Source organism: Emys orbicularis, chromosome 18, assembly GCF_028017835.1.
Source record: "Emys orbicularis isolate rEmyOrb1 chromosome 18, rEmyOrb1.hap1, whole genome shotgun sequence".
NCBI classification, from domain to species: Eukaryota; Metazoa; Chordata; order Testudines; family Emydidae; genus Emys; species Emys orbicularis.
Genome location: NC_088700.1, coordinates 9,984,967 through 10,103,474, shown reverse-complemented (window position 1 = coordinate 10,103,474; position 118,508 = coordinate 9,984,967). Strand labels below are relative to the sequence as shown.

Genomic DNA, 118,508 nt, shown 5'->3' with positions numbered 1-118,508 from the left:
GCATATTGGAAAGATGTCTATTAATTAACTTGCATTTTTCTAAATATATATTTATATAATACATACATTAATGATGAAGTATGTGTACACGCATATACAAAAATCTGCATTTATATACATATCTATAGTTGGATATACATGCAACAAAAATAAATAAGTATATACATTACATGCATACATTTAGCAAAAATACAAGATCATTAACAAGCATCTTTTGCAGATATTAGATGGAGGTATCTAATCCTTTTTTCCATGTAGACTGCAGAGGTAAAAATACACTTTGAAATAAAAAAAATCTTGTGTATGTGCATTAAATGGTTTTGTGCATGAGACTGAAGTGTGTGAGTGTGTGCATGAGAGAGAGTGGTGAGATGTCTGTGAGAGCTGTGATGTGTAAATGAGTGTGTGTACAAATACAGCTTCCTTAACAGCCATTTCTTTTTTTGTAAAGTCTGTTTGGTACATTATTTCCCTGTGTCATGCACTTTGTCAGTATCACAAAAGACTATTCCAGCAGAAAGCCCCACTGTGTTAAGGGCACTGCTTCTACGTAGCATAGTTGAGCAACATGAATTCTCTTCAAGTTTTCAAAGTCCTGGAAAGTTTTGATAAGCAAATACTGTCCAGGCTCTGCTTCTCCATTGGTTGTTTCTTCACCGCCAGATTTTGACACAAATAATCTGATTGAAAAATCAGGGAGGGGAACAGGGGCAAAAAACAGAAAGAAAAAAGGAGAAGTATCTATTTCAGAAGACAGCTACCAAGTGAAAAAGTGGAAGAAAGAGCCACAGAAAGAGAAAGAGAAGACCTCTTGCTGGGGGGTTTGTCTGGGGAGATTTCAAGGCTGAGCTTTATTCCTGCAAACCACAGTCCCCAAAACAGGTGATTTTTTTTACACATTTACTAACTTTGTTGAATTAATTCCTATGATGTGTCTTCATAAGCTTTTCTTTTTTCTTTTCTTGCGTTTGCAGATATATTCCACCACACGAGTCAGTTACATGTGCTGGGGATTGTTTTAGGATAATAAGGTGCTTAGATAAAATGATCAAACCTTTTAAAAACTGTACATTTATTTAACTTAAACACGTGCACACGGGCATGTGCATGCACACACACTAAAGTAAGTAGTAACAGAGAATGATAACAGCAAAAAAAGGTACAGATAAGATATTACTATGCCCTTCAACACCTAGGTCACAACAAGTACCTATAAGCAGAACTCATTTCCAGATGTGCCCCTTTGTATCTCGGCAATGAGGACATATTACATTTTTTCTTTTAATTGATATTTTCATGGGGCCAGATCTTCACCTTAAGTACATTTGCAAAGCTCCATTCACTTCAATGAAGCAATGCCAGTTTACACCAGTTGAGGATTTGGCCCATATTATTTAGTATTTTTGGCTCCAGTTTACCAATTGATTTAACTTGTTTTTCCCCCTCTTAAATATGCTGATTAACGTGGCATAATTTTTAGCATATGGAATAAGTTTGAACTCCCGCCTGACATACAGCCAGATCGGTTCAATGCACTTGGCAGGTGAATGGATAAATGACAAGCCCACACGATGGGTGAGCCTGTAAATTAAAGGAATATAGGATTTGTTTTACAGTACCTTGTCAAAGCTATTTATCCTTTGACACCCGATCCAGTGCCCATTGAAGTCAATGAATCCGGCTCCTAATGAACAATCCTGAAATCACTTTTTAAATCACTTTATTTTTTAAAAATGTATTTAATCCAGATGGGCAAGTATTTCCATCCACATCATGGGCAAAATTATAATAAAAAATTGCCAGCCCTGGCACAACATCCATTTGCCCAACCTTACCATAATAATGAAGAACTAATTATATGTTTACCTCTCCACTAAAAACAAGTACAAATTACTCATCCCTGGTGAGTAGAATTTTATAAGGCTGGACTAGTGAGTTTAAATTTTGGTTTAAAAGACTGAAAGTCTTTTTGAATGCTACTTAAGATCCAGTGTCAGGAGCCTGTAAAACCTCTTATTTTGTTAGCACTTAAAAAAATTAAAATACATGCGGATGGTAGTGAGGTTTCTTCATAATGTAGAATCTTCTGTAAGACAGAGAGTTCTTTATTTTTAGAAGGTTTGTGCTTTGGTTTGGTTTTGGTTGTTTGTTTTTTGTTTTTGTTTTGTTTTGCACCAGAATATTGGAAAAAAAACTATAATAGCAAATAAAGTTTGTAGGAAGAAGAAAATATTTTCCCCTGGCTGAGCCCTTGTACAGTGATCAACCCATCTGAAAATGTATTTTATTTGTAACTCTAAAAGTCTGTTGCGAATTTCCTTCAAACCTAGTGAAAAAAGCTTCCTTCATCTTGAGAGTTAACTTTCCAAATTCGGAGAAAGAGAGATTTGAATTTCAGGAGTTACAAGGGGATGAAAATCTGTCTTATAATGGAACATATGTTACAAATTTAAGACATGATTCTGGACGGTGTTCCGGATTAGGTCCGTAGGGTGCAATCCTGCAAACACCTGCTATCAAATATTTGCTTATTGTTGTGAGTATTCCCATTGAAGTCAATGGAACTACTCACAGATGTAAGTGCTTCACTCGGTAGTAAGTGTTTGCAGGATCAGGGTCTAAGCTATAAAAACTATATTCGTCTCTCCATAACAGCAATCTTCTGACAAGCACAGGAGCCCTTTACAGCACCAACAAAGGGCCTGATCCTGCATTTTTTGTGCACTGCAAACTCCCATTCATTTCAGTGCGAGTCAGGGATGCACAAGGAATGCAGGATCAGGCCCTATGTCTCAGCTGAAACAGAAGCCAGAAACCCCTGAAAATAAGACATTCTAATAGAAGTTCTTGTACATTGAGTGTAACAATGTGACTGTAGTACATCTTACACATTTTTGATGAGATGTTCCCTATAAATTCTATTGACCACCTATCAACAGTGTCCTAAAGGCTCTAGGAACCTTTGGGATGGAAGGTGCGCTGCAAATATAAGATATTATCGTGAACATTGGCCTAGATTTTCAAAAGGGGCTAGTAACTTTGGATGCCTCAGTTTTGCGGGTACCAAAGATGCATTAACGGGGCCTGATTTTCAGACATTGCTGACCATCCACCCTTTGTAAATCAGGACCTTTAAGGGGTCTCCAGTTAGGCACCCAAAAATCAAAAAGTCCAAAATCACTAAATCACTAGCCACTTTTGAAAAATCTAAGAATATTTTTTCCATGCTGAAAGCCAAAACTGTAACTTGGCCACTCTCCCTGGGGCTTCCTCTGGCTGCTTGGAAAATACAGTAGCCAGTTGCACGTTCTGTAACTGAGCAGTAAACAAGTAACTCTGATGAGTCTGACTTTGAATTTTACATTCTCTTTTGAACCAAGAAGAAGCCAAAACAGACACATTTTGGGTAATCATCCTTGGCTAATCAGTGAAACCTTTCTTATATGATCACTATCCAAGGAAGGGATTGTCACCAAAGAGATCAGCAAAAACCGTCTCCCTAAAAGATGGATTTTAAACTAAAGGTTGAACAAAACTGTGCTGGAAGACTCAGTGGTTGCTTAAGACATAGGGCTGCCAATTTTGGTTGTACATATTCCTGGGGGTTTCATCACATCACAATCTTTAATTAAAAATTAATCTTCGATTCCTGGCGACTCCAGGACAATCCTGGAGGGCTGGCAATTCTATAAAATAAGACAAGGTGTTGTCTGTTAAAGGTGGGGTCCGTAGTGCTGGTTTCCCTTGATATCATGGTTAGATATTAGTAGCAGTTGACCACTTGCTACTGATAATCTGTTTCAGAGGGAGATAATATTTTTCTCTCACAATCTGTGCTTCCAGCTTTCCTCACATTTGGTCGTGTGAATCACAAATATAATCTGATGCAGTTAATTAACTACACTCTGGGTTCCCAGTTCCTGTTTTCTCTGTAATGTGGGGTGGAGGGGGGGGAGGGGGACTTCCTTTTGCAACGATCAGTAGTGCATCAAAGCTCGTTGAACTAGGCACAGGCCATTATCTGCCATAGACTCATAGACTCATAGACTCATAGACTTTAAGGTCAGAAGGGACCAATATGGTCATCTAGTCTGACCTCCCGCATGATGCAGGCCACAAAAGCTGTCCCACCCATAACAGAAACTTCCAGCTTGCGACCCCTGCCCTATGCTGCGGAGGAAGGCGAAAAACCTCCAGGGCCTCTGCCAATCTACCCTGGAGGAAAATTCCTTCCCGACCCCAAATATGGCGATCAGCAGAACCCCGAGCATACAGGCAAGATTCTACAGCCGGACCCTCCGGAAAAAAGTTATCTGAAGTAACTTTAGAGACACTGAGCCAAATTTGGCTGTCTCATAGACTCATAGACTTTAAGGTCAGAAGGGACCATTATGATCATCTAGTCTGACCTCCCGCATGATGCAGGCCACAAAAGCTGACCCACCCACTCCTGGAATAATTCTCTCCCTTGACTCAGCTGTTGAAGTCCCCAAATAATGATTTAAAGACTTCAAGTTGCAGAGAATCCTCCAGCAAGCGACCCCTGCCCCATGCTACGGAGGAAGGCGAAAAACCTCCAGGGCCTCTGCCAATCTACCCTGGAGGAAAATTCCTTCCTGACCCCAAATATGGCGATCAGCTGAACCCCAAGCATGCGGGCAAGATTCTCCAGCCAGACCCTCCGGAAAAAAGTTATCTGAAGTAACTTTTAATATCCCATCATTGACCATTGTTACTAATTACCAGCGATGGCACATTATTGACCTATTGACTAAAATCACGTTATCCCACGTTACTGGTGTAAATCTGGAGTAATTCCATTGATTTCTCTGGAGCTATTCCAGATTTACTCTAGTGAACTGAGAGCAGAATTTGGCCCAGTGTATCTAAATGAAACACTGTGGGCCCAATCCGGCAAACACCCCACCTGGGAAACTCCTATTGACTTCAGTGGAAGTTCTACACACACTGACTTGCAGGATTGGGCCCTGTAACGTTGTGGCGCTTAAAAGAAGCCTCAGTAGGGAGTTACGGGAAAGTAAATAGAACTAGGTAATATGGAGTCATTGCTTGCAAACACACTGTCCATTTTCAGCCCTATATTGGTCCCCCGTCTAACTTTCTAACATAAAAAATATTCTCTTTGTGACACAAACTTTCACATGTTAATCTCAAGTCACTTGCAATTTTCTTGGTAAAATGTGAAGAAAACCAGGTGAGCCTATTTCAGAGTAAAACCTGACTAGGGAGTTCAAGTTTGACCCAAAGATGGATTATTAAGTGATAGGAGCCCTGGGCCAGATTTACAAAGGTATTTAGGTGCCTAAAGATGAGGATGGGGTGACTAATGTGATTTACAAAAGCACCTAAACTAGTTAGGTGCCTAACTCTCATTGACTTAAATGGGACGTAGGCACCTAACCTATGTAGGCACTTTTGTAAATCACACTAGACACTCTATTTGCATCTTCTGGCACCTAAATGCTTTTGGAAATCTGTTCCCCTGTCCCTTGGGACACTTAAAACAACACTGAACAAAGCACTAGCCTATACAATTGTATTTCGAATACTCACGGTCAGTTTCTGCACTGGGCCCTGGAGAATGGACTAGCTGAACTCAGAGACCTTTCCCATCTCTAGTTGCTGTGTTTCCATGATCCATTCACAACTTTCCCTGGCTGCCCTATGCTGCCTCACTGAGACATTTCAGGTCATTCTTGCTCTACAGGTGCTGGGCTTTTTTCTTTTTTTAGTAAATATGTACATTACACTTCAACTGTTCTCCTGTGGGGGTGGGGTGAGAGGGAAAGGGGGAGAGGAACACTTCCCTGTCAACATAGACCCAGGATTTACTACAAGCTTTCCAGGGTAAAATATACCAGGCTTTGCTTTTACTGCCACTGTACTGAACAAGTATAGGGGAAAATGCAAATGTGCATGCAAATAAGAGATCAGCTGATCTCCTTGTAGTGTCTAAAGTTGAACACTTTCCCGTGTTCTCTAGCACAAGGCCGGTTATTAGCCCTTGGGAAGTGGGGAGGGAGTAGGCCTGGGTACTAAAGATAACAGATGCATTGCAAGGGAATGTCATATGATTAAATTTCAGCATTTTATGTTTGTTTCTAACTCGTGCATTTCAACAGCCTCATAGTGTTTGTTTCAGAGACAGCGTGTAACCCTTTCCCACTCAGCACTTCTGCTATGCCATTGCTTTGACTGTCATTTGTCAGCTAAAAAGCCAAATCATCATGCAGCGCTGGTAAAGAAATTTCATGTACATTAAAGAGCTTCACCCCACATCAGATCAAGGCTCCCTCTCTGCCATTATTCAGCATGTCTTTCACGTTGTTTTGTTGTTATTATCATCATTAGCGTTTGTATTGTGGCAGCACCTAGGAGTCCCGTCATGGAATAGGACCCCATTGTGCTAGGCACTGTAGAGACACAGAACAGAAAGACAGCCCTTGGCCCAAAGAAATGTTTTCCTGCGAGCTCTCCCACTTCGTTGTACATTCAAAAGAATAGAATCAGAGATGCAGCATTGTTTAATAGCTAGAGCTGGGGAGTAGGAGTTCTGCGTTCAGTTCCTGACTCTGCCACTGACTCACTGTGTGGCCTTGGGCAAATCATTTAACCTCAATGTTCTTCCTCTGTAAAATAAAGATAACAATACTTCTTTGCCTTGGGGAGGGGGGGTTGAGGAAGGGGCTTATAAACCTTAAATCTTTATTAAAGCACTTTGAGATTTGCTGTCATCTCTGCAGCCAGTGACAAACAGTGTCTGAAAATGACATGGTGCTCCTCTTGCCCTGTCCATGGGTTTCAGTCTCCTGCCCTGGAGTTGTGGAATCCATCCCAGCTCCTAATTCCCTGCAGCCACTCCTCTTTGACTGGCTAGGGATAGGGGGAACAGAATCTTTCAACCGAATGCTCTGTCTCAGTATACGTTGCTCATCCATAAACATGACATATGGGTTTTATTTCTAGTCATCAAAGCACCAGGAGCTGGGGGGAGTGATAGAAAACATTTCTGTCCCTCACCATTATTTATCCCATCCTTCAGTGTTTCTGCCCAGGAAGTGCCTGGAAAATGCCACGTTCTTTTTTGGTGAAGAGTAAGAAGGCCCATACCTACCACCAGCACCACTCTGTGGAAGAGGATCTGCCTGTTTCCACATGGGATCCCATACCATCACTCTGCCTTGGTGAGTCAGATCCGTCCTCTGGGCTCGCTGAAGTACACCAAGGCAAACAGCAGTCGGAAAGCCAGGCTGGCAGTATAACACAGAGCTGTGATAACCAGCTGGGAACCTCTTTAAGTAGCTTGCCTATTGAAGTGAATGGGAGTTTAGCGTGAGTAAATAGTGAGTTTAAACTGATTAAACAGTGAGTGAAGGGCCCCAATACACAGACATTGGCTTCCCCTCTGCACGCTTTCTCTCTTGCACTCCCTAGACCAAATCTGCTGCTGGCATAAATAGGTACAACCCTGTTGAAGTCAATGGAATTGCACCTTTTTTTTCCAGAAACTGCATTTGGCCTCTGTCTGTATCTCCCCTTTGGCTTGATGGTTTAGTGATTCCAGGGGCAGTGCAGAGACACTAGACTATATTGGAGGGCTTTGCTCACACATATGAATTTAAAAGTTTGAATAAATGTGTTTCTATTGATTTCCAGATCTCTGCCTTGCTTGCATGGTAATCACTGCAAAAAACCCTCCCTTCTTCTGCTTTCTTTCATTTTAAATATAAATATTTATTCCCATTTTCCCCCAGAGGGCAGTTTTAGTACATGCAATGAAACCGGTGTGGATCTCGCTGCACTTATGTTCAGCAAAGGCAGCTGACTCCAGCAAACATCCACTAGCGATCAGAAATGCTTGGAGATGGTGGCTGAATTTTCCTTGGCTCCTAACCATGCTGCCTATATACCTATTTGCCACACATACACTCTTTGTCTATGCCCCATGCATACACTGTCGCTGTGGGCATGTCTATGCTGCACCTGCGGGTGTGAATGGCAGCTCTCCGAGCTCTGGTCAAGTGAAAAATTCTCTAAGTTATACCTGCACTAGCTAGCTCACTAAAAATAGAAGCAAGGACACTATGGCATGGGCTTCCGTGGGGACTAGGTACACATTGAGGTACACACTAGCTTGCACTGGTGGTGCTGAAGCCTGCCCCACAGCATCCTCACTTCTAAGCTAGGGTGCAGTGAGCACAGATAGGGCTACCTGAGCTGCAAATCACACCCCCAGCTGAGGTGTACCCTATGTCTATACCCCACTGTCTGTGCGTTACCAACTGCCGGTGAGTTGCAAGGAATTTCACAGCAGGATGGAGGGGTGACAGGATACCAGTGTAGTCATGACTGTGAAAGGAATTGCCTCCTGACTATTTCACAGTGGGGAACTTGAGGGGCAAGCTGATGTGTGTTGCCTGCACTTAAACCAGCCTTCTTTTGTGGATGGATTTCCCGCTCCTACCAACCCATCCCCACCCCCATGCATTCTCCTACAGCTGTCACTGGAGCAGGACAGATGGGGCAGTTATCTGTACCCCTCAGGCACCATTCAAATTTACTTTATTCAAATTCAGGCTCAATTTACAGTTTGTTTTGGCCCTGTCTGTGAAACTAGAGTCTAGCCCTGCCATACCCTCATGGGAAGAAGTAAAGAGACAGCATGGTAAATCCCCATCCTTTGGAGAGTCGTATTGTCCAGTTCAGTACCAAGGAAGGGTTCGGCCCTTTCTCTGATATCTATTACCCTCAAGAAACCCCAGCCCTTTCTGAAATCTACGACACTCTCCCTTTTCAGATAGTCCAACTCCTCCCATTTCCAAGGTCAACACACTGCTGAGCAAGAAGAGAGGTGAAACCAGTACTGGGCCTCAGACCAATTCATACACTTGGAACAGGCCCATTACATCTCCTATTGCTAACCAGCAAAAGGTGGTGGATCTGTTTTAGAAATGGCCTGGCCAGGTGTAGAGAAATGTGAGGGTCATTAAACACTGGGGTAGAGAGGAGATTTCTGGGCTCTGTTTCCAGCTCTGCCACAATGTGACAAGCCCTTTAACCTCAGTTTATCTGCCTAGAAAATGGGAATAATAATCCTGAACTCTCTGCAGGAAGGGCGGCGAGGCTGAATTTGTTAATGATTGTTAAGCATGTGGATGAAAGATGTTATTTATGTGCAACTTACTGTAACAAACCCCTGGGCACTTAGGATTTCATGGCTGTCAGCCTGCTGCATACCAAGTGCCCCACTCCTTCCTCCCTGCTTCCCTCTTCCCAGTCCATGGTTTACCACTTGGACCGTCAAGGCAATGATAGAATTCAGATTCTTCTTCTCCAGCATGCACAGGCCCTGACTCTGGAGCTAAGAATAATCTCCATTAGCCATTAGCACTACAGGGCTTATGATACACAGTTAAGCAGTTCTGATTCCATCCACCAGAGGACAATGGTGCACATGCACGTACACAGACACACTCATTCATACACACTCGCTAACTCATTACAATATTGATATTTTGCCAGCTAGACTAAATTAACCCTGATGCCATTCTGATCACAGCCCCATGTGACAAGTCGTCAGAAGAAGTCAGGACCTTCAGCGCAGAGTTCAAAAGCGAGTACCCAGAATGCCTTGTTCCAAAACAAGAAAAGGACCATGCTGGACTGAAGGAAGAAGGTGCGCCTGCCCTGTATCTGAACAGGACATTGTCAGGGCCTCCAGCTCAAGGTTAGCTATACAAGGCCAGGCTCTCCAAAGAGCTCGGGGCCTGATTGTCACATGCTCGGCACCTACAATTGGGGCCAGATTTTCAAAAGACTTCAGTGCCCAGCTGGTTCCCATTGTGACACCTCTGATCACACTGTTTATGGCAGAGCTGAGCCCTTTTGAAAACCTGGCCCTAAATGGTTCATGAATCGAAGACTTGTATGATGGTTGTTGCTTTGGTAACGAGGCCCTCAGAATAAATAGGGATCAAGAGATATTCTTCCACATTATAGGAGGTATTGGCCAACTAAAGGCCTAGTGATTCTGAGAGGGTTTCATCCACTAGCTCGCCTTCACAGCCAACATCTGAATGTAGGAATGTCATGGCCCATCAGCACCGGCACCACTAGCCCCATGTTAAAGGGAAGTCTCATATCAGCCAAGGTCACATGAGTGCTGGAAGCATCTCTTCTCTACCTCACAGGTCCTGGTGGCCTTTAAATCTGATGAGCTTGGCATATGGTTACTACAGTATGGGCACCTTAGAGATGTTGGTGATTGAGAGATAGACCGAGGTTGTTACTGTCATGGTTGCATATGGCCCCACATGTGCACACACGTCCATACCACCACACTCTTACAGCACCACCTGATGACAGTCTCCACTAGTACCCGAACTACTTTGTTCTCGGTCTGTGGTAGTTGCCCAGTCTGCTTGTACGTAGCAGGCCATTGACAGGCACTGCACCAAACTAGGAAGTACAAGCAGAGCTGTTGGGAAGTACTAACTGCCCTGCCTGGAGTATCAGCAACATGAAGCTAATCCAGCCACAGTACGCTGGGACAGATTTGTGTCTAGGGTGGCTCCTAGACCACATACAGCAGAAGTAAGACAGCCCTGCCCACCTACCAGAGTTATGAGAAGGCTTTACTGTATTTCCCACGGGCAGCATTTCCCTCTGCGCTTCTGGGACAGACGTGTGTCATTCCCGACAGCACGGCCATAAATTTCAGACTGAGACTAGAAACGTGTCAAACCCTCCTAACTGTGAGCTTGTTCTGTAGTTTCCCCCACAAGAGAGAAGAGACGGTAACAAATGCAAAGGGGACTTATGACATCCTGCAGTGCTCTCTGAGGCGCTTGCTCCCAGAGTGCACTGGTGTCATTGCACAGGTTCTCCCAAAGCCCTGGCCTGGCCTGGGCATCCATGAAAGGGACTGAGTCCTGATCTGTATGCTGTGGCTTAGGCCCATCTGTAGATGAGATCAGCGTTTGAAATGCAGCGCACTGGTTATTCATCTTTCCCTGTAGCTTTCCTGAGTCAGGTATTCTCATTACAGATATTAAGCAGTAATAAAATGACTGTGCTGAGCAGGTCTGGGAGCATTTGCATGAGTACCCAGGCAAAGCAGACAGCCTGCCAATCTGTTCTCCTTCTCCTTTGCCACCTCAGAGACATCCGTCCCAGCTCTGCAAGTTAAGGGCTGCAGCAATTCCACAAGCACCCCCACCTTCTACAAGCCCAGTTTCTCTTGGGACGCCTTCCATTCTCCATACAGCTACAGGCAGATGTCTTCCAGCATGCAGTCAGCCCTCCTGGAGCGCTCAGTTAGTCTGTATGGCAGCCACCTCCTGCCGAGCTCTGAGCCGCCTATTGATTACAGCATGCGTTACTCACCGGACATGGAGACGTACCACTGTGTGAAGTGCAACAAGGTGCATCACCCACTGAAGCCATAGGGCTGGGGAGGAGCCTGGGGTGATTTTCATCACATACATACACCAGTATCCCACAGGCTTGATTTAAGGTACAAGGGACCCAGCTGGAGGATGGATACTAGGGATCCGATGTGGCCAAGGGCACCGGAGCCTATGCAGGCAATATATGTACTTGGTGCTCAGTGCTCCCCCACCCATGCCACACCAAAAGTATAGCGCCTGCACTGGTACCTACACTACCAACCACTATCAAGATGATAGCAGAAGGTCTCTGTAAACAAGAACCTGGCTCTGCTGAGCAGAGATTGGCATAAGCCACAGAGTTGGATATGGATCTGAATCTGAACATCATCAGAGTTTGGATCTAGAGTTTTGGTTCAGCCCACTGGGAGAGTAAGGCTAGCTGCCATGTTCAGAGCCAGCGTGAAAGTTTGGGAAGAGCGGGCGTGTAGGGGTTTGGTTTGAGCCCCTCTCTGCTGGTAAATAAGAGCACCTCATTTTGACTAGCCCAGACGTAGAACTAGCAGAGACAGCTGGCCATTCACTCTCCTGGCTGGGGAAATAGTTCTGTGATTGGGCTCAGCTAATATGGGCAGCTGGAGGGAAACATCTGACAAAGAGAGGGAACTGGAAAATAGAGTTGGAGACATGGCTGGCTCCCGGGATCCTCATTGGCAGCTTTCCTCTTCTAGGTATTCTCCACCCCACATGGGCTGGAGGTCCATGTCCGAAGATCTCACAGTGGGACGCGGCCCTTTGCTTGTGATGTGTGCGGCAAAACCTTTGGACATGCTGTGAGCCTGGAGCAGCACACGAACGTCCACTCCCAGGTTGGTAGCCAACAGGGAGCCGATGGCATTGCAGAGTCACCTCTGGCACTGAATTCCCACAGGGGTTGGCTCCTCTGATACCTCGAAGCAGAGTCTGGGCAAATCCCGGCTCGTGCTGAGTCCTCCTTGTTAGGTTAGGTGGCACACCTCACGTGACATGATATGATTTGCTGGATTTTAATTGGCAGGCCCTCTTGAAAAATAGCAGGGAGTTTGGGAGGGAAGAGACATAACTAGAGATGGGTCTGAGCCACAACATTCAGATCTGGAGCCAGATCCAAATGTCCTAAGAGTTAAGGGGTTGTCTGGATAACCAGGGGTTTGGCTCAGTCCACTGTAGCAAGACGGGCGCCCTGTGACATTCAGGTCTGAGCCTCCCCAGAGTTTGAGAGTATTTGGATACAGGGATTTGGCTGACATCCATCTGTTATAACAAAGGGGGAATCCCCAACAGGGAAACGCAACAGCCTTCCTGCAGACACACCAACAGAGCAACACCAGTGACAAGAACATTTATACAGCCACAACGGCCTGGAGGACTGAGGACAATGGACCTCATTCTTGGCTCTCTGTTCTCACAAATCTCAATGCTCTCCTTGGTAAATCCCTCCACATGTCAGAGGTTCATTTGCAATAGTTTCCTCCTGTGATTCACCTCCTCCTGCACGACACAATCTAGTGGCTCAGACTCCTGTAAGCTGTTTGGGGCAGAGACTTTTTTATCCTGTGTTTGGACAGCACCTAGCACAATGGGGTCCTCCTGGTCCATGACTAGTTGCTCCTGTGTGCTACTGCAATACAAATGAATAATAATAATAATAGTATTCCTAGGAGAGGATTACTTGATTTGTCTTGTTTAACTTGCTAGCCTGCCTAGTTTTCTACTAGCTGTGGACTCCATCACTTCACCTGTGAATGACAAATCTGATCCCCAAAATTTCATTTCCCCCAACAGGAGAGAAGCTTTGAGTGTAAGATGTGTGGAAAGACTTTTAAACGCTCGTCCACATTGTCCACCCACCTCCTGATCCATTCAGACACGCGGCCCTACCCCTGCCAGTACTGCGGCAAGCGCTTCCACCAGAAATCGGACATGAAGAAACACACCTACATTCATACCGGTGAGAAACCTTTCTGACACGAAACACACACACACCCCTGAGCCCACAGCAGTCACGCATACAGATGCACTCACACACACACCAGTCACACATATGCATGCATACATGCACCTGAGCTGACAACACTAACATGCACACATGTACATGTGCACCTGAGCCCACAACATTCATGCCCACACATGTGCACACATGCACACAGACAAGTGAGCCCAGTGTTCATGCACACACTTGTGCAAATGCACTGAGATGACGTACAGGAAGATGCTGATGGTGAGCCCAATTGTGGGCTCAGCATATGTGTTTTTAATGTTGCATGTATGCCAGAGGGTCTGATAGATGCAGTCACACCTGTGCAGGGGGGGCAGCACAGGTCTCAGCACCAATGAAGTCCCACTGGCCCCCTGGAGGGGTTGAATGTTCCCCTTTGTGACCCAGTCCATAATGCCAAGAGGGGGGGATGAACCCAATTTCCCTAGTGTAGAGGGCTTGAGTTTGTGTTCTGCTTGGGAGAGTTGGGGAAGGGGTGCAGGGATCAGAGACAGGGAACGAGAAAAAAGATGCAATGACAAAAAGAGGGTGAAAAAGAGCAGAGGGGGCACTGACTGAGCAGCCACGGCAGAGAGGCCAGGGACTGAATGGGCTTTGCAGGCCGAGCTCCCCTCTCAGCCCTACAGGTGTTCCCTCCAGGGCCGCGTGGTGGCACATCAGCAGGGCAGTGTGTGGCTAACAGACCCGCACTGCCCAAGCCCGTCGGCCCAGCACAAACAGCTGCCTCAGTTTGGATCCGTGATGGTTTGTTTCTGTCCCACAGGGGAGAAGCCCCACAAGTGCCAAGTGTGCGGCAAAGCCTTCAGCCAGAGCTCCAATCTCATCACCCACAGCCGCAAGCACACCGGCTTCAAGCCCTTCAGCTGTGAACTCTGCGCCAAGGGCTTCCAGCGCAAGGTGGACCTGCGGCGGCACAGGGAGACTCAGCACAGCTTGAAGTGAGAGCACACCTCCAGCTCTGTCTTGGAGCCCCGACTCCCAGCCACATGGAATCCCACCAGTATTCTGGCCTCGTCTCTCCCTCTGCTTGGCTTGGGGCACCCACTTTGTTAAATGCTTATCTTTGCCCGGATTCCCTGCGGGACTGGCACAGCAACGTCATCTTCCCTGCATCCAACGAAGTGGGCATTCACCCACGAAAGCTTATGCTCCAATACATCTGTTAGTCTTAAAGGTGCCACAGGACTCTCTCTTGCTTTTACAGATCCAGACTAACACGGCTACCCCTCTGATACTATCTTCCCTGGTGTTACCCCACATCCCCCTGTGTGTGACCAAGAATGGCACTGCCGGGATCACTCACTGTCTGGTTTTATCACAGGCATTGGGCCAGGCTCTGATCTCAGTTACTCCAGTGTAAATCCCCTGGAGTCGTCATTACTCTGGATTTACAATGAGTGCAGGATCTGGCTCATCTCATCCACTGGCGACACAGAGGGACTCCTGGGTTGATGACACCAACTGACTAGCAATCTGTGCCAGGCTCCCTAACCACGCTCTACTTCGATGGTTAGGAAGATAAGGCCTGGGCATGCAAATAATTTGCATTCAATGAGCTCTGCTCAGCTAAGACAGGGTTCCCACAGAGGGCATAAATTTGGGGCACATACACCTAGACTCACATTCTTTCAACAGGAGTCTTTTTGTTATCAGGTGAAAAATATGTAGCACTGCACGTTTATCTTACAATAGAGTTGGAGGGGAGGGCAGTAAAAAATCAGACCCTACATGCCCATATTAGTACCACCTGGCTACCTACATGGACTTCTGAGCTACTCGGTATTCAGGACCACGGGGAATTTTGTTTCCCTGTCACTCTTATAAAAGAAGAAGCTGATCTATCCATCTTGCACCCATCACATTAGTATGTGAGAACCCTACAAGTATTAGCAAGGCAAAGTAGCAGTACACCTCTACTCCGATATAACGTGACCTGATATAACATGAATTCGGATATAACGCGGTAAAGCAGCACTCCGGGAGGGCGGGGTTGCGCGCTCCAGCGGATCAAAGCAAGTTCGATATAACGTGGTTTCACCTATAACACAGTAAGATTTTTTGGCTCCCGAGGACAGCATTATATCGGGGTAGAGGTGTATTTCCTTCTCTCTCTGGTCTAGTGGTTAAAGCACAGGGCTGAGAACAAGAGCCATGGGTTCTCTCCTTGGTGCTGCTACATCTTGACTATGTGACCTTAGGGCAGGGCACTTCCCCTCCCTCTGACTCAGTTTCCCCATCTGTAAAATGGAGATGATACTTCACCTCACTGGGGTGTCATAAAGATTAATGTACCAGGTTTGTCAAGTGCTTTGAGATCCTCAGTTGGAAGACACTAGAGAAGGGCAAAGTGCTATGTTAGGGAGAGAAGTGCCTTTAAATGAGAGGGGCAATGAAGCCCCAACCAAGTCAGCCTCGGACACTGTGTCAAACAGTGACATCACTGTGTTTAGCCTGTGGCTGGGATGCAGCATCGGTTCCTTTGTCCCTCTCTTTACCCCAGCACTGATGAATGAAACAAAAGCCCTGCAGTGACTCTCCTACAGATAGGAAAGACATGATGCAAGTGGAGAATTCATTTACTGCCAGGAGGAAAAGGGCCAAATCCTGCTCTCAGTTACCCCAGTGTAAATCCAAATGGCTCTGGCCCAGGATGTGAAGCATAAATGCCTCCGTGTTTGTGCTGGCTCTAGGCTACTTTTCACTAATATGCAATCTAGCGACTCAAAACACTCTCCCCTCCTTTGCGTGTACATTTACATATGTATTTATACTTATTGTAATGTATATTTTTACTGTAATAAACCAGACTGTAACAACCTGTACAGGCCTGTTAGATTTCCCAGATAAACGCTATGTTTCTTCTCAGCACCCGGGGGAGGTAGACTATCACAACACTCTGTGGACTAAAGACACCCATTTCAAGAAAGGCTTTGGCCATGCCCAGCTCTGGATTTGCAATAGCCTGTCTGATTTACTAGTCTCTCTCTTTAAATATCACAGGGGCCTAGTCCACACCATGGACTGAAGTGTCACTTAGGGGGGAAATGCCAGCATAACCTAGTGGCTAAGGCACACTCAGCTGCTACAGAGCGTCCTCTACTCAGAGCCCACACGCAGACCAGCAAAGAACGCTTGGGTCAGGTTTTGGTCCTGTTCACAGCGTGATACATACAGAGAGCCACATATTGGCAGAGTACAGTTACCATCAGCAGGTAATACACTGAGAGAGACTCGTCAACTCTTTTAATAGATCACAGCCAAAGTTAGGATCTAGGTCAATGGCAGGGCTTCAAAGGTTGGGTATAAACAAGTGGGGGGAAATGGGGCTGAGGAATCACTCTCAGGATTACGAATGGGACGCACACAAACTCACACATACACAGGGACACACAGCGCGTGCACTCCCCTGCCCCCACCTCTCTGCAGGGTAAAAAGTCATTTTAATATTAATAGAAGTGCTGCCAAGAATCCAAATATTGATTGTGATTTGTTTGTTTATTTTGCACCCCTAAAATCAATAAAAAAAGATGTAAGGAGTTCCCAGGTATCTGAACCTCTCGACTGCTTCCCACTCCCAACCTCCCGTCCTTATGCTCTGTGGCAGCAGGTGTTTAGGACTGAGTTACGGGCAGAGCTGGTCACTGCAATGCTGACGTGGCCTGAATAGAAGCTACACCAAGAGCACCTGTAAAACCACTCATAAAAACAAATCAGACAGCTGGTTCTTCTAAGCGCTAGCAAACAACAGCTGCTGTGTCTGGGACATTTCCATTGTTATCACTGATTTCCATGGGATGGCAGAGTCCCTGCTTGGGGGAGGGGGCTGGTATCTCCTCTCCTGAATCCCTGCCTCTGCAGACAACTTCTTTCCTTCGAACCAAAGAGCCACTCACCCGCTTCAGTCATTTCTTTTGCCTTGTACCCTAGGGTACATGGTGACGGCAGCAGCCCTGGTATCACTGAGCTGACTGGATAACTGAAGAGTTGTTAGACTAGAGTAAGCAATAGCAGCCCTACATTTATGCTAATTATGTGGTCACATGAGCCCTGTATATCTTAGAGTCTCATATGATGCAAGGCTGACTTAGGCACAGGCTGGACAGGCAGCCTCTAGAGAAACACCTTTTAGGGGTACTATGACACTCAGGCGTTCCACTACTGAAAGCAGCAATGTGGCCAGAAGATTCCACTTCTGTTCCTTTACTCACTGCAGAAAGATGCACTGAGAGCTCAGCTGCAGATCAAATGCAACAGGAGAAGGGTCGGCCTGACCCAGAAGCCTCCCCATGCCCAGAAGTCTCGGAGCACATCTCTAGGAGCATGGGTGGTGGAATGAGGCCAGCTGGCAGAAACGGAAGGGAAGAAATGGAAGGTGACCTGGGAAAGGGGGAAGAGATAGAACTTGTTGGGTTGGGGGCTGAGATACCACAGCTATTCTTCACCTAGGGTAACAGTATACCTGGGGTAGGGCCAGGCACTGCTCCCTGTTGCCAAACGGTGGACAGCTCTAGTGACACTGGCCATTTCCTCCGCATCCTGCATTCCCTGATTCCTGCTCAGCCTCCATTCCATGCAATGAGTGCAGGGGACCTTTTCCAAACTGGTTCCCATCCCCGCTTTGCGTGTTGTGCTTCTGGCTTCTACACTTCCCTAAAGCCTTTGTTCTTGGGTGGTGGCCAAGGAGGTTTCATAGGTACGTGGAGTTTGAGGGGAGAGCTTAATCACAGGCCGGGAGGAAACTGGGCAGAGCCCTGCAGGTCTTTCCTCACAAGATCCCAGAGAATCTAGGCTCATCCCTGTGAGAAGGGGTCTGAGAGGCCCCAGACTGGGGTCAACATGTAAGTTGCTCTTATCTCATAACATGGCTCCTCTTGAGGAAGGGATCCAGTTACCCAACCAGGTCTCCAAACTGCATGGGGTTATGAGATCAGGGGGACGGGGGTGGGGAATCCTGAGTCACAGCCACAACGAAATAACCAGCGTTCTAAGCACAGACGTGCGTTTCAGGCCAACCCACCGGGCTTCACAGCACACCCAAGACCTGAGTGTGGGGCATAGCCCTACGCACCCTGTCATGTTACACTGCTTGTTCAGAAGTCACAGTTCTGTTGTCCTCGTCTTTCCTATCACAAAAAGGCTCCTCTGTCCAGTGGGAGCCCTGTTACACTTCCCACACACCTGAGCTGACTATGTCAGTGCACTCTACAGAGCTTTTTGCATTTCATTTCCCTGGGGTTTTTTTGAAAGGAAAGGGAAAGGAAGAAGAAAAGCAAAAGGCCCATAGCTGCAGCACTATGGAGCTAAGTGATTCTCCTTTGCACAATTCCACACTTTAATCTGCATGCCTGAAACTTTTGAAATTCACCTGAAGGAGGGAGGGAGGGAGGGAGGGAGGGAGGGAGAGAGGAAGGAAGCAGTTGTGCCTACACACACACCACACTGCACAGGGCTGGTGGAAGAGCCTTCAGGTCAGAATTCTGGAGGGAGACAGGTCAGCAGAGAACAGATCCTGGGCACAAGACAGGGAGGAGGCCTGTAGGCGGAATACAGCCTCTTTCGAGAAGTCAGTTAGCCTATGGGCTAGGCTTTGTTGTAAAGGGCTTCCCTTTGGCTCATGCTTAATCCAAACCTGGGGGTGCTGAGCTGATTTAGCGGGTAGTTGGTGGTGCTGAGTACCCTACAGGATCAGGCCACTTGTGTCATCAGATTCGGACACACCTGCCCCCTTGTTCCCCAAACATGCAAATCCTTCCCAATTTTGACCGCTCTGAACATAGCCCCCTTCCCACCATCTATCCCAGCATCAAAACATTCTGGGCAGTCAATCAAGAAACCAGATAACAAAACAAAAAATCTCAACTAATCTTTGTGGCTGAAGAAAGAGCTGATTGTTTTTGCTCCTCGCTGAGCCCTCCCTTCCCCCCTCCCACGTCTCTCCCCCAACACCTTAATTCCTTTATTGGAGGAAAAAATCTTGGTATTTGGACTGTTTTGTTTAGCAAATGAGGGCCATGCAAAGCAATCCCCCCAGGCAGCTGCCAGAAGGAGAGAGGGGTGTGTGTATGCTCCCAGCAGCCTTCAGGCATAGAGGGCTCCACCCCAGCAACATGCTATTGATCATGGATCTATCTGGACATAGCCTGGACCTGGAATGATCAAAACTGGGAAGAGCTGGGGGGAGAGGAAGGGGAGAGGAATGCTCTCCCAGGGGAGTGCTAGCAAAAAAAAAAAAAGGCTTTAGTAAGTGGGGTTGGAGGGTGTTGATGAGAACCAAAATCTGTGCCAGTTTCAGGAAAGCAGCTCTGTTCAGGACAGCAGATTAGTGTTGCTATGAATAGAAACAGACTTGCTTAAGTCCTCTCCTGAATCAGAGCCTCTTGAAAGACTATGGGGAGGCCTAGGCCAGGTCTACATTACAGACCTATATCGGTGTAACTACATCCCTCAGGGGTGTAAAAATCCACATACCCTGAGCAAGGTAGTTATACTGACCTAACCCCCCCGTGTAGACAGTGCTATGTGGAGGGGAGAGCTTCTCCTGTCGACATAGCTACTGCCTCTCGCAGAGGTGGATTAACTACGCTGACGAGAGAAGCTTTCCTGTCAGCGTAGGAGCATCTTCACTTAAGTGCTACAGCAGCGCAGCTGCACTCATGCAGCTGTACCGATGCAGTATTTTACGTGTAAAAAAGCTGCCCCATGTCTTTAACCTGATTTATGCTAACTCAGGTGAAAACTACAAGATGCCTTATCTCTACTAGGATTTTACTCGTATTGGTTATCTATCACATGTTCTAGCACCATCTGTTCTCCTAGTGCAGGTGAGGCCTCTGAGTAGCAGACAGACACTCACTAAGGCTAGGTCTACACTACAGCGGGGGTCCGACCTAAGATACGCAACTTCAGCTACGTGAATACCGTAGCTGAAGTTGCGTATTTTAGGTCGGCTTACCTGGCGGTGAGGACGCGGGAAAGTCGACCGCTGCCGCGCTGCCGCTGACTCCGCTGCCGCCTCTTGCCGAGGTGGATTTCCGGAGTCGACGGCAGAGCGATCAGGGATCGATTTTACCGCGTCTTCACTGAACGCGGTAAGTCGATCCCCGATAGACCGATTGCTACCCGCCGGATCGGCGGGTAGTGAAGACATAGCCTAAGCAAAATGGCTGCTTCTGGGGCAGGGCAGAAGCAAGCCACACACTCTTCAGAAACAGCCTAAGCATGTCCAGCAAGCGCAGCTTTCAGAGGAGTTTGTTTGCCAAGTGCTGTCGTCTCCCTTCTGAGCTGTGGATAGGAGAAAGTGTTTTCATTGAAAGGGAAAACAAATAAGCCCAATTGGCAATTTCCCAGCCCCTATCCCTACCTCTCTGCAAGTGCTGCATCCCTTGGGAGCGTCTCTCAGCTCACGGGGATCAGCATGTCACCGCTCTACCCTCTAAGCAGAGGACACAAATGGAAGCCTCAGGACATTAGTCAGTCTCACAATACAGCTGCAGAAACATGTTCTCCATTAGTTTAATAAAGATTCCTTCCTATTATTAAGGCCTTGACTACAGAGGGGAAGTTGACCAGCATATCTGTGAATAAACTATTCCAGAAAAGCTATTCAGGTATAATTTAGCTATTCCATAATAGCTCCATATATGGACACTCTATTCCAAAATAAGAGAATCTTTCATTCAGAAATAATTACTCCACTCACAGAGTAATTACTTTTATTCTGGAACAGAGTCCACAAGGGAGAATTATTGTGGAATAGTTAAATTATACCAGAATAGCTATGATGGTCAATTTACTGTGTAGACAAGGCCTGAGACAACAGCAGAGTTACTGAACAAGGGCACTCTAACATATCATGAGTCAGTGTATTCAGAAAGATTGGTCTTGTGCCGAGGCTGGGGCTCAAGAGTTCTGGCACTGATTTCCTATGTGTCCTTGGGCAAATCACTTGGTTCACATTTTCATAATTGCTCAGCACCCACATTTTAAAACCTGTCCCTTAATCCTTGAGCCTCAGTTCTCCATCTGTAAAATGGAGAGAATACCTCCTTTCTCCTACCTTTTGTCTGCTCTATCTACTTAGATTGTAAGATCTTCAGGGCAGACACTGACTCTCATTATTTATATCAGTGGTCCCCAACCTTTTTCGTCCGGCGGGAGCCAGACGACGAGCCACCGCGGACCGTGGCCGGCGGACGAGCATCCGCCGAAATGCCGCCGAGAAGTGGCAACGTCAATAGGTGTCGCTGCCGACAAGCAGCGTCATCCAGTTTTCGGCAGCATTTTGGCGGTGATGCCTCTGGATGACGCTGCTTGTCGGCGGCATTTCGGCGGATGCGCGTCCACCGGCCAGTATGCGGGCGCACACAGATGCCCCAGCGGGCGCCATGGCGCCCCAGGCACCGCGTTGGGGACCACTGATTTATATAAACAGCGCCCCACACAATGAGGCTCTGATCTCAGTTGTGCCCTCTAGGCATTATTGGAATACAAATAGTTAATTAGAAAAATAACTCTGCAAAGCAATCTAATTCCAGAACAATCAGAGGATGAAAGAGAATATCATCCTAAACAGACACACAAATCCCAGCACTATAATAATCCCCCAACACACCCAAGAGACAGGAAGAATAAAGAGAAAGGACAAACCAGACCAGGGGTCGGCAACCTTTCAGAAGTGGTGTGCCGAGTCTTCATTTATTCACTCTGATTTAAGGTTTCGTGTGCCAGTCATACATATTAATGTTTTTAGAAGGTCTCTTTCTATAACTCTATAATATATAACTAAACTATTGTTGTATGTAAAGTAAATTAGGTTTTTAAAATGTTTAAGAAGCTTCATTTAAAATTAAATTAAAATGCAGAGCCCCCCGGACCGGTGGTCGGGACCCGGGCAGTGTGAGTGCCACTGAAAATCAGCTCATGTGCCGCCTGCGGCACGCGTGCCATAGGTTGCCTACCCCTGAACCAGACCATCAATGGTATGTGCAACTGTGAATAACATCCCAAGGACAGATACCAAGCTGGACATTAAGCCTAAGAATCATCCTGTCACAGTCTGGTTTCACTGACGGTTTCATTTTCAAGGAGCAGTTTAAAGGCAAATATCTGCTATTCTGGGCCTGAGGCTGGTTTTGAACTGGTGACCCAAAAGCATTCATCTTGCCAATCAGGAAGGGCAGGAGAGCAAGAGAAGCAAGCATAGGGAGAGCAGGAGTGGGGAAATCTGAGGCTGGGGAGGAGCTTAGCATGCATCGAGCTCAGCTTTTGTCTGATAAGTTTATCAAGCACTGCCGGCTGCTAACTGTCAGCCAGCAAAGCGGGCCTGTTAGGGAGGAGGAACAGCTCCTGCTGTGAGATAGGACAGCCCATGCCTTATCAGAGCGTCTGAACGAAAGAGAGAGCTGGAGAAAGAGCGTGCTTTCCAACCACTTCATCTGAACAACAGACAGATTGGCAGGAAAAGACTGTCAAGCCCAAACAGGCCTCAACAGACAGACCTATTCCATGCAAATAACTATGTTAAATGCAACAGGAAAGTTGCAAATTTGAGCATGAAATCTCCAGGAAATGCAAAGGTTAAGGTTCTAACAGGCGCCTTGCCAGCAGTGTACATTCAGATTTCCAGCAAATAGCCCAGCCAGTTATTGAGCAGTCTACCTATGCAATGTGGCTGAGAAAACATTTGTTTTGGGACATTAGCTTTCCTGCCATTTTGTGGGTCAAATCTGAGACTTCAATGCAGCATTAATGTGGGGTTTTGCGTATAATTTCCTTGGGAGGTAGGGGGGACTTATAAAAGAAGAAAATAAGGGAGGGGAATCAGAGAGAAACAAAAAGCCCCCAGCTGAGCAATTGGGCCAGATACCCATTTACACCCCTTTACGCCACTGTAGCAGTATAAAGGCACCTGAGTTTAGGAGTAGATGGCATTTATAGCCAGCAAAGCCAAAGGCCCAATAAGCAATTACATTTCCACTCATTTCACACTCCCAGCACAGTGTAAAGAGGGCTAAGTGAATGCAAAATCTGGCCCATTGTGGGTTTTGTATTGAACAGAAGTAATAATATGTGCCACACACAGATAAGCACCATTGTGGCCCCTTTGATGGAAGCCTCAGCAGAGAGGCCATGGACTGAAAGAACCATTATAACCCCTCCTCACCCCCTTCGGGGTGCTGTACATCACTGGGGCAAGCACCTAGAAGAAGCACTCCCATTTTGGGGGACTAGATTACAGGGGATGGATCACTCTGTTTTGTTCTGTTCACTCCCTCTGACGCATCTACTGTTGGAAGAGAGGATACTGGGCTGCATTGACCATTGGTCTGACCCAGTATGGCCATTCTTATGTTCTTATACATTTCTGCAAGGATTGTGATTGTGACAGAGCCTTGCATACCTGCAGGCTCTCACCCTGCATCAGAACCAGCCATGCTCTGGCTCTTAAGCTGCATTCAAACGGATGATCTAGGGCTTGTCCAGACTCCACTAGAAAGTTTTACTGGCAATATTTCTGCAGGCGTAGTGCTGCCAGCATAATGCTACTTATAAAACTTTTTTGGCAAAGTGCAGTCACACTTGGTTGCTTCTGTCCATGCCCCGTGTCCACGCAGCATGAGATTGTATCAGCAAAAGAAGTGTTGCACCAGGAATGTATCACGATCAGTGAAACTGGAGTCTGAGGGCCTATGTTTCCTGGAGGGACTGACTGGAATGGAATGGGTTAGGTTAGACTGGAAGCACCTCAGTCACATGGACAGAGCAGTGCACAGGGTTTAATAAAGTTCCATTTGTTCAACTTAACCTGCATTCAGCTTCACTCTTTGCTAATGAAACAGCAGGTAGGCATCCCAGTGTCCTCTGTGCCACCATCTGCCATGCCACTTTGGGGGAAGGATACCCTCACTCCTCTCGGGGAACTAAGAGACTTTGGGATCAAATTCCCACAGCCCTCTTTGTTCCATCCCATAATCTACTGCTCTCCAGCCCATTACCAGCCCCCTGCACTGTCCAATCCCTTCACGCCTCTAGAAGGCTGAGGCTGGCTCTAAAGCGCCTCAGATCCATTCCCAACTTCTGTCAATGCCCTTCTGAGTTTCAAAGGCTTCATCAATGAAAATGACAAAAAACAAACAAATAAACAACCCACCACCACCCCCTTGATTTTGGCTCCCTACTGGATCATTTAAAAACAGGACTTATCTCGCTTCCCAGGTCCTTCTATATTAGGAACTTTAACGGGATTTTTGGCAGTGGCCAAGCCTGCTGGTTTCTTCCCTTTATAAAATAGAAGCTATCTTTTGCCTCACATGGGGACTAGGAAGTCAAGAGACTGGAGCATTACTATTCCTGAAGGGGCCACATCCTGAAAGGCAGGGGGGCCTGGTGAGTCAGCATGTCAATCATCCTCTGCTGCAGCCGGCCATTGATTTTGATCCAGCCTGCACCAGCCTGACTGCAAGTCAGTCAGGTTCAAGAGCTGCCATTCAATAACCCTTGAAAGCGGGAGTTACAAGAACTTCAGCTGCATTCAGAGGCAGTACAGCCTAGTCCACAGAGCACAGGCCCGGCACTCAAGAAACGTAGGTTCTATTCCTGGCTCTACCATTGGCCTCCTGAATGACCTTGGGCAAATCACTTCCCCACTGTGCCTCAGTTTCCCCATCTGTGAAATCAGGACAATGATACTCCTTTGTAGAGTGCTCTGAGATTGTAACTTGGCAACTGCCTCCCAAGCATCCCCTGGTGGCCTGGGGTAGCTCTGCAGTGCCCTGCCTCAGTTTCCCTCCCTATAAAGTTCCACAAGAACTTCACCTCACAGTCCAATGGCAATTAAAACTCTCCCCTTCTGAGGTCCAGTTTATTTAGCCCTTAACACACTAACTCTCCAGGACCCAACACCAGATTGCTGTTTTTCCTCCCCTTGAGTCAGGCGTCCCAACCCTCCTCCCCAGAACAGGGTTCTGTTCCTTTACTCACTGCAGAAAGCAGTCTTGTTCCCTCAATACTCATCTGCAGCTCCAGGCTTCTGTCCTTCCTATCACTCCCTAGCTGGAGTCTCGGTGGCACTTACATGAGCTCCTTTTAAGTCCCACACCCAATGCAGATGTAGCAAGGCAGGGTGAATGGGACAGGACTGGCAGACCCAAGACCTGCTGGCCCTTACAGGAGCAGGCCGCCCTGTTACAGAGCTCTCTGGGTGAAAAACGCTATATAAGACTAGATACTATTATTTCACCTACACAATAATCTGATGTTGAGATAGCACCTGGCATCACAAAGGATCCCAAAGAGCTTCCCAAATTCTTTCTTGCTTTTGAAATTGCAGGCAGCACCACTGAAATGCAGCCACACTTGGTGTGTCATGTGCTCAGCACCTCTAGAACTCAGGCCACTTATTTCAGTGCCCAACTTTAGCCAGCCAGGTTTGAATTTTTGGCCCTAAGTTACTCGCCCAAGGCCATATAGGAACTCTGCTGCAGAGCTAAGACTAGACCTCAGATCTGGTGACTTCTAGTCTTGCATACTGATCAGATGATCATCTTTCCTCCCAGAGGGATTTTTGGCTAAGAACCCCAATGTAAAACCCTAAACCCTCAGCTTAGGAAAACTGCCTTTCAATCTTTAGGGACCCCTTATTTTTAAGGTCTTATCTGAAGGATGCCCACACATAAATCTACACGGATCTCAGTTTACAGCACATTAAATAAACAGATGGAAAGCAGAGCTGACTAGTGAGATTTCAGCCTTTGGTTTCACAGAAGTTATGTATAGGAAAGTTGAGGCTGATTCTACATATAGATAGATAGATAGATAGATAGATAGATAGATAGATAGATAGATAGATAGATAGATAGATCAAATGCAGGAGGCTGCCTGTCTAAAAATGCCTCGTGGATAACATCATAAAGGTGGTGAATAAATGACTCTGGAGAGAGTCAGGGATAATAATACTTTGCATTTACATAGCACCTTCTAACTGAAGATCTCAAAGTACTTTACAAAGATAGATGCATTTTATTAGTCCCATTTTACAGACAAGGAAAGTGAGGCACAGATAAATTAAGTGACTTGTCCAATCTAAGTAACACAGCTGAACACCGAACCCAGGCATCCGACCTCCCAGACCCTGGTAATCACCATTAGACATTCTAGGATGCATTCAGGCTTGTTGTAATGTGAGCATGTGCAACGCTCTTCACGTCAGTGGAGTTGCATCACCTGAGTTTGGTGCATTCTCTCAAAATACAAGATTAAAATAAGCAGAAACATGAATGTCTGGAAGCCTCAGCACATGATAAGCCTAGCCACTGTATTGTCTAAAAACAGCTACTTGACATCTTTAAAAATTTAAAGCTACATCCTGCCTGCCTTACACAAGTAACCCCACTGAAATCAATGGGACCACACATGTTAGTAAGCACGACTTAGCCTTTAATGGCAATCCATCCTCACCTTGTCATAGGAATCATTGTAAGCTTCAAGGAGAGGTAACATGAGGCCTCCTGGTTGTTTTGTGTTTGTACAGTGCTAGCACAATGGGGTCCTGGTCCATGTCTGGGATTCCTAGGCGCTTCGGCCCAGATACTCAAAAATGATTTAGGTGCTTACGTTCCATTGATTTCAATGGGAACTAGGTGCCTCAATACCTTTGGGGCTCTGGGCCCATGGTAATAAAAATACAAATTATTATTATTAATAACAATAATAAATAATAGCTGTCAAAGTCAATAATTTAAATTTTGGGGAATTTCTTCCTTTGCCCCACTCCTTCAATCCCAGTGTCCCCAGCAATCTTAGCTCAGAAATTGAATGTGACTCAGGCCTTAAACTGACGGGTTGTCACTGGCAAAACCTAGAGGCTGGATGTGGCCGCGGTTTTATCACTGCCTGCCAGCTGCCTCCTGTGCCCCTGCCTCCTCCCTGATGATTCAGCAAATCTTCTTACAGGAGAAAAACAAGCATATAAGTGAACAAATCAAAATGTCAGATTACAAAGATGAGCGGGGGAAAGTGTGGCACAAAGAGGGAGATAAAGGGCGGCAGAGTCACATGGCCCGCGACTGGCAGGACTTACGAAGACTTTCTTTGTTTTATTTTGTTTTTGTCTAATAAAAAACCACATGAAAACACGCTAAGAACTTGAACTGATAATACCTTCAAATGCTGAGCTTGCTAGCAATAAAATACAATGCAGAAGTGTGGGAGGAAATGGGGCACATGCTGCTCTCAGTTGTGCTGGTGTAACTGCTGGGGTCAATGGGGTTACTCTCGATTTTCATGACTGTAAGTGAGAGCAGAATTTGGTCCAATCTGTTAAATATTATAATATGATACCCATTCTATCATGCAAGCTATTTTCAAAAGTATTTTCTGTTGTTAATACTAATAAAAAAATACTGGCCATGATTTTCAAAAGTCTGACTGCCCAAGGTGAGACACCAAAAATGGGCTGGGTTTTCAGAAAGTGTTGAGCAGCTGTTCTTGGAAAATCAGGCACCTCAAGTTGGGCACTGAGCATCACTATTTACTTTACAAAATCTTGTTCAGCAACCATTTCACCCTCCACTAAAAGGCAGCCACCTCTGGAGTGGAATGTGGCAGCTGCTTAACAGTTCAAAGCAATACTACACAACAGAAGAGAAAATGAAAAAGAAACCGCAATAGGAGTTTAGATAGAAAAAATGTAACTTCCAAAACTGGAATTTGACCAGGACATAACTGGTAAAGACCCCCTACTTTTACAAAAAATCCCATGGAATCTTTAATGACCCAGTTGGATAGTGCCTTTTATAGGAAGAGATCTATATTGCCCATATTTGATGATCTAGGACAGGGATCGGCAACCTTTGGCACACGGCCCGTCAGGGATATCCGCTGGCGGGCCGAGACTGTTTGTTTACCTGCAGCATCCGCGGGTTCAGCCAATTGCAGCTCCCACTGGCTGCGGTTCACCGTTCCAGGCCAATGGGGGCTGCGGGAAGCGGCGTGGGCCGAGGGATGTGCTGGTTTCCCAGTTCATATTTAGTATTCACAAGTCCCTCCTTTCCTGCAGCATGGGCAATTCCCCCTGAGGTCTGCCACACTCCAAGATATAGCTATACACAAGACGGAAACACAAACACAAAATGAAGACATAGAAGGAAAGCCAGAAAGCCAGGTTTGAGCATTGGCCTGCTAAACCCAGGGTTCTGAGTTCAATCCTTGAGGGGGCCACTTGGGGGATCTGGGGCAAAATCAGTACTTGGTCCTGCTAGTGAAGGCAGGGGGCTGGACTCGATGACCTTTCAAGGTTCCTTCCAGTTCTAGGAGATGGGATATCTCCATTAATTAATTAATATTAATTTTAAAAAAATTAAAAAGTTGCTCAAGAATTTGTGATGTCAAGTTGTGAGTGTGTGTGTTTGTGTATACTGGAGGATGAAAACTGTGAACGTTAATTCTGCTCTCACACCAGTTTCACACCAACATAACTCTTCCTTATTTACACCAGTGTAAGCAAGAGGAAACCCAAGATCTGTGTACTGGTCATGGGGTACTGCTGATCAGAACAACTGACCTAACTTGCCATAGTCCTATCCACTCCATACCTCACCTGTACACCAGCGTATATTAGAAACCCGTTAAAGTCACACATTGCCTTAGAGCTTGGAAATGTATTATTGTGGCAAGTATTCATTCTTCAACACTATAGCCTGGGTGACGGTTAATGAGATAAGAACAGGGCTGAACATTAGTGTAACTGACTATTGGGAACCTAAGTATCTCATACCCATGTGTACAACAGAAAATAAGTCACCCATATGAGACTGCTGATCCAGCTCACAATATTTGAACTGGGTACTTCATGCAACAAGCTCTTCACCCCCTCAGCTAGCAGAGAACTGACACATCTGTACTTGCCCTACCTCGGGTTGGAGGAGCAGAGGAAATGCGGGATAGAGAGGTGGGGAAACACCAATGCTCCTTGAGTCTCTTTTACTGGCTGTCACATCAACAGCATCTTTGGTATTCTTAGAGGACATACTCAGCCCTGGCATAAGTGGTTGCCGCTCCCACTGACCTGAAAGGATCAGAGTCATGGTCCACCCATGTGTTTTTCCTTCAAATGGAGTGAAAGCCACCATGCTAATAGATAGGGAGAGCTGGCATAAGAGTGAAGGATGGAAAAGTGGATAGGTGGCAAATACCAAACCTAGCCACAGGGCTGCAAGTTCTTCCATGTCCCCAGGTATCTGAATCAGTGCAGATGATGAGACTCCCTGGCAACTCTAGAGTATTTTATTTTTGAAAGATGTTAATTCTTTCTGAAATATTCACTTAAAAACAGGTGTCTCTATCATGGCAAACGCTGAATTCCTATTGTGCTCACTCAGGTAATTATTGACATCTAAATCTTATTCTAAATGATCACAACACCCTGTTGGATTAACAAACCATAGTGCTGCTGTCAGCTGAATTCTGTCCCAATGCGCCCCCTGCTGTAGGTCAGATGAATATCAGCAACAATTGTATGCAATGGTGTTGCCCTGTCGATCCCAGGATACTAGAGAGACAAGGTAGGTGAGGTAATAACTTTTATTGGAACCAACTTCTTTTGGTGAGAGAGACAAGCTTTCGAGCTTACACAGAGCTCTTCTTCAGCTCTGGGAAATCGACACAGAGCGTCACAGCTAAATACAGGGTGGAACAGCTTGTTTAGCATGAGTAATTAACACGTATTTCTAGGGACCATTAACCTTGAACCCTACTTATGCTAAACAATCTGTTCCACCTCTTATTTAGCTGTGACATTCTGTGTACATTTCCCAGAGCTGAAGAAGAGCTCTGTGTAAGCTCGAAAGTTTGTCTCTCTCACCAACAGAAGTCGGCCCAGTAAAAGATATTACCTCACCCACCTTGCTTCTCTAATCGGCAACTATTGCAAGAACTCTTTCAATACATAATGTGTAATAGGAAATGATGATTGTTTTATTTATCAGTTGCAATGTTGCCAACTTGCACGATATCATCTTGAGTTTCACGATAATTAGTGTACTCCTTAAAGCCCCAGTTCCCAGAAACAAGGGACTATTTCAAATCTGAGCTTTCATTTAAAAAAAAAAGCCAGTTTCTAACCTTAATGGTTGCAGAGAAAAGCTTAGAAATGTGATGCTGGAATATCCTGAAAGCTCAAAACACAGAAAGTATATAAAAACAACCCCAAATTAATTATTTATTATAAATGTCATGATTTGTAAAATAATCTCATGATTTTGGGTGTCCTGATTCATGACTTTTGAACATTTGGTATTGGCTATACTACTTCCACCCTCTACCAAGGTTCTCTGGGTGTAGCACAAAACAATTAACTACAGCTGCAACAACAAAAAAGCAAACAATTAAAAAAACAACAAAATAAATTTAAGAAGTGTAAAACAACGAAACACTAGATATAAATTAAAATAGAACCGGCTTGATTCTGCTGTCATGTACATCTGTCTTATGTGTAACTCCACTCACTGCTGTGGAGTTACTTCTGATTTAAATCAGCAAAAACAGAGTAAAATCAGGCCCAATGATTCTATAAGAACATTTTTTTTAAATGATAGGTTCTATCTACCTGTGTACCTTAGGCTTTCTCCACAATTTACATCAGTACACCCCCCAAAAAACAACAACAACAACAACAACAACAAAACAACAGATATCCAGGTTCATTATCAATACTAAAAGGAAAACAAAGGAGGACAATGTGGTACAATAAATGGGGCACTGACCTGATAGCCAGAAGACACAGGTTCTGTTCTGTCCTCTACCATGGATCTGCTGTGTGACCTGGGGCAAGTTACTCCATTGCTCTGTGCCTCTTTCCCGCTCCTGGATCCTTGGAAAAGGAACTACACGGAAGGCTAGCCATGTTACTCAGTGCATCATTGGAAGGCACCCAGATACCGCAATAATAGGGATGGAATAAGAACCTGAATGGAAGAGCAGCGAATGAGTTGTAAACTGTACAGGTTTGGGGGATGCCACACAAGGGCGTGGAGGCTACAGGCTGAGGTGCGCCTGTGGGAGCCGCACGCAGGACTTCAGGCAACGGGCTGAGGATTTGAGGGTGAAAGCAAGGGCACTGTGGGAGGGAAGCTAGTTAATGGTCTCAAAGCTGCGGAGAAGTGGAAGAGGCACAATGAAGGGGCTGGAGCAGGAGGACTCACACAAACCTGGTGGGGTGATGGGCTGATTTGGGTGGGAGCCACAGAAAGGCTGTCAGGCCTTGTTGGAGCCACAAAGCCCTTGGGAGAGGGGGCTGGGAAGCTATTGAATGTCAAGAGGCAGGCTGTTCAAGGGGGCGCTGTTCCCCCACCTCGCCCCCTCGCAGTCTGGCTGGGGACAGGTTGCTGTGACAGGAACCGTTCTTCCCCGGAACCTTGGCGCTGCAGCGGCTGGGGGAGCGCATTGGGGAGCGGACCCCGAGGGGGTCGCAGAATCAGGCGGCGGAGGCGCGGCCGGGCGGGGGGAGATGGCGGCCGGGGGAGGCGGGGAGCAGGGCTCGGCCGTGCTGGAGCTGCCTCGCGGCCCGCGGCTGGTGTGCGTGGAGTACCCGGGCCTGGTGCGCGACGTGGGCAAGATGCTGCAGACTCTGGGAGGAGAAGAGGGGGTGTCCCGGGTAAGGGGGCCCCCGGGGGAGGGCGAGCTCCGGGTAACCAGGCTTCCTGGGTAAAGGATGCCTGGGGGGAGGGGGCTTTCCTGGCTGGTTGCAGGCGGGTTTCCTGGGTACGGGTCATCTGGGGTAAAGTGGGGATGGATCTAAGGGCTTCCCGGGGGAGGGATTGTCCCAGTAAATCCCAGGGAGGGGGTTGGGGTGTGCTGGGGAGCGGGGTGTTCTTGGTAAGAGTTATCTGGGTTACAGTGAGAAGGGCCTAGGATTTCTTAGAAGGTGGGAGGTGTCCTGGTTAAAGGGACCTCAAGAGGAAGGAGGCTGGGGGCTATCCAAGGGAAACAGAGGGAGATGTTGGAGATGTTAACTTCGGGGGGGGGAGGTGTCTGTCGTGGATAAAGGGAGCCCTGAGAAGAGGGTCTAGAGTTCTGAGTAAGGGTGGATGATCCAGTTCAGCGAGCTCTCTTGCTGTGGGTGATCCCGTAAGGTGTGTGTTGGGATTAGAGTGGGGCTCAGCTAGGGGTACTAGATAGACTGTAATTGGAGGGAAATGCCCTAAATAAGAGGGTGAGAATCTGTGGTTCTCTGGGGTAAAGAGACTTGCTCTGGGCTGGTGCCCCATGGAAAGGAGGTGATGGTCACTAAGGGAAGATAGGGATAGCATTTTGGTTTGGAGGTGGATGGGGAGGGCATGATGCAGAGGAAAATTTAGTTGGTTTTTTTGGAGGGACAAATTTGATGTTGAAGAGTGCTTATGCTCTTGGTAATGTAGATATATGCTGACCCTGGAAAAAGGCTCGAGTTGTACTTCCGCCCCAAGGATCCCTACTGCCATCCTGTGTGTGCCAACCGCTTCCCTACCTCTTCCATGCTGTTCAAGGTAAAGAGGAAGATCAGGAGGAAGCAGCTGGAAGCTGAAGGAGAAACCCAACAGGAAGTCAAGTTTGAAATGGAAGTTCTTGGGGTTGTCTCCACTGTTTACAAATTTCAAGGTAGTAATTTGATCTGCCTATGTGTGTGGAGTAGTGACTAGCAGTTCTGGTGGGAAAAGGGCAGTGCTCCCTCTTGCTTGAGTCCAACAAACAGTGTGTTCAGAAAACCATGCATGTCAGCCGTACAACATTGGTATCTAGGGAACTCAATGTGTGACCTGGATTTGATACCATCCCCCTTCTGTATTGTGACTTAATAACACATTGTCCTCTCTGGTGTTGTATTAGGTTATACTATAATCCAACATATTTTATAATGGATGCACCTATGCAGGATAAAGGGGAAAAGTTGTATTTTCATGGACAGTAATGTATTATTGTTTTTAACCTTTAGTTAACTGCTTGGCAAGTGTTTAAGATAAGGAAATATAAAGTATTATGCTTGAAAAATGAAAGTAGGACAAGGCTTCCAGAGTGCTTTTATGAATGCACTATCACCAGGGTGCAGCTTCCTGAATGTGAATTAATACCTAGCCGAGGAATCGGCAACCTTTGGCACACAGCCCGTCAGGGAAATCCGCTGGTGGGCCGGGACAGTTTGTTTACCTGCAGTGTCCGTAGGTTCGTCTGATTGCAGCTCCCACTGTCCACGGTTTGCTGTTCCAGGCCAATGGGGGCTGGAGGAAGCGGCGCAGGCCGAGGGATGTGCTGGCCACCGCTTCCCGCAGCCCTCATTGGCCTGGAACAGCGAACGGCGGCCAGTGGGAGCTGCAATTGGCTAAATCTGCAGATGCTGCAGATAAACAAATAGTCCCAGCCTGCCAGCGGATTTCCCTGACGAGCCGCGTGCCAAAGGTTGCTGATTCCTGACCTAGCCCATTTAACTCAGTGCAGGAAACAGCATCTTCCCAGAGGTGTCTGAGGAAAGGAGAACTGGGTATTGTGCAGCATATTATTGTCTCTGATACACACCTTTTTATCTTGACTTTTCCTTCCTCATAGGAATGTCTGATTTCCAGTACCTGGCAATGCATTCTGGACCTGAAAGCAAACAGATCTCTATGTATGACAAGATCTTGATGCTCAAACCAGAAAAGGAGGAATTCTTCAATAGGGAATTACCCCTCTACATCCCCCCACCTATTTTTTCACGTCTGGATACCCCTATAGACTATTTCTATCGGCCAGATGTACAACACCGGTCAGTGCCTTTTCTTGTGATGTAGTAAATAGTTACATTGTCTCTTGAATGAATAGATAATAGAAACCTTTTACTGGGCCAGCATATCACTTATAAAATCTGAATTTTCAAGTTCACTGGGAGGATATCCCTGCTTCATTACCTGAAGAAACCTCTTGTAGTATAACTGACATGGTTCGGTAGTAAAGGATCTTTCAAAATGGCCTATAAGAAAAATTGAAGGGGTTAGATGATCTTGGGGGTCATGTTGTTTGTATCAGGCAGTGATCATGACCAAAGCATAGGATGCTTTTGTTTTGTTTCTTTGTCCAGAGTCTATCTGTGTAATTGAAATGAGAAAAAAATAGATTTAAAATAACCAATATCCCACTGAGTGAATGTTTTTTTAATGTGGAATCTGTGCTCTTTCAGAGCAGCATTTTAAAATATTTCAGTCATATGCCTCATCAGGGCAAACTGCTATAACCGATACATGCCTTTGTTATCTCTCTTTCCATGTTAGCTTTGTTTGTTTCAATACAATCTGGACAAAAATACTTGGAAGGTAGCATGGGCTAAATGAAGCTCTGAAAGTCAAGAGCTCTTCCACTAGCAAGCTTGTGGTCTTGGGCAAGTCACTTCTTTCTGTTTCCTTATTTTTGTTCTGAAATAACTGAGATGATAATTATAGTCACCTGCACAAAATAGGTCTTACCAGAGTGGAGATAAGGGGTTGCTTAGTTGGGGCTTGTGGCCTATTAAGTTGTTTCTGGTTTGAGTTTCGTGGACTTCCTTTGAATTCGGAAAAAAAATCCCATTGTCACAGAGATTTAAAAAAAAAAAGGAAGAAATGGGTAGAAAGTATACTGTGGGGAAGTAATCCTGCACTAGCCTACTGGGGATTGAACAAAGGAGCCCCGTGGAGAAACCTTGCACTGTGTAAGAGAAAGCCATTGATGGGATCATGTTTTGGGAAATAGCACTGGTGGATAGCACTGCAATCTCTCCTCACTTTGCTTTCAGGCAGTCTCAAAACAAACATCAAGAATAGTCTGCAGTATCCTAGAGAATTGTATGTAATTGTGGTTCTTACTGGAAAAGTATTAATGTGATTTCAAATCTTATTGTGGCAGAGGACTTCCATCTTGTGGTCTACACTACGACTTTAATTCGGATTTAGCTGCTTTAATTCGAATTAACGCTTGACCCGTTCACACAACGAAGCCATTTAATTCGAATTAAAGAGCCCTTTAATTCGATTTCTGTACTCCTCCTCGACGAGAGGAGTAGCGTCAAAATCGGTATTGTTAATCCGAATTAAGGTTAGTGTGGCCGCAATTCGATGTTATTGGCAATTAGATGTTATTGGCTACCCACAATGCAACGCTCTGGAAATCGATGCTACTACGGTAGCTTGGACGCACACCACCGAATTAATGGTGCCTAGTGTGGCCGAATACATTCGAATTTATAAAATCGGTTTCCTAAATTCGAATTATATAAATTCGGATTAATCCTGTAGTGTAGACATACCCAAGGTTTTGAGAAAAAGGAAGGATAGCCTCATAGTCAAGGTTGTGGACTATGACTCCAGAGACCTGGGTTAATTTCTCACTCTGGCACAGACATCCTGTGAGATCTGGGCAAATCACTTGTCTGTGTGTTTCAGTTTCCAATCTGTAAAAGGGGGATAATAGCACTTCCCTACTTCACAGATGTTTGTGAGGAAAAATACATTCCCAACTGTGAGGTGCTCTGTCACTACATTGATGAATGCCGTATAAGTACCTTAGATAGGTTTTTCCCTCAGAACTATAAAGAGTTATGATCTCACCCGGGTTTACATTTTCCATCCCGTGCATTCTCTTCCCTAAAAGCCTTCTGTCCACTTTAAACCCAAACTAAAACTATAACAAAAGAAATCTTTTAGGGTTTTTTTGTTTGTTTTAAATTTCCACTCTTCTCCCACTGTTGAGATGCAGCTTGAGACGATTTGGCAGCTTCTTGCTCTCTCTTCCCCGCCATAGAAATCTTGGTGGGTGAACTGAGAAATCCCATTTTAATAGCTGCTTTAAAGCTTTTTGTTTCATCAAGCACCCTTGGAGGGCTCCCAAATGAAACTTTGGGTTGAAGGTCTGTTGCATCTAGACACGAGACAAAATTCCCACTTCTCCCACTCCTAGGACTGGGAGTTGGACACTGCATGGTAATGTGAAGTTGTACCGGTTAGGCCTTTTGGCTGGCTTCCATGTGTTTCCAGTGGACTGGAGGTTGATGGAGAGTGGTGCAAGTGCACATGCCAAGTGTTGCTGAGGTGGCATTCACTGGAACTGTTTGCTTCTGTTACTTTGTTTGTTTTGCCATCAATAAAAATGAAATCTGTGATGTCTCCCACAAGAAACAGCTTTATTTTTCTCACTGTTGTCCTTCATTTGAGCTAAAAAGTGCAAATAAATATGATCGGACTCCGGGATTGCATTTTTAACTGCTCCATTGCCTCACCTCTCTGTTTCTCTGTACTCTTGATGACTGTAGCAATGGGAACATAGAGTAGAGACCCGTGGAAGCTAAGCCTGCCTTTGTGGATTGAAAATTCTGATTGAGTGACTAACATGTAATGCAGAGGTCCCCAAACTATGGGGCACGCACCCCTGGGGGGCGTGGAGGAACATTCAGGGGGCACAGCAGGCTCATGCAGCCCCCATGGGGGGGAGCGGGTAAGGAGTGCCACCCAGCCCCACCCCGCCCCCAGCTCTGCTCCGGTCCTGCCCCCAGCTGTGGCCCCGGCTCCTGGCCCCGCACCTGGCCCTGTCCCCAGCCTCAGTGTGGCTCTGCACCGTGGCTCCATTCCCACCCCCAGCCACGGCCCCTGGTTGTGGCTTTGTTCCCAGCCCCAGCCTCGGTCCCCTGACCCTGTCTGCATTCCCCCCCGCCTCCCCCAAGCCGCGGCCCCACTCCTGGCTCCGGGGGGAGGGGGGGCGCAGACCCTCAAAAGTTTGGGGACCACTGGTGTAAGGTTTGTTTCAGTTAAAATAAGTACATGGAAGCTCTGTCCTAGGGGTATTGGACATGGATCATAGTTTTCTCATTGGAAAAGTGATTCTCAACTTTTTCACTCTGGACCACTCCATAAAGGAGTCTTTAATGGTGACCTGGCTTGGACTACCCAAATCCACATTTACTTGGGACCCAAATATCTTCCTACCCTAGATCTTGAGAGGCAAAGGGCTAGTTCAGAAACCTAGTTCAGCAATTCTACCTAATGTCATTCCCCAGCACCAGTTTTTCTAAGACCAGAAAATAAACTTAATTTCCACATTTCAGTGGAAGCCACTAAGTGTAAAAGAGGAGGAGGAAGAAAGTATGACAAATACTTCGCATTGCTTCTTAGGGACGGCTACAACAATCCCCAGGTGTCTTGTGAGAACCTGATCGGCCTCAGCAGGGCCCGTCGACCACACAATGCCATCTTTGTGAACTTCGATGATGATGACATCCCGACTAAGCCGCTAGAGCCTGCAGTGCAGACCTGGAAGAAAGTGTGCACCAATCCTGTGGATAAAAAAGTGGAGGAAGAGCTGAGAAAGGTACAGGCCAAATCTCGGGGGAAGGGACTGGGCCAAAAGCAACTCCAGTGCACAGTGTGTGGGAGAAACTTCACAGGCTGCCTTCAGTGAATTTTTTGGCTTCCCGGAAAATTGCTGTCTACAAGGATTTATTTTATAGATCTGTGTTTAACATTATTTACAGGCCTCCACAAAGGATTCTCAAGACTGATCAAGGTGCCGTATTATAAATGTGATGGTGAATGATACAGTGTGGTCTGATCATTAGAGCAGGGAACTGAAAGCCAGAACTCATGGGTTCTGTTTCTATTTCTGCCTCGTATGTGCTGTGTAATTTTGTCAGTGTTTTATCCCCCTCTCTGTTTCTTGATTTGTAAAATGGGAATGATAACACGGCCGTACCTGGTTATAATATTAAATGTTTGCCAAGTACTTGGAAATCTTGAGGTGTAAGGTGCTACAGAAATATTAGATCCCCAAGATGCTTACAGTTCTCATTGCCAAGAGTTTTAGGGTTCTTCATGGTTTTATGAAAATTCTATTGGAGGCAGAAGTAAATACACTGAAGGATAGGGCATGGCTTAAACCATCAAGGAGAAGCTATAGTTATTCTAAGTTACTTGAAACCTGAACAGCCAGGTGGTACATCCATTACCATCTTCCACTTCCCCACGTATTTTAAACTTTGAGTTAATTAAGTGATCATAAATGTGAGATGTATGGAATAAAAGTTTGTCAGGAGCAACTCTGTTAAAGGCAGTGGATGTCATGTGTCTGAAACTCTACCCATAGTTCTGAAAATGTATCCTTTTCGTGTGGGCATATATTGTGAAACCATATCTTTCAGTTTGCCTGAGCCTGACCAGCTCTCAGGCCATTCAGGAGCAGAGCCCATTTATTGTACTGAATTTTCTGGTGTGTTTTTGTTGATGGGACAGGTCACTGCCTAGGGACTAAGCTGAGACCACTGTTCATTTCGTGTGCTACCCAAGTCTATTTGAGCCTGTCTCTTTAGAGATGAAAGGCAAGCTTGTTCCCTCACTTTGCCAACATCCCTTAAATAAGGCCTATTTTTACCTTTCTCTCCATTGCCATCATGCTGCGCTGTAGAAACGTTGCTGACAGCTTTTAGTCTGCGCCAGAGGCTATAATAAAAAGCAGATTCCAATTAGGAAATCAAAATTGGCATTAGTAACCCTTACTCTCCACCTTGTGCGTTTCTTTAGCTGTTTGAGATTCGTCCCGTCTGGTCTCGGAATGCTGTAAAGGCCAATATCAGTGTCCATCCGGACAAGCTTAAACTTCTGCTACCGTATTTGGCCTATTATATGGTGAGTTTCTTTGTATACCTGCTGTGTAGCTTGTTCTTATTTGAGTCAGGCTTGGGGGCAAAGGGATGAGAGGACCAGCTGGATGTCTATGGACAATTCCTAGTTATCTACTGTTCAGATTCCACTGTCTGGTACCCAAAGCTTTGCATTAAATATCCTTAAGGAGGAGTTCCAACCTTTTTTGGGAGGGGAGGAGAGAGGAGGAAAATCTTGCTTCCAAATGGAACCCACACATAGTTGCCAATTAAAGCAATGAGCGATGCAGTGGCTTTGTGCTTCTATTGGTTCTGGTCTGCCTTGCAGTTATAGTAACAAATGGTCAAATTGACTGTCCATCTGGAAACGCTAGCAGGAGCCTTCAAAAAAAGTCTGCTGTGAGCTTTGGACTTCATTTCTGAAATCACAAATATTTGCAGCATGTAACCTTCCTTTGCCCAAGGTTAGATGTGAAATGAATGTGTTGGAAGGGGGAAAAGAGGGAGGGAGAATCTGTAAAATAAATAGTTTGGGGAAACACTGTAGTGCTCATTAATACTCTGCATCTCTGTACTGTCCCTTGTAACCACTCATACTTTGTCCGTGCAGCTCACAGGTCCCTGGAGAAGCCTGTGGGTTCGATATGGGTATGACCCCAGGAAACATCCCGAAGCAAAGATTTATCAAGTCCTGGACTTCAGAATTCGCTGTGGAATGAAATATGGTAAAATGGCCCAAGCAAGACAGACTCCCTCTCTGTCTCCTAGTCAGTCTGTCTCTGCAGCTCTTCTGTCATCTCTTTCCATTTGTTTTTAAACCCTCAGAGCCTCTTTCCTCAAGCTTTTTGTTTGAAGGAAGGTGCAGGAGAGGAGGCCATATCGGTCATTGTTTCCTTCCCTAGAATCTATGGGGGCATCCAATAACCCAAGTTAGAGGAGCAGAAGGGACTTTTATTTGGCCACTGGGCATATTCCAGGCCTAACAAAAAGCTACTCAACTTCCTTCCTCCATATGTTCAAACACAAATGCACCTCAATGGGATATCTTGCTATCTTCCCTCCCACTCCAGGATTGTTACAATTTCAGAAGGGGGGACGTTTAAAATGCCACCAAAGGGTTCATTTCTTTGTCATTTCTTCCATTTCCAGAAGGGACAAATTGGGTGACTGTTACAAGGATGACTTGTCCATCTGGCCAACTAATGCTGGAGAAGCAATTTCTTTTAAAACAAAACAACAAAAGATTTAGTGCCACCAGCTGGGAAAGCACATAAGCCTTGTGCAAAATGGAGGAATGTGCATTATGAACTCAAGAATGCATCTGCCTCTTACCCGTTCTCATCCGCCCTGCAAAAAAAAATCCTATAGTACCCTATCAGATGCTATAGACAACACAGTGAGGGTTTATGATTTTTTAGCTTATGCCATTGCATGAGTTTTTGGTTTAGGCCATTGTAACACATCTGGGGTGTGTTGTTTTTACCAATTCATTTGGCCTATTTAAGTTTAGTGCAGTGCTCAGCTCTGTACAAAACACCTCATTATATTGCTTTTTGGTACATTAGTTTCATACGTTCCCTGCCATAGTTTTAGATCTGAGATGTAAATTTAGGTCTCTCTTTTTGTGTGTGGGGGCTTTCAATACAATAATGATAGTGCCTGTTCTTCAAGGATCTCAGAGCTCTTCACAAACTACTAAATCTCTAAGTATTATTAACCCTATTTTACAGAGGGGGAAATTGAGGTTAAATGACCATGCAGTAAGTCAGTGACAGGGCACATCTTCCCACCTTTTCATGTTAAATAGCTTTATTTCCCTGATCTTTCTCTCTCTCTCTCTCTCTCTCTCTGTCCCATCAAAATCAACATATGCTATTGGTTGGCTCTCCTTTCAAACCCCAATCCAATACCCCCTGTTATAAAAGCTGGAATATTCTACGGGATGCTGGTCTCTGTTCAAAGACTGTTTTCTTTCTTGGCCTCCAGGTTACGCCCCTAGCGACATGCCCGTGAAAGCAAAACGCAGCACATACAATTACAGTCTGCCCATCACTATCAAAAAACCAGGTATGCTGAACAGGCAAAGGGGTTGAAAAGGGTGCGCACAGCTTAACTTGGCTTCTTCATTTCATCCTTTTGTTGCTGTTGATGGGTGAATAACACAGTGCAGCTTATTTCAGTTGATTATTGGGGTTTCCTTTATCTCAGATCGCGATATGTATGTCCTATTAAAACCTATGGAAGTGTTGCCCTTTGAGGGATGTCTTAACACATGTCTGGCTGATGGAGCCAGGGGTAATAATGGGAGGTGAGAGATCAGAAATTAGAAAGGAGTCTAGTTGAATGAGGCCATATCAGAAATACTTCCCAGTAGCTGCAGAAATGGTCTGCCTGCCAATACAGCTGCCAAAAAACAAGGTAGAGGGAATGGAGGAATGAAAAATGAACATTTACAGTAACATTTGCTATGCTGGCTATTTTTCTGCTGCCAACGAAGTTGAAGTGAAGTAGAGAAGCCGCTAAAATCCTATACTATGCCATGAAGTGCAAAATATTGTGCAGTTGAGGAATCTTCTTCCTTTATGTCTTTCAGTAAGTCACACAGTCAGTGTACAGGACCTAAAACATGGGCTGGACACATCGAGTACATCCAGGGCAAAAAAACCTGCTTCCAGCAGGTACAAACTTAAAGTAGGTATTACTCTCTCCTACCAAGAGCGTGGAATGGTATAATAGGAGGGGGATCTGTTATGGTTTGTCACTCTTTTGGGGGCAGTGTTGACTCAGATGGACTGTGGACATTGATACAGATTTTACTTGGAGCTGCAAGTGACTAGCTAAAAAGAACTCTCCGTAAGCCTGAAAGCTTCTCTCTCTCACCAACAGAAGTTGGTCCAGTAAAAGATATTAACTCTCTAGCTATCCTTATGGTATACTGGGTTTACCTGGAAAGCCAGTAGTCATCCACATCACTGCAAAGTTTGCTGTTGTTTTTATGTCTTTTCAAAGTATGGAAAGTCATACATTCAGCCCTTACCTTGAATGTGACTTACATTGCATTTCAGGAAGCAGATTGTGGAGTGCTATGAATAGCAAAGTCTTAGGCCCATTATGGTGCATTTTCAGATTGCTCTGTAGAATCCAGTAAAGCAAAGGAAATAAGGAAACAGGATAGTCTATACTTTCGCCATTTTCCTGTAATGGCAATTCCCCCCCCCCCCCACACTGTTTTGAAGTAACAAAGTATGAGTGATCGTGTAACTGTTAATAGGTGTGAATGCTTTTCTCCACAGAACTTTCCTGTGTTAGTTCTGATTGCTGTGGCCGGCAGGTTGCAGTGCAATTCTGCTGCATCCATACTCTGACTTTGTCCTCTACTGCACACAGACTCACACGCTCTCTCACACTCTTCCTGTCAGGGAACTGAACTCGTATAGGAAATGCCTGGATCCTGAAATAGCTCTTAAGGAAGGATCTCTACTGTGTGGCTATGCTGTACTGTTGCCCCATGTCTTGGGTGTGGAAATGATTTGCAATGCCCATTGAATCTTTGTCTTTGTCTTCTGCTAGGACTCCATCTATATCTTCCAGGAAGGAGATCTGCCTCCATATCGACAGATGTTCTATCAGCTCTGTGACTTGAACGTGGACAGGTACTGCACCTGGATAGCTGGATCTTTTGACCAAGGGAGATTTTGCAGATGCTCAGATGATTGATTGCAAAGGCTGCCGTTTGTACCCAAAGTCCTATTTTTCTCCTTGACCCTGATACTTAGGAGATTCCTAGTTTCTCAACAGACAGACTGTATGTACATTGGAAATTCCTTCCCAGTAAAGTTGTATGAGCTACCAAAATATACTTTCCCAACATGTGTTTTGGGAAACCATTGAAATCAACGGGAAAAGTCCTATTGACTTCAACAGGAGTAGGTTAGGCCTTACTCCCGTTGGATAAATATTTAACCCGCAGAAGGAAAAACAAATTGTCACATAATTCTGGGGAAATGCATTGTTACTTTAGTTTGGATTTTCATGTACACACATATACCCCTATAGGTTTAAAAATATACACTTAATGTAACCAACAACTCGCCATCACATTTAGAAAAGCACATTTTACAGTCTTATCATTCCCCTCTGCATTCATAAGCTGCTTATAATGTTACAGAGGGATAGGGTAGAGCTAGTTGAGGAACGATAGGCAAGTAGAACAAAGCACAGCCAGAGAAACCTACCTGAGAGAAAAAACATGATCTAGTGATTGAAGCACAGGCCTGGGACTCTTATTGGTTCTGCAACTGATCATGCAATCTGTCTGTGCCTCAGTCTTTCCTTCTGTACATTGGAAATAACTTTCTTACCTTACAGCGGGCTAGCGAGTAGAGCTGAGCGAAATTCGGCATTTTTGCCTTGTGGGAAATTCCGATATTTAACAAGTGTTTTCATCTCAGTCCGGGACAAAATGTTGGAATACTGAATTTTTTCACAGAACAAACTATTCTGAAAAATGTTGATTCTCTATTGTCTAAACCATTTGAACAATCGAACTGATTTGAAACAAAATGTTTTGGGTCATTTCACCAAAATGAAATATTCCAACTTGGATTGAATCAACCTGAAATGAAATATTTGGTTTGATTTTTTTTTTCACAATAAAAAACTGAAAAACTTTGGCAAAATTTAAATTTTCCAATAAAAAATTTCAGTTTTGCAGAAACTGCCTTTTTCTATTGGAAAATTCCCAATGAACTCTACAATAGAGGTCTTATGTTCGTGACATGCTACGAGATCCTTGAAGGGAAGCACTACAGACTTTATTACTTAATCTGTTTCATGAATGCAACCCTGAATCACTCTGACTTTTCTGGTTGCAGGCCTTCCAGTGAAAACTATAGCAGGAGGAATTTTAACTCCTGCTAGGGCCACTCATGCTGGACAGGTCATAGAGCAGAGACCAGAAGAAGAGCAGTCCACTGACCCTCAGGTTGGGGATTGAGTAATAGGCCAACAACATAGCCTCGTAAAAAGTTGAGTTATGGAAACACAGCAATGTGGCCGTTCAGGCAAACAGCACAATTCATTGGGATGATGGAGCCTTGTTCGTGCCCTACGTGATGTTTGACGGCATAGGAAGGATTCAGATCTGGTTGCAGGAGGCTGACTCTTTTCTTGCCTGCTATTTAGCTTACAGAAAATCATCCATCGGAATGATGGCATGGAGACAGAATGCACAGAACGGGATGGGTGGTGCCTTCAAAAGACCAGTGATGATCTGAGGGATACCATGTCTCTGATGATAAAGCAGATCATCAGATCCACAAGACCCGGTAAGGATGGCTCTGGGGTTTTGAGCATTGGAGGGTATGTTATAAAAAACAGTTCCAGACACTATGGGGCATGTTGTTGGGAGCAGTTGAGTCACAGTGTTGCACTTTGCAGTGGAGCAATGAACTTGTCTGTTCATTTCCTGCTGTAGATCCCCTTCTCTTGTGGTAGGAGACTCAGACTGCCTGGTTAGATGTAGGTGCTAGATCCCCTGGTTCTTCACATGCAATGTTATTGTGATGTCATCAACCTGGATACCTGCAGGACACCTGTTCTTCTTAAAGCAGCACTTGTTAGGCCATTGGAAAAAGACCTAAAACTCTGTGGGACTGGGGAAAATGTAACTAGATTTTGCCATTTGAACACCAGCAAAGTGATTGGAGGCATGTGAGTATGAAATAGTTGGGGGTAAGAACCTCTCAGCTTTGCCTTCCCAATGGCATAGTTTCTAGGTTTTAAATGTCTTCGTTCCATGATACTCTTGCTCATGTTTTTATAGTTCAAATTGGTGGCATCTGGATCTTTTCATGAATGTGTTTAATTTAATAGCATACTGTAATAGAGCAAGGACAGGAGAGGAAATTCTCTTGTCGTGGTCCTGGGCCAAACCAATATCCCAAGGAATTAGGTTAGTCTCAGTTGGAATGAGATGCACGATCGCTCTAAATGCAAAACCTCCTGGCCTTGTTCTGTTAGAATTCCTGGCACAGGAAAACTGCTTTTGTTTGATTTTTGATTTGGTTTCATTAAGGTGCCTGACTGTAACTATGATCTGCACTTTTACATCTTCTGGCTGGCTCTGTTAATCTTATCTGCAAACACATCCTCGGTTTTAGTGAGGAGGGAAGTAATGTTGACATCTTTTCTTCTCTTTCTGACTAAGCTCTGTTTTCGAGTACGTCGAACGCTGAAGATGGCAAAGAACAGCTGACATACGACTCTGGAGAGGAGGAGGAGGAGGATGAAGAGGAGGACTTCAAGCCTTCTGATGGGAGCGAGAATGAAATGGAAACAGAGATCCTGGACTATGTGTAACACAGTGAGCGAGCAGGATGAGGCTGCATGGGACTTTTGTTCCTTGAGCCCTGGGGGATATGGAATCATGACCAGGCTTTCGGGAAGATGCTAACCAGACACATGGCACTGGATATGGTGCTAGCAGTTGTGCTAAGTGCTCTGAAGGTGCAGGCGCTAAAGATCACGTTTTCACAGTGTTGGTGTGACAGGCATTTGTAAAGATGCCATTGTGGGGATGCTGGCCCATTGCCAATCCCAGGCAACATGCATGGCCGGCATTTACTGTGGCCGTTTTTCTGGTCAGAGTGGAGCTAGATGGGATTTCACTTGCTTTAGTTCTTTTGGCCATTAGATTGTTGTGTTTAATTTCCCTTCCCGCCCTGAGCTTACAAACTGCAACATCTGATCCCATCATCAAAGGGATCTGTACTTCCCTTTGAGACAATATAGGTGTTCCTACGACCGCCACTGTGAGGGAATGTTAGTGTACTGTCTCCTCTTACCAGAAATTGAGAGTCTCTTCATCCTTGCTAGCTCAGATATGTCAGAGACTTCAACAAGTGCTGAATCCAACCCAGATCACAGGTGTTCCACTGGCCTCTTGAGCCCAAAGTGTTAATCTTTAATTAGAACCATTCAGGGAATGTGTGGAGGTCACACAATTCTAAACCTGGCGTCTGGGTCAGTGGGAAAAACTTCAAACAAAATTAATTCTGTATTGAGAACTGCACGAACAAGGTCATTGCTGATTCTTAATTGAGAGGCTCTGTAGAGTGTCATTCTGGCTGGCTTAAATCAAATGTGGAGTCTATCCAATGGGACATGTGCAGGTATCTGTAATAATTTTGTATATGCATGAGAAGCAAACAGTTTTTCTCGGGGAAAGTCCAGCTCCCCATGAAACATAACGCCCTTGTCTATTTTTCTAATAAAACTCTTCCTTTTTCCAGTAACACATTCTTTCATGGATTTCTGTGTAGATATACATAGTACAGCCAATATCCCCAAAATGATTTTGAGTCAACAGAAACATTTTGGTAAACTGGACATTCATTAGGTAAGTGATTCTGATTTGAGAATTTTAACTAAGAATTGGATTAAAAGAGTTCATCTAAACTGACTTTTACTTGGTGGTCAGATATAAACTGAGACAAAGATCCAGGTCAGACTGGTAATTCACTTGAAGTAAGGAGAAAAACCTGAACTGGATTTCTGTGTTTGTTCTTCCCCGTAAAATGCACTGATTGGGTTCACATCCTCAGCTCGACGGGTAAAGGCAAGAGAGAAGTTCAGGAAGGCACTCCATACCTCGCAGTTGCCTTTTGCTCTTCTGAATGGGAATAAAATATTCTTTGTACATTGACTGCATCTTCTGCATTCAGTCAGCTTGAGAAGTTGGAAAGAAAAGCAGTAGGAAGGAACTTAAATTAGAAGAGACTTCCATGGCAGTGAGTAATTCACTTCTCCATGATGATGTATGTTGTCCCTGCCAGGCAATGTACTCCCACAACTTTGCAGTCATCAGACAGCTTTTGATTCTGCTCATCAAGAGAGAGTGGGGGAGACAGAAACACAAAGCTTCAGATGCTTGGAGGCTGGGACCTCTAGCCATGAACATGCTGTTGCTTGCTGAATTTCTGGCATTCTGTCCGAGAAACTAAAGATCTCTTGGGACCTACTGAGTCTTATATTCTCCAATCCCCAATCAGTGCAAGATTGTTGCCTGCCTGCTAATGAATGGTTTAGCCTAACTTTAAATGTAACGTATATGGATGGGCCTTCTTAAGGAGTCTTTCCCCTTCCCCCATAGAACTGTTATAGACATGGAACTCATGATAAGGTTGGCTTCCAGCCCATAACAGCAACAGCTGGAGGTCTCTCATACGCTAGTGCCAGTTATCTACATTTTCCACCGTGAAATGAAAGATTTGGCTGCAGACAGGTGAATTGCAGGTGTGTGCGATCTCCACTGATGCACACGGCAGCGAGCTGGGCGTTACGCAGAGCTGCGTGGGTATATGCCAGTATCTGCACTCCTATACAGTATATATAGGCATACATGCTGGGACAGGCTTGTCCAGCACGCATCATGTGTCATTGGGAGGTTCTGTGCTTTGCCCTAGCCTGCTACCTTGGAGTAGCAAGGGCTACAACAGTAAGTATGAGGTAGTTCATTGATGCATAACAGTCAATGTAAAGGTAAATTGTGTTAGCGTGAAAACAGGCTGCTTGGTTAGAAGAAAAATGTGCTTTTAAGGTTTTGTATGGCCTTTGCTAGATGAGAAAACATCTGTTGTAGCTATTTTGGATAGTTATCTAAGACTTCTATTAAAGGTGACCTGCAAAAGGGGGGAAAGGGCTGTGTCCCCTTGCTACTTTCCTTTGCAGTTCTTCTTTAATGTATATCTCATTGCCTACTACCTCTCCGAAATAAACCATCGTCTGCAGCACTCCACTTTCTGGTTTTTCTTTCTTCCTCTTCATTTTTCTGGGTAAGGAAAGAGGAATCTATTAAGTGCGGAAACCTTGTTGGTACTGCAACATAAAGTTTGCAAATCTGAACGCACACCTATTTGAGAAATACTCATTTTAACATTCCAGTAGAAACTTTACACCTATTTTATACAGAGTTCTACATTTAGCCATTGAAAATACTATTAAGGGGTATGTGTGGGTGATTCATTGTTGCCATTAGAACCTTAATGTTTGCGCTTCCTGATTCATGAGTTCAAATTTGCAACTTCCCTGTTGTATTAACATGGATTTTGCATTTTTTCCCCCTTTTGACCAGGATTTAAAGAACAGAAACAACTTTATCTATGATGCTATAGTGTTTTTCAATACTGACTTACACAACTCAGTATCTTTTAAATGTTGCCACTTTAGAGATACCAAAAATATACCTGGAGCACTGTGGAGTTAATCAATAGTTGCAGGCAACAATATAACAAAACAAACTCTTTTTTTATTTGCAATGTACTTTAAAATATATATTCTCAAACATACCGTTGATCCTGCATGCATTCTTGGTGCATCCAAAACTCATTGAAATCAGTGGGAATTTTGGGTGTGCCAGGCATTTAGGTTCAGGCACAATGTAACTATTCCACAGTGGTTTGTTTTTAATTATCATCTGTTTTAATTTTGTATTTAATTTTGCTGCCGATATTTTTTTTATTTTTTTTTTAATAAAACAAATTGAATCTCTTTCCCACCGATTGCCTACGTCAGTAGCTGAACAGACCTTAAGTCAACTTTCCAGCACAGTGAACCACTTAGATACAGGTGAGATGAAATGTGGAAAGTTCCAACCCAAAGAGAGCATTTTTGAGAAAATTTTGATCAAGGGCACAGAAAGGGCTGCTTACAATGGTATCGGAGTTGAAGCATACCTTATGTGTGATATATCTAGAATCAAATACAAGCAAAATAAGCTACAACTTATTCTTCAGTATTATGCATTCATTTGGGACAAATTTTCTGTTCTCTCTACTCCTTTGTACTGTTTTGAGAATTCGGGAAAGCGATGGAACTGCAGGGTAGCCTGCAGAGTAGCTGCACAAGGGATATTCTACATCCTGTGTCTGGCAGAGCCCTGTCTTATGGTCTTCCCACAGGAGTCTGAATGGGCATGTCAGGAAGGGAAGTGAGGGACAGGGAAGCATTCTGCAAACTGTTGATCCACTGGCCACAACGCTTGTGTACGGGTGGGCTGTGGTGAAGGAGGAAGGCAAAGTAGCAAGGGGCTGGTTTTGTTTTTAACTTTGGATAAAGTAAGTAATAGAAATGGGAAATTCCAGCTACCGAGTGCAGACAGCTAACGTGTACCCAGAGAGTTTGAATGGGGCTGGCCTTTGTTTCTCTTGCCAATGCTCATCTTCCCCTTACTGGTATCTGGGTAGCTTTCATCCAATGAAACAAGAGCCACCCAGCCTTCTCCTCTCTGCTGTGTCTCCCTGAGCATTGAGCAGCTCATGCCTCCTCAGTAAAGTTGAAGGGTAGGAATTATTCTTCTGTACAGCTCCTGGCTGGATCCTGGGGAGCCCATTGTGATAATTTTGGCAGCAGGTGGTGGCAAACATTTACCTTTTGCATCTCATCTGTTATATCTTGACTGCAAGATTCTCTGCAGAGTAATTTAAGGTCCAGTTCTGTTTGTTATGAGTCAGCCTCGCTTCTTCTGTAGCCCCTGAAGTGGCCAGTTGGGGTAAGTCTGATACTTAGCCTCCATTGAGAATCCCAATAGGTGTTGATATTCAAGGGGATCTGGGTGCCTGACTCCCTTAAGCTTCATTAAAAATCCCAACCCTTGTGAATAAAAGACTCGTGTTGCACAGGCTGGTATCTTCAGTAGTGCATAAAAGAACATTTAGTTCAAAACTTTCTTGCTGGAACTCCCTTTGACTTCATGTCACTTCCTTGCTGTGTCTCAGTATCCCCATCTGTAAAATGGGGTCAGGATTTATCACCAGCTAATATTTGTAAAACGCTTAGAAGTCCTTGCTGGATAAAATCCTGAACACAAGTGCAAGTTATTCATTAATAGAATGTGGTGGTCATTAATTTTATAAAGTCTTCAGAGGATGCTATTTCAGTTGATGTAAAATAAGTCTGGTTAGGAACACCGCTACTGTGCAAACATGCTGTTTTCATAGGGAATGCATCTTGGGGCTGAATGATTGGGGAGGTTTGTGTTCCTGCTGTGAATTCTGCCTATCTACGTTCACGGGAAGGTGTTTGCTGTCCCCTCTCTCCTCTTGCTATGTGTTTAGCTGGGCGTGGTGCACACTGAAGGAGGTTTTGTTGAGGGCGTCAATGAAAAACTGGGTCTCTTTGGTGACTACGTCGATATCTTCAGAGGAATCCCTTTTGCTGCTCCTCCAAAGAGTTTTGAAGACCCTCAACAACATCCTGGCTGGGATGGTAAGACAAACATATAGAATGTCTCTCGTTTTCTGCCCTCACCCCCAGAACATTTTAATTCTCATACCATTTTGGAAGCCTGGTTTGTTTTCCCAATACTGCATTAGCCATCTTGCTGAGTATCACAGAGGCCTCCTCTGAGAGAGGCTCTGGCTTTCATACCCCTGCTGGTCAACGGTGGCTACCAATGATTTTATTTTGGGATATATTTTGCTCCACCCTCATGAATGTCAAAGTCCTGTTCCCCTTTTCTGTCATTGCCCTTCTCCATGGCATACCTTGCCCTCGCGGTAACATACGGCACTTTCATTCGGGTGATCAGCTGGGCATGTTGCGTGCAGGAGCTGGGTCCAGTGTTGCTTTCATTCACTAAGTGAATGTCACTAAGATGTTGTCTGGGCCGTTAGAAGGGATGATGATTGTAGACAGGAACTCTCTGGGCGGAAGTGCCAGGACAGAGCTAGGCACCTGCAGATTCTGTGGCCACAATTCCCAAGGTTCCCTCAAGTTTCAAGTGGTTGTAGCTTCTGCAGTCTCGTGGGTATGAGGCGGCCAGTTAGAAAGAGGGTGTCTCATCACAGGTGTTTTGCTAGTTGGAAACAATACCATGGTGGTGAGTGAGGGCCAGGAACAGGACCTGAGTCGCAGGTCTGCAGGATGGAGCCGAGGATTCTAAAGTGGGATGTAATTTTCTCTCTCCTTGTAGGTACGCTGAAGGCCAAGGAGTACAAAAACCGTTGCATGCAGGTCACACTCACCCAAACCGGTACTCGTGGGAGCGAGGACTGTCTTTATCTGAACATCTGGATCCCTCAAGACAGGAAAGGAGGTACAGGCGTGATGGTAACATGAGGCGATTAGGGAGAAGGTTCTCTGCAGGCCTGCCAGGTCTGAGCAGCTCTGTGTTTGGCTGCCCATCTCTGACAGACTCCCCTGGGGCTGTCAGTCTGCAGTCATGTATTCTCCCCAACTCCACAGGCAGCAGTGGACTCCGCGGGTTATGGCAGCTACAGCCCCCCGGGCAAAGCACTGTTTCTGTGGAAATGACCCTCCCTGCAGGCTCTGGGAGGATAGATGGTGATACTAGAGACACCACTGAACCCGTTTCCATAGAGAGCTTGTGCTTCTCTTGGCGAGTAGGGATTGGAGTTCCATGCTGGGTGTCTCTTCCGCACTGCCCCAGGCTTCTTTAGCCCCGATAGAGCAAAGTAGCTGAGTCCTAAGTCTATTGTCATGATGAATCATCTGCCTGAGTCTATGGTCAGGTGGACCTGGAGGCAGATGTTTCTATATTCACCCAAGAGATTGGCTTATGCCTGAGTGAGGCGATACTTGCTGGTGAATGGGCCCAACAGGCGGTATCCTGCCTACGTGGCATCAAGGGGCTTGGGTTTCATTTGGACAAGGAAGGGCTTTCGTCTGACTTCGTTTGGTCTGTCCCTCCTGGCAGTGTCCACAAATCTGCCGGTGATGATATGGATCTATGGAGGCGGATTCCTCCTGGGAGGCGGGCAGGGCGCTAACTTCCTCAGTAACTACCTCTACGACGGCCAGGAGATCGCAGTGCGAGGAAAGGTCATCGTGGTGACCTTCAACTACCGAGTGGGACCGCTGGGGTTCCTCAGCACGGGGGATGCCAGTGTTCCAGGTACGGCAGCTGCTTCACTTTGCTCCAGAGACCTCCACTCTGCACCCCCGCCACCTCCGCTCATGCTGGGGTATTTCCTGTCACCACGCTCCCCTCACACAACATACTGAGCTCTCTCATGTCCTGCTCCCTCTCACACACACGCACGGTGTGGTGCCTCCTTCACTCCGTATAGGGGAATGTGGCAAAAGGGATCTCTCTCAAGGGATGAGAGGGTCCAAGTTTATACCTGGAGCAGAGGCTGCGAGTGGATTGGGTATTTGAGGCAACAGTCTTTTCTCCCCCAGCACATCTTGTCTCTCCTATCTGACCAGATGGTTAGCAGAGTTAAGATACTGCAGTGATAGCTGGGGAGAACGCCTGCCAGCACAAGATCTTGGCTTCGCTTCAGTGGGTGTTGAGAGGGAAAAAGCCCTTGTTTGAACGCACAGTTTCACAAAACGTATAGACATGAGCTCAGGAGCCAGGCACTCCTGAGTTCTAACCCCAGGTCTGATACTGAGTGGAGCTGGGGGTGTGGGGCAGGGAGGGCTTTGAGCCTCACTGCTTCAACTCTCCTCCTTGAAATGTACATGCCTTCCCTTGGCCAGGTAACTACGGGCTAAAGGACCAGCACATGGCCATCGCGTGGGTGAAGAGAAACATCAAGGCCTTTGGGGGTGACCCAGAAAACATCACCATCTTTGGGGAGTCGGCTGGTGCCGTCAGCGTCTCGTTACAGGTGTGCGATTGCTGATGGGCCATCGTGGGGTTCCTTTTCCCCTCCGTTTTGTGACTGGTTGAAACTGCCCCATCACAGCTGCTGGTCTTCTCTCACTGCAGGTGCTGTCCTGGGAGGGCAGTAGGTCCAGCCACAATGGGCTAATTAACATCCCGTTTTGAGCAGCTCACTGCATAGAGAAAGTAATTGTTTTTGTCACAACTGCTCTCTCAGCTTTGATTCAGAAATGCTCTTTCTAAACCCTCCAGATCTGGAGGATGCCGCTTTCCCAAGCGATGTCCCGCCTTAAGGTTCCCCTGCTGTAACAGCATCTCTTTATCTTCGGCCCCAGTCCTATTCTCCTATAGGGGTTCTTGTACTGCCCTGTTGGCTCTATATCTGAGCACCTTAGCTGCCTGATGTTTAGAAGATTAAGTCCCTGGGTTCCCGAGACCCTGTAATACATTGAGAGTTGAAAAGAGCTAATGACTTTTCTGAGCCTCATGTAAAGCCTGGGTGGGGGCTGGAGCTCTCTGCCGTACCAGAATACGGAAGGATCTTTTCAGGACTCGATACCAAATAACCTTCCTGTTCCTCTTCCATGTTGCAGACGCTATCGCCGTACAACAAGGGGCTGATCAAACGAGCCATCAGCCAAAGCGGTGTCGGCCTGTGCACCTGGGCTATCCAGGAGAACCCTCTCTTCTGGGCTACCAAGGTAAAGTGGACTCCAGAAGCCGGGCAATGTCCTGAGGCAAGAGTTTCCCAGGGTCTTTGTCAGATTTGAGCCTGGGAGACGCTGCACAGTAGTTACAGCTCCAGGAGGACAAATGGTGCTCCAGTTATCCAAGCCCTTTGGATTCAGAGAGACACTGATACTGCCAAGCTGAGGCCCGCTGTCCTGGCCAGACTTCCGGCAGTTAAAGGTCGGTCTTGCATGTGAAAAACTGAGGATGATTTAATAAGCAAGAGGAGGAGCAAAACCAAAAGTGTTCAGAGCGGCACAATACTCCATAGAGCTGGAGAGTTGCAAACAAAATCCTCTAGGATTAAAAAGAAACTCCCCCTTTCCTGGCTGGTTGCGCCAACACTGGCTCTGGGTGTAACTCCATGGTGGTTTCTCTCGCTCGCAGGTTGCAGAGAAGGTGGGCTGCCCTACCGACAACACCACGGCCTTGGGCAACTGCCTCCGGGTCACTGATCCCCAGGCTGTGACGCTGGCCTACCACCTGGAGATGGTCAACCTGCCATGTGAGTCGGTGGGTGCTAGTGGGATGGGAACCAGGGGGATGTGTGTTGCGTGACCACAGAGCCCAGTCAGTGAGCAGATGGGACATTATGACGATCATTCAGTAAGGGAAGATGTCAGCCCCCAGCCCAATAAAGTATGTTTTGTACTGACTGGGATTGATCATGCTGGAAAAGATGCCTCTCTCTTTAGCACAGTGGAGCTGCACTACCCAGGTAGTCGTGGCATGGCTTAACACAACCTCTGTGTCCCTTGGAGACAGCTGTCCTGTCCAGTTCTGTACCACACTTTATATCCGGTGAAACTCAGGAGCAATGCTAAAAATGGTCACTGCGCTGCAATTTTCAGTTGGGCCACTAGGTGGGGCGTATGAGCCAGCAAGACCCACTCCCAGTACAGCCGGTGGAGAAATGTTTGCCAATTCAGTGAATACAGGACTAGCTTTTCACAGGACTGTTTGCTAGCCCGCTGTCCCCGCCGCTGCTAATGTTTGCCCTGTAGCCCCACATCTGAATCCTCTGCTGCGCTAGGCCTCTTCTGGCAGTAGGGGAACACGGCTGGAACGACTGGAGGAGCTTTTGCTCAGGAGCAAGCCCCAATCTGCTGTAGCCTTGGCTGGGCGAGTTAGCTGACTTTTTGACACTGGTCTGACCTATGATGTCTGCTGTTCGGCCACCCCTCTGCCACCTTCATGCAGTGTCTGTGATATTTGGCTAAAGCCTGTCTTGCACTGAGCTCCCTGTGCAAGGCAGCCATGGGGTGTGCTAGGTGAGAGGTCTATAGTATATACCTGTCTTCCACTATGTAACGGGGGAAATTCTGTCCCCTCTGAAGTCAGGGGCAAGGCTCCCATTGACTTCAGTGGAGCCAGGATATCATCGAACCTGTTCATCCAGAAGCTCCCTGTGCAACGCAGCTGCAGGCCACGCTAGGCAAGAGGGCTGTTGGCTCCTCTCACAGATGCATAGTGGATTTCTGTTTCCTCTTCCCTCCTGCAGATCCTCTAGTCCATTACCTGGCTTTCACTCCTGTGGTTGATGGAGATTTCCTCCCAGACCGGCCAGAGAATCTCTTCGCTAACGCTGCAGACATTGACTACATTGCAGGCACAAATAACATGGACGGGCACTTCTTCGCTGGCATTGACATGCCTGCTGTCAACCGCCCACTTGTGAAGATCACGGCGTAAGTAGCAGCCGCCCTTAATGGCGTAGCCAGGGAAAGGAAAAGCAAGTTGGGCTTTTGTAGAAAAGGGGACAACCAATGAGTAGAGCACCTGAGAACTGGCAATGCAATGACTGGCTTGGGCACCATGTCAATAACACCACCAATCCCAGAGATCAGGGCTTCTCAAACTGGGGGCGAAAGGTTATTACTTGGGGGAGTCTGAGCTGTCAGCCTCCACCCCAAACCCTGCTTTGCCTCCAGCATTTATAATAGTGTTAAACATAAAAAAGCAGCGGGGAGGAGGGGGGGTCGCACTCATAGGCTTACTGTGTGAAAGGGGTCACCCATACAAAAGGTTGAGAACCGCTGTAGATCAGACCTGGGCCAAAATAGCACCTGTTTAGGGCCAGCTTTGCTCCTGCCATGTGAAAGGCATGGGCCAAGGCTGATGGCATATGAATGCAATGGCAGGGCAGAGAGGCGTTTCCAAGAGCCAGCCTGGATCTTTGCATCTTGTACCGTTTAGCCAGGGGCTTAGAAAGGAGAACTCTCCCCTTTTCCTCCAGCTTTCAAACACTTCGTGGCTTCTCCCCCCAACCATCTGGGTGGGGGCTTTTGGGTCCTTCACCTGTCAGACATCCTGCGTTCCAGAAAGTGATGGTTTCTTGGCTTCACAAGTAAAGAACAGGGCTGCCTCAGATGGCAACAGTTGTACCAAGTCACTGGGCACAAGGACCTCTAGAGAGTAGCATTCTAGAGGGCTCCAACTGCCCCTGGCTCCTTCCTGCTCTTTGTGATTGGAAAAGGGATCGAAAATTGAGAAGCTGAATCCCTCTGAGCCAGGAACTGAACCTAGGCAGGGCTGGAAGTGACAGTCACATTCACCGGCTACACCAAGGTTAGCTTCCAGCTGTCTTCCCAGGCTGCAAGCCTCGCCGAAGGTTGAGCTACCAGTTGTGAGTCACAGGATGATGGTAACCTGCAGTCACCCCTGAGCTGGACTTGAACTGGCAGCCTGCTGCCTGAAGGCATCATATCTCTGCTGCTAGGAGCACTGAGCTCAGAGCCAGTCCCTAGTTAATAGATGTTGTGTCTCTTTTCAGAGATGAGGTCTATAACGTGGTGCGGGGGCTGACTCTGCAGAAGGGAATGCAGGCAGCAAACGCCACATTCTCCCTCTACACCCAGTTGTGGAATGACAACCCTGACCAGGAGGTCATGAAAAGGACAGTGGTAGACCTGGAGACCGACTACATCTTCCTGATTCCCACGCAGCGGGCGCTTGCTCTGCATAATGCGAATGCCAGGTGAGCCCGAGGGGGTTGTGGTGGGCCTGGAGGCGGAGTACAGTGATTCAACTACTTTACTCATGGTTTAAATCAGCAAACCGCAAACCTTCATTTGAATCCTGTTTTGCACTTTATTTTCCTAAAGAAAGGTTGATTCTCAGTGCTTGGTAACCATTCAAACACGTTGAATTGTACCAAATTAAGTGTAAAAGTTCTCTTGCTCCCAGGAGGTTACACCGTACCTCTAAGCAATAATATAGCTTAACATGCACAGTTATTCAGATTCTTCATTTTTACTTTAGAAAAGGGTGACTAATGCATTTCTTATCTGCTAGGTGATTAATATTTGTAGCTGGGTCAAGCTGCATTTGGATGGAAACTGAAATTTTATTAAATGCACAGAACCAGGATTTAAAATTTTTTTTAGTTAAATAAGTTACTGTAAATGGGCTAGATACTTTTTTCTATGTCAGTTTATTAAAACGTGTTTTGTATTTAAAACTGATTTGTTTTTAAAGGAAGTATCAAGGGTAGTTAGTGAATTTAACTGATTATTGCTGGTCTTTCAAAAGTTTAGGCCTCAGCCTTTCACCTCATTTTTAGTCATACAGGAAAACAAGCATTCCTGCTTTTTCAACTCCCAGTTGGTTTCTCAGAGCTAGTCCTTGAGTGGTGCCAGTTGAATAAACTGAAATGGGGGGGGGGGGGAATGTTCTGCACCTGCAGAAGAGGCTACTGCTGTCAAAAAACTGGTTTAGCCCTGCAACAGACTCTGGTTCCAGGTGCTTAGCCAGTGACTTCCAGCAGTTCAGTGGTTTGATTTCCGTTAAAACTTTGGGAGTAAATATATACTGCTTAATATTCTTTAATCTATTAATCATTTAAACTATATAGAGTAAATTTAAGCCTTAATATTGTCTTTTCAAATTAGGTTTTTCTATTTAAAAATAAACCTACTTTTTAAAAATAATTGATTTTTATCCACCCTCCTGGTAGGTTGGTGACTCTGTTCAGCCACGAATGTCTCTTCTTAGGGACACTGGGGTCAAATTTGGTTTTGTTTGTAAAAATAAACTTTTACTCTCACTGCCCTGAAAACATTTAAAAAGATAAAAAATGTGTACAGTTCAAGTCCAGGTGGTCATGGTAAAACAGAAGGGCAAGTGTTTGTAAGATTTTAATCTGACAGTGCCTGTGTCTGCATGTATCTTGCAAGACCAAACCTCTTCCAGTGCCAATATTATCTGTCTGGCTTTGTGCATAGGGAGTGATGCTGGTGTATATCCTCTTCACTTGCTGAGAGTCTATTTTGGTTTGTGCAGGAATGCCAAGACTTACTCCTATGTGTTCTCCCAGCCTTCTCGAATGCCTGTGTACCCCAGCTGGGTAGGGGCAGACCACGCAGATGACATTCAATACGTCTTTGGGAAACCCTTCAGCACCCCGCTGGGCTACTGGCCTAAGCACAGGACTGTCTCAAAGGCCTTGATTGCTTATTGGACCAATTTTGCCAGAACCGGGTAAGGCGCTCAGGCTGTGGGGGGCAATGCCCTGCCAGTTGCCCAGCTTGCTGCAAAATTCCAGGGAGCAATCTTCCCACACTACCCACAGCAGGAGGGGGGAGAGGGGGGAACTCTGTCCCTGCTGTCACACCTGCAGCACCCACCCACATGTAGGTGGCCACTAGGTCCACCTGCTATAGGGGAATGGCAAACACATTGAACTGGGGTCTTCAGTTGAAGGTGATGGAGGTAGTGGTGTTCCTGTGTAAACCTGGATGTGCACTGTGGCAATTCACTGTGCCAACATACACAACATTTCTCTTCCCATCACGGCCCAGCAGCCCTGTGACAGCTAACCCTAAGGTACGTAAGTGCCTATGCTCAAGTTCCTCACTCCCAGACTGCTGCTCATGTTCGTGAGTGTAGGCAAGTGCTTCCCTCTCCCAGGTTTATGGACCATTAGAAAGGCTGACCTGTGTGAAACCCCAGAGGCTGGGTGCAGCTACCAGGAGCGCCTCCTGTCTGAGCTGGGCTGTGAGGCCCTTGGCAGCTTTGCATTTAATACCAGCTGTTTTGTCTGCTTTTTCAGTGACCCCAACAAAGGGGAGTCTACTGTGCCCATCGGGTGGATACCCTACACTCGGGAGGAGAGCTACTACCTCGAAATCAACAGCGACATCAACTATGATTCGGTGAAGCAAAGTCTGAGAGCCTCCTACGTGCAGTTCTGGAATACGGTCTACCAGAACCTGCCTGACGTTTCTTCCACTTTCCTGGATTAGAGCCAGGCCAACAAACCAATCAACCAATTCTGTAAAAAAAAAAAAAAAAAAAAAACTAGCCAAATTCTGATTAAATGCTTGTTTCTGGCTGCACCTCCTGGCCTCTTCCAGTCTACTTATTGCAACAGAATTTTCCATAAGAACATTAAGAGCTGGGGTCTAATTTACTGGGCAGTTTTGTTCTGTGAAAAAATATACCTGGTGGCACCTGTTGCATGGAGCCATTCATCAAACCTGCAACATGTTCTTGGCCTAGTAAATTGCTCTTTGCGTAAAGGTCAAACCTTGCACCGAGCTACTTTAAAGGGGTTGCTTGAAATTGGGGTCTTTCATGCAGGTGTCACTGACAGTCCTCAGCAACAGAAGAGCCCTGTTTAGAAAGAGCTGGCACTGCCCTACACCAGATGAGATCAGTTCACTAATGCGACTTAGCCCTAAGCCTTCATGCAGGCATGATACTAACCCTACTAAAATCTCTATTACCGTATTAACTAGATATTTAGCCCTGTTTTACAGATGGGGAACTGGGGCCCAGCATGTTGCTGACTTACCCCAGAATGTGGTGGAGCTACAACCAGCTGTCAGGTCCTGACCATCCTCCTTTGCTCTCGCTGCTGGATTCAGTGGCAGAGTGGCCTAATGCAATGGTACTTCAGTACTGGAAACCTGGTGTCCAGACTGGTTAGGTGAGAAGTAGATAGTTCTCTAGCACCAGCCCATCTCTGCTCCCCTCTGAAAGAGCAGCCCTGCTAGTAGTAGACAAAAGGGTAGTGACTCAAATCCTGTCAATTGCCTCAGCTCCTCACTTTCCCCAGCAATACAATGTCACTCGCTCACTCCAGCAATCACTGCAGGCTCCAGTCCCTCCCTGCTCCTCTTTTGGCTGGTGAGAAGCCAAGGGCTTCACAGGAGCAGCACAGGTCTTTGTCCTTTCCCATTTTCGTGTCAGGCCAGCACCTGAGGACAAACCGCATCCAGCCTCCTGGCTGTGACATTTGCACATTGGTATTTTATTCCAAAGACTAATTACATTGCTGTGTGCTCCTTCATTGAAGTCGTGTTACAAAATACATACATATAATACATCCAGCTACAGGGGCGTGCAGAGCCCACCTGGAAGGACAGGTAAGTCGACCCTGCTCTGCCTTTAATTTCAGCAGTGGGCACGTGTGTTCAGGCACAGAGCAGTACATAAGCTGAGCAGCTGTACAATGGAGAGGGAAGTGGGGGTGGGGTCAATTTGTGTGCATGCGTGTGTGTTCAAATTCACATTCTCCTCGGGAGGTAAGGGGAATATTTCACAGTGACGGTTCACCCTGTAGGATCCTCTGGAGCCAGGGTGCCCCCACAAGATGGTAGCATTTAGGCACTTTCTGCCACAGCGTAGTGTAGGGTAAGGGAACGCCCTAGACTTGCAGGCTGGCTGATCTGCAGAGAGTCCTTGCCTGGAGGTGAAGGATCTCTTCCGCCCAGCCAACAGGGCAGCACGGCGCAGGCTCCTGTGGTACTACAATACTCCTCCGGTAAGGAGGGGACAGGCTGGAGGGGTTCGGTTTGCAGCACAGCCGTGCAGTCGCTCCTTCAGCCTCCAGCAGAGGAGGTCCAGCTTGTTAAGTGCTAGGCCTGGCAAAGGGGCCACAGACAGGTGGTAGCAGGAGCAGCTCAGGTGCTGTAGAAAGCCATGGAGAGAGGAGAGGCTCCTGCTTCAAGGAGGCCATGGCTCCCTTCATGTGCAGGAGCAAGGGGGGTGGGAGGAGGAAAGCACCCAGCAGCTGTTTGAGCAGAAAGGTCACTTCCTGGAACTTAAGCACATGCAGATGCATGAACAAACACCCTTTACAAAGTGCCCAGGCCAGACCCCAAAGCAGCAGCGTGACAGGCCCTAGACCCTTCTTGGGCAAAGCCCCTACTAGGAGTTACCACCCAGCTCAGAAGCAGCAGCTCAAGACATCCAACAGTCTCTCCTGGCAGGGCAGGAGAGAGCAGGCAGGTCCTGTGAAAGGTCAGCAGGCGTTGGATAGTCGTGCTGTGAAAAGCATCCCTCCCCTTTCTCCCTGCAGCTTGACACTACCCCTGCTTTGCTCCCCCTCTACAGCCCTGTGTCTTAGCTTTCCTCCCGGCACGGCTCAAGTCACAGCACCTGCATTTCAGGGGGCAACTTCCACCAGCCTTCTACAGAACTGGCTCCTAAGAGCCGGGGTTCCCAGGAGCTAGCGCTGCTCCAGGCTTGCTCAGGAAAGGGCCTGTCTGCTCCCAGAGCTGGCAGGGTGGGATACACCTGCATTGCTACAATGGGCAGGGGCAGGTGCATAAACAGGAAAGGGCTTGAGGAATAAAGAGCCCCCATTGGGAGTGTTTTGTTCAGTGATTTAAAAACTCTGCTTTTTCTCTTCCCCTGCTGAAGCAATTCCCTGTTAGTGATAAAGAAACAAAAGGGATGTGGAAAAATGTCCACCCCTGCACACACCAGGACGCAGCCATTACAAAGATGGCTCCCAGCAACGTTAAAGACAAGTGGGGGGTGGGGAGGGGTTAGTAAAAATGTACAAGTTTGATGGTCCTATTTACAACCAATAAATATTGAAAAAAATTCAGTAAACATCAGGGGTTTGTTTTTACAAAAGTTTGCTCTCTCCCCTCCCTCCCCCCCCCCCTTTCACTGTCAAATGTTTAAAAAAGTCTTTTTAAAGCCCAAGGTACGTGGCACTTTCTGGGGGCTGGGTGGATGGAGCCGGGGGCAGTCAGCCCCACCCGGCTGCTCCTCTCCCACCCAACCAAAAAGAAAGTCTCTATTTACAGACGTTTGTACAGAAATTGGCTCCTCCCCTCCTGGCTCAGAGGGCAGTTCGGGCTGGGTATTTTTTGCCCACGAGGAGACACTGGCATTTGATCTTTGGTGCAGGTTTGAAAGTGATGGAGCACTGGAGGGACACAGGAGTCCAACCCGGAGGATCCAGAGGATCAGTAGAAAGAAAAAACCAAGCAGCCTTGCAGAGCTGAGCCACCAAAACCACGGGCCAGGTCATCACACCAAGACTGCCCCACTGATGGGATTATACATCCCAGGGAGCAGCAGCTGCGTGTTTTCCAGTTTAACTCCCCTAGGGGAACGGGCCAGGGGCAGGTGGACGATGCAAAATGGTCATGTTGCCAGTTTACCCACAAGGGGAACGAGGGAGCAGGAGGTAAAGTGGCTTCAGGCCCTGACTCAGCACAGGAGGGGATACACCCCGTTGGAGAGCTGATAGCGCAGCTCTGTCGCTCCAGCGAGTCCCCTAACTCCCTGCGCGTGGCCGCTCCTGCGGGAGGTGAAGGGAGCCCTTGGTGAATCGTCCTCTTCTCCGCTCTAACAGAAGGCACCTAAGGCAGAGAGGCAGGTCCCAGCTCTGGGCAACCCGACGGCCACAGCGGCATCGCACGTTGGAAGGCGTTAAAAACCCATCCTGCGTGTAGGAGAGACACCGGATCGGAACGCAGGCTTCGACCGAGAGGCCACAGCCACACCCGCGCATTCAGCTCCAGGAGAGCGTGTCACCCTTCCTCGCGGGTGAGACTTGCTCCCCTCACCCAGGCTGGGTGACGTTAAGACAGACCAGCAGCCAGGCCCAGAGCAGGCTGCCCGCAAAGCCCAGTCGGCGAGGGGCACGGCCAGGCCATGGCTAGAAGATGCCCTTGGCAATCTTCAGGCCCTTCTGCTTCATCCTGGGCAAGGTGGAGCTGGAGCCATGCTTGATCTTCACGCCCTTGGAGAAGCCCCTCTTCTTTAGCACAAAGTCGTAGTTGGCGGCAGAGTTCATGGCGTAGAAGACGTTGGCGTTGTCAGGGATCTTCAGCTCTGCAAGGAGAGTTCGGTTAAGTCACCCACGGGCTCTGCCAGGTTCTGGCTGCCTTCGCGGAAGGGGAAGGAGCAGGCAGTCAGGAGCTGAGGAAGAGTAAGGCTGGGACTGCACAGGGTATGTGGGGACCGAGGGAGCCCCTGGGGCCTAGCCCCAGCTCTGCCGCCAACTCACATTTAACTTTGGCCGAGTGCTGCAGCCTCAGCATAACGGAGCTGGTGCTCACCTCCCCGACAGACAGGAGAACAGCCTGGGGCTGCCTCCCAGCCGCTGGGAGGGATCACGGGGAATCTCTCTGGCTCCAGAGCAGCTGGGAGGTAGGGCCCATTTTACAGATGGGGAAACTGAGGCACACAGACTGCACGACTTGCCCAAGGCCTGACAAGAAGTCTGTGGTGGAGAGGGAACAGGATCTGGGTTGCCAGCAGCCCAGGCTGGTACCCTGAGCCCTGGGCCATCCTTTCTTTTAGGACTCTAGGAGAACATTCTCCCCAGGAAGTGACGGCAGAAGCAGCTCCAGTAGCTCCTTCCCTGGGGGGTACATCCCCTCTAAGGAGTTGTGGACAGCTCCAGCTCAGGTTCTGCCTACACAGCAGCTGGCAGACGTACACAGGCTAGTGTGCTGAAATAGTGTAGCCCCAGCAGGTGGGGCTAGCCACCCGAGTACAGCCCTACCGGAGATCTGAGGTCTGTCCTCACGTCACTAGCCCAAGCCCCGGCTGTTGTTTTCATAGATCCCAAAGCCAGAAGGGACTGTGGTGATCGTCTAATCTGACCTCCTGTTTCTCTCCCTGTTAAAATTTAGGTCTTACTTTAGGGCACTAGCACATGTACGTCTCGCCGAGCTGGGAATTACACCTCCCAGCTGCTGTGTAGACAGACCCCAGCGTAAGACGGGCAGCTCAGGCTGTGAGGGACGCCAGAAGAACCCCTAGGTACCTCTTTCCTCAGAGATGATCTGAACGAGCTCGTAGTCTTCCGGCCGGTCCCCATCCAGGTTGTGTTTGGCCATAGCTTTGCGAATCACCACAGGGGTCTTATCCTGGCTCGTCACCTGCGAGGGGAGAGCGCTCAACATCCAGGGCTCATAGGGTGACCAGATGTCCCGATTTTATAGGGATAGTCCCGATATTTGGGGCTTTTTCTTATATAAATGTCTATTACCCCCCACCCCCTGTCCCGATTTTTCACACTTGCTGTCTGGTCACCTTAAGGGCTCAGGGGCCAGGACCCAGAAGTGGCTGCCAGGCCGAAGACGGATCCCATGCCCCCCTGCTTGTTAGTGCAGCAATCCCCGCTGCAAGCTCTGCCAGGAGGTGCCGTGAGGATCAAACTCCCCCCCCCACCCCCACCCCAGGAGGCTCTGAGATGGGGCACACTGCAGGCTCTCCCCAGCCCAGACTAGCCCCCTCCCGCCTGGATGCGCTGCCGGTACCCAGTGCTCACCAGGATGCTTTTGTACATGTTGCCGTTGTCCACGGCCAGGCTGACCCGGATGATGCAGCAGTCGTCGATCTGCTGGTTGTAGAGGGGGAGGGAGAGGGAGGAATAGCTGGAGATGCCCGAGACGGAGCGCTTGTGGGTGCGCGAGGCCGTCACCGGGGTGGAGGAGACCGAGGAGGAGGAGGCACTGCTGGAGCCAGAGCCGATCCCCGACGTGTCCAGGGAAGAGAGCGAGGTGCATTCCCAGAACTGGGGGAAAGGAGGGACAAGCACCAGCTTCAGCACCTCGATCCAGAGAGGAAAGGGGTGTCTATCCCCCAACCGCGCCCCCGGGGCCGAGGAAGCTCATGAGAGCTGGGGAAGGTGGGGTTCTGCTGGAGGTACGGAATTCCCAATGACAACCCCCACTCGTGCCCTGGACAGGAGGGACGGAAGGGGAGGTGCTCGACCTCCCATCTGCTCCAGGTTAGAACCAGCCTTTAGGAGACGCGGGTGGGGAACCCCCACCCCCCAGCTGTCAGGGGAGAGGCGGGGCTGCAATGGGCGCACCTGGCTCCGGATCGCCTGGGCGCGAGGAGAGCCCAGCGAGTTGCCCCGTACCTTCTTCTCCTGGCAGTCGGGGGACTCGGGGTTGAAGCTGATGTTGATCTCCTCCACGTCGGAGCTGCTGGAGCCAGCGGAGGTGACGCTGACCGAGTCGGCCGTGTCCCCGCTGCACAGGTACTGCCCGCACTTGAGCTGGTCGAAGGATTTGGAATGGGAGCTGCCGCTGGCACAGGGCTCAGCGCTCGGCACCTGCCGGCTGCAGGAGAGGGGCGGAGACAGATATGGTCAGGAGGGAACAAAGCTGACATGCACCGTGCAGCTGGGGCACCCACCCCGCCTCATGCCCCCCTGCAGCCTCTGCGCCCCCCCCGGGGCACCTGCCCCATGCCCCCCTGCAGCCTCTGCGCCCCCCCCCCGGGGCACCTGCCCCACAGCACCCACCCCCCTGCAGCTTCTGCCCCAGGCCCAGCTCCCTCTGCTCTATAAAGAGTGCAAAGATCCCGGGGTCCTGCCTACACTCCAGCTCCATCAGCTCCCTTCTGTAACCATGAGCCCCCACCCTGCCCCCACAACCAAGAAGTGCTAATGCACCCCCAGCCTGAAGTGCAGCAACCCCTGCTATCCCAGTCCCGGGGCCCAACATCTGGGCTCAATGCAACCAGGCACCCCCCTAGCATCCCCCCCCCCCCCCAGCTCAGCCATCGCCCCTTACTCCTGGCTCACAGCACCCTTTGCTAGCGCCAGAGCTGGGCGTGGCTCTTTAGCCGTTTTCATGGAGATACGGCCTCTACCCCAGCCAATGTCCAAGCCGGCTCTTGGCCTGACTCCCTGCCTGTCGCGTGGCCTTTGCCGATGCATCGCTTGGGACGAGGCTGGGCCACCAGACTCGTTCCCCTTGGAGCCGATCCTGCTGCCCCGAGGCGGGAGGCTGGGGCCCTTCTCAGCCTTGCTGCTGTGGCGGGTTTCACCCGCAGCCCTTGGGTCAAGAGCAGGGGGCTGGAGGGAGACATGCCAGCCAGCAGCTACCCAAATCCCACCCCCCCACGGCCTGGCCTGGCCGCTAGCTCTGGGCAGCCCATCTCCCCAGGGCCCAGAGCAGGGAGACTCACTCGCTCCATCGCTTGATGATGCCTGTGTTTTTCTTGGCCTTCAGCGTGTTGCTGGCCGACTCGGACAGGGGCTCGATCTCACACGAGAGGCTATAGCTAGGAGAGGGGAAGAGAGCAGAGATTCAGCCAGGTGAGGCTGGGGGCCCCCTCCAGAGCTAGCCATTTAACAGTGCCGGGGAGGGAATGGATTGGAGCCCACCCGCAGCATTAGGGCCACCGCGGGTTTCTGACAGCATCAGGAGTTGGGGTGCAAGGTGGGGTCGTGGTCCAAGGCCTGGGGTTTCAGCCTGCCAACAGAGGAGCGGGGATGCTCCAGGTGCTTTGACTGCCCCTGTTCTGGGGGAGTCAGTCTGCAGGGTCCCCAGCCCTGCACCCTTTCCCAGTGCGTTGGGGTTTGCAGGGAGGCTGCTCGGGACAGAGCAACAGGCCTAAGGTCTCAGCAGCAGATTTTCAGCAGCCTGGATTTGAAGGAGACAAAGGGTCCCTCTCTGGGTCCAGGCAGCAGAGCAGCAGCAGAACAGCCCGCGCTCTGGAGGCCCATCCGGAGGAGGAAGGTGCTGGGTCCCTGCAGAGGGACTGGCAGCTAAAGCCCCTGGCTCCGGGCCCAGCTCACCTCTCAGCCTCGCTCAGCCGCTCCACGCCGTGGAACCACTCCACGAAGCGGTCCTCCTGCGTGAAGCTGTAGTTGTTGCAGGCCGACTGGAGCAGCTTGATCTGGGCGATGACTTCAAACTCCTGCCGGGAATCCAGGCAGAGACAGAATGAGGCCCACTCCTACTGGCTGACCAGACCCCCACACTCCTGCCCCACGAGGGAGGGATGTCGGTCTTAGACGGGCACCCCACGTGGAATCAGAGCCCTGGGGAACCACCCCAAGCCAGCTACTGAAGCCTCAGTGCTACAGACTGCAGAATGAGGGAGCCAAACCATCCCCAACTGGGCAGGGGCATCCGCAGGACCCCAGCTGCCAGGATACACAAAGTCAGCCCCTTCCTCCAACCCAGCTGTGCTCAAGCTGAAAGCTCGGCTGTCCGTGAACAGTTCTCACCTTCCTTCTCTTCTCGAAGTTGATCAGCCCGCCCTGAAAGACAGAAATCAAACAAAGGTTATAGCGAACCTGCGAGGGACGCTCCCCGCAGCCGCCAATAACCCCTCCCCCGGCAACCGATCCCGCAGAGCAAGACGGGCGAGGCCTTGCATCACGCTAGGGGGCAGCGCGAGTTCAGCAAGGTACCCATGGGAGTCTCACCATGCAGGGATCCAGCCCTTTGTTTTCAGACACAGCCTCCCTCCGCCAGTTCCTGGGAGCTCCAGGGCTCCGTGAGGGAAGCCAGGCAGAAAAGGGGAGGGATGGGGGGGGGGTTATACTTACATCCAGGAAGTCTTTCATGGCGGTATCCAGCATCACTAGGTCTGTGAGGAAGGTGCCCAGGTAGGGAATGGTGCCCTGCATCACACCCTGGAAAAGGAGAGAGAGCAGGGGTGAGTCCCACACTAGCGACAGCTGCAGAGCTCTGAGCGAGCTACCAGCAATGGGCAGCCACGCCACTCACCATCTCCCGCTGCTGCTGCTGCCGTTTCTGGGCCCTCTTTGGGTTGATCTCCAGGGTGGCGAATTTGGACGTCCCCTCCTGGATTGGTGGGAAGATGACAACATAAGTTGGCTTATTGATCTAACGTCCCTACTAGAGGCTATCCTTGATCGTGAAGATCAGGCCTCCTGGGGAGAGAATTCAGACAGTGCTTTGCAAACCCAGGAGAAATCCCGTTCCCTGCTCCGCAGCTCACACGGTCAGACAGAAATTCAGGTAGGGCAGGGAACACAGGGCCCCACCCAGGCAGGGTTACAGAAGCGCCACCCGCCTGCTGAGGGGCAAAGGGCTCGTCTGCATGGGAGACACTTCTGGTGTAGAATTATACCAGTATAGTTCAGCTGCTCCAGTTCTACTGGCACAACTCCCCATGCGGACACGCTTATTCCAGACTAAGAGTAGCTTTTTTTGGCTTATTTTAAACATTGCTGCCTACTGCACAGAGCACTGGCCTGGGACGCAAGAGACCTGGTTTTCTGTTCCCAGCTCTCCCACTGGCCTGCTAGGTGACCTCGGGCAAGCCCCTCTGTGCCTCAGTTTCCCCATCTGTACAAGGGGGTAATGACACTGACCTCCTCGGTATAGCACTTTGAGAGCTACAGGTGAAAAGCGCTAGATAAAGAGCCGGGTACTAGTATTAAACAGCTTCCAGAGCGACATTCGCTCAAGTGAAACCAGGCCCTTTTCTACCGGAACAGGAGTGTCCACAAGGTATGGCGAGAATGGTTTAAATTCACACCCTACCTTATACCAGTATAGCATCCCATGCGGACAAGTCCTCTGTCTCTATGGGGGTGGGCGGGGGGAACAATCAAAGCTGAGCATGCACGCTATAAACAGGAGGAGACTCGTATCGGGTGGAATATGCTGTGCACACGCACGTATTAATAGCTCATCAAAGGGATGTTTTGTTCCCTTTTGGATTTTGTGATCTCCGCCCCAGCGATGGGATGGAATGTCCGAGTGGACGCCCTGACGGGGAGATGGACATTTCTAGAGCAGCATTTTACAAGCTTTGAGCCCGAGAAGGGCTGAGCACTCACCGTTCACACTAAAAATCAGTGGGACTCTGGACAGGGCCTTTGTATGTGCAGGGCTGCTAAAATGCAGCCACCTCTGGGGCAGAGCAGCCACCTGGTGCACAATGTCCTATACACACCCCTCTGATGTTGGGATTTGAACCTGTGGCCTCTGGCAGCCAGGCGATTCCAGTGCAGACCCATTAAGCCCAGCCCTACATGGAGCCAGAATGAAAGCATTGGGCAATACAGTAACAAGCGGGCACTAATACTCTTCTCACACCCATTGCACACTAGTGTAATGCTGCTGCCATCAGCCGGGTTACTCTTGTGCCACGGCGGTGTGAACGAGCGCAGAATCAGGCCCACTAGAGAGATTTTCAGATGCAGTGTTGGTCTGGCCACCAAGCCGGCTACTTCCTTTCTAGGTAGCTAACAGGCGTGGGCGGCTGCAGCAGTGCTGGCTGCACGTACTAGACCAGCTCGTGTGCATGCGTAAGGAGTCAGTCCAGGAGTTCATCTCACAGCCTGCATCTGGCACAGGCTCACACAGCCAGAGCTCCTTTACCGCTGCTCCAGGGAGATAAGGGGAGGGAATCCCTCTGCAGACACTCCTCTCTCCTAGACAAGCCTCTCCCCTCCTTATCTTCTGCCCTCACTGGGGATTTCCTTGCTGCCAGAGCTGGGCGCAGCCCAAGCCCCCGGACTGAGCCACGCTCAGCAGTCCAGGCTGTCAGCATCAGCCATTCACAATGTGCCGCCTTGCTCTGCCCCTTTCAGACTTAAAGGGAAACTGTCTAGTTGGAAGTTCTGGGCCAGACCCTCCCCTGATGTAGTTCCACTGAAGATCCATTGATTTACGCAGACGGAGGATCTGGCCCATGGAAAGACTAGTTTCCCCTGTGTGTATTATAAACACTGCCTGACAGTTAAAACTGGGGAGGAGTCTACAAACCATATGCCCCTTTCTCCCTTCATCTTGGGCAGCTGAAATAGCCCAGTCAGTTTCAAGTCTCTCACTTCCTGACGCTCATGTCCTAGCAAAAGGCGGCAACATCCGAGATGCAGATATTTCAGGGGGAACCCTCATTTGGGTTTTAAAATCACCCACACTCCCAGATACATTCCTATTGGGTGTAGAGGGTGCAAAGAGTTTGTCTGTGTGCGCACACTTAGTCCGTGTCTGTAAGTTGGCATGTACGGGCCATGCTCTAAAGATCATTCAAGACCTCTAGCAACTCACGGCATGTCCTGCTATAGACTTCACTGCCCATCCCCTTTGCGCCACTCATCCTCACTGCAGACTCACAGACCCAGCCAGCAGCACTGCAGAGTGCAGGAGGGTTAGTGCGGCAGTGGCGGCGGCAGGGGGGGAAGAAGGGGAAGAGAAGGGATGAGCGTGGAGCAATTTTGGCAGCATCAGGGTAAACGCCCATCCCACCCCCTGTTCAGAAACAAGCCCATGTGAGAGAGAGACTGAGCTCCCAGTACCTTAATGAGAAGCTCCCGGCTCAGCGAGTGGTTGTTCTCATCCGAGAAGATTTCCGACAGCTCGTGGAAAGTGCGGAAGCTCTCCCTGTTCGGGGGCAAAACAAGGAGGCATCAGCACCGGTGTCCCCATCTCCCCATCCCGTTTGGGGCTCTCTTCCCCTCTTCTTGTGCAAGCCTACGCCCCCTTCGAGAACCATCTTCATTAAGCCCCATGCTGCTGGGAGAGCACGAGTCCATTTCATTCTCTAAATTTCCACTTCCCCAAAACACCGGCTTGTATCCTGGATCCTTTCTTGGGCAATGCAGAAGTTTTTCCCAGCATGCCCTGGGAGAATCCCCATTCTTCCCCTTTGGCGTGTGGATTTATTGACATCATTTGCCTGGGAATCTGCCTGAATGAAACATTCCCTTTCAGGCTGGGCCATGCCCCTGGGAAGGACCCAGCTGATCACAGCTCTAGTAGGTAGCTCTGCCATTTTGGAGGGTATCCAGGAATATTTCACATGTGGGATCTACTTTAGGTTACTCATGCCGATAAGACAGCCAAGTGTCTTACATTGGTCCCTGGCTTTCTGCACAGTCACCGGGCCCCGGCTACAGCCCTGGGACGCGAGTCAGGCAGCGTTACAGCTTGTGGCGTAGATGGGAACCCCCAAACTATGCCAACGCTCCTGCCGTGGCGATGGGACCCAAGGGGCTGCGCTCACCGTGACACCTCGTCCCAGGTCTTCTTCAGCCTGTGAACCGCGTTACACTGCAGGGCGGAGAGGATGGCTCGGAGAGAGGAGAAATTCTTCAGGATGCGACACTCCTGAGGGGAGACGGCAGGGTTTAACGTTCGTTCGAAAGATGGCAGCCAGGCAATGGTTACTGGCTTTCCCCTTTGGCCACGGAGATGTTTAGGGCCAGATCCTCAGCTGGTGTAAATCAGTGCAGCTCCACTGACGTCAGAGCTATGGTGATTTAGCCCAGCTGGGCACCTGGCCCCTTAGCATCTCGAGTCCCCTCGGCACCCTCCCCTCCCTGCAAACCTTTTTCAGGTAGGTCTTAGCCCAGGCTTAGACCCCCCAAACAGGGGTCTCGCTTCACACGCACAGGAACGGGCGACTAACTCTCCAGAACCGCACTGGCCGAGTTTGCATTTTGCAGAATCAAAGTCCAAGGCAGGGGAATGTCAAAGCTGAGCCCCACTTACCCAAACCCAAGGATGAGGGGGTTCAGTTTGGTCCCCCTCTGCCATACACCGCCTGAGCCATGGGCTCCTTGGAGAGGGATCTAGTTTTCTAGTGGGGGCAGGGTAGGTGGGATGTAGAGTTCCTACCATTAGTTACAATTCTTAGCCCCATTCATAAGGCTTTATAACAGGTAACATTATTCCCACTTTACAGAGGGGGAAACTGAGGCACAGGAAGTTGAGACTTGCTCAAGGTCGCAGAGCAGGGATTAGAACCCACTCCCAAGCTAGTGCCCTACCCACTGGGCTACACTGCTTCAAGCACCAGCCAGGGACCTCCCAGAAAGACCCCACTGGGGAACGGCTGGCATCACAGAGGACAGTCCTACCCGAGCCACTTCAATCCACCGCTCCACCACTTTGGCCCTCTGCTGCGGTTTGAGGGAGCGGTCCCCAAGGCACGTTGCAATGACGCAGTTGGTGACGCTGTTGAACTGGGAGACGGTGGCGCGGATGGTGGGGGCCAGGTGCTCTTTGCCCTTCTTGTCCCGCTGGGACCAGATGCAGCCCAGGCAGTGGTAAGGCACCACTTTCTTAAACAGTTCCTGGAAGAGAGGGTTGGAGATGGGTCTCTCTAGGGAACGGGCAAGCAGGAGAGCGAGAGCATCACAGGCCCAGGCAGAGCGCGCACGGGCAGGGCCCCCAAGCACATGGGCAGAGCACTCGGTGCCAAGGCAGCAGCCAATACTCACAGCATCCATCAGCGTGAACTGCTCGGCCACCATCTCCTGGGAGAAGGCGAGGAAGTCTGGCTTCTCCTCCCCCAGTCCGTTCTCCTCCACTATCCGGAAGGTGCAGCTGGTCTGGTCCACAGCTGAGAAAGACGGGGAATGAGTAAGAGACAACCCTCCATTCCTCAGTTACACACTTAGCCCCGAATACAGACACCCCTGCACCACAGCCAGACCCTCCCCCAACTCCCCTTCCCACATCCTGATACACTGCTCGCCCTCCCCTCCTCATACACAAATAGACACGCTCATGCCCCTAAGACCCAGACCCCGCCTCATACAGGCCAGGAGGGCGCACCGAGGTGCCTGCAGGAACCCCCGCCCACTGCAAGGAAAGCCAGCATCCTTCCCCAGACTGAATCCCCCCCAGGGGTCATTTACAACCTGGACTCCTTGTTGTGGGCAGGAAGGGGTCAGAGGGGCTCGAGAGGGCAGGGCAGGGCAGAACAGAACGGACTCATTTAAGGGTGGATTCATTTGGCTTTGGTCACGTGGCAGGTTTTTCGGCTCCGGAGATCCTCCCGGGTGCTAACCCTCCTCCATTCCACCCAGGCCCCGCGGACGGCCCTCACACGCAGTTCTCCTCACAAGAGTCACTGGGTAAGCCCAGGACACACCACACACAGCACTAAGGGACACGGGCACGGGGAGGAAGCGCCGCTCACCGTCTGGCTCTGTCTCGCTGTGCTCCGGCTGCTGGAACTGGGCCAGCAAGATCCGCGCTCTCCGCTCCAGGTCCGAGCCGGGGATGTTGTGGCGCACATAGGAGATGAGCTGCTTGAGGCAGGCGAAGTCTGGGGGCTTGCGAAAGTCTTCAGAGTACTGGTCCAGCCAGGCACCCAGGATGGAGGAGATGGTGCTGGGGAGAAGCAGACGGACAGACTGGCTGTTAAAACTGGGCATAAAGTGACACCTGTGTGCGTGCCAAAGTGTACGTATGCGTACATGTCTGACAGCCGAGAGCCCACGTGCCCAACAGCCGAGAGCCAACATCCCCAAATGTCCTAACAGAGCTGCAAATGCACTTGCAGCTGCTTCACATCATTAACCTGTGGAACTCACTGCCACAGGCTATTACAGCTCAACAAATTGGACTTGACAGGAGAGGGGACAGTTAGCAGTTAGAGCAGGAGATGGGCTCGGGAGACCTGGATTCTATTCCTGGCTTCTTTCCAAGACCCACCCAGTCAGAGTTCCCAGCCTGTGACTGGATCCAAGTCCTGGCCCATCTCAGCCCAGCGTTCTCCATGCCTGTATCCTCCTAGACCTAATTCCACAGCACATGCACACAGCCCAGGGTGGATGGTCCTTTGGCACCTGGAGAGGGTTCCATCTGTGAAGAGAGCGCGCTCCTTGGAGGGAGCAGAGGGGCCAGACAGACATTCCCTCCCTGCCCTGGTGCCGAGGGGAGGGCTCACTACAGCAGAGGTATGCTTACTTTTTCAGCTCCAGTCTCTCATCCACAGCGTGTCTGGCGTGGTCCCCATTCACTTGGACGTGCAGTTTGCCGTACCTGACATGGGGATAACAATGAGCCAGTTAAACCACACCCTGCTGGGCAGTTGCCTCTCCACAGCGACCCCTGCTGGAGCAGGCAGGCATCCTTCACTCCGGGTCTCTTCCCGGCATATCGCCCGCCCCCGGCCAATGAGCCCTACCCTCTGCATGAAGTTTGGGGGCTTACAAGGCATTTCAGCCAGGACAGGGTTCCGACAACACCTAGATCCACGCACTCCTGCCAGGGGCCTTTCAGGAGCCTGGTGCCAAGCCAGCAGGGGCAACTAGTACCCACTGTGGACTCTCAGGGTTGCCTTAGAATAGGACTCTGGATTGCAAACTGTGGGGGACGACAGGATTGGCCCACGTCCCATGCAAACAGGGACAACTACCCTAAGCAACCACGACAGGTCGCCCTTTCCCACACGTACCCTTACAGGCAAAGAGAAGCTGCATCTGGCAGGCAAAAGTTACCTGCTTGTTCAACGAGACCACTGCAGTTTCAGAGCTGGACAGCGCAGCCCATGTCTCTAGCCAGGGAAGGGTTAAGGGGCACTGCACCCACGGGTATCCCCCGAAGTACCCGCACTGCCTGAGAGCCTACAGGGCTGTCACATCTGGACAGCATTCCCAGAGGCCGTACTTCCGGGAACGCCATTGGTGGATGTTACAATCAGTGTTCTCAGCCCTACGGCGATGCTCTTAGAGTACTTCAAGGTACAATCAACCAGGTGCATTATGGAAGATCGAGGGCCGCCTTCTAAAGCGGCAGGCACTGGCCATGCTCAGAACAGGATACCAGGGGGACGGACCTGGCTTTGATCTAGGAATGCTGGGACGTGGCACCAAGGCAGCTCTGGGCATTTCACAGACTCGTTGGGCTGGCTGGCCCTTTGAAAGGGACAGCAGAGGCCCGAAGAGCAGAGTTCGCACTACCTACCCCCTGCTGTAGTCATCCCATGGCCCATAAGGCCTCTCCCCCACCCGCAGTGCAATGCCTGGACAATCCTGGGAGTACACATGCTCCCTGGTATGCGCTCCCGATAACACTGTCCCCATTGTTCCGGCGTCCTGGCAAACGCGCTGCGCTAGGGGCACAATGAAATGCTGCCTATGGAGGGGGAGGAGGGCAATACAGCTCCAATTACAGACAGCAGCATTAAAAAGGACTCAAGGTTGGGGATTCTAAAGTCTCTGGAGAAGGCAGGAGCAACTCTCCGAGCCTGGCTTTCCACACACTGCTGGGATGCGCCCTGCTCCACCTCCTGTCGGGCTTGGAAGGCCCTGAGCACAAGGGGCTGAGGGAAGGGCAGAGCTGGTAGATCTGGGACTACACAAAGACCTCCACTCCCAGCTGTGGGCCTCTACCTGGAGGGTAGGGGGGGGAAAGACAGGATACATGGACTATTCCATCCCTGAGGCTGCAGCATGGCTGAGAAGTAGCCCCCACTCCGCCCCAGCACAGAGCCCTGTACTGAGTCTGCGTGAGAGGAGAGGACCCGGACCAGGCGAAGTTTTGAGGCTGGAATGGGGGCAGCTCCCCGCTAAAACCAGAGGGGGGCCCCCAAAGGAGCAGCTGTGATGTGGGATGCTGAGCCATGGTCAGAACCAGGCACGAACCAGCGCTAGCAGGGCACAGAGGAGAGAATTGCATGAATCGCCTGTCTGGAGCATTGGGGCGGTGGGGGGGGGGGGGAGGGCATAGGAGGGACCACAGCATGGATAGGGCACAGACTTCCACCCCCAAGGGGCACCACAGGGAGGGAGGGAGGGGCAGCGTCACCTGTTGAGCAGCAGGTCTAGCACTTGCTTGGTGGTGGCGAAGGCCCGGTACGTGCACAGGAAGATGGTGACGTAGGTGGAGTCATTGCCCTTGAAGGCTGAGACCAGATACTCCACCAGCTTCTCCAGGGTCCCGGCTTTTATTGTCCGCACCTTACACGTCTCGTAGAGGTTCAAGGCTGACTCGTTCTCGAACTGGAGGTGGGGGATGATTGACAGCATTAGGCGGAGGACAGAGAGAGGAACGTGAGCGCAGAGCTGAGAAAGCCAGGCCCCAAGGGGGACACCCACAATCACTTCCCTACGGTCCCAGGGCCACCTCTCCCTACAGCAGGGGCCCTTCCCCCCAGGACACATAGCGTGCCAAGCACTGCTTCAGGGCGCTATGGGACAGCGTCCCAGTGCAGCTCCAATGGTGCAGAGCAGCGCTGGAATGGGCGCAGGACAATCGCAGATGTTGTGCTGGCGCTTGCTACGCCACTGATTCCGTCACCAGCGGGTCGCTTCCCTGGTGTGGACAGGGACTCGGAGTCCAGTAAAGCCGGAATAGCTTCCCCAGGAGCTTCTGCAGCATTCGATCAGGCCAGGGCAACGCTCCTGTGATGGGCCTGATCGCAAGCATGAGCTCCACGGACAGGGAGAGCACAAGGGGTGGGGATGGGGAACCAAGTTCCTTTGAAAACCAAAAGGCTCAAGAGCTCCGCCCCCATCCTAGGGGCCTTGCGTCTCCCCCCAGCATGGGCGCTTGGAAAGCTCCGTGCTGCTCACAGAGGGACAGAATCAGAATTGGACCGGCACATGCGTCCAGGCAGGTCTGGCTAAAGACTCACCATGACACTCCTGCGGTGTGGGGATTACCCCAACTTTACAGGGGGAGGGAACTGAGGGACAGAGAGGCCAAGTGATGCGCCCAAGGCTACAGAGGGTGTCAGTGCCAGGATTAGAACTGGGGCATTCCTGGCTCCCAGCCCTATGCCCAGATCGCCCCTCTATTGACAGAGCAATCTGTCCCAGTGGGGAGGTGCCCAAGCCGATCCAAGTTGGCGTGCCCTGCCCATTCCCCCCCTCATCTGCTATCCCTGCTCAAGCAGACACAAGGGCTGGCAATGCAAAGTAGCAAACACTGACTTCCCATTGGCCAGGGCCTGGGCCTGCCTCAGCTCAGGAAACAGAAAGTTAAGAGAGAAAATAATAGGAGGGGAAGGGAAAAATGAGGATCTCCAGCAGACGCCTCTTCTTTCCACAGCCTTCAGGGCTCCCACATTGACTCTTTGCATGAGACACACCCACCCGCGGGCAGAGGGGAAAACCAGGCCTGGAGCCTTTCTGGCTCTGGGATCCTTCTCTCAGCGCTCCCATGCAGGGGTTGCCCATCCGCTCTGCCACTGGAATGTGATGGAGTTGGACAGCCGGAAACAATAATACCCAGCGCTGCATTCCTGCGGGGCCTGTCTGGTCCCCCGGCCCCGTGCCAGCTCCCGGGGAGGGGAGAGGCTTTTTGTTGGCCGTGTCAGACAAAAAGGATGTCTGCTTCCTCCAAGACAGGCTGTTCAGCAGGAGAGGGAGCCGCTCTTAACCCCTTCTTCTCAGGGAGCAAAACACCAGACCCCATGGAGTGCTGAGCCCAAAGCAGGAAGAGGATGAGGCACATGCGAGCATGTTTCATCAAGCTGTCCTATTGGGGGCAGGGGCTCACCCCCACCCCAGAGCTGCAGTTGGCAAATCAAAACATCGGTGTCCACGTTGGCTGGGGTGCTTCATCCCCCGCCCTGACTGTTGTATGCTCATAATCCCCAAGCCAGCCAGCCACCCGCCTGCATGCAGCACAATCAATGCCACAGCGGGTGCAGCAACAGGCCCGGAGAGGGAAAGGATGAATGGATCTACCAGCCGCTGTAGGAAACACTGCCCCAGCACGCTAAGAACTGGGCCTGTGGCTTACGTGGCACATGTCCACTTACACCTGCGCCCACCCTGCTGGCACCACGACACCCCAAAGACCACCTGTTGCCATGCTTGGAAGGCACAAGGAGAAGCGAAGGTGTGTGTGGGGGGGGAATCATCACCGCTGTAGTCAGAGGGCAAAGGGAGGCTGGGCACAGCTTACCCCAAGCCATCGCTGCCCCTTGTTGGCTGTGTGGTGGAGCTGCACCTTCCGGAGCGATATGCTGTAGATCACGCCGTCTCCCAGCTCTTCTCCGATCTCCTGCGTGGAGCTCTGCGATGGGGAAAGGAAACAGCGCCGTTACCTTCATGGCATGGGGGACTTTGTCCAGGGAATGGCTGGGAGGCCAAGATGGGTACATTTGCATATTTAAATATGCAAATCAGGAGGCATCAGTCCTGGGGGGTAGGAAGGTTGGGGGGGGGGGAAGCAAAGCCTACAGGCACTTCCCTCCTAATGTAAGGAGAGCTCCAGAGTGCTGTACCAGGGGGGAATTCTACATACCTACAGTTAGGATCGGTAAGGGGGGCTCCTCCTAATGCACCACAGTGCTTCAACAGCAGCACAAGCACTGGGAGAGCCAGCCCCAAAAGCTGGGCACTCAACCCCCCGTCCTGCAAACTGTAGGAGGGCTGAACCCCCAAAACTTGCCTCCTCCCCAAAATGCAGGGGGGCCAAGGGCCAAAACCGCAGCCTCGAGCTCTTGGGACACAGCCGCTCCCACTGTCTTTAGCGTGCTCAGCCCCTCTGCCAATCAGGCCCAAGGCACCTGACACTGACCAGAGCAAGAACCCCACCCCCCGCAGCTAACACTTCTGCAGCATTTGGGGCTCGGTCGGCAGCGTTCCCTAGTGGGTTTTAATCTGGGAGCTGGTGCTCCCAGCTCCAGAACGTAGGCCTGTTCCATCCACACTCCCTTCCCTGCCTGGGCTGCTGCCCATTCCAGCCCCCAGAGCACAGGGGAACATAGAACTCTGCCCCTCACCGCTCGGCAGTGCGATCACAACATACGTAGCAAACAGTCACAGTGAAACCGATCTGCCTGGGAGCGAGGGACAGCACCTGCAGCAGGGGACCTTGGGAAGCTTGGACACAGGGAGAGCCTGCAAAGTGGGCTTTGTATACAGACAGGAGAGCAGAGAAAGCTCTAGACAGGAGAGACTGAATTTCCGCCGCCACAGAAGCCACTGACAGGTTTGTCCCCACCCATTTCTAATGGGCCCATCACCATGGCATCCAGGTACCAATATTTTGCCCCATTCTCAATGGCACCTTCTATAGACCCTAAAGTGCTTTGCAAATACTAGTGTCAGGGGATCCGACACCACACGTGAGATGGATACGTGCCGGGATCCCCCTTGTGCAAATGAGGGAGCTGGCCTACATGTCAGTGCCCCCTCGTTTTGAGCGGCTCAGTTCTCGAGTGCCTGACCTGAGGTACCTTGCGCCTGATTTTCAGAGGCGCTCGGGACCCACAAGTCCGGCTGAAATCAACAGGAGCGGCGGGTCCCTGGCACGGCTGAACATCAGGCCTTTGTTTTCTCAGGTAGAGCACCCGAAATTAGCAGCCCCCCATTTTCCAAGTGACTAATTCCCATTGCACCTAGGCCATACAGGAGGGCTACAGCTCTGCTGGGAATCAAATCCACTGGCCCAACTGCAAGCCCTAGAGCTCACCCAAAGCCCATTCTGCCCCGCCCAGAGGAAGGGTTTGGAGGGCGGGGGGCAGAGTGGCAGCTGGCTCCTGAGTGATCCCGAGGGCTGGCCTGGTCCAGGACGCTGGTTAGGGCAGCTCTGATGGTTGCTCTAACTTCTGCCTGCTTCCCCAAGCTCCCCTCCGGCTGGCATAGCTGGCACGGCAGCTGCAAAGCAACCTTGAACTGGGCTCTAAGTCTCAAGTCCAATGAGGCCAATTTAGCTCCACTACCCACAACAGCTCCACAGCAGCATACGGCCCTTCCTCCCTACGGCTTGCTGAGGCAAAGCTCCCTCTAAGAGGATTTATCCGGATCCCTTTAAAACACTGGGGGATCCCTCCCTCCCTCCCCACCTTTCCCTGCCCAAAATGGTGAAACATGTTGACATACAATAAACCTGCCACTTGTCCTATGGAGAACACACCTGACACCGATACCCGGCTAAGCCTGTTCGAGGAAGAGATTTACCCAGGCTGGGCTCGGAGGAGGCTCGCAGCCAAGTCCCTCCTGAGTACACACAGCACATCGTCAACGAGAGAAAGCCAGGCTGTGACACCGCAGAGAGTGAGCATAAGAACAAGAGGAACTGTGGCTAGCGACAGCCCTCCTAGCTCCGGTGGGGGACGCACAACGGGCTCGTCTCAGCCACTGACGTTAATGGAGCCACCCCAAGGGTGGGTTTGGCCCAGTCAAACACCGCACTTTGGTTTATGAACCAGAACACACGCCTGCGAAAAGGCGGGAAAGCTGCCCTGAGCGGCCACGGGGACCCCTAACCATCGCTTAATCTAACCCGGGCCGGCCGCTCACCTTCCCACGCCTCAGAGGGGAAACACAATGTTGATGCAATATCGGGGTCGAGGGCACAAAGAAAACGGGCTGGCCCCAGCCAGCGACCAGCTCCTGCAGCAGCCACCGAAGCTCTTTTGCCTGGCTCCCAGTGTCCAGCTGAAAAGCCGGGTTAGGCAGCCGTCTCCGAGAGCCAGCTGCTGAGGAGATGGAGACACCTTCTGCTGCTACATAAACCCATCCAGTGGGGAGAACAGCCAGGAGCAGGATCTAACCCCCGTCAGCTGCTCCCATGCGGGAACCCAACCTTCCTGCTCAGACACAAACAGATCCCAGCTGGTGGCCACTGGCACTGCATGGATTTAACCTGGGCATTGGATTGGGGTGGATGCTCCCAGTGAGCGAGCTCTGTATGGGGAAGGGGGAAGTCATGCAAGTGGTGGGTCTGCTGGGTAAGGACCTTTCCAGGATTTCTGCAAAACCTGGAGTTCTCAGCCATGGAAGTTCTTCAGCTTCTCCAGCAGCAGGGCCGGCTCCAGGCACCAGCGCAGCAAGCAGGTGCTTGGGGTGGCCAAGGGAAAGGGGCGGCACGTCCGCATCTTCGGCGGCGGGTCCTTCAGTCCCTCCCGGAGGGAAGGACCTGCCGCCGAATTGCCGCCGAAGAATGAAGCGGCGGCAGTAGAGCTGCCGCCAATCGGGGCTTCCCCCCCCCCCCCCCCCCCGCCGCTTGGGGCGGCAAAAACGCTGGAGCCGACCCTGTCCAGCAGGAAGCATTTCTGTCATAAACCAGCAAACCAAGCCACCCTGAACCAATCCCTGCAGGCAGCCATCTCCATCATAGCTACAGATGGCGGGAACTATTCCCTCCGCTCCACCCCCCATTAGCTTCCAAGGCCTGGTCTACACTACCCGCCTGAATCGGCGGGTAGAAATCGATCTCTTGGGGATCGACTTATCGCGTCTCGTCAGGACGCGACAATCGATCCCCGAATCGACGCGCTTACTCCACCAGCGGAGGTGGGAGTAAGCGCCGTCGACTGGGAGCCGCGGCAGTCGATTTTGCCGCCGTCCTCACAACAGGGTAAGTCGGATCTGATACGTCGAATGCGTATCTTAAATCGACCCCCCCCGTAGTGTAGATGTAGCCCAAGCTTAGGGCTTGTCTACGCAGAGTGTTATCCAGGAATAGCTATTCCTGAAAGTCTCCACATGTGGTTGTGCTTGATTAGCTTCAGGAACAAGAACAAGCCACACTTATTCTGGAAGAAGAACGTCCACACAGACAAGGCCTTAGATGGGGATCAGTGAAATGGGAACGTGGTTAAGTACGGGCGTCTGGAAGAAACACATGCTCCTCTGAAGTCAAGGCATAAGCCTTAGGATAGTGTTAATTATACCGTCAAATCCTCACATCCACTTTTAGGCCAAGTCTGCTTAAAAAGAATGCTAAGAAACGCCTTTAAAAAACCATTTCAGCCAGATGGGTTTGTCCCAAATTGTTGATGTTTCCACAAAAAAGAAAGAATGTTCCTGTAATTTACACCCTCAGACACGCAATTTCCCCACCAAATCAGCCTATTAGTCCATATTCTCTAGGAGTGGTGACCACCAAATGCTTCAGAGGAAGCCAAATCCTGCCCCACAAAAGGACCTATCCAATTGCACAGTGACACACATGGGGTTGGTGGGTTTCTGCTTTGCCTCCGGTGCAATCACCGTAATCTAACCTGCAGAGCAAATTCTGCTCTCTAACTACACTGGTGTAATGGATTTATGTCCTGATCCCAAGAGATGCTGAGCAGCTGTACCTCCCAGCAAAGGTAATGGGGATCTGGAGGTGCTCAGTACCCGTCAGGATCAGACCCTTAAATTAGTATAACTAAGAGCAGAACTTGGCTCAACCGCTATAAATTCCTGATGCAGAATTTTGAAGGATCACGAAGACTGAATTCACCTAATTAAAATATAAACAGTCATATATTGGCAAGTACAAAATTTCCAGTGTTTAGTCCATGAATCACTTGCAGAGTTGCCATGCAGCTGAAAGGGAAAGCAATGTTACGACTCAGCAATCAATCCCGTTCACGAGTTCCGTGTCACATGCAGATGGAATGCCCTGCATTGTCACATATATGTGCAAACTCCATTTCCTTCCTACTTTGAGTCCCTCTGATTCAGTTACTTTTTTCCGATGACTTTTGCGATACTCTCTTCACAAATCACGCACAAAGTAAACGGATATCCGATGGGTATAGGACAGGCACGCACCGAGGGCCTGGAGGGTTGCTAGGATGGGACTCTATCAAATATTAAGTCTTTATTCTTGGCATCAGCTTCCTCTTTCCTCCCCATTTTTTCCTGCTGATTGTGCGTTCTGCACATGTTGGTCAGAAACTAAGGAAGCAAAACAAAGCAGAAACGCAGAGGCAGCTAAGGCCCAAACGAACATCTGCACTAATATTTCCCAGTGCATTTCCCCCCTACTCTGCAATTTAGCAGAAACAGAACAGGAAGTCGGACTGGGAGTGAGGTGAGATCTAGCAGTCTGAGGGCTGGTCTACACTGGGGGGGGGAAATCGATCCAAGATACGCAACGTCAGCTATGCGAATAGCGTAGCTGAAGTCTATTCGCGTAGCTGAAGTCGAAGTATCTTGGATCGAATTACCTGGGGTCCAGACAGCACGGGATCGACGGCCGCGGCTCCCCCGTCGACTGCGCTAACGCCGCTCGCTCTGGTGGAGTTCCGGAGTCGACGGTGAGCGCGTTCGGGGATTGATATATCGCGTCTTAACGAGACGTGATATATCGATCCCGGATAAATCGATTGCTACCCGCCGATACGGTGGGTAGTGAAGACATACCCTGACTGTGGTACTGAGCGCCAGGAACTCCCGAGTTCTAATCCCAGCTCTCACACCAACCCCCTCTGTAACTTCCGGCAAGCCATTTGCAGCTGAGTTTTCCCCAAGTAACTCCGTTTTCATGAGACCGTGGGCCTGAGCTCTGCAACTCCCACTGACCTCAGCTGGAGCAGTGAGGGCTCAGCACCCCTGAAAATACAGCCCAAAGTAGCGCAAAGTTGGGAACGCAAAAAAGAAGGTTCTCGGAAACCAGTGCTCGCTTCTGAAGTGCTTGGCTGTTGGCCTCAGTCTATCTAGTTCAGCGTATAATCCTGTCCTCCTCTGATGGCTACATTTCCAAAGGACCTCCGATTTCAAGGCATATGGAAAACCCGCATTTGCTTAATTAGGTGGGGGTTGAATGTACAGTTATGCACAAACGGCAGACCTTTTGAAAAGGCATCTGTAAGTTTCCTCTGCAGTTTCACCACAAGGAAAATAAAAGCAGAAATTCACCTCAGACGGCTTGGCTGGACTATTGGAAAAGTGGGACCATTTTTAAAAAATGGTTCAAAATGCTAGAAGCAGTGTGGCTTAGTGATAGAGCACTGGACTGGGACTCAGGAGACCAGGGTTGTATTTCTGGCTCTGCCACTAGCCTGCTGGATGACCTTGGGCAAGCCAATTCACCTCTCCGTGCCTCAGTTTCCCCATCTACAATCCCAATGTTTTCCAACTGAAGTCTAATAAAGAGGCTAGCAAACAGCCACAGCTCCAAGTCTGCAGCAAGGGTATAATCCTGATAGAATGATGCTCGCCTCATAGTCAAAAGAGAGGCCGCCCTCAAGCTCAGCTCCACATGCAGGTTACGTAAGAGCTAAAAACAAAAAATGTGATTTCAAACCAAAAAAAAATAGTTAAATTCCAATGGAAACAGTTGTTTATAAACAGACCTTCCCCTGCAGTGTTTGCAACCCACAGAAGGAAGCAGTGAGAACCACACAATGAAACCAGCCAAGGAGCAAAAGCGAAATTGACTGTCACCAACCTGAAGAACGATGCAAAATGCAAAAACCAAACCGAGCGCCTCCCAAACAAGTTTGGGTTTTTTTAAACTTCTTTGAGATGAGTCAATAAGGTGAAGGAGGAGAGGAAGTGTGTGACTTAATCTAAGTGTGGGCATGACAAAGCCTCTGCAGGTGAGATACAAACAATTAACATACAATTACCAAGGCCTAAGAATTAACTCATGTGTTCACACTTAGCCCTCAGGAAATACAGATAATGAACGGTTATTAAAAAGGTATCAGCCTGCAGTACGGGTGACAGAGACAGAGGTGCTTAGAGAAGCTATTTTTACACGGAGGCATCCTGGACAGCATCTGGATTAAATAAGACGACTCTGCTTCTCTAACACCTTCCAGCTGGGGAACTCAAATGCTTTAAAGCCTATTACTGTTTATTATTTGAGCCGAAGTGAATGATATCTTGCATCCTTCCCCAAGAGATACCATCACTCTGTTTCAGAGTAGCAGCCGTGTTAGTCTGTATCCGCAAAAAGAACAGGAGTACTTATGGCACCTTAGAGACTAACAAATTTATTAGAGCATAAGCTTTCGTGGGCTACAACCCACGGATATGCATCCGAAGAAGTGGGTTGTAGCCCACGAAAGCTTATGCTCTAATAAATTTGTTAGTCTCTAAGGTGCCATAAATACTCCTCATCACTCTGTTTACACAGATAGGAAAAAAATAAGACAGTGGAGCTGTTACTACCTCAGGGTAGATCTGGACCCACAATTCTGAATAAATGCAGCTACTCCAGCGGCAGTAGAGGTGGAGGCCATACAGGCCAAGACTCAAGTGTGTATTACCCTCATCTCATCTAACCCTGTCTACAATTCACCTTCCACCAGCACCTGCTGAGAATTAACAGTCTGAGAACGCTAGTGTAGACAAGATTAAAGACCTGGTCCAAAGTCCATTGAAGTCAATGGGAGTCTTAGCATGTAGTACAATGGACTTTGGATCAAAATGTAGGTGACTTTTTCAAGGTCAATGAAAGTAAGATTTCCGGGGCCCCGTTCTAGACGGCACTCACTCATTGATAACTTGGGAGGAGTCCTTCGGAGAGAGCCAGGAAGCTTCCTCTAGAAATCTGTTCCACCTATGCCCATTTCCCCCAAGGTTCACACAAGCCCTGAGTCAGGTCTCACTCATTCACTGAAGCAGAAGCCTGGGTTCATCAGGCTGAACTGCAGTTACTTCTGAGCCTCTTGCATAAGCCACAACGTGTAGCCCTGTTTGAAAGGAAACAAAAAACCCCTCGCTAGCGAGAGGAAAACAGCTTTGTTTCTGTGAATCGGACACAAAAGCAGAAGCTCCGCCTTGTTCTGCTTGTCTAAAATAAGAATCAGCAACGCAAGAGGTTTCCTTAGGGGGATTTCCACGCAATGCCAGAGAGCGGCAATACAAGCAGCAGAGTTTCGTTTTCCCCACCTCTCGGGACTGTCCTCCCCTCACCATCCACACACAGGGATAAGGCATTTCCTTTCAAGTGCAATGCTCAGGAAGAGGTCGAGAGAGACCATCCTACCCTGATTATTGAATCAACCCCATCCCCATGGTATCCAAGGGCCAAGGACACGGGAAAGATGCCCTGTGTAACAACATACCAGGTCTAGGTTACTGCTAGCATGGGCCTTGGTTGACAAGCAACTGAAGGTGCCAGGAATGTAGGACACCCATCTAAAGTACCAGTAGGGCACCAACTGCACCTGGGGCAGCATGTAGGGCCAGCCTTTCTGAGTAACCACCACAAGAAGTGAAAACCTCACAGATGCCCACTGAGCTAGAACTTTGCTCCCCCGGGCCCCTCTGTTTTCGATTCTCCGGGGGTGGGGTTTTACTGTGCAGAGCGATGGGGCCTTCACAAACACTAAGGCAGAGGTGCTTTAAATCAGTCCCCTGTTTCAATCATTACATCTTTGTTAACACATAACGGGGGAGGGAGTTTTGGAGAGACCCAGCGACACTGAGCTGATGGTCACTGGAGCCAAGATGGAGCAGTCCTTTGGAAGCTGAATCTGCCCTGGGTGGTGGGAGCAGACGGGGAGAACAGCAACAGGGTCGACCCAGCAAGATGCTGACCACACCTGGAGTGGCGTGAAGTGCTTGCATTCACTTCCTCTGAAGTCCAATGGGAACTGTGGGTGCCCCACCACTGCCAAGAGGACGCACGGCGCAATACAGGGCACATACACAACTCCCTTCATCCCCGGTTCTCAAAGCACAAATGTTGAACAGCACCTCACAATCCCACTGTGAGGAAGGCAGACATGATTGCCCCCATTCTACAGATAGGGAAACTGAGGCACAGAAAAGTAAAGCAGCTGTGAAAGGAACCCAAAGATCCTGACTCCCAGTCTCCTTCTCCGGTCTCACTGACTGGAAGGGGAGACAGGGCCAACATCCTTTACTGTGGGTTATATACTTCTGCAGCACCAAACCCACTGTAGCCTCCAGCAGCTCCATCCCTGAGAGCTAATCGCTCAAGCATTAGAACAATAGTGTCAGGAAGTTAAACAGATGGAGGTGTATTCTTCCAACTCTGTAGAGTCTCTGCCTTCCTTCCTTCCTGTCCCTGAGCCACTTCAGTCAAGGAACAATTCCAAAGCCCTATCAAAAAGTAACTACAAAGGGGAAAACAGGAAAGGTATGGAACGGGGGCCAGAAGCTAAACTTGAATGGGGGTGGGGGAGCAGAGAATAGTTTTCCCCAAGACATGGGAGCAGCCAGTTGCCCCATCAGCTGCTTGGCTCTGCAGGTCAGGATTTCCTGACACACTTAATGCACATTTTGTTTTACTTTAGGCGTTAAGAGCAGAAAATTGCAGTCCCTGGCCCCAGCTGAGAGCCTGAGCTACTGGACCCAAAGGACCAGTATTTTCAATGACTTTTGAAACCTGGAGTTGCCCCTGACTGAAATCAAGAGCTGGGAGATGCCCATGAACCCCTCCTCTGTTGGGAACCAATGCAGGCATATTCTCCAGTATTAAGTCCAGTCTAATTTTAAGTGACTTGAGGGATGGGGCTCCCGTCCCTTCCTTTGGGGAAGTATTCCACAGCTTTCTCCATTTTGACCAAGATTCTCCAAAGTGACCAGTGGTTTTGGGTGCCCAACATCACACACATTTAAGGGGCCCAATTTTCAGGCCTGAAAAAAAAAAAATCAAAAAAAAAAAATCAGGCCTTTTTAAGGCATCTCAAGTTAAGGGGGAGGGATAGCTCAGTGGTTTGAGCATTGGCCTCCTAAACCCAGGGTTGTGAGTTCAATCCTTGGAGGGGGCCATTTAGGGATCTGGGACAAAAATCTGTCTGGGGATTGGTTCTGCTTTGAGCAGGGGGTTGGACTAGATGACCTCCTGAGGTCCCTTCCAACCCTGATATTCTATGAAGACACCCAAAATCTCTAGCCCCTTTGCAAAAACCTTGACCTGAGTTACTGAAATCCACACTCATTGTTTTGGCACCGGGGTCTGTTACAAGGGAGTGTTTGCAACTTGCACAAGTGAGTCAGTGGCTGGGGATTAGGAACTAAACCTCTTAGTTCCAGACACGAGGCAGCGCAGGGAGCCGGAGTTCTCCTCTGGTCTGGTTTCACTTCTAAAGGGGTTTAAAAAAAACAAAACAAACACACACACACACACCCACCCACACCCCTCTTTGCTACACACAGTCTCTTCATCAGCTGGAAACAGTGGGCTGGATTTAAAGGGATGCTCAGCACTCACCAAGTCCCCACTGCCTTCAGCTGGAACCGCAGGGGCTGAGCTTCTGAAACTCAGGCCCTTTAAATGGAACACACAGGAGAGTGGGAACTGCAGTGCGAAAGCACTGACTGCGTGAGACACCAGGGGCATGGGATTTAATCCAAACCCCACGTCCCTGCTCACAAGAATGTATGAAGGCCACTCGTGCACTCAGACAGTTGCACCCTACGTGAAAAACTATATGGACAAGCTTCCCCAGAGGCAGGACTTCTGAGGACAGACAGGCATTCTGGGAAGTGCTCCTTTTCTAGGGTGATGAAATTCATTAAAAAAAACCCTGAGCCCTGCATGTTTCTCCCTCCACCCAAGCTTGGGGCAAAAAGCACCCAGCCAACACAGCAATTTCAGCCCTTGCTCCAATTTTGAGCTTTGTGTTCTTGTTAACTTAAGCATGCATTTCCACAAACTATATATAAAGGCAGCCACGCATGGCAACATACTGCTCACACACACGGGCACAGCTCAGGGCACAAGGAAGAGGAACCAGAATGTCACCGTGGGTGGCAATTAGCACACAAAGGTATCACTGCATTGGATTAAACAGAGAGAGTGTCTGACGATAACTCACTCCACTTCAAAGGACTCAAATGATGTAGATCTGACCCCCATCGCAGGGACACAGAGCAGGAGATGGAGAGAGACAGAGGTGCAGAGATGGAAGTGTCTAGACACTAAAGTAATGGGTGCATTTGAAATGCAACAACATCATTACAACTTAGAGACGAATCAAAACCATAATGATTTTTCTGTCTTCTTCCAGCCATGCCTTGGGGGTTTGGTTTGGTTCCCAGGGAGCCAGTACTTTACTATTGGGTTTGTTTTTTTGGCAAAAATAAAACCTGTCCAGCAATGATTTGAAAACCAAGACAAAGCTACCTGCATTTTTGACCATCACTATTCGCAGCCTTGATAGGCCAAAACTAGAACCACTTATCTGTCCTCAGTCCCGCTGCTAACCTAGGAACATGTATAATTAAAATGAGAGCCAGGTAAAAAATACCGGTAACCCTGGTTTGGAGGCATGTGAGGAGGGCACAAGGGGATTGGGCTTACAAAAATCAAATGCTTTTATTGTTTTGCAAAACCTAAATCTGCCACTTAGTTTTGCTCATCTCTAAAATCAACTCGGACAAACTAGAGAATTAAAGGTTCCGCGTTTAACCTGGGTGGAAAAATCTCTGCATTGCAAGCATGAACCCAAAAGCTTGTCTTTTTCACCAACTAAAATTGGTCCAATAACAGATATTCCCGCACCCACCTTCTCTCTTGAATATAATAGAAATACGTCCAGCAGATGTGATTATTTAGGTTATGGCAGTGCATGCACATGACCAGGGCCACTTTGTGCTAAACATGGTGTTCAAACATATGGGGAAGACAGAGTCCTTGCCCTGAAGAATTGAAAAAGCAGAAAAGGTTTTTTTCCCCTCTTTTAATCTATGAATAAGAACTAGGTATCAAAGGAGGAGAGCTACTAATTTTAAAGTCTTGAAGGATATGGTAACCAGAAATAATCAGTTCAATTTACTTCCTTTGTTTAATAATCCAGTTAGTTTTAAATTCAAAATAGATTTTGATAAAAAAAACTCTCTCCTTATATATCCAGCACATTTAAGGAAGTTGTATTTAATAAACAAATTAAAATGCATCTTTTGTGCATTGAATTTGAATTTCCATCCAAACAGAGCTTGACACAAATCGCAAGTATGAAAGGCATCATTCACCATTTTCTATCATAAAAAGAAAATGTAAAAGTTAAGAATCTGAAAAAAAAAAAAAAAAAAAAAATCAAAGTTAAGCTATATAATTATTTAAATAAATGTGTACAGAAATAGTGTAACCTTCTGGTTAGCAAAAAGAAGCACCAATTTTAGTGCAAAGGTTATAATTAGTTACAAATCAACATGTTTTAATGGTTACCAACCAATGAGAATCAACCTCTCTTTAGGGAAATAAAGTACAAATGCAAAACACAATTAAACTTGATGCTTTAAATCAAGGTTTCCTGGTTGTTGATTTAAATCGTGATTAAAATTGGTGCTTTAAATTGCTGTGATTTAAAAATCAGTCCACTCTGGTTTCTAGCTGCCTGTTGAGCTCTTGGGACAGGAGTGGAATGGGGAGCTTCTTTCCTCTTGAGGAATTAATCCTCAGCCCTCTCCACAGGCAGGGACCAATCCATTCTTCTCCTATCCCATGCCCCATTCCAGAACAGCCACTCAGTGCAGCTCCACTACTCTGTAAATAGCCGCCTGTTCAATAATCCACTGGCTTTAGCTTGTAACTCATCAGTTGGCTGCGGTTCAAACATGGTTTAGCTGTGCAATTCCAATCTCATTTCTGTTCTTTCCACACACGCCCCCACCTCCCACTCCACTGGATGCCTTTAATGCAGACCTGGTTACTAAAGTGGTAATAAAGATCAAGTCAGTGCCTGGGACTGGCCTGGGTCCGGGGAGAGGTAACAAGGATCCCTGTGTCAGTGCTAGCATCTCTAAGCCATAGACATTCTCTGCTGATGAAGATGACTGCCAAGGGTTCTGACCTTGCCTGCACACAAACTGGCACTGGTTTACTTTAGCTGGTGCAAGCCCCTGTGGGGACACACTCATTTCAGTTTAAGAGTGGCTGCTCCTAACTGATTTAAGCTAAACCAGAGCAAGCCACACAAACTCAAATAAGAGTGTCAACACAGGGATGTGCACCAGTTTAAATAGGATTACATTCAGATCTTAATTAAACTGGTATAAACTCTCTGCCTAGGCAAGCCCTAAGAGTCACGAACTCCAGCATTTTAAGAGCCCTGGTGACCCCAATTGCTTCTCTTGGCAGTCATCAAATCACTTAGCAAAACATTTTCCAAAAAAAAGCACCCACTAATTTCAGGTGCCCGACTTGAGACACGCATGGACTTTATTCAGAGGTGATGAGCACTCAACTCCAGCGGAAACCAACGGGCGCTGCTGGTTCTCAGACCTCTGCAAGGTAGGCTGGTGTATGAGAAAGAGCAGCAGCCAAAGCGAGTGGGCTGTTTTGAAAAGTCAGCCAGAATCTCTCTACTTCCGCTTCTTCCCCCTTTACAGGGAGGAGGATTTCACAAGGCCCTAGATACCCAGATTCGTTTGCACCCTTGTCTGGATCAGCCATTGCACCTGCACTATGTAACGGCACTGAAGCGGCTAGCGAAGGGTTACCAAAGAGATATCCACAATCCCCAGCACCCCACAGAAAGTCTATGGCCTGAGTGCTCTGAAAACTGCAAACCCCAGCCCCACCGCTGATCTGCATGGCACGGCAGGGTCAATGCACTCGGGTAACCCAATTCAATGCTGCTACTGTATTCATTAAGGCAGAGAGGGTCTCATTGTACAGTCTAGCCAATCAAAAAACCACCATCTCTCTCTCTCTCTCCTTTTTTTTTTTGGTTGTTGTTATTTAGGGTGACCCAATAAACAGCTGAAGCAGAGAAAATGCAGGAAAGGTCCATTGAACGGAGCGGTCAGCGCAGGGCTGTTTGTGAAAGGCAGGGAGAAAGAAAACGAGGGCTTTTGTTCTCTGGCCATGCTCCCCGCCCCCGACTCCGGACACAGCTGATGCATGACTCCTTCATTTGTTACTGCTGTGCTTTCTGGGTTGATTTGCACCTTGTGAGGGGGTTTAAATCTCCCCCACCCCCAGCCGCTCCCCACAGCCTCCTGACTGCCCAGATTTCATGCCAGAGCCCTATGCTGCAGCATCTCCTTCGGCTCCACCGCAGTGAAATGGGGATGTGCCTGGCGATGTTGACTAGATGGAGATTTTCCTCTCGGATGGTTCCCTCCCAGCCCCCAGAGTCAAGTTCTGCCATTTGGGTGTGTGTGAGGAAACCTGACACCAAGCACTTTTGTTTTGTCATTAGGAAAATTTCATATTATTGGGATTGCAGAGATGGCGCCCACAGGCTGGTAGGTGCTTGCAATCAGGTAAGAGTCAAAGGCCAGCAAGTTCACACCTGGGAACCTAACATCAATATCTGGAATTAAAGCCGCCCGATTTTCACAGGTGTTGAGCTACTGAAGATGATGGGAGCTGAAGGTTCTCAGCACCTTTGAGAATCAAGTTACTCTCATTTAAGGGCCTAACCTGTGCACTGAGCAGCCTAACTGTTAAGCACCCAGGTCAGAACATTCTGACCACGGTTCCTGCCCGAAAAGGTCCGAGGGCCCAACCCTGCATACACTGCTGAGAGCAGTCCCAGCGAGGCAGAGAAGAGTACCCAGGCAGTAAGCTCTGGGCCCTCAGCGAACAGGATTAGGACAACATCAGGGCTTCAGAACTGTCTGCTACCTGCCTGAACGTAGCCCCCTGCTCCGGCCGGTCAGCATTGCATTTGTGGATGCATAGCCTGCAGCACACCCTGCCCCAGCACCACCCAAAGGGCTGATCATTTGGAGGCGCAGCCAAGAAATCCCCAGTAACACAAAGATTTAAAATCAATATCCTAGGGTGAGGCAGCTTCTGCCCGAAGGCTATTTCCCCTGCACTGAGCTAGCACTTTTGAGGCCACGTCTACGTTCCGGGCACGACAGCAGCACATTATAGATATTAGGGACCGCCTTTCAGTCATGTTACCAGAGCACCTGCAGCTCCCATTGCACAGAAAATCAAATAAACACTGAGCAAAGTCAACTCATCCCTTAGACACAGCAATTTAACAAGCCACTGCAGACACATGCTGGTGGGCTAACTGGTCTACTCCTCCCACTCAAAAACTTTCCGGAGCTGGATTAGCACTTGGTTTCCCTTTGCGGGGCCTCATTCACCTGCTCCGGATTACCAGCTACCGGCAGCCACAGAGACTTATCCCCTCGTCTGAATTCCAAGCCACGTTCCTGTTTAGAATGATTTCTCTAGGGCAAGGACTGCTGAAGAGACCTCAGCAGCCCCAAAACAACAGCTGTTGGGATCCGTAGGCAACATCCACCGTCACTGCGTAAGCGTTGGTGTGCAAGAGAGCCAGAAGTGCCTGCCTTCCACCCGCAACTCTTTGGGTTTCAGGGTCTGAGTGGAAGGAAGGACCACCCTGAACTGCCCCTTCTCGCTAGCTCAGAGCTTTGTGGGGAGGTTCTGAACTCTCTAGCACCCCACTCACTTTCTCTCTTCACCTGCACGGGACCGGACTCCAGGCCCTGGACAGGACTGGAGAAGGAATTACTTCAGTGCAAAACAAAAACAAACAAAAAGAAAAGGTGTTGTTACAGCACTGATGGCCCAGATGCAAAGTCCCAAGAAGTTCTGACAGTTTGGAGAAGATGCAACTCAATAGCCAAGCATTCAGGGGCTGTCTGCAGGATGTCCAAAGCTTCCCAGGCTCATTCAGACCCATCTACCCATTAGCAGAGATGGGTCTGAATCAACACGCCAGGGCCAGACACGCTCAAATCTGGGGGCATTAAAAAAAAATAATAATCCAGAGATGAATGTTGTGGCACAATCCAACATGATCAGAAACACTGCAGGAAACAGGGGCTTAATTACATCACCCCGCCAACAGTAAACCATAGCGATGTCCTGAGTCATTTAGATGCTCGCAGAAGCGAGAGAGAGGCCAGTGCCTTCACTAAGCGAAGCTGCACTGTGGTGACCAGGACGCCATCACTAAACGACAGTCAAGAGACAGCCAACCAGCCCCAGAACTGCAGACTAGCAACAGGCAATGGCACAGCACCATCCATCCAGAGGCTCCTGCCAAGTGATTTAAACACCAGAGGCAAGAAAAAAGTTTAACCAAAATATCCACTTTCAAAAGTGCAGCTGAATAAAGACAAGCAGCAGGAAAGTTCTGTCATTTGACCAAACAACAGCCTTCCCCTTCCCTGCTTTCATTGACATCCCTGGGAGCTACATGGAGAGCATCTAGGGAAAGATCAGGTCAATCCTGGCCTTGCTCACTATAATAGCTACGTCCTGCAAATCCTCCATATGCTCATTTCCCATTAACTTCAACCGGAATTTGGTGCATGCAGCCAGACCCTGCAAGAGAGAGGGGCCAAAGGCAGAACCATTTACCCAGACCTTTTTGAACTTTATGAGGATTCAGATAAAACAAACCTAGAGCTGAATCACCCCAAGTTTTTGGCCTGAGCTGAAAGGTTCAGATCTGGATCCAAGTTTCCTCAAAGTTCCAGGGGTTTGGAGTCAGGATTTCAGTTCAGTTCCCCTCTATAGTTTTGGCTCAACCAAAACAGTCTTCCTTTGTCCAGTTTCACTAAGAGATGGAATTTGTGTGTACACACACACACACACACACACACACGTTCCTTGAAGTTAATTCAGGTTAAAAACAAACAAACCACCAAACAAACAAATCTATTAAATTGAAAACATCAACCTCAAACAGGCACCCAGAGCGGACTCTCAGGTTTCACGTCACTATGGAAACACGTTCACTGTAAAGAGGGGAAATCTCAGTGGTTTTGCTCTGTCATATAGAAAGATATTCTGTATTACGGGTAGGGAACACTTTAAAAGCCAGATTTCCATACAGGCATTCTGCTCAGCTGTTATTTGTTAAAATGTGGTTAACAGAGAGAAAAGCAACTCTAAAAATAACACCTCAGCATTCCAGATTAAGTCACCGCCAATGACTTTCCTATTAAATCTGCTTCGTTTGCAAGTCAAAACAAATTTTTCTTCTCTCCCCCCCTCTCCCAAATGCCGGCACTGAAAGCTCAGCCTTGGTGTCTGGAAATTTAAGCTGTGTTTTTCCTGCTTCCTACAGTATCATCAGTATCAAGGACCAAGGAATCAGAATTTAGCTGGGCAGCTGCAGTCACAGTGCACAATTCAAAAAGCCGCCCAGGAGCCAATGTGAGCAGTAAGAAGAGGCCATTTCCCTCTGTAGAGTCACATTTCTGAGATGAACCCAGTCAAAAGACCAGCTGAGGAATAAAAACAAACCCATTGTTGTTTAGTTATGCAAGATAAATATGCATTACACATGCATGTATGCCGGCTCAAAGCTCTGACAACACTCTGACGATGCCAGCTGTTACGTTACTGCCGCTCCTCAGGTATGTTTGGTAGTTATTTAATGTAAAATAACTGTCCTATTAAAACCAAAACAAACTGCAGCCCTGGGAACACGTGCACTGTTCATTAACTAAATTAGCATTTGCATGGCACTAAAGGAAAAGAAAGAGCCATAGACACGCTCCATGTTATTGCCAAGTTACAGTTATTATTTCCTCATGCTGCAGTAGCGCCAGAGGATTCCGACCACATTGTGCTAGGCACTGTATAAACACATAACAAAGGCAATCCCTGCCCCAGAGAGCTAACAATCCGTTACCAGTATTGCCCAGGGATTAATCTGGAAAGTAGCTCTCTTCTCTCCAATTTCTATGGCACAAGGGAAGCCATGGCAGGACAGCACAGAAAGCAAAGCCTCACCCTTTTTTAAAATCAGTCTGAACAGACTAGAGGGCCCTTGCACGCAAACACCTTTAGAGACAGGAACAACTCCATCAAAGTCAGCGGGGCTGCTTACATGTTTATTTTTGCTAACTGCATGTAATGAAAGTAGCTATTAAAAGAGCTAGAGACACAGATCACCAGCTGTCCCCAGAGACATACCCTTTCCTACCTGGGGGAGGGGAGGATGACATTTAAACACACAATTTAGCCCTGATGCCCAGCACTTGGTTTTCACTTCCCCTCCTCTTCATAGTCAGCCTGAGCTGAAGCAATCAAGCAGTGGTGGATCCATTTACAGGGCAGGAGACATGGGACAGTTCCACAGAATCAGCTGGTCTTACTGTTCTCTTTTGCGGTGTCTCTCTTTCTTTAATTACCTTGAGAGCAATGTCCAAGTGTATCTTTATTGCAGAGGGAGCCCAATCTAGTGCATTGTGGGTAGGGCATGAATTGGACAGGCACATGACAACAGGATTTAACAGCACTTTCTGGAAGCTGCTACGTGAGATTCTAAAGGGGCTCCGATGTCCATTGTTTTAAACAGTGTTTCTAGATTTGGCAGTGCTGTCTTCCCATGTTTGCAGACAGCCTGAGACAACAGCTCTAACAGTTTTGTCTTCACTGCACAGTTAATCCAGGCTCATACCTAGGTTTTAGACCAGCATCCTCTACCATCCACACAGAAAAGCCTCTGACCCAGGTTTGGAGGTGCTTTACGCTAGTTTACTCAGGTGGAGGGATGGGTCAGAGCTGAGCTCTGCTCCAATCTATCCACTTTGCAGTAAGGATGGGAGCAAGAGTAACTTGAGTGCTGCTAAAGCACCAATCCCACAGTTCCCCCCCAAAAGACAGACAAGTTCACCCTCAATTGATTGTGCTGAGCACTCTAGGATTCTTTCCCAAAGAATCATGGGATAGAATCATAGAATATCAGGGTTGGAAGAGACCTCAGGAGGTCATCTAGTCCAACCCCCTGTGCAAAGCAGGACCATCCCCAGACAGATTTTTGCCCCAAATGGCCCCCTCAAGGATTGAACTCACAACCCTGGGTTTAGCAGGCCAAATGCTCAAACCACTGAGCTATCCCTCTCCCCTGGATACAGCCCCAGACACATGGGGCAAGGACATAACTAGTGAGGTCACAGTAACGCGAGAAGGGCCTTGCAGTGGGGATGCTAGGCTGACCCAGGTGCCAGTCACCCAGATTAGCAGTGCAGTGAAGACACAACCTAAGGGCCTGATGCAAAACCTACTGAAGTCAATGGGAATCTTTCCACTGATTTCAATGGGTTTTGGATGGGGCCTGCCTTGAGAGGTGCAAACTGTATCCATCCAGCTCAATAGGATGTTAACCCTGAGATGCTAACTATGACAGTTTAAGCAGCAAGGCCACTTAACTATTTCACCACTGACCAGTTTGGATGTGTCTGTCAAAATGTAGGATTGTGGACACAGTTTAAACAGAAAACTTGCCCCTTGCAATAAAACCCTGAATGTATTCTCCAGATAACCAACACCAAGTTAAAGCTTGGGGGGAGGGGGGAGAGAAAGACACTCAAACAAATCAGTTTTACATTGCAGTGCACTGCTGCTTACATTGCAAAAAGAATGGCTCTCCGGGGCTGTTTGGATAAACTGCATAAAGCATCATATAAAACATTTTTAATTAAGGTCACTTTTACGTAGACTGCAAACTATCTGGACTGTAAGCTCTTTGGGGCAGGAACATTATCTTTGAATCTATAAGGTGCTCGGCACATTTATAGCACCAGACAGACAATTTAATCCATTGACGGGATGCATCCTATCCCTCAGCATTCCCTTCGAAGGGTCCAGTTACCCATATGAACACATTCTCATATACTCCCTTTGCAGATGCCATTATACGGAAAAGATGCACAAATTCCACCACAGACCGAGCGCATGCTGGAATTCCACCTCCCAGAAAGCGAAGTCATGGGTAACACGCTCTCCCCCCATGCAGCCAGCTCAGCCGGCATTGTATCCAAATCCCATTCCTTAGCAACGGTTCCCCCACCCCACCCCCTTGCTGGGTCCATGGGAGATGCAGAGATATTTGTGAGCTGCAATAGCCCCACAGCGCTGCAAAACCACATTCCTTGTATTTATACAACTGCCTGAAAAGAAGAGCCACTGGGCAGCTCTGATTGCGATGGTGCTGGAGAAAGTACAGATTAGGCGGACGCTGGGCCTTTAAATGTGATCTGGAGTGACCTAAATAAGCTCCTGATTGCTGTTTCAGTTATATGTACCGCGTGCGGCCGGGGAGTGTGTGGGGGGGAAAGAGATGGGGAGACAGTGACTGGCAATTAGTCAAAGTGCCAGAAAGGATGGGCCTGCCCGTAAAGATGCCATATCAATGACAAGCCCAGCTGAAGTGCAATGGAGGAATGTACCATTCGCTGGCACTCCTGGATTCACTGGCAGTGGGTTACAATCACAGCCCCCAGGCCTCCCAAAGGGAGAGCCAGGCTTCCTAACACACAATGGTACCAAACCGGCACAGGCATCCCTTTGTTATCCCATTAAGAAATCTCTCTGTGAGCAGATCCTGTTCCATCCCTGAACAGTAAACAGCCAATACTCCTTTGCCCTTCCCCTCTCTCTAACTGAGGTGTGCCCTCATGGGTCTGGCAATGCCCTGAGCACGAGGAAGGAAGCACTGGAATGGGTTCTCTAGGGAAGTGGTGGAATCTCCATCCTTAGAGGTTTTTGAGACCTCGCTTGACAAAGCCCTGGCTAGGATGATTTAGTTGGGGTTGGTCCTGCTTTGAGCAGGGTGTTGGACTAGATGACCTCCTGAGGTCTCTTCCAACCTAATCTTCTATGAGTCGAAGGAGTGAAGGAGATTCTGTAATACACACCCCAATAGGGGACATAAAACTAGTCCTCTGCAAGTGACATGAGTCTTGATTCTCCTCCCACAGGTTCCTCCTACTCGGCCCCAGCGCCTCAATATTAGCTTACAATCACTATGGCCTGGGCTTTATCACGGCTTGGTTTCTGGAGAACTAAAAGGTAGCTACATTATACTTCAATCAAATCAAAGCCGGCTACTATTTATTATCTGTATTCCAGGAGTGCCTAGGAGCTCACTGTGCTGGGTAGGGTTGGTGCAAACAGAACTAAAAAACGGTCCTTGCCACAAAACCCATTGCAGTCAATGGCCTTTGGATCAGGCCCTCTGAGCCTAAGTGACCGGTTCAAATCCAACACTTGAGTGCTACTGATCTGGGTAGATGTGATGTGAATTTGACAGTATCCAGGCCCCAATATCACGGGAACTACTCAGTCCCGTCGCTAGTAATCTCACCTGGGAGGCCAAGGAATAAGTGGCCAGGCCAGGCTGAGCACCCACAACTCCTTCCTCATCCCTGCCAGGTGATCCCCCTAGGGCAGGGCAGAGGCATGATGGAGGGGTGGGTGGGGAAGCGTGAGCCTGTGGATAAAGAAGAGGTTTCCGTTTGCAGGGCTGCCAATCCAGCACTAAATCCACTTACACCCCAAACAGAGCCAGGCTCTGGAAGGTCTCTCCCTCCTATGGAAACCGAGACAGCAATCTCCAGGTAACACGATCCTTATACAAACATACTTGGAAGCCTCTCCCCCATCCCGCTTTAATGGTATCAAACAAAAAAATCCTGCCAGCCCGGCTGTTTATGTTCTTCTGCACTTGTGCACACACAATCACCACCACCTCAGCCCGCGGGCTGCACCTTTTGGAACAGTGCCAGAAGGTAGATCCCCATCCAGGAAATACCAGCAGATTATTGCCCTGTGGGCTGCAGGAGACATATCGCGCTGCAGCTTGAGCTCAGAGGAGAGCACTCTGTGCAGACAGGATCTCTGCTCCCCAAACCTAACATGGGAGGCCCGGGGAAGAGAGATCTCTTCTTCCACAAACAATACCATGTGAAGCACTGGCCCCATGAGCAATTCACGTTATTGAGGGACCAACTAACAACAGCAGGCCTCTTTTTATTGTCCACAGTACAAGTACAGCCTGGGTAGCAACCGTACAACCTTCCCTCCAACGTAAGGAGATGCAGCATGTGTGTATAACAGAACCTGAATGGAGACATCAAGATGATGCCTTGGAGATGGTACAGATAGCAGTGTGGGATTGCTCGCTCCATAGGCATCAGCAGGAGATCAGCTGAAGCCAGGAGGAGAATATGCACTTAGCCTGATGAACAGCTTTTCATGAATCCCTATTATAAGCACTGTTCCTTTGTTGGACCAGTCGATGAAGCTGTGACCCAATGCATAGAAAAGGTTTGAGCCAGGAATGCATAAAAGCCAAGTCTGGGGGAAAAAAAGGGTTTTTTTTGCCATGTGTTGATTAACACACAGTAAACTTCTAGCTTGGACAAGGCGGATGTAGTTTTAACATGTATTAGCAGGTCAAGGTAAACCCTAGGCTCTCCCCATCTTTGATTACAGGGATTCTTCATGCATCCTCAGGCATTTAGAGCCAGATTATCAATGTTTTTCTAACTTCCATTCACAGTCCATTAATAGGCAGCAGGTTTAAAACAAACATAAGGAAGAACTTCTTCACAGAACTCGCAGTCAACCTGCGGAACTCATTGCCAGGGGAGACTGTGAAGGCCAAAAGTATAACAGGATTCAAAAAAGAAAGAATGAGAAGTTCATGAAGGGTAGGTCCATCAATGGCTATTGGCCAAACAGTCAAGGACACAACCCCATGCTCTGGGTGTCTCTAAACCTCTGACTGCCAGAAGCTGGGACTGGACAACAGGGGATGGATCACTCAATAATCGGCCTGGTCTGTTCATTCCTGCTGAAGCATCTGGCACCAGCCACTGTCAGAAGCTACTGGGCTGGATGGACCATTGGTCTGACCCAGTATGGCTGTTCTTATGTCTTTTAAAAAAAAAACAAAAAAAAAAACCCTGGAGGAAGAACTCAGTTTAAGTCCCACAGAGCAACTTCCTTAGCAGCAGCCTGGTGTGACTAAAAGCAGAAATGAAGTTGCCACAACAGCACTGATTTAACAGTTTGCCACTCTCCAGTTGTTTTGTCACAACACAAAAAACACTCAAAGATGAACGAATAGGCCCTTATACAATACAATCATAATAGCAGCAATTTCAAAGCATATTCCTTCTGAGGCTCTCCAAGCCATTTACTAGCCTTAATCCACAACACCCCTCTTAGGTATGTAGCAATATGCCCATGTTATAAATGGGGAAACTGAGGTACAGAGAGGGGGAGTGACTTGTCAATGCTCAAAGAGGGAGGGAGTGGCAGTGTCAGGAATAGAACCCAAGAATCCTGATGCCTAGTCTACGGTTCTAACCACTAGACAACTCTCTTTCTGCCAGTCAACAAAAAGGAGAAGTACTGAGATAAGACCCCCCCAGTTGATCAGAGGATTTTATTTCGGGGGGGGGGGGGGAAGAGGCGGCAACCACACCAAACAAATATCCAAGCAAGTGCCTCCTTCAGTCTTTTTACCATAAGGCTGCCAGCAGGGGGTGATGCAAGCCAGCTCTGTTCCAACACCATGCCCCCAATCCCCCTTTTCCAACCCCTGCTGCGAATCCTGGGGTCCTGCCAAACTTCTGAACTCCGAGACCCGGGCCAGAGTGCACGAGGGCTTCAGTACGCTCAACCATTTTCCCACCAGGAGACGCGCAATGAGCAGAACGGTGCCCCTCCCCACCCCCTTGCGCCGAATGCTCTCCCAGCCAAGAGCCAGGCTACGCGAGCGCAGGGGTATCTGCCAGACATAACAAGAAGCAGATGATGTGCTCTAAACAATGTCACTACGCCCACCCCTGAGAGAGAGAAGCAGGAGGAAGGGGGAGGGAAGGAAAACAGACTCAATGGCACATTTGTGAACTTTCTACAATGTTGACAGGGCCGGTCCCTAGAAATCCTGCCATGGGGCGAGAGGACCAGACAAGCAAGGCCTGGGGTGACACAGCCAATGCCCCAAGAAGCCTCTTTCCTGGCTGGAATTTTGAGAGACCAGGGCTCTACATGGGCAGGGAGCTGTTCAAGGAAGTTACCTCTGCCATGGGGACTGGCTGTTAATCCCAGTGCTAACTACTCTGCCCTGTAACCTATTTAAATCTGGTCTTCCCTCCCTCCCCAGCTATCTGTGCAGTAATCCCAAAAGTTTTAGTGGTGATCCACTCTCCAGCAAGACAGATCCAGGGCTGGATAAGCATGGGTGGGGTGTAAATCCTGATGGAAATGGATCTTGCTGACCCATTCTGGTTTGAATCTCACCACCACCACTGGGCCACATGAGCACACTTCAACTTCCCCCTTCCCACCAATGGAAGGAACTAGACAGAATGAATGAGCCAGCTGTGAAACACAGCATTAGTTATCCAGGAATTGGTGGAAGGTCCCTGAACTCTCACCACTCTGAGCCAAACTGTCCCAGTGAATGAATGGCACAGTGCTCTTTTTGACCCAGAGGACTGAGAAGTGGTTGATGGGCATAGCCCTGGCTTGCAGACACATACCAAGGGATGCTTTGTGGGTCTCCAACATTGACCTGAGAGCCCCCTGTTCCCTTCCAGTGTTATGCTATGCCAGCTCCCTTCCCTGAACTGAACTTCTCATTTGATCAGGGTCCCCCATGTTTTCCCAACACGTGAAGGTTTCATAACCCAACTCCTTGTTGACAAAAAGCAGCCACCACTCTACAGGCTGTTTTGTGTGTCACACATCCCCCTAGAAGGGCAGGCACAATTCCCACCAGCAAACCCTGGATCTGAAGCCAGCAAGAGCTGCAAGGGCCGGTGCTACATAGAAAGGTCCAGGGTCTTGCCCTAGAGTATGGCAGTTTTGCACCCTCCACTGTGTGTCCTACTAGGCCAATCCCCATGGTCTTCCTCACCACGGGAGGGTGCTTGGGTCCTTTCTTTGCAACCTGGACAGGCCCAAAGCCTTCACAGGCAGTTAGAGTCTGAGCAGATGCACCACAAGCCTCCAGCAGGATGCCAGACTCTCAAATACAATATTTAAAGGCCCTGATTCTAGCTCTCTGCTCCCTTCCGCTAGCTGCATCAGATGGCACGCATTTCTCTGGTTTCTCCTAATAGATATTCCAGCTTGGCAGTGGGCCTGCCAGAAGGATAATGGCATAAGGGGGAGTAAAGAGATCACAGAGGGCAGCTATTTACCCACTCCTAGATAAAGGCAAAAAGTGCTGCCAAAATACCTTCAGCTGTGCTCCTCTCCTTCCCAAACAGCCACCATATGCTCCGGCCTCCCTCGCCATGCCAGGGCTCAGCTTCTGAGCATCAGATACACAACACAAGTCAGCATCAGAAACACACTAGGCACAGACCGTGCAAACTCATAGCACCTGCAAACCAAGCCAGGGATCTCTATCCTGAGAAAAGGGAACATGTACATGCGCCCTTGCTGTGAGGAGTAAAGTTGCACCACACTCCCCAATGGTTACCTGCACTGTAACGCAGCTAAGGACCCCCAAGTGTTTTTTAGCCATGATGTCAATAACACAGAGCACCAAATCTCAGGGGGAATCTGTCTTCTATGAAGCGTGTGTTGTGTGGGGAGGGGGGGAATGAAACACAAAGCCTGTAAGTCAGGGGTAGGCAACCTATGGCAACCGTGGGCACGCGAGCTGATTTTCAGTGGCACTCACACTGCCCGGGGCCTGGGCACCGGTCCAGGGGGGTCTCTGCATTTTAATTTAATTTTAAATTAAGCTTCTTAAACATTTTAAAAACCTTATTTACTTTACATACAACCCCTGCTGCAAGTGTCTCCTAGGGCAGGCGTTCACAGGGTCTAAACCAGGGCTGGTCAATAGGCAGACTGCGGGCCAAAGCCAAACCACCAGGTGCTTTTGAACAGACACCGAAATCTTATTTACTTATTATTAGTGGGTTTTTTTTTTTAATTGTATTTTCTCTGGTGTCTGGACTCAGACAAAGATAATAATTCACTAACCCGGTCCAAACCCAGGTTGAGCTCTGCTGAGACCCACAAACTCGTTCCACGAGTGACCCACCCGGGCGCTCTCCCCGCCCGGGGCCCGGCAGAGCCGCCCCGGCTCCCGCAGACGCTGCTGCCGCGCCGCGGCGAAGCGACTCGCTCCGGGGCCAGGCTCCCGCGCCCCGCCTCACCTCCAGCGGGGGCAGGTCGGGGTCGAGCTGGGTGAAGCTGTGCAGGACCACGGGGCTGCCGCTCTCGCCGGCCACCTCCAGCCTCACGCCGTCCCACAGGCTCCGCATCCTCCGCGAGCTCTCGAACATGTTCTCCGGGCTGCCCGCCCCGGCATCGCGCCGCTCCGCCCGCGCTCGGTTCACCATGGGAGCCGCCGGGCCGCTAGCCCCCCATCGGGACCCGCTGCCCGCCCGGCCCGGCGCGGCTCTGGGTCCGGCTCCGGCTCGCTCTCCGGCCGCCGCGGGATCCTCGCCGCAGCCCCAGCCCGGCGGCGGCTCGAACTCGCCCCGAGCAGCCGGCGGCTCCCGGCTCCCTGCGCGCAGCGGGTTGGTCATGCACGGGGCAGCCTGAGCCCACCCACACATGGGAGAAGCCCTGATGTCAGCCCGCCCCGCCGAAAGGGGAGCCCGCAAAGCCAGGCGCCGGAGTGGAAGGGGAAGGGCAGCCGCTCGCCTCAGCCCCCGGCGGATCTGCGGGATCTGACACTCCGGCAAGGACGGGAGTCGAGCGCCACGAACCACCCCCCGCCGGAAGCTGGAGCGTCGGATTCTCAGAAGAGCTCAGCGGCGCCGGCGGGGAGCTGCTTGGAGCCCTTTTGGAAATAGGGCCCTGCACTGATGCAGGTGCCTCAAGGGGAGAAGCTCAGCTCTTGGGAAAATCTGGCCCTGATGATGAGCCCTTGAACCTCTGACCCTGGCAGGGAGCTTTACATGGCAAGAGACACACATCTGCGGCAAGAGAAACCGGCACAGAGAGAGGCAGGGCTGGTCTGCCTTAGAAAAGCTGCACCCCCTGTAACTCAATCTATTTAAAATCAGTCTAGTCACAACAGTGGGGATCTCGGCTGGAGACAGATTTAACCCCCTTCAGGCCTGGGTTATGCTGATTTAATTTATCTTGGTAAATTATCAAATTAAACTCAACCAAGTAAGCGAAGACCATAAACTCCTCGGGGCAGGGACTGTCTTTTTGCCATGTGATTGTACAGGGCCTAGCACAATGAGGTCCTGGTCTAGGACTGAGGTCCCTAGGTGACACAGTAATAATCATAATTCAGTTTAAGGACACATACATTAGTGGTTTGCATGGGAGTCTAAATAGACTATAATTTGATTTAGTTACACCATTGCAACCTTTGTAATATAGACCAGACCAGAGAGATTAACCCTTAGCACCTTGCATGTTCAACGCATTGAACAATCACATAACTCCCAACAGTCCCGGCTTTCAGGGGGACTGTCCTGCTTTGACCCTTGAAACCCCACGTCCCAGCTGAAGCAGCTCCTGTCCCGTGGGGCTGGCTGGGCTTGGCTCCCCACTCTGGGCTTTGCAACCTGGTCCCTGGTGCACAGGGTTTCAGTGCTGTCCGGGTTTGGCCTGGACCCCCTGATGGGGGGGAGGCAGCCCCCAGGCAAAATTTGGGTAGCAGCACTCACTCAGATTTGGCCAGGTTGCCCTGCAGCCATCAAGGGGCTGGGCCAAACCTGAGCAGTGCTGTGACCCTGTGGCACCAGGGGCCAAGTCACAATGGCTGGAGTGGGGAGCCGAGCCCAGCCAGCCCCGCGGGACAGCCACTGCGGGGTGAATCCAGGACAGGCTCACTCTGCAACTGCCTACCCCGGGGGCAGCACCTGACACACACACACCTCCAACCTCCGGGGGACAGGATCTGTCCCACTTTAGCCACTGGAAATGTTGGGAGGTATTATGCAATCATTAACCACCGAGGGCTGCCCACTTATGAAGTGGGTCACGGCCAGTGCCACCATTGTTCAGAAGAGGAAGCTGAGATACAAAGAGATGAAGTAACTTGCCCAAGATCTCGCAGCAAGTCAGTAACAGGACTGGGATCACTGGTGTGATCCAGAATGGCCATTCCTAGGTGCCCTCTGTGGGTGCAGAAGACCTGAGAGCAGAAGCAATTCAGTCCTGCTGTACCAGAGATCAAGGGGTTACAGGTGAAGACTCCTATGCAAATGGGTTACAGCAGGGCTGAATTTGACCCAATACATGGTTCATGATGCCAGGGGGTTGTGGATCTTAACCGATGGGTTCTGAGCCCCCAAACAGATGCTGAATCCACATAGTGTAACTATTATTAAGTACAAAGAGAACCAGGCAAAACTGTTCATTAGCTGTCACTGTTGCTAAAAGGTGCAATCCTGCAAACATGGAGTCCCAATCCCAAGGTCAGAAACTGGACTTTCATGTCTGAGTTTTCCGAATGGCTGAAAGATTATTAAACGCTTTGTGTATTCAAAACCCCACAGCCATATTACCTAGGAGAACATCAGGCTGAGATAAGTACATCCAGCTGTATTTTTAGATTAGCACTTAGAAGCTTCTGCCAGGATAATGGGTAAAGAAAGGGTTAATAAAGCCAACACTAAAGTGATAATGATTCAACTTGAAAGTTAACAGCCCCCTGAGATGAATGAGAGTAATCCATGCTATTGTCCCAGCTATCTGCAGACTCAAAATGGACAATGGTGCATCAGTTGACATTCTGAAAGGTGATCAGCCCAGACACTGGAAGGCTAGAAATTTTTCCTTGTTTTCTTAAACTCCAATTTAGGGACTTTAACAAAGAGAAAAAATGCAGGAAACCAGCAGAGACCCTGATTCTACAATCAACAGACTTTTCCTCCTTTCTGGGTTTGAACACAGACCTGCCAACATCTGGAAGTTATAAATAGGGACACATGGGGAGGTGAACAGGGGCATTCCTTTGAAATCGGTTGGATGGGTATTTTTTATAGGGACTCAGTAGAAAAAAAAGAGAGAGATTTTGCTTAACACACAGAAAGTGTCCCTCCTAAATAGAGGGAGTTGGCAATCCATGTGTGTGATTGCTAAAATTCCTGGTAGCTGGATGGGCATGTGGTGAAGGGACATCTAGACCTCACTTCCCCACTGTTGGTACAGCTGTGCCACTGTAAGCTCTCTAGTGTAGACATACCCTTAGATTGAAAGTTCTTTGGGGCAGATACTGTCATTTTGATCTGTGTTTGTACAGCACCTTGCACAATGGGGTCTGGTCTATGACTAGGGCTCCTACACACTACCACGATACAGACTAATCATCATCATTATCATCATCACTTTCTGTCGGCAGACCCCTGCCTTATGCACCAGTCTCCAATTTAGCTGTTTTTGTCCTTTACTAAAAGATGCAGCTCCACTAGGTGACTAATTTTTGCTGGTCCCTTGGTTGGCCACTAAAGACAGTTTCCCTGGAATAATACTAATGATACTGCGTAATAAATAATACACAACAGGAAGTAAACTACAAGGTTTTAAAAATAGCTGGATGGTTTCCTCTCTGTTTTCCTGGGATCTTTCTGGGCCTGAAAAACAAAACACTCAAACCACAGTCACTGGCCCAAGCGCAGAACAGTTTCTCAGTACTGCCATCCCCAAGCGTTCAACGCTTATGAACTTGCCCTCCCAAAATCATGAGGTTATTAAAATGTTTCATGACTTTTAACCCAATTGGGGGTTCTTTACCTCCTACTTTTGACCACGTAGGATGCACTCATATCACATTTTCAAGCCTTTCTTCATAACCATGAAGGCTAGAAATGTACTAGATGGGAAAACTGAGTCAGACCCAGCACCCACTTTCCAAGCCAGGAATCTGGATCACTCTGTGTCCGTCCGCCTCTTGACCCCTGTTTCTTCGAAGCACTAGACAGTGCCCGGGAAATGGTTAGTAACCTCACTCCTTGCACAGAATAATCAGCAAGACCGGGCTGCCTGGCGTAAGAGGGAATTTACATTAAACACACCAATGTGTTTATATCCAAACACTCAAAGAACAAAACCCATCCCAAGGAGAGAGTTCAAATCCCACGGAGACGATATTAATCGCATTCAGCCCCTCTGAGCCCCAGATTTTTTTCTGAGCCTCTGTGATCTGTCCGATATTCCAACACTTTTCTACTGGCCAATCAGCACTGCTCACCTTCAGGGCTGCATCAGTGTTTCTATTCTAAGCAACAGAGGGTCCTGTGGCACCTTTAAGACTAACAGAAGTATTGGGAGCATAAGCTTTCGTGGGTAAGAACCTCACTTCTTCAGATGCAAGTTTGCATCTGAAGAAGTGAGGTTCTTACCCACGAAAGCTTATGCTCCCAATACTTCTGTTAGTCTTAAAGGTGCCACAGGACCCTCTGTTGCTTTTTACAGATTCAGACTAACACGGCTACCCCTCTGATACTTGTTTCTATTCTAATCTCCGGGTGCCGGGCCTCATGCTGGCTGGAGCAGCAGCATTTGGGGAGCTTATTTGAAGACAATATTATATTTAGAAACAAGGATTCAGAGTCCCCTCTCTCCAAACTGTACTTGCCCATTTAGCAATTTATTTTGGAGAGGTTAGGAAACGAGGTGATTGCCAATCCTCTGAAATGGCTCCCTGGCTCTCATCCCAGTCCTCCATCCTCAGTCATTTAAGAACCCCTTCTTTTCTGTGGTTTGCATTCTCCTTTCCTGACTGCCTTACAACATGCCACAGAGGGGGAAGAATGTCTAGTGGTTAAAGTGCAGAAGAGCAGAGCTTTATTCCCAGCACTGCCACTGACTCACTGTGTGGTCTTGGGCAAGTTTCTCAAATTGTCTGCGCCTCAGTGACCCCATCTGTAAAATGGGGATGATAATACTTGTCTCCCACATTGGGGATGGGGGAGCTGTGAGGCTCAATGCATTAATGGTTTTAAGATGGTTGGAGACAGAAGGTGCCAAACCCACACAAATAATGATCACGGACCGAGTATGCTGCTTTGAAACTTGTGTGTGGCCTCCTCCCCTCCCCACCCTGGGAGTTGCATACACAACTCCAGTGGCCTAAGGGGCTAGCTGGGACCTCACAGCACCAGGGTACAGTGGGGTGAGTTGCGGATGGGATCACAAAGTCGTCACTTTGTACCACTCAGCTTCTCTTAGTTTACATTACAGCCTGATTGATGCTTTGTCACTGCGGAAGGGAAGGAACAGGGGGACGCAGAAAACAGAAACAGCCTGGTGTGTCCCAGTCCCCAGGATAGCAGGGCCCTCTCTCGCAATCGGGTTTAAAGATTCATCGAGAGGCCAAGTGTTTGTTTGAACTTCAGGACGAAACCACTGCAGCTGGGACAAGGCAGCAATCTATTACTGGGGGGCTACAAACTATGGAGGGGGTCCAGAGGGCTCTGTCCTGCTTCCCAGAAACAAGAGGAAAGGGGGAAATGGATTAAGTCAATGGAGATAGACACACCTACCTCAAGGGGAAAGAGGGAGCAATAAATGACACATCTAAAGCTCTGCCCAGACTGGCTCTCCAGACCTCACCCTGACTTCCCTGTACAGCTTTAACCTCCTGTGCTCTGCCCTTGCTAAGTTCTTTCCACCTGTTTGTATTTCCTACAGAACAAAACAATCACACTGCAATCCCGCTCCCCACGCTGCACGGTTCTTGCTTTCCCATCCTGATGCTGGCTCAGCGAGTGACAAAGCCGCCCCGCCCTATGCACCAACGTGCTATCATCACACGCCGATGCCTCACATGTCAATACATCGTTTGGACAAATCCCGCACATTCCCGTTGCCATACACTGACCCTTCGCTCCTGATCTGCATGCCCAGGTCTCTCCACCCAGGCAATGCACAATTCCAGAATGTCTGTTCATACGGAACATTGGCATTGACAAGTCCTGACGCATAGGCTCATGTAACTCTACAAATATCTCAAGCAGCTGCCCTGGGCATGTACAGTGGTCTCTGAGTTATACAATGTACATCTCCCTCAGGCCTTTGAAAACAAAAACGCGAACAGAGAGGAGCAGGCGTCAGAGCAGAGAATTTGGAACTCCTGTTCTCAGCTCTCCATTCAGGAGCGGACAGGCATGTACCATCTAATCCTAGGGGAGCATCCCCCAGAATATTATCAGCTAGTGACTTCTGTTGCTTCAGAGAGTTTGATAAACTCCCAGGCTGAGAGGCAGCATGGTCTAGTGGTTTGTGGGGAATACTGTAGGCTGGGCATCAGGCTGTCTGGGCTCTAGCACTAACTCACTATATGAGGTTGGATAAGTTACTTCAATGCTCTGTGTCTCAGGATATGTTCTATTTTACAGGGGTGGTGGAGGGCTAACTTCATTGCTGCTTGTGAGGCACTCTGGATCATAGAATATCAGGAGGTTATCTAGTCCAGCCCCCTGCTCAAAGCAGGACCAATCCCAAGACAGATTTTTGCCCCAGAACCCTAAATGGCCCCCTCAAGGATTGAACTCACAACCCTGGGTTTAGCAGGCCAATGCTCAAACCACTGAGCTATCTCTCCCACCAAAGGACTATGGAGTACAAAGTGTTATGAATTATTGGTCCAGGTGGTTTGTTCAGCTTGACTTGAACTGAATCCTGAACCAAAACTTTTTTGTTGTTCCATTTTATTTTAAAATACTTCCATTTCTGTGCCCCCCTGAATTTCCTGGTCCAAGCCAGGGCTGGACAATGTGGCCTGGTCTACACTACCCGCCTGAATTGGCGGGTAGAAATCGACCTCTCGGAGATCGATTTATCGCGTCCCATCAGGACGCGACAATCGATCCCCGAATCGACGCTCTTACTCCACCAGCGAAGGTGGGAGTAAGAGCCGTCGACGGGAAGCCGCGGAGGTCGATTTTGCCGCCGTCCTCACAGCGGGGTAAGTCGGCTGCGATACGTCGAATTCAGCTACGCTATTCGCGTAGCTGAATTTGCGTATCTTAAATCGACCCCCCCCTGTAGTGTAGATGTAGCCTGTGTGTCAGACACATCACACTCCCATCCCAACCAGCAACCCCCAAAGAACAGTTTTAGGACTCGTTTACATAGGGAAATTCACTGGAATAGGAATGATGAAATAGCTCCTCTGGAATAAGTGTGTCTAAATGAGAGCAATCGCAGAATTACGAATAGTTATTCCACTTTACATTCACATCCTATCTTAATCTGGAAAGACTTTCCCAGGTAGACAACTCCTAATTCCATGAGCTACTTGGCCTACTGTTTCAGATCGGAGAGGTCCGCACCATTTGCCTCAGCCTCAGGTTCTGGGTGCTTTGCAGGACTGAACCACTGCATCTTTTGAGCTGATTGGGATTCTCTGTTTTGCTGATTAAAAAGCCTGACTCTGGCTTTGTACTCTGTGCCCTTTCTACCCAGTGGCACCTTTATCCAGCTGGGATATATTGCTCTTCCTAAGCAAAGCCCCCGCCCCCACAGGCAGCCATGGACAGTGACAGTGCTAGCCTATTGGGAGCCCTCAGCAGGAATATTTTGCCCCCCCCCCAACACATAGTACTGATTAATAGGGGGCCCCCTTGAGCTGCTTGGGGCCCTAAGCAATTGCTTATTCCTAGCGCCGGCTCTGGCCATAGATTAAGCTACAAGTGCTAGCTCAGGAACTCAGTTCTCCTTCCAAGTCTCCGTTAAGCATCCAAACTATCTCACACAGCCAGACCAGCTCCTAATTACAGCCAGTGCCCAGAAGCAGCACAAGGACGCATGCACCACCCCCCAGACAATCAGAATTCAAAAGCCCCTGTCTGACAGCGGTCCGTGTTTAATTTCTTTGGGCCCCCTGTACGCAGCTGGACTCCAACACCACATGCAGAGGTTTCAAACCCCTCGAGTTGAGCCAGAGGCTCATGATTATGTCATGGCTGTGTTTTTGCCTCCAGGTCTAAAGAACCCACTGCAGTTTTTTCTGAACTTCTGTCTATTCAGGTTCTTATACCAACCTCATCACTGAGCGCCTTCCAGGGCATTAAGTGACAATTTAAACCATTCTGTCCCAGACTCACTCACCCACACATACCAATACCACCCCCAAAAGCCAACTAATCACAGTTTTGCACAACAGCTTTCATGGAGGTGCTCAATGGCTATATAACTGCACACTGCAACACGACACAACTGTTATTAGGAGGGGAAGGGAAGATTCTTTTAGCCAATGGAAACTACATGCAGAATTTAGAGAGGCACAATGTAGCTATTTACATTGGGATTTCTCCAGAAAACCAGAGAAAACAGGCCTACTTTTGTGCAAAGTGTCATGGGATATTTTTATGGTTGCAAGAGGCCAGTGTGATGCGTGTCACTGTGAATATGTGATGCCTTTGTTTTCCATGTGTTATACATGCCCTATAACTTTATATGTCTAAGCACTCTCCCTGTGAGCACAGTTCAGCAGCCATTTTGATCTCAGGGCTCAGCCTGTTACACAGAAGAGACACACTGTGTTCTCCCCAGGAGACTTGACTTTTGTTCTTTCTTGCGCTGTTTTGCTTTAAAGGATGCTGTTAGCTTAACATCACCCTTCTCTCTGAACATTTTCATCTGTGCTTGTCACAAGTACCACCTAAAGCGACTACAACTGAAAGAAAATGGAGGACAAATATTTTCCCTCTATTGTTTGACAGTGATTTGTGTAGAGCCAGTTTCACTGTTTCCCAGTTGAGCCACTTAAGTCCGTTTTCCCTGTTGCTTACATGGGTCTTTCATACAGTAGCAAGGAAGAGAGAAATATTTTTAATAGGAAAATGTGGTTGGGAAAACACTAGCGTTGGCAGGGCAGGTGTACTACCTAAATACTTTAAATTCCATTTTCAAATTGAGACTGTCCCTTTATTCTAAAATGAAAGTAATTTCACACCGTGAGCCCGTAGGATTTGCTCTTTTGTACAATGAAACCCAAATCGGGTGACCCTCAATGCTGCACTTGATCCAAGTCGTGACATCTCCATCTGACACCATGCTGGGAGATCGCAGGCCTGACTCAGAAGGAATAATGTCAATTTGTCTTCACCGTCATCATTTCCTGAAACTCCTGCGTGCTCCTTGCAGGTCTCCCACTCGAGGAATGGCAGCGCCCAACCCTGCTTATCTTAGCAACTCGAGGCTGGACAGATGCATGGAACAAAGTCAAGCTAGCTCCCGAATCCCAGCTGCCTCATCGTTTCCCAGAAGAAAGCCCAAGCTATAAAGGCACTTACTGGGCACAGCTTATTTTCCCCTCCCCACCCAGTAGGAGCTAGAATCTATGGAGGATTTTCTATGTACATGGCTATTTCTTCCCCTTATGTTGCATGACCGGAGGGTGGGGGGGATAAATGAGTGGAATGTACATGAGCAATATCTCCAAGCTATATACAGTAGTATTAATGATGCAAAAGTATGCACAGGCACAGCAACGACGGTAACCATCAACTGCCTGTGAAATATTGACCACAGCAGGAGATGCCAGGCCGTGGGGGAGTCTAATGGTCACCGCGACCAAAGCAGGAGATTGTCTGGATCTCACAGAGAAGCAGTTCTGTCTAGGCCTGATCAATCCAACTGCACGTGTTTTTTTTTGCGGGAGGTGTGGGGGGGTTTGAATTGGAACCCATTCTTTCTGATTGATTCTACATAGTTCATTGTTTTCTCCTTCACCCTCTTCTTAACCAGCTGAGAGACAGAATGGGGGAAGGGACTCAACACTCACCAGTGTGTTCCTGGTCCTGGGACATTTTGGCCACATGAAGCCGAAGAGAGAGAGAGCTGTGAAGTCCAAGGAGCATTTTTGCCTCCAGCTGTCCTATAGGGTCCTTCTAAAGTCTGTGGCTGCTCTCCCACGCCCTGCACAAAGCCCATGTATATTACGGGCCGTACCACAGTTCCAGTGGGCCTAAAGAGCATCTTCACTTCCCCACACGCTGCATCTAGAGGGGTAAACATTAGCAAAGTGCAAAGCTAATGGCTTGTTAAAACTCCCGCTCAGTTCAGTAAATCTAGCTTTTGGTTTCCAAGCCCCAGTCAAACCAGAAGAGAAATATCCAGGGGGCATAAGAAGCTCTCCCCTGAACCACGCCTGCATCCTCCCCTCCATCTGGGCTTTTAGCACGAGCTTTGCAGTTGGTGAAACAGCTGGTGCTCTGGGTGATGGACTGTTTCAGCTGATCTGGGAAAACAGCCAACTTGACATAAGCCCCTCCTCTCCCACTCCTCGAGCCAGCATTAGGATGCTGCCCCCCCCCCCAGCTGACGTTATCTTTGTGGGGGGGGTTCATCCCCTCACTCTCACACAACCATCGTCTTTAGTCTCTCTGCCCTCCTCCCCACCCCTGTTCGAAGCACTCAGACCACAGCACCTCCAAGTACAATTTGGGAACCGGTTTGCAAACTTGGGGGGCTGGCGTGAGGCATGAATAGTGAGCAACGGAGCTTGTGGGGCTGAGAAATCAGGCTCTGGCTCCGCTCTCCTCTCAGGAATATATTCAAGGGCAGTGAGTACATTTTTCCAGCAAACCACGTACAGCCAGAATGACACATTTAGCTGAATTGAGTAAAAGGAGAATCTCAGAAACAAGAGCCTTTGGCACCCGATCAACTGAGAAACCCCATGGGACAAAGAAGAAACTTTGCTAAGCAGGGCACGTGCCTGCCAGCTCCGCCCCGATACATTTTCTATCCCCGTTCTATTCTGATCTATCCAGGTGGGAGGTGCGTGATGAAACCACTAGGAACACACACACACACGGAGTGGACAGACAGAAAGGAGGGATGGCTCCGAATGGTCTTCGTACGTGGCATGATCTGGGCCCTGCTCTCCAGCTGTGGAACAGTGTCCGTGGTTCTATTCTTGGTGATGGATGTAGCAGTCTCCTAGCTCTCCCAGCTGTCTCTGAATCTGCCTAGCCTATGCATGGCACACTGCATCTCACTTACAAGCCGACAGGGACAGAGAAGGTGGTGTGGTAGCTGATCTGGCTGTATGACATTTCAGGGAGCTACTGACAGCTCCTGCCACCATGTCCCCCACAGTAGGTGCCGTTTTGTTAGTCAACGTCTGCCCAGCGCCGGGAACCTGACTCTGGAGGCGTTAGCAGTCGTGTTCTCTATTCTCATAGGGCATGGGGGAGGATGCAGCTCCATGTCTGAGCTCCAAGTAACAGTGTGAAATGGGTTATCCTCCAGGCCTGCCCTGCAGCTGGAATTGTGAGAATGGCACCTCGGCAAACCTAGGACACCACTCAAGCACCTTCTCTAACATTCCTACAGCTGCAGTTACTGTCTGACCCCCTTCTGCAGGAGGGCACAGGGACGGGGGCTTCTCTGGAAGCCACCAGTAACCCCCTAACACAGCAGTGCTTAAGCTTATCATGGCACGGAAGCCGAATGGCTTTGGAAACCGAGGTCGTTTAAAGTAAGGAGTCAAATTAAGCAATGGGATCAAAGCAATTTAAAGGATGACAGACGAGGTGTCAGGTGTCGGCAGCAGCCCTGTAAGCATTTGGTGTTGAAGGAAACTCATTTAAAATGTAAAGCAATCCCATAGCATTGTAGAAGGCAGGGAGCTCCCCCTAAGATAGCTGACGTGATTTAAAGTGAAGAATGAAACCTTGCTGTCAGGCTTACGTGGACTGAAAAGTGAAAAGCTGATGTGATATAAACTGAGCAGCTGACCGAGGAGGATGCTGAGCACAGAGCGAGCGCATCCACAGCCTGGCAGGATTCAAACAGAGGAGCCTGAGGAGGTACTATGAATCAGAGAAGAGAATGTTACATGGTCTGACTCTAGTGGTTGAAGCACAGGACAGGGAATCAGGACCCCTGGGTTTTAGTCCTGATTCTGACACTGATTTGGTATGTGACCATGGGCAAGTCACTTCGACTTAAATTCACCCACATAGAATCATAGAATATTAGGGTTGGAAGAGACCTCAGGAGGTCATCTAGTCCAACCCCCTGCTCAAAGCAGGACCAACCCCAACTAAATTATCCCAGCCAGGGCTTTGTCAAGCCGGGTCTTAAAAACCTCTAAGGATGGAGATTCCACCACCTCCCTAGGAAATCCATTCTAGTGCTTCACCATCCTCCTAGTGAAATAGTGTTTCCTAATATCCAACCTAGACCTCCCCCACTGCAACTTGAGACCATTGCTCCTTGTTCTGTCATCTGCCACCACTGAGAACAGCCGAGCTCCATCCTCTTTGGAACCCCCTTTCAGGTAGTTGAAGGCTGCTATCAAATCCCCCCTCACTCTTCTCTTCTGCAGACTAAATAACCCCAGTTCCCTCAGCCTCTCCTTGTAAGTCATGTGCCCCAGCCCCCTGAACATTTTTGTTGCCCTCTGCTGGACTCTCTCCAATTTGTCCACATCCCTTCTGGCAGTGCAGTGGCAGGTCGGAAACTGCATGGAATTGTAAACGTCCTTCTGCAGTAATATCAATCCACACACAAGATCATTGTCTTTCATATGAAAATCAGAAAGGAAAACTAGTGTGAGAATCAGAAAGGGAAAGTTCAGTGGTCCAGGCCCCAAACTAAGTAAAATGCAACTTCAACAGCAGCAGTGACAAAAAGCAATTAAGAAATTTAAAGTCATTTTAATATTCCCTGGTATTGTTAATAACACAGACAAAGGATGTTCCCTCCGCCTCTTCTACTTGCACTAAAAGAGGTTTCCACTGTGCATTGTTTTAGGAAGGGATGTTATTCTGGATGCCTTTCAATTGCAAGCAAGGCTTCTTTTCAGGTTCTTCCAAACAACACTGGACTCCAGTGGCAGAGGAGCAAATTCACCTCTGACTTACACTGGGGCAGACATGGAGTAACACCGCTGACACTGCACCAGTGTCACTCGCCCAAACCGGTGTCATTTCAGTCAAGCAGTGCTGCCAACTCCCGTGGTTTTATCACAAGCCTTGCAATTTATGCTGTTTTTCTGGAGGCCCCAGATCCTGAAGTCACGTGACTGCACAAGAATCTCAGCGTTCATTAAAAACTGACTGTTTCTAGTCCCCGTGGTTGCAGACGAAAGCTTAAAAGTGTGACCTGAGTGCTCCCTAAAGGCTCAGGATCCAAAGGAAAAGAACTCAAAATGAATTTTTAAGCCAATCTCATGATTTTTGGGGCCTGACTCATGATTTTTGACTACCTGGGGTTGTTGACACTTCAGATGTTGACCCTATGCCTGGGATTTGCATTGGGAACAAAACTGAGAACAGCTCAGTGCTTGAATTATAGGGAGCCCGGGCCCACCTCACTTCTGTCTTATGGGCCCCTTCCTTCTCCCTATTGTTTAAATTGAAGCAAGCCGCTCACCAGTCAGGGCCCCCCTATTGTTTCCCCATAATTCAAGTACTGTCAAGCATAATTCTTGGCAGTCCGTCAGAAGCAGGGCCTGGGGTTTTCTTCAAGAGTCCAGGAGCAGGACTTTTGCTTCCCACCATCTGGGGCTAGAGATGTTCACCTCAGTAGGCGGCCTTCAGCAGACAAGCACACATCCAGAGCATCCATTCCTTGCTGCCATCAGAGATCTAGGGAAAGCAGCTTCACCGGCATTGGATCAGGGCCGGATCCAGCCACCATGGAAGTCAATGAGACTCTCTTCATTGGCTTCCACGGGCCCAGGAGGAAAAAGGATCCCGCCCTATTCAGCATTGTAGGATGCCTGCGGAGATCCCCTCACAGCCTGGGATACATCCTGCCCGTGGGGGTACGGTGAGTTGTCTAGTGAACAGTGCTACATTATTTGACTCTCCGCTCAGTGGATGGACAGGTTGTTTTACTTCCTGCTGAGCAGCCTCAATTGATGAAGCTTTATTGCTTAAATCAGTCTGGTAACACTATCTCCTTATCAACAGTTAATTACCACACTGCTATGTAGGATGCTCTAGCCAGGAGTCGCGTCAGCATTTCCATTACACACACTGGGCTCTGAAACTCAGCAGCAAGAATTCACTTGGGGCTGACAGGTATAAGGCACCAGCTTGGAAGTATGCAGCAAATAAGTCCTTTTCTAAGGTGGGACCCCAGCAGGGCACCTGGATTTTCAAACTGGCTCCTCCCACGGATCTGCAGTGTCTGCTGCAAAGGCCCTAGTTTGGGGAGTTTGTGGGAGGGGCTCTTTTGGGAACCAGAGGGGCAGGGGGATTGGGGTTTGTTATGTTTCCCTGCTCGTTTGGATAGGGTTTGCTGCTGGGTTGCTATGGCCTGGATTGTTAACAGCTGTCAGGGGCCCTACGACTGGGGACAGGAGTTTTTCTGAGGGCTGCAGCAAAATTAATCCAATAAGTAAGGGGCTGGACTGGCAAATCCAGCCACTGGAGTCTTATCCCCGCAGAAAAGGCCTCCCCTGCCTTGGTGGAACCACCGCGGAGCACGGGGGGAGAGGGGAGTTTGGGCCTGTGGCCCAGCCATCCCTTATCCTCTCTCAGCTGAGACTCACCGGAGCCACTGTTTAAGCCATCCATGTACCAAGGGAAAAGAGAACCCCTGGATTTCAGCTGCTCTGACCTGGCGCTTCGTGTCCCCATGCAGGGTGCAACAGAGACTGTTCTTCAGTTCCTAGCCCCGCATGGGCCTGGGTGACTACAGGGGCTGGAGTCACGAGGGGCGTGGCAGGGGAATGGCCAGTGGATCCGTAGCCAAACGACTCCACAGAGGAGGAGTGCAGGGTCCGTGGATGGTTTTGCCCCAGCGGCTGAGGAGTGGCTGAGCGAGCTCACAACAATACAACAGCAGTTGCCATCTCCTTTTCATCTTGCTTTCAGCCCCCCATCAGCTCCTACTAGTGTTCTCAAGTGTGTGTTGCAGCTGCTCGTGGCTGTTCTATTCAACCAGCCATAAATGACACTGAGAATCACACTTCTTTATTTATGTACTGGCAGTCTCTAACTTCACTTTCCGTTCTGGAAATTAAGCATTTCGTACAGCGGATCTCAGATGAAAAGAGAAAAACAAACCCAGAGCTGTGCAGATAAAAACTGAGAGGTGGGGGGGGAAGGAAGGATGAGCAGAGAGAGGGTGTTTTACGTTATCTTGAACTCAAATCCTAGAGCCGGACAGGCTGGCTGCACAAAACGCCTTCACTCAGTCCGCCAGCTGTAAAGAGGATGTTGGTGTGAATCTGTTTCCCTGCTGCTAGGATCGCAGCTGGATGCTGCTGAGATTGTCACACTGTTCAGTTCCAGGCATCTTCCAAACAGCTTCCATACATCTCCAGATCAAGGGCCCCTTCCTGCAAACTGCAAAGGGGGCTTGGGCTGGGGAGAGCTGGCAGGGTCTGGCCCCAAACTTAGAAAAAGCACAGTGCACCCCAAAGTGGATCAGGGATTCCATGAGAGCGACAGAGATAGGGGGGGCTCTGGTACCCCACTGAACAAACATTACACTCACGGGGTACAAGTCAACCGCAGCTGGGGATGACATGAGGGGCCACCCTGCAGTATCCCAGTACACAGGCCACCCTGAGCGTTCGTTGTTCATCACAGGACACGGAGAAATCAAAAGGAAAAAGTCCCACTGCTGCAGACTCAGTATTGCCAATCCCAAGGGTTCAAAAATCATGAGCCAGCTTCCCCAAAATCACAAGGCTGGCTTTAAAAATTACACAAGGATAAAAAACTAATCACGGTGGGGCTCTTTTTATTTGCTTTATGGTGTCTGAGCCTTTCTTTGAGATTCATGTTTCAAGTTGCTCTCCATGATCATGAGGGCTAGAAACTTTCATTAAAAAAAAAAAAAAAGAAGAAAAAAAAAGAAAGGAAGTTGAGATTCTCATGTATTATTGTTTGTCTTGTGGTAGCACCCGGGAGCCCCTGTCATGGACCAGGACCCCACTGTGTTAGGTGCTGTACAGACACAGGACAAAAGCCACAAAGAGCTTACAGTCTCACATGACTCCAGGAGCTGGGGCTTTAGGAAAAACACCAAATGTTGCAAGAGTTGGCAACACTGCGGAGGGTTCCTGCTTCTTGTGCTAGCAGTGGTTCTCAAACTATTTTTTTTTGCA

General features: G+C 48.9%; 4 protein-coding genes across 5 annotated transcripts; 3 read left to right on the top strand and 1 right to left on the bottom strand.

The window, feature by feature from the left end:
- Window positions 1-500: 500 nt before the first annotated feature.
- Window positions 501-16,264, top strand: GFI1B (growth factor independent 1B transcriptional repressor). 2 transcript variants are annotated; one of them, XM_065418617.1, is made up of 7 exons: window positions 501-882; window positions 7,064-7,205; window positions 9,581-9,748; window positions 11,182-11,444; window positions 12,140-12,277; window positions 13,233-13,398; window positions 14,210-16,264. In XM_065418617.1, the coding sequence occupies exons 2-7, from the start codon at window positions 7,091-7,093 to the stop codon at window positions 14,386-14,388; spliced, it is 1,029 nt and encodes a 342-aa protein (XP_065274689.1). In that variant the 5' UTR covers window positions 501-882; window positions 7,064-7,090; the 3' UTR covers window positions 14,389-16,264. The 2 variants fall into 2 exon arrangements, with proteins under 2 accessions (XP_065274689.1, XP_065274690.1); XM_065418618.1 differs by lacking the exon at window positions 13,233-13,398.
- A 15,684-nt stretch (window positions 16,265-31,948) lies between these two features.
- On the top strand, window positions 31,949-46,413 carry GTF3C5 (general transcription factor IIIC subunit 5). The gene is made up of 11 exons (XM_065418765.1): window positions 31,949-32,095; window positions 32,859-33,078; window positions 34,021-34,219; window positions 37,590-37,785; window positions 38,991-39,095; window positions 39,681-39,795; window positions 41,057-41,137; window positions 41,664-41,761; window positions 42,641-42,723; window positions 44,255-44,397; window positions 45,279-46,413. The coding sequence occupies exons 1-11, from the start codon at window positions 31,949-31,951 to the stop codon at window positions 45,428-45,430; spliced, it is 1,539 nt and encodes a 512-aa protein (XP_065274837.1). The 3' UTR covers window positions 45,431-46,413.
- A 5,392-nt stretch (window positions 46,414-51,805) lies between these two features.
- Window positions 51,806-58,765, top strand: CEL (carboxyl ester lipase). The gene is made up of 8 exons (XM_065418715.1): window positions 51,806-51,983; window positions 52,574-52,704; window positions 53,294-53,401; window positions 53,817-53,934; window positions 54,931-55,117; window positions 56,203-56,406; window positions 57,711-57,908; window positions 58,480-58,765. The coding sequence occupies exons 1-8, from the start codon at window positions 51,806-51,808 to the stop codon at window positions 58,670-58,672; spliced, it is 1,317 nt and encodes a 438-aa protein (XP_065274787.1). The 3' UTR covers window positions 58,673-58,765.
- Window positions 58,766-62,331: 3,566 nt separating this feature from the next.
- RALGDS (ral guanine nucleotide dissociation stimulator) lies at window positions 62,332-102,870 on the bottom strand. The gene is made up of 19 exons (XM_065418740.1): window positions 102,670-102,870; window positions 101,736-101,810; window positions 77,060-77,170; window positions 74,954-75,147; window positions 73,112-73,186; window positions 72,339-72,532; window positions 71,635-71,756; window positions 71,272-71,487; window positions 70,416-70,519; window positions 69,709-69,793; window positions 67,160-67,237; window positions 66,979-67,065; window positions 66,655-66,687; window positions 66,220-66,341; window positions 65,607-65,702; window positions 64,501-64,753; window positions 63,955-64,200; window positions 63,448-63,562; window positions 62,332-62,507 (listed from the first exon to the last, which is right to left on the bottom strand). Exons 1-19 carry the CDS (start codon window positions 102,853-102,855, stop codon window positions 62,332-62,334), a joined length of 2,568 nt encoding a protein of 855 aa, XP_065274812.1. The 5' UTR covers window positions 102,856-102,870.
- Window positions 102,871-118,508: the final 15,638 nt, after the last annotated feature.

Coding starts and splice junctions, on each gene's coding strand:
- GFI1B (XM_065418617.1), top strand. CDS start 7,091: ATGCCACGTTCTTTTTTGGTGAAGAGTAAGAAGGCCCATACCTACCAC. Junction 12,278..13,232: donor ACACGAACGTCCACTCCCAG/GTTGGTAGCCAA, acceptor TTCCCCCAACAG/GAGAGAAGCTTTGAGTGTAA. Junction 13,399..14,209: donor ACACACCTACATTCATACCG/GTGAGAAACCTT, acceptor TCTGTCCCACAG/GGGAGAAGCCCCACAAGTGC.
- GTF3C5 (XM_065418765.1), top strand. CDS start 31,949: ATGGCGGCCGGGGGAGGCGGGGAGCAGGGCTCGGCCGTGCTGGAGCTG. Junction 33,079..34,020: donor CACTGTTTACAAATTTCAAG/GTAGTAATTTGA, acceptor CCTTCCTCATAG/GAATGTCTGATTTCCAGTAC. Junction 39,796..41,056: donor TCGCTGTGGAATGAAATATG/GTAAAATGGCCC, acceptor CTTGGCCTCCAG/GTTACGCCCCTAGCGACATG.
- CEL (XM_065418715.1), top strand. CDS start 51,806: ATGATATGGATCTATGGAGGCGGATTCCTCCTGGGAGGCGGGCAGGGC. Junction 51,984..52,573: donor GGGGGATGCCAGTGTTCCAG/GTACGGCAGCTG, acceptor TCCCTTGGCCAG/GTAACTACGGGCTAAAGGAC. Junction 53,402..53,816: donor CTCTCTTCTGGGCTACCAAG/GTAAAGTGGACT, acceptor TCTCGCTCGCAG/GTTGCAGAGAAGGTGGGCTG.
- RALGDS (XM_065418740.1), bottom strand. CDS start 102,855: ATGGTGAACCGAGCGCGGGCGGAGCGGCGCGATGCCGGGGCGGGCAGC. Junction 69,794..70,415: donor ACCTGGGACGAGGTGTCACG/GTGAGCGCAGCC, acceptor GCCCCCGAACAG/GGAGAGCTTCCGCACTTTCC. Junction 64,201..64,500: donor CCCAGGCGATCCGGAGCCAG/GTGCGCCCATTG, acceptor CCTTTCCCCCAG/TTCTGGGAATGCACCTCGCT.